Below are 123,382 nucleotides of genomic sequence, written 5' to 3' on the forward strand. Positions count from 1 at the left end.
GGCTTATGAAAGACTATTAGTTCAGTATAGACCATGTAAGAATTATTTTAACAAATACATGTTTCAAGTGTTGAAAAAGAGCTAAAGTGAAGAAGTTAGCCACAGAACTAGCTTGCCTTTTTATTTCTCAAAATAAGCTAACGTTAATGTAAGATTTGTGACGTTTTAAATTTCTAAGACAGTAAGAGTGAATCTTGATTCTTTTAGCTCAAAATATGTAGCCATGCTATTTTTGAAAATCAATTATTCTAATAAACAAAAATATTATAGACACCATAAATAATTTAACATAAAAATAAAAAATAAGATTGAAACTTATGAAATGAATTGTTAATTTCTCCTTTAAATCGACTAATCATCATCCTAAAACTAACCCGCTAATTCCAACTAAGGCTCATTCTAGCTAAGAAAACAAACAAAGTCACGTGTTAGTTGCACAATACAAATCAAATGCATAAAATAAAATGAAGGAGCAAATGATATTAAATGGACTCAGCCCATTTGAGGATTGCTGCAATCTGCGGCTGTTGGGCTTTGGCCCAAGATTTCTTTCTTCTTTTTCTTTTCTTTTTGTCTTGCTGCGGACAGGGCTGGACAGAGGGAGAAGTTACGTTGGGCTTTTATCCCAACACCGGATACGGGAGAAGGCGAGTCCCTCGGACTCATATGTGATGTTCATGCCTTTTTTGTGTGCAATGAACAGGGCGTCGGGGTCTCGGATTTATGCTCGAACTCGAACCCGATTAAAGTAACTAAAGTTTCAAAATGAAAAAATGAAAATTGAGTAATTGTTGGTCGCGGCTAAAGTTCACCGCAAAAGGAAAAATCAAGTGTGGAAGATAGTTGTGTCCCTCCAAAAACTGAATAATTCCCCCTTTCAACTGAATAATCCTTCCCTTTATAGAGTGAGGAGAGAGAGGAGTAGGGGACAGAGAGGGACAGAGGCGTGAGGGACAGAGGGAAGTGGGAGAGAGCGTGAGAGGGAGACGAAGGAGGAGAGAGGAAGAAGAAAGAGAAAGGGGAGTGTGGGTGGGGGTGTGCGGCTGAAGTGTGGAGAAAGAGAAAGAGATGAGAGATAGAAATTAGGGTAGGTGAATAAAATAGTGGGCCGGGTCGGGTGTTGTGGATATTGGGTTGGGTATTAAAATATGGGCTGCGTATTAAAATGTGTAGGGGAATAATAATATTGTATTTGTATTTTGGGCCATTAATTTGGCTGAAAATTGTTGATCCTTCCTCCTTTATTTAATTAATTTTGGGCTTCTAATTTAATAACTAGTATAATATATACTATGTGAAGACAATTAATAATTAATATGTAGAAAAATAAGGATTTAACAAAGTGTTGTCTTGTAATTAATTTAACGAGTCCACCTGAAATGAAACGATGACGAACCATTTAGAATTTGTGATAAAGTAATGCTCGTAATGTTGAAAATAAAAGTAGCGATATTAATAGTAGTAGCAATAAAAATAAAATAGTGAAAATAAAGTATTTAGCTCGTCAATAAATTTAGAACCCCGAGTAAATAAAATTAAATAAAGGAGGGACAAAATTAGGTGTCAACAAGGCGTAATCCGAGATGTGGATACGCACAATAGTATTCTACAGTTCAGGAATCAGCTAGCTCGTATGACGTCTAACACGGTAAGTTTTTTTTATTTAACATTAGTATGTTATTTTATTTTATTTTTACTCTTTTAGACTTTTATTGTTAACTAATTCAATTCTTTTTACAGGCTTTTATATGGACAGCTTATGATCAGATTTTGGATCAGCTACCGGCGTTTTAGGACTGGTGAGCCCATGTGGAGGTCACGGTGTCCGTTGATATATATGGATATCGTGGACGATAACGCGCCAGACTGCGTCTTACGATAGTTCAGCCATGTACAAAATATACTTGAGCAAGCTACTTGGGAGCACGACCATTATACGTAGGACGAGCGTGCGACCGTCACTAATGCATAGCGGGTCTTTATGCAGCTCGAGGTCCACCGTTGGGATTAGAGGGTGGGGACACTAGTGCAGCTCCGGTTCAGAGGTACATGGAGTGGTACATGTGGATCACTAGCAGCTTGATTAGCAATCCCACGAGGCCTTGTGCAGATGGCTCAGGATATGCAGCACTCGCAAGATAGTATGAGGCGTTGGTAAGTTTTATTAGTCTTAAACTTAATTAAGCGTCTTATGTATTACGTTACAAATTTATTCAATCATTAATATTTGCAAAAAAATGCAGCTACGGATCGTACAAAGGATGCGTTGGGAGAGCTTAGACCGTATAGATGCCCCCGAGATAGCGGGATATACAGCGCAGATGGTTCAGCTAGCCGAGGGTGGTGTGCTACAGACACAGGAGCTTGGACGTCTCAACGAGAGTGTTCCAGACGTCCTATATCAGGCAGCGGATGGTCGTGGTCGTGGTTATGTCGGAAGTGGTAGTGGCAGAAGGGGGGTGATAGAGAGGGTGGGGCTAGACGGGGTGGGGCCAGAGGGGCTAGTGGCTGAGAGGGTAGGGGCAGAAGGGCTGGTGGCCGAGGTGGTAAGGTCAGAGGGGCTGGTAATAGAAGGGTGGGGACAGAGGGGGTGGTGATCTAGTAGATAAGCCTAACGAGCTTACTCCAGCTCTAACTCCAGCCCAGTGGCCTCCGTCGACTTCAGAGATCCCATCAACCTTTTACCGACCGTCGACTTCTTACGGTCCGCCGACTTTAGAGCATCCATCGACACCTGTATATACGCCGAATTTATTTTCAGATTACATGTTCTGCCCATCGCCTACACAGCTGCCAGTTCGTCATCCACAGGGTAAGCGGCCAGCTCGTGATCTACAGGGTGGCACGGAGCTAGACTTCGATTGCTTATTTGAGGACTTCGACATATCTCCGGCTCCGGGGCCTGCTCAGGAGATCGCTGAAGAGCCCTCTCATGAGCCATCTAAGGATCCCGTAGACACACAGGTTTTAATTTTTACGATAAAATAATGCATTAAATTAATTGTTTATATGTAATTTCATGTCCAGTTTTGCATAAATCTAACCTAAATGTTTATATGTTATTTCAGGTTCATTCTTCTGCGTCAGTGGACCCGTCTCCTGCTCCAGCACCATCTACATCTCTGGCTACGGGGCCTGCTCAGGAGACCACTCATGAGCCCTCTCGCAAGCTATCTCAGGAGCCCGTCCACATGAATGTTTGATTTTTTACAATAAAATAATGCATGAATTAATTGTTTATATGTTATTCCTTGTTTAGTTTAGCATAAGTCTAAACTAAATTGTTTATATGTTATTTCAGGTTCATTTTTCTGTGCCTGTGGACCCGTCTCATGTTGAGATTGAGTCATCTCCTGAAGCTCACATTTCGGCTACCGTCGTTTCCCATAGGAAGCATATTTTGAGCAAGCCCCCAAGGAATGGAACTCAGGATGATCATGCCATAGAGCATATACGGATTAAGAGAAAGAAGGGGGATGGAGAATGGGAGATGATGGTGAGGGTGGTAGGGGTGGTGGGATTCGCCTTAGGCCTAGGGTTATTCTAAAGGCTCGCACATATGGGACCTAGAGGAATGGAGATTGTGTATTTGTAAATAAAATATACATTCTATGTTAATATTATATATTTTTTGGTATTATTTTCTTAATGATAATTAGTTATCTTAGTTTTTATTATCGTTTAATAATAACTCGTGCGGCGTCCTAAATTAATCAAAAGCCTATAAAGTAAAACACGTAAAACAAAAGATAACAAGTTTCCAAACAAACAAAACTTACTTTGGGGCACTTTACAACCCCTAAAATAACGATCCAAACGTATAGGTATACTTGATGTGTTAAGCCTACATTATTATTCGCAGAAAAAAATACCAGGTCCTATATTAAATATTGATATTCCGGTGTTTTTAAACATGACTAATCTTTGGTCAAATTATGAAAAAAAATGTGAATTTCAAAACTTTTGGCCAATGAATAAAGGGTTGGGCGATTTATTAAAAACCTATTGCGCACTAAATTAGTGTGCAATAGGACTTAAATGTAAATTTATAGTTTGGTCCTATTGCGCACTAATTTAGTGCGCAAAGGTTAGTTTGATCACTTTCTGTTTAATGGGTTATTTTAGTACCACCTGTCACTTTTTGAGTCATTTAAGTTGCGGACTCGCAAAAGTAAGTAGTTTTTCTAATATTTTCAACCATTATTTATTGTTATCATCTTCTAGGACCATATGTTTGTGGGACTGCATCTTTTTTGAACTGCATGAGATATCTACTTCAAATAAACAAAAGGCCAAACCCATCGCCAGCCCCCTATAGTCGTCCAGTTCTTTCACTTGAACACCTCATGTGGCCTTTGTTCCATTTAGACACTTCGGGTGGGCAATTGATATTCCATTTAGACACTTTTTTCGCAATCAGCTAAAATTGCAAAATGGGGGTCATACACTCGCGAATGACGTGGCATGGTGATTAATTAAAATAGGACATGTGGCAAAGGGTGTAAAATAATAATTTAAAAATCAATTACAAGAAAAAGAAAAGAAAAAAAATATTTTTCACCAAAATAAATAAATAAATTACCTACTTTTCTAAACCCTCCCCCACCTCTCCTTCCTCCTTTCTACACCTCTACTACTGCTGGGCACCATTTTTTTTTTTTTTCTAACGGCTCCATTTTTATTGTTTGTTTTCATTAGATTTTGATCCATTTTGGAAGCATATAATTCAAAATTTGGCACTAATATATAGCCCAAATCATTATTTGTTTTTGTTTTTGCGGTCCTTCAATTCGGAAATTCGATTTTCGAATTTGAAGCTTTAAGTTATGTTAATGGCGAGTTCCTCAAATCTCAACCAAACAGCACCAAATTTCGGATTCGAACTCCTCTTGATGTTCTGGTTCTTTTGAGATATCACCCACTCAAAATGGAGCCCGTTTGAGGCAACCCGAAAATTCAAATTGGAAGCTTTGAGCTTCAAAAATGGCGGCTTCAACTTTCTTCTTCAATGGACATATGCTACATTCGGGAAAAAATTTGTAGTCGGGAAGGCAGTGTTTTCAAAGAAAAAAAAATGTGACCTTCATGGACGGAGCTTAGAAGCTCGGAAAGAGAAAATAATTAAATCAATTATGTGCGCTAAATATTGTTCTTAAGAGCATTAAGAACTTGTTCATGAAGTATTCAGGAGTTTGGTTGAGAATCAAAGTTGTTTGAATGATTTTTGGAGCTGGGTTTGACGAGGAACATATTGCACAGTGAAAAAAAAATTGCAACCAGCGGTGGTGTCAATTTGCTAATTTGCAGTGGAAGGGTTTGTCAATTTGTTATCACTGTTATGCCGGAAAACTTATCCGGTGGTGGTGTTGCGGTGGCAAGTTGATGGTTTATGGTGGAGGAAGTGTTGGAATGAAAGAGAAGGAAGAAGAAGACATAAAAAATAAAATAAAATCATAAAATTAAGCCCTTCACGCGCCTGTTTTGTGTGAAGGTCACACAATTTTCCAACTCAGCGAAAAGTGCCTAAATGGAACATGAGTTGCCCACCTGAGATATCTAAATGGAACAAAAGTCACTTGAGGTGTTCAAGTGAAAGAAGTAGACGATCACAGATGTCTGTCGATGGATTTGGCCTAAACAAAATAAATCACGTGTTCCCAGATGTTTCTTTCACCTTTTTGCGAAATTTGTTTCTCTTTTCTCTACAGTCAAATTTGATGCATGTAACTAATTTCAGAACAACTTTAATGTATATTTTGTTTTAACCACTATTTGTTGTCTGATATTTGTCAGGACAAATATCTTAGGAACCCATCATTTTGGCAGTATATGAGACATCTACTTGAATGGGTAAAATTAAACACGTTCCCAAATGTGTCTTTTGTATGAATTTTCATAATTATAAATTGCAAACATAAACAGCCTTGTAGAAATCTTAATAACATTTGAGGATAGTGAAATTTAACGATTTTCACAATAACGTAAAATAACAACACTTTAATAAAGAAGATGTACACGTATTCGTTGTGTTTTCTTAAACAATCTTAAGCGGAAGCGTTCTCGATCTTTCCATAATTCTTGAGAGATTTTGTTCTCTCTCTACTTAACCTTACAAAATGTCACGATGCAAAATCCCATTTGTGCCGTGAGGGCTCCCAACCCAACCCTTAGGCGAAAATTCAATACGTGCAAGTCAAGAGAACATAAGTAAATGAGAAAATAAAGTCATGCAACCCAAGGTACTTAAGTCCTAATAATACGTAGAAAGAGTCTAAGTCTGAAATCACTCCCTAAAATCTGAAATTCACAAGTACAAATCTACTAATCCAAATACAAAGCTGGATAATATGTAATATTGTCTAAAATGAAGAAAGACAGGAAATAAGGATAAGGAGTCTAGGGCCGTGGAAACATCATCGATCACCCTAAACACCGAGAAAATGCTCCAATAAGATCTACGAGCCCCCACTCGAACCTAGATTTGTACTTGCACACAAAAGGAGCAGCAAGTGTAGAGCGAGTACGGATAGCATGTATACCTAACAACATCGTTGACCGATCCTAAACTATAGTGGTGACGAGGGTTAGTACTGGTTAGTACTTCCAATACTCATCGTCTTACTTAGTTTCGAAATCATAGTTTATAAGCATACACTAAGTAAATAAGAGTTTCATATCATAATAGAATCATAAAGTTCATTCCTTTTGAGAATAATCATGAAGGTTCGACCTTTTCATCGTTTAAAGTTAAGAGTAAGTGTAAAGATCCTATCTTTATATCAATTATATCGGGTATGAACAAAAAGACCCCATCTTTATATCCTTAAACGCACATATGGCATGAAATCAAGTCAGATAAACGTAAGTAGTATGAGATGTAAAGAATGCATGCAATGCAAGTGAATAGTATGCAATGCAATGACCATATGCAGCAATATACACACGCTACTACAGTAGGTTACACGTGACCCATGGGGGACTCATGAGGTCCATCTACCCACCCAAAATACCAGATCTCCCGGATTACATCGAGTCTCAACCATTATAATATTATCATCATTACTCCATCCATGTACCATCCAATCCAACCTCCCAGACCCCTGTCCTGTATTCTCATTAATGAAATGCCAATAATGTGATGAAATTATGAATGGATATGCGTACGCCATGCAAATGCATAATAACAAGTCGTGTCAAGTATATTTATTTCATTTTCATAGTTTAGACGAGATGTAGAGTGATGACTACAAATCAAGTCATTATTCACAATTATACATCCAACAATGGCTATCATAGCCCAATAAACAGCAATCATACCAACCTAAATGGATTTATCCACCATTCTTCGTGGCCCGAAGGCTAAACACAGAGTCTTTATCACAAGTCAAATTAGTTCATATTTTAATTATCCATACAGATACACCCGTACCCATACAAGTGCTCATCACCTCAAGAGTAAGGGACTCCCTATGCCCCATTACGCCCCTTTATTACATTAACTAACACATACACTACATAAAGGGTCTTGGAAGTCTCAACTTGCATGAATCTGAAGCCGAAGAGTCACGTCGCGGCCTTCTCCTTCTTTTGAGCTTCCGAACGAAGCCAATTTTTCAATTATGATATCTTCATAAGAATACGATTCTAACGATACCCATAAATCCATATAAAGAATTCGGGTCCAAAAGTCAACCTAAACACAGAGCTATGGATACATATATCTGCAAGAAAGTATGTTTACTAGGTCTTAAAATAAACAAACAAGGGGAAGAGGCCCAAACACATCAGAGGACTTAGGCCCAAATAAGAAACAACACAAAGGATGAACAGGCCCAATTTGAGAACACGCATAGCAAATTAAAGAACAAGCCTAAAGGCAAACTTTCATGGCAATACTAAAGTGTATTCAATGTATAACTACCGATGATATACCGGATATACCATCCTATATATACATAGGTGTATACAATATGGGTATATCTTGTATATCTCACACATATATAAGAATATTCATGCAATATAAGCCCAAAAATGACAAAAGGAACATGGGAAAAATGTAGACTAAACATATATTTAATTTGTTGCATCTTTGGCTTTTACTAAAGCTATCATGCTCATGTCAAATGCTCAATAATACAAGTATGAAGGTTTTGATTTCAAGTTAGACTAAACACGGGGCAATAATACTAAGAGGATCCTTATCTCATCTTGAAGTAAGTAGGCACATAAGAGTCTATATAAGGATACTGTGCCCTTAAAATCACATCAATTTAAGACCAAATGAGCATATTAGCAATAAGGCAATCATACAGCCAACATGGTTTCAAATCTTAAAGGAAAATGATTCATATTCAGCACTGCTAAAGAGGGGAGAGGGGAAGGGTTGATACGATGATAAACCCATTGTGCGCTAGTTAACCCTCTAAATCATTTAGACAGGCAAACTTCATAAGTGGACACATAGGATGTTTTCAAATATACATCAAGTCACTGAATCTCTACTCTAAGAAAAAAGACATCCCAAAGGCCTCACATTTTTATCCAGTTTAAACATACTAGTTACAGTTAAACAAAGGAACCATCTCCAAATGAATAGCATACCTAGATCCTTAACTGAACACAAGATTCACAATCATATAGCAAACAAACTATGGAATTCTACCATCCCAACACAAATAAAAGAGGGTTTTATAGGAAAAACAAAAGGGGTTTACAGTATTTGGAAAGACTTATTTCACACTTATCATGGACAAAGGCAAACCACACATATGAACAAGTATTCGGGGCATAGGGAAAGGTTAAAACCACTTGAGAATAAGCTTTTAAATGCAGCAAGATCACTCCAAGTTCAAGATATGCATATAAGATCTCACACACGTGGCAACAAGCCAATAAATCACAACAAGGTAACATACTAAAATCAAACAATAGTACCAACCTAGGAATCTATCCCAACTTCATACCCGAAGGCGTACATGAATTCTCCAACAATCACTAACTCTACAAACGATTCGCTAATCGAAGTCTAACCAAAAGGTAAGTCGTAACCTACCTGGTAGCCGAACAGGAGCTACAAACAATCAAACTTGAGCCTTGCCTTTCCTCTTCAAAGAGACTCAGAACAAAAAGCTATAATCTTGATCTTCAAAATCATGATTTTGCACTTTTCAACTTTTGGGTTCAAAACCCCAATTTTCCCCTATCAAACTCGGATGAAATAGGTACCAGCGAAAATAAACTTGAGGAAACATCAAAATAATGGGTAGATACTTACCCCCTCGTTGAGACGAGAACAACACCGCAAAAATCACCTCAAACAGAGCGCTAGAACTTAAGATATGCTCAAAATTCAAAATGAACGCAGTCTGTTTTTTTATACACAGCTATGTCCGCTACAGCTCACACATTAGGTACAACAACAGTTATCCACGCTAAAATGACCATAATTCCCTCATATGAAGGTGAAATGCGATGATTCTTTTTGCTATGGCATCGTAATTACGATACGGATCTAATGGTTTAACCGAAACACAAAATAAAGGTCGATTAATCAATATGGTACTCTTTATGGCCAAAGAGCTACGCCGAAAACATCGAATACGAGTGCAATACAACCCAAATCCATCCGAAACTCTTCGGAATCTCACCAAAACTTGTGGACAAGTCTGAATTCATCATACGAACTTGTTGGAACTTTCAAAACAACAACACGGAGTCATCTTGACCCGTTGTTGACCGTGGTCAACTCTCCCTACTAGTTTCTCCACCAATGACTCAAATCACACCCAAAACTTTTGGGAACAAAACCTATGACTTCACTAAGTCATAAATCACGTTCTAGACCTAATGGAACTGTTGGGATTTGATTATGGGCACATTTATTCAAAAGTCAACTATTAGTCAAAGATTTTTCACTTTAAGACTCTAGATTCCATAAATCCTACTAGAACTCGCCCATGACCTCGGGAACCATGCCGCCCATCCCGGTGGATCAAAATCATACTAACGGTTTTTGAAGAAGGCTCAACGGGGGAAACGGGGTCAAAAGCACTATAACAACTAAACGGATCGTTACACCAAAAACACAACAGCAACTCCAGAACAAGAGGAGTGCTCTAATGTCAGCTGAAGAGCAGCTTGCAGGGGCGGATCGTCAACCTGTCTACCCGAACCTGCGAGCATGAAATGTAGCGCCCCGAGAAAGAGACGTCAGTATGGACAAAATACTGAGTATGTAAGGCATGCAAGTAACATGAAGAGACATAAAAGTACATAGGATAAAATAAATGCAACATGTATGTCTAATCTGCCTCTATGGGCCAATGATATGGATAACACAATGCATGCATGCATGCATAAGGGTCATACGTATATAAGCTGTCACGACACAACCCCGTGGGCCGTGACTAGTGCCCGAGCTGGACACCCTTACACACCTACTTACCAAATCGACATATCCATACTTAAACATATCCAACATATATTAATCATTACAGATATTAAGGGCAGATGTTATCTTAAACGGTCGCATAATTCAAATACATCATCCAAAGCATATGCATAAGTATATATATATACAAGCCGTTAAGGCTGTCATGGTAAATAGTACCGCTTAGACGCAAACCACCGAACATAACAGAACGATGACGACCCATGACCCACATATATGTCTACAGACCTCTAACAAACATAACAGAATCATATGAAGGGACAGGGCCCCGCCGTACCCCTGAATATATACATACACATGTACAATGAAAGAGTCTATACCAAATGTGAGCTCCAGAACAAGGGAGCACTCCAAAGCAGCAGAAAGATGACCTAAGCTGTCGGGTCACTCAAGTGAACGTCTGTACCTGCGGGCATGAAACGCAGCCCCCAAAGAAGAGAGGGTCAGTACGGAAAATGTATCGAGTATGTAAGGCATGGAATAAAGAAAACAGAAACATAACTGGAACAACGGTACAAAAATTAAGTGCATTAGTTAGAATGCCAAGGTGTTTACTTTCTGAACGTAAATCATGCTTACCAATTTCATATGTCAGAAAAGTACCAAAATACTTACTTCCCAAGCACAAATCATGTGTGCCGACATCATATGCCACCATATACGTATACATATAACCGATCCATATATAACATATTAGTGCCGAGGAACGTACGGCCCGATCCATATATATATAACATATACTGCCGAGGAACGTTCGGCCCGATCCATATACATATAACATATACTGCCGAGGAACGTTCAGCCCGATCCATATACATATAACATATACTGCCGAGGAACGTGCGGCCCGATTCATATACATATAACATATACTGCCGAGGAACGTTCGGCCCGATCCATAAATATAATATATTATACTGCTGTGGAACGTGCAGCCCGATCCATACACATATTATAACGTATACATATCCATAGTAATACTTCCTTGAAACAAAAACATATCTTGTTCATATATATATATATAGAAAACAGAACATATCATGTTGCCGAGGCGTCGGCTCCGATCCATATACATATAACATGTTAGCGGCGAGTATAACATAACGCACATAATAATACAACCGGCCCAAGGCTCGGCGGTCGACATGATAGTAGCACGCACGAGCGGAGTATCGAGAACCATATGTACATAAATCAATTCTAAGACTCGATGGACAAGTATACTCACAGACCCCTGAAGGCTCAGAAACAAGTTTCGGGCCGATCCAACTTAGTATGAGAAAGTTACGAGCATTTGAAGTACAGAACGTTCTATAAGCGTTTCAGAAGTCATTTTTGGAAAATCAAGATCAAAATCATGTCAAGTACCTTTCGGATATCGTTATGGTTCAAATCAAATAGAACTTTGGAATCATATGTACGTATCAAAGTATGTCAAAGACTTGACGGAATAATCGATCGTGCTAGTAATTGGAAGTTCAAGACTTTAGTCAAATCATTTACTTCTTGAATACCATTCGGAAACATATTAGCCAACTTCAGACATTATAGACATGTATCACAATCATACGAAACAACTTATGGAGATCAAGAACGTTAGCCGTCCTAGGGGCCCTAAGAATAAGAATATTTCTGAAATTGTTCATACATGTCATATATTTATTCATAAGGATCATGCCAAAGAAGAAAAAGGTTAGGCCTTACATACCTCACTCGCCTCCTAAGCTAATCTCAACTCAAGTCTCGGGCTCCCCAAGATCTACAATAACGTCATTAATTACCAAACGTTAGTTACAAGTACTTAGAAATTCGATTCTAACTAGCACTTGTCTACAGAAATTTCGGCAGCATCTCCCTTGTAAATACAGCAACCCCGAGAATTTAACTCGGCCAAAACATCCACAACAATACCAACAACCATACTAATAACATCAACAATCAATTTAAAACGCATTCTAACATTAGTAACCTTCTTCTCTACGTAGCTTATCAACATTCAATTCAACTACGCACATTCAAGCCAATATCAACACTCACATATTCATTACTAATCCGAGATCATTCAAACACAATTCAAGAACATTTCAAACAGTCTATACAATATTCAAACAATTCCACCAACACACCATACTCCACCCGAAACCTCCCCAACTTCCCTAAGAACAACAACAATGCATTTCTTGTTCCCAAATTCATCAACTATCCCAACAACACACACATTAGCAACATCATTCTCACAATTACAAGAACTACACTAACGGCCACGGTGGCTTCCAAAACAGCCCACACTAGTCCCAACTTCAACTTGAATCATCAAATTCTCATTTTCATCATACAATACATATTAACAACAATCAAATTACTACATAAAAATTTGTTCATCTTTCCTACACAACATACACTTACACGGCTAACACCAACATGCATAGTTTCATGATTTTTATCCGTTTCTACATACTACAACATACATAAACCTTGCATCACATATAAAAGAACATGAATTCTTACCTTCTTCCTTAACTTTCCACTTGACTAGAATTTTGAACTTGCCACTAAGAGTAGTTTTCTTGCTTCAATAATTATATCACGTTAAAGAGGGTCTTTGAATTAGTAGGAATACTAGGAGAAATAAAAAAAATTTGGATCAAAGTTGAAGGCTTCAAGATTTTTTTTTTTTTCTTCTTCTTCTTCTTCTCTTGGCCGAATGGCCCTTCTCTCTTTGCTCTCAATTTTCTTCTTCTTGAATGTTCTTGAAATGAGGTGATAAATAATAAGCCACCCTTTTTATTCACTACAATGAAATTCCCAAGTGGGCCTTGGCCCATCCCATGGCCGGCAACACTTGGGCCTTTTTTTTTCAAGCCCAATTATTTGTGGCTAATTTTGTAATTCATGAAACCATTTTTCAAATTTCTAATTTTGCCCTCAGTCTTCCTCAATATTTCCGCATCAATATTTTTCATGAACAACTTATATTTTAAATAAAATCAAAATATTGTCTTATCTCTTACTAGTCACAATTATCTCAAATTATCCGAATGTGCAAAAATACGGGATATAATATAAGCATATAAAATGCTTGTCAAGCCACTGTGGGCATCCAATCGTATCATATCGGCCTCTGTGTATATCATCATCATCATGTGACAAGTTGATCAGGTGGTAGTGCGTATATAACGTTGTCACCTTCCCTTACCGCATATATAACACATATTATACGCCTATATAACGCCTGGGGGGGGGCATAAGTCTGTGTGTGTGTGTGTATACACACATAAAGAAATGCATGAATATGATAAAAGTATATCTTGAATCTGTCGGAGTAACATAAGGTCGTTATAGCTTTAAACATCGTTATGTGATAGCATTTTCGTTAACAGATGACTCTATGAATCACTCTGAATCTGAATAAGGATTTACTGGAAATAAAATTCGAGATCATGATCAACATGGACATCCGTAGCTGCTAAGAATGAATTCATTATGGAGTAACGTTACGTTTACGTTCCGTTCATAAGGATCATGCCAAAAGAAAGAAAATTACCCTTAACATACCTCAAGTCGTCCAAAATCCAACAACGAGCTTATCACAACTAAAGCCCCAATCCTATAACAAAGGAATACATATACATCTTAGATGGAACTAAATATCACGTATATCAACGATAACTCGATTTAAAAGTGAAACGAGTAGCATTTTCCTTATTTCTTAATCATCACCACAAAGCCCACAACCAACAATCAACACAACAATTTCATATGATCTTCCTTAATTAAAATCATATCCACAACATTTAAAGATATACAATTGAGGGGCCCGATATACGCTTGCATACAACACTTATAAACTTTCTTCTTCCAAATACACCAAGTATAACAACCTCAACACATTGTCAACATCAACTATTACCCCATAACAAGATTTTTGCTCAATACACACTAAAAATCATGGCTCAAATTATATTACAACTCAAAACGACATCAAGTTCAAGTTTGAACCTTTCCTTCAATTTCTTCCTCTCAAACCCTGACATAACTATCACATAAACTCATAAATATGAAAATAAGAAAAAATCTTACCTCAAGAGCTCAAGAAAACTTCAATTCCAAGATTACATTACCTTGAAGTATCCTCCAAAGCTTCTACAAGAAGGAGAACAAGCTTCAACAATACTTTGAAAACTTTTAGCACTTGATTCTCACTTTGATTGTAGCATCCCCTTTGGGAGGATACCACTTACGAAACAAAAGCTGATTTAATACTTAAAACGTTTAGAAGAAATTTATGCCAAAAGATATTCACAAAATATATAATAACGGAACTAGGCCCATGCGAAAATAGGTTGAATGTGCGACATTTTTTTTCTATTATAGCCTCTGAAAAATTTCTTAGATGAAATACAATATCATAGTATCAATTTAAAATGATAACGCCCTCCTCAAATAGTCAACACATTTAATAAAATTCATTTTAAAATTATATTTTCAAATCAACACCACTGCAGGTCCATAAGATACACAAAACCCAAACTTGCGATTATCACAGAAAACTAGTATATTCCTTTGTACATAGTTACAAGGCAAAATATAAACCCAGTACATGCCATGACTTGTGTTGAAAGCACACCCTAAAATAGCAAAACAAGTCACCAAGTTCAAGTTACAAGCATATGGTCTTGTGTCTAACAAGCCTCCAAAATTTCATACATAAGTGTTACATATGGATCATGTACACGTCCCCAAAATTTTACAAGACCTAGATGCATATACAAATGTGATCTTTACTAAGGCTCTCAAAAAGTCTACTCCAAATGGTCATCTTCAAATATCTTTCCTTACATTACCTACGATAGAAAACAACTATCGTTAAGCATAAAGCTTAGTGGTGTATAAACTTTGGGCTTGGAGCTATTAGATTTTCCAATTCCCTTATCCGTCCTAGGTAGCTCAATAAGATAATAATAAATCAAGTATACAAGTATGTCAAAGTATCAAATATCAAACTTTGAGGAGTTTCCAAATGTCGAAATCAATATTTGAAGGCTCAAGTGTCAAGAAAGCTTATAAATCAATTCAAGAGAGTTTGTCAAATAACTAATTTCGCCCAATATGTACGTCATGTCATCACACCAAGCACAATCAATTTCAAGATGGACCGAAGCGCCAAATCAAGAAGGGTAGTCACCCAATAATCAAGAGAATCAAGAGCCATGTTGAAAGTGGCTTCCCACTCATACTCGAGAATGGACAAAAGTCGATCATCAAGATGATATGTAAATCCAAAATCAAGATGGGCAAGATCCGAATCAAGAGGCATGCCGATATCGATGACAAAGTCATTGTAACAAGAAGAACAAAGTCCCAACAAAAATGCAAAATGATCAAGCAATTCGTACAAGTGGGCGATTTAGCGAATGTTTTGCAATACTTGAGATAATAACCATACAATGATATAAGACGAAGAGTAAGGAAACAACCAATCAAGATACTTCAAAACTTCCAGAAAATAAAGATATTTCAAGTTCAAATTTATACACAAACCTTGGTGTTTTACCGCACAACAAGTTCTACCACAACTCGAGGAGTTCAAATCGTCTACCCATAGACCAACCAAAGTCCACTTCGTCAAACAATTCCTCTTAGCTTGTACAAGAGCATATATAACTTAAATACACAATCAAATATCTACTTAAGTTCAATGGTTTCAGCACGTCAAAACTAAAAATGAAATCAGTGAAAATCACCCTAAACTATCAAAACAGTAATTCTGGACAGTACTACTGTCTTGTATTGTCGCTCAGTTTCAAAAGGGTAAACGGCAAAAATAGACTTTGTGGCCTTAATGAAAGTTGTAGATATATGTCTTGGAGTTTCAGAAAAATTTAAATCACCCCTATAGCAGTTATTTACTACAAGATATGCTCAAAATACTAACAGTACTACATGTAGGGTTTGCAAAACAAAAATCTAGGCAGAGTAAGTACAAAAAAAAAGGGTTTTGGAGCCTGAACAAAAGTTGTAAGGCTACGAAATAACTTTCTATAACATCTTGGATCACTTAAAACTAAATTTTATACAAGGAGATATGCAAAAAACATTAATAACTGTCCAGTTCAAAACAGGTTCTGAACTTACCTCAATCATGCGGAGTTTTTTGTGGCTCAAACAAAAACAAGTCTTGATGATTGATTTAGAGGATGAAGACTATGAGAGGAGAGAGGTTTTGGTGTTTTATTTCCTTGGAGAAAACAAAATTGGAGGTGATGGAGAGGATAAGAGCCCAAAAAGATATTATATACTCCCTAGGATAAGGATGAAGGAAAAATAATAAAATAAAATAAAAAGGTGGCTGCCCACTTTTATATATATCTAAGCCATTTAATAATTCACTAAGAAAATCATAGTAGAAGAAGTTTATATAACTACACCATAACACTTCAAACAAGTTTCAAATATCGTCAAGTTCACATTCAGGAAGTGCGAAGTAAAATATACCCTTACTATCAAGATATGATCAATCAAAAATTAATTGAGCCTTAAACTTATGTATATGCCCTAACTTATTTTTTTCCGCGTTTTAAATCCGCAACTCAAAGCCAATTCATCTCAACAAATTAATCACGGCTAAATATTTATTAAAGAAATAGAAACCAAATGACTTAAACACTCAACCCTCAAATGATCGTTCACCAAGCTCGAATAACAGCTAATCAAATGATAAAACATGATATTAAATCCACTCTTTGGCTAAAACACTATGTGTTTCTTTATTCTTCTTTTACTAGTGTTTGCCAATGATATCAATATCTTACCTTTAACTTTTATAAACAGTGAACTAAATACCAAGCAAATTAACACCTCCGTACAATTTTACTTTCAAAAGCAAGCAAAGAAACCAAAACTCAAAAATCTGATTTTTTATCCCCAAACCCAAATAGGCTATGTTAAATCTAAAGCACCCCACAAGCCTAAGATCTAATTTATATCAAAACAAACGATTTTAGATGCTTTCACATTCATAACACAGCACCCAAAACGAACTTTTGTAATTTAAACATTAACTATAGTCATGCAAAGACTTCAATTAACTAGAAACAATATTAAACACAATGAAAATCCAAGGAAAGAATAGACCTTCATTTTTAGTAAAAATAACGTCTTTATTATATTGAATGAACCTTCTAAATACACAAATACATCAACTCCGACCATCGGAACTTTGACGTGAAATGAAACCGTAGAGGAAACCTCGAACCGTGGACGACAACCTCAAACGACCTCTCAAACCAGAAAGCTTAGAACTTGACCACAAATGGACTGTTTTGGATGAACTTGACTTTGACCTCTTCAAGGAAGCTATTTTGGAGTAAAGACGGTTCTGTGTGGTGGTATTTAGGGTGATTTTGGGCGGTGGCTGTTTGGACTGGTTTTCATGATGTTCCTTTTTTTGAGTTATGGCTGGTGGTTTGATGGTGTTTGGTTGACGACGTGGCGTCGGAGAAGAAGAATGAAGGAAATGGCTTCTTATTGTAGAGCTCAAATGGTTGTTGATGGGTGTTTGTAGTGTGCGGCTGATTTCTTTAGGTTAGGATCTTAGTCTAGGTTTAGGTCACAGTATATATATATATATATATATATATATATATATATATATATATATATATATATATATATATATAGGTACCTGAAAAAGACTTTGGGTAATGGGCCTTGAAAAGTGGGTGTAGATGGATTTTTTTCTTCTTTTTTTTTTTAATGGAAAAAGGCATTTTTTAAATTGTTTTGTTGTTATTTTAAAAAAAAAATACATAAAAGGGTGCATGTGATATGCGTGTGTAGATGCAGTATTAAAATTAAGTGGTGAAATGACATGTAAATATACTATTACTAAATTAAAATAGCAAGAATAAAATATGTACTTACTCTATATTTATTTATTAAAACTTTTAACTTGGAAACTAAACTAAAAATCGATAACACATTTTCGGACACATTTGGTTTTTGTACTAATAGAAATAAAACGAAACTAAACATATATCCTAAACTGTGACTCTATTTTTGGGATTTTCGACTAAACAAAATAAAACCAAATAAAGTGTCCAGACCATATTTAAAGGAAAATTTAGATACTAAAAGGTGAAAAACCCTGGGGAGGATCGAAAATCACATGTCTACGGGAATCATAATATAAACAAACAACAAAATCCACCACTTCAGGAATACAGTCCGTATATACTGGTCGTATAAAAATATACGGCCAATATACTGGTCGTATAATTTTATACGGACCGTATATTGGTCCGTATTTCTCAATCTCAAATTCAACCTCTCCTGTTAAATTTTTAAAGCCTTAAATACGGTTAGTATCTCAAGATACGGTCCGTATAAAACAATTTCAAAATGAAACTTTGTTGAAACATATTCTCTGCGATTCACTTGTTCTCTAATCCTTTCATAACTTAACAAATATGAACTTAAACCCTTATAAACATAAGATAGGCATGTCCAACCTCATATAACCCCGAAGACAGCCTCAGTGTCCAAGACTAGGGCAACTAACATACGACGAATCTCAACATATAAAACTACGAGGTGTAACATAGCCTGGTCACTAATGATATGCAAAGTATACTTTACTTCAACAGGTGTAAAGTGATCCCAGACCAACACATATGAATAGCTTACCAACTAGACCATCACTGGTATGCCACAGAACATAGGATACTTCAGATAAATCATGAGAAAGAAAATAGGGAATGTTCAATGACGGATTAAAACCTATTCACTCAGTATTATGCAAACTCAACGAAGTTTCTATGTTAAACTAGGTGAAAACAAGTTAAAGCAGGTATGTTAAAGTCTGAAAATACCTTTTCAAGTCTCTTTTACATTTTAAGACCTCATTTAACTAATTCGAAACTCATTTAAAAGTCTTGTTAAATCTAAACTCTTCATGAACCGTCAGATGGATAAAACAATTAAGCATTTAGGTAAACAGGGATTAATTATATTTTAAAACATGCTAACGATAGGAATTAAACAAGTAGGAGCTCTAAGCATTTTATAAACCACAATATTAAGTACTTCAGGATGTCAAATCCTATAGGCAACACTAAACCCCAATTGGTAACTTGAATATTCAACTGACCAAAACATACATTAACTATCAAGGTCTAACACAGAACTAGCAAATCATATCTAGATTAAACCAAAATAATCATGCTATGTGCGGGTGTACATCAACAGCAATGAGACTAATCATGCTTACACAAAGGATTACACTATCATTTACACATAAAGGACTAATCCAAGATAGCATATCTAAACACTAATTAAGTACCATGATACTACGCATCATCTATGTTTGAAAAATTACCATATATGTCCAGATTTATATACTAACATTCAATACTAATCAACTTAAGCTAAACAACTAACATGATGGTCATTAACTTAATCTATAGACTTAAGCATCACTTTCAACCAAATAAGCAGAAACTATGAATTAAACTTAACAACATATTCATGAACTAATGATTAATAATATGAACATGATCTACTAATAATAATAAGGAAAAGCAGGCTGATAGCATAACAAACAACTAAAATGCAAATAACTAAACTAAATACCAACTAAAACAAATAAAACTAATTAAAGGGATAAGTTTACCTTTTCCAAGTGCAGCCTCTTTGTCGAGATTGAAAGTTAGAGATCTTGCTCCTTAAACCTCAGACTAGCCACAAAGAAAAGAAAATATTAAAAACTGGTCCTAAAACTCCAAGAAAACAAGCTTAGGGTTCCAATTCTAGTATGATCCGCTTAGGGTTCCAATTCTAGCATGATCCCTTTGCTAAAATTCTAAGTTTTAGGTTTTTGCTTGCGAATCTCAGATGTTGTGTGTCTTGAATGTGAGAAATGGGGTTCTATCCAATTCGATGTTAAACCCTAAACCATCGATGTGGGAATTTAACAAAATTTGGGAATTGTTCACTTTAGTTCAACGTTAACGGCTAAGATTAAAAGCAAAAGCCATATAAAGGGTTAGATTCGAGTGATCTTTGATCGATTCGACTAGTTTTGGATGAACCAATGAGAATCAAGGGTTCAAATGAATTGAGACAAATCCCATTACTCCTTTGACCGTAAAAACTCAGAAAAGGGAAGAGATATACTGCGTTTGGTTGAGATACGGTGGAGAGAGGGAAGCAAACATCAATTGCTTGCTCAAACAATCAAACATCTACTGCAATAATGCAATAGTACACTGCATGTTGCCATTTTTGGCATCAAAGTGATGAAGAGAGAAACAATGCACCGAGGCGGCGCTCCGAGAAAACCCTTGTCTCAAACAAATGAGACTTGAAAGGGTCGTTTGGTTTGTCTATTGTGATCTTAAGGGATCGTTTTAAGGTTTGGGTCGGGTCAGTTCGAAATTGGATTGGGCCCGATTGTTTAAATGAAAGGGGGAGTGACATGGCCCAAACTCATGTATATATATATATATATATATATATATATATATATATATATATATATATATATATATATATATATATATATATATATATATATATATATATATTGTATACACAGATATACACGTATATTCGTGTATACTTGTATATATATGGGTATTAAATATGAAACTTTTAATAAAATAGTCAAACTTAAAAATGTCTATTAATTAAACACTTCAAATATGACCAAATTAAAGCTAATTTTCCAATTAATCATTCTAAAGACATGGCCAATTTAAATTGCAAAGATAGCCTTAATTGATCTAAACCATGAAATTGGTTATTCAATTATGACCATAATCAACTAACAATTGATTTTTTCAATTGTAGCCGCAATTAATCACATAATAAGCAATTTTCAAATATAATCATAATTAGAAATTGAAAGGTAAAATGCTTATTTATTTAATTACTCAAATTTCTTGAATTAAACGGAGTAAAATATTTGTCAATTTGACACTTGATAATTTGGACAATTAATTGAATAATTATTTTGGATTAAATTTGACAAATACCTTAATAATTAATAACGTAATATATAAATTATTTTTTAAATGACTTACAATATGTATTTGAAGTTATTTTTCCAAATGAAAAGGCAAAATATTATCAAAATAATTTATAAAATCATTTTGATTTATAAAAATACATATTTTGCTCTATTTGAGATTCAGGAACTCCGGATAATTAAATAAGATTATGGAATGTCAAAAACTAGGTGTAAATACCGCTTTGGCGATTAACAACTCATCGTACTTAATAATTTCAAATTTGCAATAATGTCATGGCCAATTAACGAGTTTAAGAATGAAACCTTGCCAACTTGATAACTCGAAGTACTTTAAATAACCAAATAACCTTACTTTATGGCTAAAACAATCAAGTGTAAATCATAAGTTTAGCAAGCAAAATATTCTGGATTTAAATTATGAAATCTCATAATTCCATAACATCTTGAATCATTAGAATCCATCATCGGTATACTGATTAACATTTTTAGTAGGAACCAGGGGCTAATATACCCCTCAACTTTGTGATTTAGAGCTGATATACCATTCGTTAAAAAATGGCTCAAATATACCCTCTTCGTTAGCGTATTTGCCCTTTTCATTAATAGACTCCCATTTACCAAATGAAAAATTTATTTACTTGTTTTTTAATTTAAAAATTGTCACGCAACTTTTAAAAATCTATCTATCCATTAGTTTTTACCCCTCCAGTCCCGACCCAACCGAAAAAAACTCACTCCATCATTTTATTCTACCACCGCCTTTAGAACCTTAGTTAACTAAGGAAAACCCCCAAAATCCTCTTGCTAAGATGTACAAGGCTTTCAACCATCTTTTTGATTTCATTTCAAATGTTTACATGGTTGTTAGAAGCTTCTATTGCAAACGAATCTCTAGTCATTATGAAAACAGTTGAGTAAGCTGATCCATCCAGCTTTTCATGTTTCCTAGCTCAAGAAGTGTCATGAGATGTATCTAACTATTAACCGTTGTCCTGTGTTTTTTCACCTATCTAGTCGTTGTTGTCCTATTTTTTAGTCTGTTTTGGAGAGGAGATTGGTGAAAAGGAGCAACACAGCTGTCTGTCAAGTGTTGGCGAATGACTGACATTGCAAAGGATCGGCAACTTAGGAGAGTACCTTACTGAATTGAAGCACAGATTTCCTTCCTTTCACCATTGAGGTCAAGTGTGTTCTTCACCGGGGATATTGTTGCAAGTAGAAACAATTTGAAGATGGCTAGCTAACGTGAAATTAGTTAGTTAGTTAGTTAGTTAGCTGTCAATATTCTGTTGAAGCTAGTTGCTATAATGGAGTTAGTTAATTCTTTTATTCATTCACATTCAGCTATAAGTACAAATTGTAAAAGTACATTTGGTCATTCATTCATGATAATAAGTTCTTCTCTCTTCGTCTTCTATACAATTTCTCTACATTTACCTATCTTCTCTGATCGATCCCTAAACTAGTATTCATCTTCCTCGAGCTGTGTCTCCTGGATTAACTAATTCTTCATTCGGTTATCTTTGGGCATCACATCCCAAGACTTTTGTTTCCACATGCTAATTAAAGAGACATATACAAGTAGGAATTAGGAAACTATACATAAAAAGAATCTTTTAGATTGAGCGACCACTGAATTTTACTTTTTATACACGTTTTGTTTTAGGTTGGTGCCATCATAGGGCGGCTCAATAACTATAGGGTAGTTATTTGAAGTTTTGAAGTGATGAAGTTTTATTCTTGTACGTTTCTAAAATATAGGGTTGTTAATTTTATATTTTTGATCAATTTCTATTTTAATTCAGTTAATCTTTCTCAAGACATTATTCTTGATTTTAGGTAAAATATTTATTGTTTTTAGCTTTAGAAATCCCTTTTCAAATGAAGCAATTATTACGTAAATTGTTAAACTTATTCTATAAGCAATATAAATAATTAAAAAAAAAAGAATTTAAGACTTTTTATTAAGTATGCAATCTTGAGTAATATTCTCCTGATGATGGATCTTAATGTGACAATGAAGTGGCATATGTATATGATCTGTCCATTATCAGGAGATGAAAAGCTATACAACACAAAGAATACTCAGTAATGCAATTAACAATTAAATAAACAAAATTAGAATTTCACACAAAACCGTGCCAACATGATCAAAATTTCACACAGGTTAAATATTGCAATGGCATAGTACATAAATAAGCTCTCAAATTTAGCCTCAACTGATAAGTATACCCTCCAATTTTGAGCGTGCACAAGTAGGCACCTCAACTTGTATAAACTTGAACAAGTAAACACAAATGCTGACATGACACTTATGTGGCACATAAATGTTGAAGGTGTCTAGATGATCATTTTGTAAGTTAGGTGTTCAACTGACAAAGTGAAGACAAATTGAGGTACTTATTTGTGCACACTCAAAATTGAAAGATAGACTTGCCAATTAAAGTCAAGTTAGAGAGTTTGTTTATGTGTTATGCCTATTGCGAGTAGTTGTCAAAGTGGACCCAATGTCACCGTGAACTCACATTTAAGGGTCAAACATATACTATTGGTCAAACCAAATCTTGCAACTAGTATATTTAAGACGCAGCTGAAAAACTTGTGCTAAATCTGAATGTAATAAGTACTTCAACTTACATTTATCCTATGTTTACATCAAATCAAATAATTTAATTTTAATAGTTTAATGGTTTAATTAATAATGCATACCATATTGAATCGTAATTAAGTAATAAATGTGCGTATGAAAGATAAATATTTTACATTCATTAATTTGATACAAACATCATGGGCGAGAAAAGTTTTACCGTTTAGCGACCATGGCAAAGATACAAATAGAGGATCAAATTCATATTAGAGGACAGGCAAACCTAGAGTTGGACCAACTCTCAATATTTAGGGTTCACCGGACCCCCTAAACTTCGACAAAAATCTTGTATATGTATGTGTATATATCTTAAAAATAATGATTGTATCATTAACTTGGCACTCTAAGGCTAGACACTTAAGGTCGCTTGGTTTGCGGACTAAGTTAATGCGAGATTATAGTTCTGGGATTATAATTCTTAGACTAATTTATCCTACTTAGGAGGTGGGATAAAATAACACCAAATTTGATGGGATAAGGTATTCAGGGTTAGGTTTGGGATTAAATTTATAATTGCTCAGCTGAAGGTATAAGTTTATGCCCAGATAAATTTATAATCATTTAGAATATAAGTCCATTTTAGATGAATTAAAGTTTAGTTATCACATAAAAGAAAAAACAATAGGCACTCTTGAGATATTTAAACACTCTTTCTAGCAATTATTTCTAAACCTTACTGCGATACTAAAAATGTATCATCGCCAAACCAATATTTCTTTATAGTTTCTTTATAGGTTTTCGTATATTAAACGAAATATTTCATATGTTGCTCAAACGGTATAGTGCAGGGTAGAACGAGCTTTCATCTGATACCATCTAGCCTATGTTATTGTTTAACTGTTAGTACTATATATTTTTATTTATTGTTATTGTGTAATAGATAAGATCGAGCTACAAGAGAGTTCCTTTGACAAACTTAGTGAGAACATGTTTCGGCAAGACTGAGCTAATCCTCTAATGATCTTATAGGACCACTATAACAATTTTGTCAAAGTCTACAAAATATTTAAGTACTCCAGTTCATTCCAATTAGATCTTGGTCCACTTTTGCAACTATAGGCATCAAATTGAGTATAGAATCAAAAGAGAAAGTCTTAACAACTTGCCTTTCTTATTGCCATTCGTTTCTATAAATAGCTAAACAGGACAACATCCTTGATGAACAAAGTAATTAACAAGGATAATTCAAAAGAAAACATGGCTGGTTATAGATTTGGTGTCCTCGCTCTTCTGCTTTTCTCCGGTTAGGCCTCTCCTTAATTTGTAGTTTGTTTGGCCAACTTTTTAAAATTTGTCTATTTTGAAAAGTACTTTTTTATCAAAAGTGTTTTCCAAAAGTATCTTTGTACAGTAGCAGTATGTGTTCGACTATTTGATTTATTAACTTTTGTCAATATTAGAGCAGTATTTTGTGCTTGCACAATGTTCCAATAATGCTTCTGAAGAAAATTATTTTTTTAGCTTGTGAAAAACAGCTACTACTACAACTCAAAAACACATATTTTTTTTCCTTAAAACTTTGATCAAACACCTGAACTTCCTAAAAACCCACCTTTGACAACCAAAAAACTTGAACAAACAGATTATTAGTCTTGTAATGCTTAACCACTAGGCGGATCTAGAGTGAATTCCATAGATTTGACAAACCTGATCATGGCTTATGTTTTATATTTTTTCTTTTCTCACTCGATGTCCGGTCGGTCCTCGCTTTAAGATACGATTGCTCCGGAAACGACCTCGAAAGTTTCACTTTTAGGGGGTAAAACGCTCTCTACGAAAGGCGACTCCAAATCTAGGGCTCGAACTCGAGATCTATGATGGAGGATGGAGTACTTACCATTCCACCATAACCTTTGATGATTTATGTGTTATATACACATAGTAATACTACTAGAAACAAAAGTTTTTCCGACCGGCATTTAGTGGGAAATTTATGCTAAAAAAATAATTTTCCCACCTCATGCCCATCGAACCAACTCTGGGAAAATGGATGGTGGGAAACCATTCCCTTTGAAAGCAGGGAAACTTCCTTCTTCTTTTTTTCGTGTGAAAACACTACTATCTTTTCTTTTCCCTCTGATTCAATCAAAATATTTGTGGGAGTAGCTACTGAACATTTTTTAGTGAAAATTTTCAGTGAGAAGATAGTGATTTTTTAGTAGTGTAAATAAATAGTATGTATGTGCATACTAATATCAAGCTCAAACTCTTATTTCAAAGAAATACAACAACAACAACCCAGTGAAATCCCACAACGTGGGGTCTGGGGAGGGTAGAGTGTACGCAGACCTTACTCCTACCAAGGTAGGATGGCTGTTTCCGAGAGACCCTCGACTCAATAAAAACATAAAAAGAGGTCAGATACGGCTAAGAGATTCAAAGCGATATGGAAATGAAATGAAGTAACGCAAGCGACACAGATAACATAGAATAATCAAAGCACAGGAAATAACAGATAATACATGATCTTTAAATTCTGCATCCATCATTGTCTCAATAACACCACATTTTTTCTTTCTTTTTTTTCCTTTTTTTTTTTTTTTTTTTTTTTTTGCATAATGAATTTATATGGCTGTATGATAGGAATGATTATGTTGGGAATTAGCAAGGAGGGGTATGTAGATGCCAAGAGTTGTACACGTAACTGTGACCCTGAAGTGGCCTATGTGACTTGTCCATCATCTGGAGATGAGAAAATTAGTCCAGTATGTGTTAATTGTTGCTCAGCCAAAGTGGATTGCAAATTGTTTCGAAAGGATGATTCCCTAAAGTGCATTGGAGTACCATAATTGATTGATCCTCATAACAAAAAGTCAACTGTTTAACGCTCAATAAAGTGTACTAGTACGCTATTATTACTTGCAATAAATGCCTGAGTTTATTTTGGCTCAGATGATTTATAATGTAACTGGAATTATCGTTCTTATAAGATATCTAATAGTTCAATAGGTTATGTTTGATCATTCTTTTTACAACCGTAGCGAAATATTTGGTATTTTTAATATAAATAAATAACTAAACTTATGGCACTGAAGTTGCACTACTGATCAGTGACGTCGCCAGAAATTTCACTAAGGGTGTTCAATCTTTTCAGAGGTAAGTAATATTTTTCCTGATGAATGGCACTGAAATTTGAGTGGTGCATCAAAAAATTGAAACCAAACTGTGCGATATTTAGCTAAAAATTAAAGATTCTTATTATAAACTAACAATTATATAAATTGAAACTAATGAAAAAATAACTTAACAAAAAAAAAAATCTACAAGTGAAAATATAATTCAAATATATTGTTGCAATGAAATCTGATGAGGTTTCATCTTTTAAAACGTTTTTCCTAGATGTTGTCCCTAATTTAATTTTAAATTTTTTAAAAAAAAATAGGATTTGATTATTAATTATTGCTCATTTTTTCAATAAAAGAAACAAAAATTTCAAACACATATGCCGCAAGGGGGAAGGCGAACCTAAAGCAATATAACTAAGTTCGAATGTAACAGACAAATGAGAAATTCACACAATTAGCTTGTTTTTCCCCTTAAAAACTAAAAATTAGAGGCAAACGTTGTCCCTCTCAGTTGTATAAAGGGCGTTCAGAATATAACATATATAGATATTACATAATATTTAATTTATATAGACGGTATAATTTTTTAATGAAGGGTGTTCAATTGACCATTCTTCTATCACTGTATCTCCGCCCACTATTGGTATGACACTGTATATGTGTGACACTTGAAGGACTGGGAAGAGTGTATTTTTTTCTCTCATTACATTGGGGTATTGGAAAAGAGAGGATTGATGAGAATTGAATCCGCATCTATTATCGTTCCCCACGTTGTTCCGGGGTAAGTCCTCCTTTTCCACAGACTGGACAACTCTTCATGCCAAATCCTTGGCAATCAAAACACCTACAAAATATATGTGTGTTTATCAAGTTTTTAATCTCAACAAAATTTGGTACAGTGTTTTTCCTTATTTCTTTTTCCAGTTTGAAAAGAAAAAACTTACTTCCATCTTTCAAAGATGTTCCCATTCTTCTTATTCTTTCCAGTCCCCTGCACCAAGACAGAAACAAAGAAAGAGATTCTTTAGCTCTTGGGAGACTTGATTAAAAACACGAAAAAGGGTTAGTAATGCTCCTATCATATTGAAATTAACTTTAATTTACCTCAACTGAAATTGGGGTCTAATAGATGGAAAGAGGGGCATTGTAAATCAGAAAATAATTACGAGCCAGTGGGGTTCAATAGGTGAATAGAGTAAATTTAGGTCATTTCTAATATGTTAAACAGATTTCTAATCATTTTCCGTAAACAACAAAAAAAAAGTCCTTTTTCTCCATTTTATGTTGTTTGCTTTCTTTCTCCGTGAAAAAGCATTGACTTCTCATTTTACCAAATTCAATGCAGATGATTTATCGCATATAATCAAGTTTTTAAAATCTAGTTATTTTGAAAAGTATCTTTTGTTATAATTGTTTTTCAAAAAAATATTTTTGGAGAATTGCAATTGATATTCGGATAATTAATTTTAAGATATCACTTCTGCAACAATTATTTGACTGATGCAGCTGATTTATTGCATATAATCAAATTTTTAAAATCTTCTTATTTTAAAAAGTATTTTTTGTTATAACTGTTTTTCAAAAAATATTTTTGGAGAATAGCAGTATATATTCGAATAATTAATTTTAAAATATCACTTAGGTAACAATTATTTGACCGAAGTTCTATATACGCTTATTGGAAAAACTACTTTTTTCAATTTTGGAAACAGGTAAGCGAAAAAAAAAAAAAAAAAAAACTTTTGGCTTCCCGAAAATTTAGCCAAATAGGCAATTAATTAAATAGGAGTACCTTACATCCGGGACACTCTATTGCACCTTGACCTCCGCATCCTTCGCACCTATTCACAATCTAAAATTTTCATAATTAATATAGATCACAACTTTGAATAACTCAAATAAAAATGTTTTGCAACTAATTTTATGAACTCGTCTAGAAACAAAATAAAAACTAATTACGCATATACTCAACAGAGACTTTTAATACGTTAACCAACTTGTTTTATGTTGACCATATATCTTGCCTCTAACCTTCAATCTTGAAATTAATAACGAAAAAATGTGCATATAATCTAAAACTATGAAGTGAGCAAGTGATTAGAACAAGATATGGACATGACTCACCGATTTAAGTGAAAAACCTCCAGATTTTGCAGCAGAAGTAATAAATCTTTCGCCTCTTAGTGAAGTTTTTCCCTTGTTATAATTTATGGTACTAAATTGTGAAATTAGGGGAATTGTTGGAGTAATTGAAGGGTTAGCAAAGCAACAAGAAGTGGAAAGCTCAACCATTTTACCTTTGTTGAAAAGGGACTGAGACAGTTTTTAATTTGATTTTTGTGCTTCTTAAAATGGGGTTCCCACACACCAAAGTATCAAAAGTTGTGTGGAAATGGATAACGTCTTTACACCACCCACATAATCTATGACCCTATCCATCAATTATCTTTGCATGGATAATTTTATCTAAATTGGGGTTTTAAGTTATTAGAAGTACATAAAATGGGTACACTAGTAGTGGTTAATAGAGCAAGTTAATTATCCCTCTTCCAGATTTGAGAAAGTTTCTTAACATGATATATATGGACCGATAGTATAATATTAGTAGCATATATGGATCGATAGTATAACAGTAAGATCATATATAGACCGATAGTATAATAAAAGACAATATTAACCCTTTTTCAAAAGTAGAGGGGCAAATATGATTCTCTGAACTATGCGAAAGATTCAAATTCACTCTCTGTTTAAAAAAATTAATCCTAAATTATGTGACGTGTGACATCACTGGATGCTAAGTTTTCAACCTTTGAAAGTAAGGGCAAATTTAACCCCATTTTAATAAGGGCGAGGACATATTTAGTCCCACATATTAATGAAGGCAAATCTGTTCCATTCACATAATTAAGAGGCAGATTTTACCCTTTACCCTTCTTTGTAAATTGATCAAAAAGATAACTTTTTGGAGAAATGAAATAAGGGAAGATTGGGCCAAATATATCCTTATACTTCATTTTACTATTCAACTTTATCCTAGCCAATTTATCCTTACCATTGTTGAATTTATCAAATATATCCTTCGTTAACGATTTCTCCTAATCCGGCCAAATTGCCCCATTTCAATTGAAATTATTCCCTCGGTTCCATTTTATATGAGGGTATTTGTTTTGGCACGAAATTTAAGAAATAAAGAAAGATTTTTAAAACTTGTGGTCTAAAATAAACAATAAAAAACTATATGGTGGGAAATCATTTTATTAAGTGTAAAAAGTTAAATTTTATTAAATATAGAAAAAAGTTTTTTTTTTTTTTTGATTGACTAAAAAGGAAAGAGTGTCATATAAAATGAGACGGAGGGAGTACCCATTTTGAACGGATCCCCAATTAAATCTGATTAGCCACCAGTGTTTTAAAAGACAGGGGGCATAAGCGAGATACTTAGTACAGGGCGAGGCGTAAGCCCCATGGATCTTTAAATTTTTACTTTATAATGTGGTAAAATAGTATAATAACATAGAAATTATAAAAATACATAATAGTTTAAAATAATTAAAAACATTATTAAAGAAACTAAAAACTTCTAACAGGATTATAAGTATAAATAATGCAATGACATAAAAGCACTATAAGATGTAAATCAACTCTAACATCTAAACTTTCAGATAACAAAAGAATTACAATTTCTTAATATATTACTATCATACTATGAAATTTACTTCCCTACAAGAAAATAATCAATAAATTTTATAAGGATTATAATTAAAACATCACTCCTTCATGAATAAAAACCAAATTACTTTCAAATGGCTAAATAATAGAATATGATGACAATTTTGAGATATAGGAAAAAAACATGATGATTAATGGCAAGTGAAAAAACAAAATTCGGCTATGTAAAGAGGTGCTAGTGTTCTCAAATTGTAAATATGCAATACGACACGTGTTGTTTGAGTTATTATCAATATTCTTATTTTTATAGATGAAAAAAATAGCATCATTAATTTATTAAAGAATTATGAGGACCAACCGTGTTTATTAAGGAATTTGACAAATAATTTATGTAGGAACTGTTAGGCGAGGGCGTACAGTCGGACGCTTAGGGCCTCACAAAACTAAGTCACACACACGAGCCTTGAGACATTTTGCCAGTGCCTTGCCCCCAACTGCCTTTTAAAACACTACCCCGATCAGAGACAAATTTATAATTTCTAGAGCATAGGTGCACCACTAAAAAAAATGTACTAAGTAGCCATAGATCCTAGTCCTGTAGCTAGATAACTCAGCCTTCAACCAAGTGCACCATGTAGCCTTCTTATAGCATGGGTGCCAAAAGAACCATTTTTAGGGAATATACACATAGAACCTAATTTTACGAAAAGACCATGAGTTCACCTGTCCCAAATTCAGTATATAAATTCACCCCTGCTCCCTGACCCACCAGACTACCAACATGGTTACACCTCCACCAACGGCGCTAATGTAGAAATATAATGAAGAAGACTGATTTGTGGAATTTTACCTTGATGATTATTTCATCCCACTGTATACGTTTATATACAGAATATACGTTGCTACAAGACAAAGGAATAAAGGAATAATTTTGTATAGCTGCTAGCCTATGATTGGATGCTAAATAACTAACTAATTTGTACTATGTACACGTATTGCTAAATTCTGAAAATAGGGAAATATCTTGGAAACATCTTGATTCTTCAACTATATATAACTTGATTCACATTTGGGCCATATATTTGTGCAGACTCAGAAACAGCCCAGTGGTTGTGTATAGGCCCAAACCTAATGAAGCCTAATGCTTAATAATTTGCAGCAACTAAGACATTCCATTACACAATCAACCTTTTGCATAATCTAACCCTTTCCCTTCGTTCTTCTTCTCTGTATCATCAATGGAAGAAATTGATTCAATCTCAACACCCCCCACCCCACCCCCACCCCCCACCCTCCACCCCCTCAAGTTAAAGGGGAGAGAAGAGACACCCAACTTGCAAAAAATGCTAGTGTGGGATAGACCAGACAAAGATTTCGTGAAATTGTCCACCAATTGAGAGGATGAAGGCACAAAATTAAGTGAAATCAGACCGGATAAAAATTGTTGCCGGACGAAATACCAGTCTAATTAAACATGCTTCGTCCTTTCGTGAAAGACCGGGTTACGAGTGATGTGCAAAGTGGCTTGGCTATCTGAGTGAACCGGAATTGGTAAAGTCGGAGGTACCGACAAATCGCAAAGAAGTCGATTAAGCCAAGTCAACTCAGCCACCACGCACCACATAGAGTGGCATTCGGCTTCGGCTGAAGAAAGTGAGATAGAAATTTGTTTCTTGGACTTCCATAAAATGGGAGATCCTCCAAGACTTATGAAGTAGCCACTAACTGAACAACGAGAATCCACACAAGATGCCCAATTGGCATCACAAAGGGCTAAGACGAAAAATGAAGAATCTGAACGCAATACAAGCCCTTGTCCTAGATCTAGCCTCAGATATCTCAAGACTCGCAAAGTTGCAATGAAATGAGGGACCTTGGGATTCTGCATGTATTAAGAGAGGTGTTGAACTGCAAAACTCAAATCAGGCCTTGTGTGTGTAAGGTAATTAAGCTTTCCTATTAGCTTTCTGTAAACAGTAGGATCGGCTAATAACTCTCCTTATGTGGCAGATAACTTGGAGGATGGATCCAAAGGAGAAGAAACAAGCTTTAGGTGGTCACAATCAAATTCAGACAAGAGTTCAAGAGCAAATTTCCTTTGACTGACGATCAAACCATGAGATTCCCTGACAATTTCAACTCCAAGGAAGAAATGTAAGTATCCCAAATCCTTTATTTGAAATTCTGCATGTAGAAACTGTTTAAGTTGTGTCAATTCTAGTTCATCATTACCTGTTAGGATAATGTCATCCATATACACTCCCACAATTGAAGTAGATCCACCTGTATGCTTAAAAAATAAAGAATAGTCATTGAATGAAGAAGAATATCCTTTGAACTGCAAAGTTGCTGCAAGCCTTGTATACCACTGTCTAGAGGCTTGTCTCAAGCCATACAATGATTTTTTGAGTCTGCAAACCTGTCCAGTAGAGGAAATATGCATACCAGGAGGAACTTTCAGGTAAACTTCTTCTTGCAAATTCCCATGCAAGAAGGCATTGTTTACATCTAACTGTGAAAGTCTCCAACCCTTCTTGACTGCAACTGAAAAAATGCATCTTATAGTTGTCATCTTGACATCTGGGGAGTAAGTTCCATTAAAATCAATTCCTTCCCTTTGTATGTCACCTCTTACCACAAGCCTAGCTTTTAATCTCTCTATGGTCCCATCTGATTTTTGTTTAACTTTTAAAACCCACTTATAGGGAAGTGCCCTTTTATCATTAGGCAAATCAACCAGATCCCATGCTTCATTTGTTGTAAGTGCATCAATCTCAGAACTCATGGCATTTTGCTATCCAGTGTGCATACTAGCTTGTTCATAGGAAGAAGGCTCAGATATAGAAGAAATAGAATTAAGGAGCAATTGGTTAGAACTAGATAAAGCAGTAAAAGGAAAAACAAGAGCATTCACATGAGCAGTAAAACAACTAGTGTTAAGATCAGTAAAAAAACATAATTGCAAAGATAATCATCAAGATATGTAGGTCTTTTGTGGACCCTCTCTGATTATCTTGTAGGTGCAACAGGAGATGGGTTGTTGGTGGTTCCAATTCCATTTGAACTTCAACAGGAGGAGGAAGTGGAGGACTTGCGGAAAGAGTAGTTGTAGGGCTAGAGGTTGAGGAAGAACAGGAACAAGGGTAGATAGATTTGTTGACATAGTTTGATTAGTGGGATTAGAGTCATCTGGGGTAGGAGAAGTTGAATTAAAAGGAGGAACAGTAGAATCAAATGTTCTGGATAAGAAAGGAAAAGAGTGTTCATGGAAATGAACATCTCTAGTGACAAATATCCTTCTAGACTTCAATTCCATTAGTTTATAACCTTTCTTATCAGGTGGGTAACCTATGAACACACATAGAACTGCTCTAGGATGAAACTTGAGTCTATTTTGAGATAGGGTAGAAGCAAAACAAAGATACCCCAAACTCTTAAGGAAATGGTAATCTGGAATTTGACCAAAAACTAACTCATGAGGTATTTTGCCATTCAAAACTGAAGAAGGAAATCTATTAATTAGAAAGGTTGCAGTGAGTAGGCATTCACCCCAATAAGAGATAGGTAACTTAGATTGATGTAGAAGAGCCCTTGATGTTTCTAGCAAGTGTCTATGCTTCCTCTCCCCAATCCCATTTTGTTGAGGGGTTGCAATATAAGATGTTTGATGAACTATTCCTTCAGAGGCAAAGAATTCACAAATAGTTTTACCTCCTCCCAATTCAAGGGTATTGTCTGATCTTATACATTTTATCTTTGTTCCAAACTATCTTTCTACCATTGCTATGAAGTATTTAAGCATAGGAAAAGCATTACCTTTTGTAGTTAAGAGGTATGTCCATGTTGCCCTACTGAAGTCATCCACTATGGTAAGAAAGTACTTGAATATATTATACGTAGGTGTTTTATATGGTCCCCAAGTGTCAATGTGGATTAGGTAAAAAATGTTCTTAGTTTTAATGGAACTGCTTGGAAAGGTAACTTAGTTTGTCTTGCCAAAGGACAAATATCACAAGAACAATCAACAGAATATGAATGGGAAATGAAATTGAACTTTTTCATAGATGTAAAAGGCAAATGCCTCAACCTAATATGCAACAACTTTGCATCAGATTGGGTGCTTACATGAATTTGAAAAACACTAGAAACAAAACTACAATGATTAAGAGACACCCTAGACTTAAAGAAACTCTTGGACTGATTGATAGAAAAGGGTAAAACATAAACTCCATCTCTTGCTTTACCAAGAATCAGAGAGGCCTTTACTGAATGGACCTGCATGGAACAAAAATAAGAAGAAAAATTTAGACTGCAAGTGAACTGTTTGTAGAATTTATGGACTGAGATTAGATTGATCCTGGAAGAATGAACAAACAACACATTTTGTAAGACTAAATCTGGAAAAATAGTAACTGATCCTGCATGTGCGACTTTGACCCTAAATGAGTTAGGCAACTTAATAAACACAGGAAATTTTAAAGGAGTCAGTGTGGTAAAGAATTTAGGAGAAAAGGACATGTGTTCTGAGGCTCCTGAGTCAATTATCCAAGAATTAGTGTTCATATAAGTGAAATAGGCCTTTGGGTTATTGAATATGTTACCAGCACACTGAATGACATTAGCATTAGTATCTGAGGATGTTGCACTTTGAACAACATTTTGGAAAAATTGCATCATCTGCATGAATTGGTCTTGAGAAATGGGGTTTGTCCCTCCATGCTGAATCTCAGCAGTAGCTTGATCAGGAGGTGTGATTGCTACATTACCCCTGATAGCACCTTGGTTTCCAGTGTTCTTAGTGAACTTGGAATCGACAGGAAACCCAATGAACTTAGAGCACTCCAGGTTCTTCTTTCCTTTATAATCAGAGTTAGGACCCTTGTTCACCATGGGATACCGCTGGTTTGCTAAGAAAGAGCTTGAGTTACGAGGGAAACTAGAGTTCATGTAGCTTTCTCTTTATTTTTCATCTTGCATCAACAGAGAATAATCAAGGTTCACACTAGGGAGAGGTGATAACATGAGAATATTGCTCCTTCCTGGTGCATAGACATCATTAAATCCCATAAGAAATTGCACCAACCTTTCATCCTGCAAAGACTTGTTCATTTTTTCTTTTCCTCCACAACTGCAGTTATAAGGACAAGTCACTTTGGTGTACAAAGTGTCAAGCTCATCCCAGATTATTTCATTTTTGTATAGTACCCAACAATGTCTGATGAACCCTGCACTAAATCAGCCAGTTCTTTTTGCAGGTGGTAAAGCAAAGCTCCATTAGGCTGTCCAAACCTGTTCTCAAGGTCCTACCAGAGTTCTTTTGCAGTTTTGGAGTAGATGACACTTCTTACAATCTCTTTTGAAAGAGAGTTCAACATCCAGGAAGTAACCATGTCATTGCATCTACTCCACAGCTTGTATTCTGCAGATTCAGATGGTGGTATGACTGATTCCTTCTCAATGTATCCCAGTTTGTTTTTTGCTAAGAGAGCTATGAGTATGGATCTTCTCCATGCTTCATAACCAGTTCCATCAAAAGGTGTGTTGACAAGAGTCATGCCTGGTAAGTAAAGACTGCTTTGATCAATGTAGAAATACGAAGTTGTAGTGTTTTCAATTGAAGTTGTCATTGGTTTGAGAGGTGATGAAAAACGAAGATAAACATGAATAAGATTTAGATTGAAAAGAAAGGAATTAGGTCAGATCTCAGATGTGCTATAATACCATGTAGAAATATAATGAAGAAGACTGATTTGTGGAAATTTTCCTTGATGATTATTTCATCCCACTGTATACATTTATATACAGAATATACGTTGCTACAAGACAAAGGAATAAAGGAATAATTTTGTACAGCTGCTAGCCTATGATTGGATGCTAAATAACTAACTAATTTGTACTATGTACACGTATTGCTAAAATCTGAAAATAGGGAAATATCTTGGAAACATCTTGATTCTTCAACTATGTATAACTTGATTCACATTTGGGCCATATATTTGTGCAGACTCAGAAAGAGCCCAGTGGTTTTGTATGGGCCCAAACCTGATGAAGCCTAATGCTTAATAATTTGTAGCAACTTAGATATTCCATTACACAATCAACCTTTTGCATAATCTAAACCTTTCTCTTCGTTCTTCTTCTCTGTATCATCAATGGAAGAAATTGATGCAATCTCAACAGCCAAAAAGGTCACCCAATTAGGCTTACCACCAGTCTCCACCATTTTTGCAAAGTAATCAAATAATAATTGGCCATGGCCGTGCATTGTTAATCCAACTAGTATAGCATTCCCCGCAAACACTTTATTTCCAAGTTTGTCTCGAATACATCCCTAGCAATCTCAATGCAACCACATTTGGCATACAATCTACCAAGGTAGTACACAAGTATCAACTTATATTGGGGAAAGCATTATACGTAATGTATCAATCTTGTCTAAAGTGTATAATAATGTATAAAAAGTTTTTATACACAAATATGAGATACATCGGGAAACAAACTCAAAGTATGAGCTATGTGGCATAAATATTTTCAAAAATAGACCTAAGGCGTAATTTTCCCTTATATATTGAATACCCTTCTTTTTAATAAAATCATGAATAACCTTTCCCTTTTCACGTTCCTCCAGTTGTGCACAAGTTGAGAGAACAGAAACCAACGCAACATTATCAAATTTTACGTTTAACGTAACCATTTGATCAAATAGCTCAATGACATCTTTCCATTGGTTCATTTTTGCATACCCAGCCAAAAGGGTGCCCCAAGAAACTGCATCTCTTACAGGCATTTCTTCAAATATTTCCCTGGCTTTTGCAATGTCAACCGCTTTAACATACCCATGACTCATGAGTGATTAAAGTATAAGAAACAATATCTCCACAATAACTTTCATGAAACACTTAATGTGAGTCGCTAATGCTACCACTCACAACATACACATGAACAAGATTGTTATATACACACATGAGAAACTTACATAAATATATCGTTCGGCCATCTAGTTTATCAAATACGACTGAAGTATATATTACCTATACACGCCGATTGTATAGGTAGTATATATGTATAATATATGTATATTAGTTATTACTATAAATTTGCGACCCATTACCTATACATTGTGTACATATGTCATAAACTAGATAACTAAATAGTATTTGATTGTAAGTAATTCTCCCATGAATGATATGGGTAACGATAAGATAGGGATTGAAAGAGAAGAGTCCATTGGTAATGGTTTGGATGTATGTTCGGTGGGTCATGGATCGCGTTTAATACCGTGTGAAATGTGTAATTTCGATTGAAATCAAGCAATTTGGCATGATTGAGGGAAATTGTTAAAGGAAGGGTATATTTGATAAGTTCAATAACAACAAGGACAAAAATTCTAGATAGTACAACGGAGGATAAAGTTAAACAATAAAACAAAGTAGAGGGGTATATTTGGCCCTAATGACAAAGTTGAGAAAATGAAATAAATAGTCCCTTAAATACGAGGTTAGATTCAAAATAGTCCCTTCACTATGCACTTAAATTTGTCACAAGTTAACAAATATTGTCCCTTAACTAGGATGGGACGTTGAAAATAGTCCCTTAAGTATGCACCAGTTTTTGTCCTTCAAGTTCGCCAAAGTTAACATTTTTAGTTTCCGACAAAATATTCATCAAACTATGTTTGTTAGATTCGACGAGAACTATGAAAAAAAAGGGAAATTAGCAAGAACTCACATTTAGAAGTATACATTACTAAAGAAAAAGCCAAATAACTCTGGACAAAATCGACAGACTATGTATAGGCTAAATAAAATACACCAACTATTAGAAGTATATTAGAAATAACATAAACTACAAAAATTGTCACTATTAAAAACAAGTGAAAAAATGGCGGACGAAAACCGAAGGATAAAATCGAGGTACATTTTCAGAAGCCAATGATTTTTTTGAATTTTTAATTTTCTTTACGAAAATCGATGGATGTCCGTCGGTTATTTTCAGGCAAAAATGTGCAGAAACTATTTTTTTTAAAAGTCGCTATAATGGAAGTATTTATTTTTATACCTGATTTTCAATAAAAATCGAGTCTAGGTTATTTTACCTAGCCGATTGACTCCCTCGGTTTAAACTGACAGAGTACGTCGGTGTTTGTGTTTTGAGACACTATTTTCTGACATTATCAAGTCTGTTGAGTTCTCGCTAATTTCCTCTTCTTCTTTTTTTGCCTTAGTTCACGCCAAATTTAACAAATAAAGTTCGATGAATATTTTGCCGGAGACTAAAAGTGTTAACCTTTAGCGAATTTAAAGAACCAAAGTTGTTAAGTGCATACTTAAGAGACTATTTTGAACCTACCCTCGTAATTAAGGTACCATTTATGTTGTTTTCTCTGACAAAGTTTCATAAATTTGAGTATTTTATCTTTCGGAAAAGGGCCAAATATATTATTTTGGGATATTATTTAACTTAATGCCCCGTTATACTTTTTCGACACTCGTACCTAGAGCTGTCAAAATGGGTTGGCCTAGCCCAACCCAACCTAGCCCTAAAGGGCCAAAGAATTAAATGGGTTAGGATGGGCTGACTCTTTTAATTGAAGGGCCTGCAAAATGGTAGCCCAACTCAGCCCTAAGCGGGCAGCGGGCTAGGACGGGCCAACCCTTTAAGTTTTTTCGTCTTCCGAAATAACATTTTTTAAGTGATTTTTGGTACAATTTGAACATGAAACTTTTGCAATATGAAATAGAATCTTCTGCAACTCATTCTTGCACAAATCCATATCAAGAGAATAAATATATATTATTATTTTTAATCACTAATTCATATCACGTTCAACGAAAATTAAACGTAATATAAATTCTAAGACTAAAAAGTATTACTCCAGTTTCTAATTACTACTTAGTAGTAAGTAAATTCTTTTTTCTCATTACTTTTTATCTTTTTGTATAATTTACTTATATATTTTTAATTTTTTTTTTTTCTGGCCTCAAGGGTTGATCCAGCCCAACCTTTGAGGCCGGCCGGCCAAGAGAGGCTGGGCTTTTGACCCTCACTTCTGTATGAGCCAAAGAAATCTTAGCCCAACCCTACTTAAATAAAGAATTGGGTTGGGCCGGCTTCGCTGGCCAAGCCCATATTGACAGCTCTATCGTACCCCTACCGTCTGCAAACTTCTATATTTTCCCTTACTTTGACGTAGGGGACATGTGGAGGGCCTTGGGAGGCTCGACCCGTGTAAATTAAAAAAATAATAAAAAAAGACCCCTTTGACGGTTTGACCTACAACCCGACCAAATTACCCACCCTGACTTAAGGCCCTAAAACTCCCCCAATTTTCTCATTCTCACCTTCATAGCTCCACAGCTCCATAGCTTCTTCTTCATCTCAAAAAATGCGACAAGTTTCTTCACTAAATTTAATTTCTTTAACTGAGTTAAGCCCTTTTTAATTTCGTTGATTCTAATATTTAGGGTTTATATAACTTGGGGAATTTTAATCTCATTCTTCAAGTTTTAGGATTTAGGAGATGTCGGAGATTAGTGTTTCGTCTACGAGGACTTGCCATTTCGGGCTAGTTCCTCGACAATTCACTTCAAAAACTCCTTCAAATCCCTGAAGGAAATTTCACAAGTATGCTAATCATGATGTAAGTATTTTTTTTAGGTGGATACATGTTGAGATGTTTGTTTATGTTATTCTTAATTATTAACTAATTTCATTTATTGTCGGTACAAATCATGCGGTTATTGGAAATGGGATAGATGAAGATTTTCCCGATAGTGCAGTAATTGCAATTACCAACTACGGTTAGAATTGGAAGTGGCAAAAGGGTCAATCAATGCTTTGAATATGACGTTGGATCAATTGAAGATCGAAAGAGATAGTTTGAAGGAAAAAGTGGAAGCTTTGGAGGCCATGAGAAACTTTAAAGTTAATAAAGCTATGATATTGGAAGAGAAGGTGTTGAAGATGTTTATTATAATGTTATGTGCGTTAATTGTTGGATTTACATTTGCGGTGATGACAAAATGAAGTTCATTATTGTGTTTGTATTTTTGTTTGAAGGTAGATTAAGAATGTTAGTGTCACTAAATGACAAAATGAAGCTCATTATTGTGTTTGTATTTTAGTGTGAAGGTAGATTAAGAATGTTAGTGTGACTAAATTGAAGTTTGGTTTTGAATGTGTAATGTGCATCTTGGATAATGTTGAATGAAATTAATTGATCTTTAACTAGATGAGTTTGTGTAGTTGTATATGGTTGTGTAGTTGTTGGAGTATACTGGTGCATATTGTTGGAGTATATTGGTGAATGCACACTTTAGTTTTTGCCAAGAAATGTAGTGTTAAACTAGACAAACTGTAGCGTCCCAAACTGGACATTTTTCCAGAATATTGACTCTATAGCTGGAAAGTTTTGACAAGAAATTATGCCCGTTTTCGTGTACTAAAATGGATACTCAAAAACAAAACACATACATAGAAATACTGCACAATAATAGAACAAAAACAAAGCCAATTTAACTACTAAAACACATTCACTAGAGTAAGTAACCAAACCATAATGGTACTAACCAAGTTCAACATCCACACCTAGTTAACGGGATGCTACACGCACAAAGCATGTCAACAGTTAGACATATATACAAACTTAGAGTTTTGGATGCTATGTTGTAACTACAAAATCTTACACAACCTAAGTCGTAACATGGCATCCAAATCATAGCCAAAACAAGATTAAATTACACATACTGTACTGTCATTAAGTAGTAATTACATCCCAAAATAATAACAAATTAACACAAAACTAAATGGTAATTCCTTTCCCTTCCTTGATATTAATTTCGGAATCCTTTGTTGCCTGCTTTGCTTCTCAAGCTGATTACCAGTGACTGCAGTCTTTCCCTTCCATGTGAGCTTTGATGGTGAGTAAAGAAGATATGTGAGTTCACTAACACCAGTGTCATCCCCTAAAAAGCTAATTCTTCTTGTCCCAGACACTTGAACATACATCCTACCTAGGCTGAAACCTAGTTTCTGCCTCTGATATAACACAAGGCCTTAATGCTGGCTCAGGATCATGTTCAAAGTCTAGATATTTAAAGTCTGGGAAGGCATGCACTCTTGGAGTAGGCATGAACACAAAGTCTTAACTAGAATGAGATACTTAAGGAGCAGATGATTGAACATCTTTGTCACGACCCGACTAGGGGACCGCGACGAGCACCCGGTGCTACCCTACCCGAGCACTCCTTAACATACATTCACATAACATCTAGGTGAACCATAAATCAATTCATGCATTCTAGTCGCAAGTCATGCTAGTCCCATTGGACAACAGTCATCTTAAATAACATCGTAGGCATCTATGCCACATCAAACGTACAAGGCCAACGAGGCCAACAAAATGATATACAAAACATAGGCCGACAAGGCCAAACATATCTACCCACATACATATGACTACGAGCCTCTAAGAAGAGTATAACATATCATGTACCCACATACATAGGACCCCGCTATGCCCATAATTATGTACACAAAAGAATAGTACCCAAAAACTATAGCTCCGAATGAACTGGAGCTCTGCTATGTAATCTCTGAGAAAGCAGCTATGGGTCAAGCCTGTCTCCCTGTGCACCTGCGGGCATGACGCAACGTCCACAAACAAAAGGACGTCAGTACGAAGAATGTACTGAGTAGGTAAAGCATGATCAACATCGATATAGAAGCATAATAGATAACATATGAAGTAACATAGGAGGGGAGACAATAATATCATCATCGTGGCACTTACTTGCTTTTCCATAAGGAATTTCCATTTCTATTGCGTAACCGCATACATACATTCATATCCATACTTAGTTACCCTCATAATCATTTACATCTCATATTCATAACATATTCGTACTCTTAGTGATGTCATATACATAGCATATACACATATATACATATATATATAGCGTGCCCGACCATGAAGGTTCGGTGTTTCATACATACTTGGCCAACCAAGGCATACATACCTGGCCCTACCAAGGCTTCAGGGTTATCCGTACCTTCTGCAGAAGTGCGCGCGTGTTTCATAATCATATACATACTCTATACATATTCATATACATATATTCTTACCCGGTATCATAAGCTCGGGGTCTTATCATAGCCCTTCATAGGCACACATATATATAATAGTTCATAAGCATCTTTAGTCTCATTTTACTCTCATCATCATTACTATCATCATCATTATCGTTACATCTATATTATAGGATTACTCGTCATACGAGGGACGTAGTATAATCATAGTACACATCAAGGATCATAAGCTCGGTAGCTTTTGGGAATAGAATCATGTGGAGCATATCATGAGCTCATAGAAAGATAGATGATTGGCCAAAGAACCATGCCTTATGAAAGAAGGGTTAGCCTTACATACCTTTTTGTCGAACTATTCTACACTTGCACGTACTCCTCCGATGTTCACGTTTCTACCGTCATTAAGGTCATACTATCATTAGAATCGACTAGGACTCGTGGCTAAAGCTAGAGAAAATCAGACAACATCTCCTTTATTTATACAACATTTGTCCATATCGTAGTTCAACTCCCAACGTTAACAATACATTCATAATATCATAATAATGGCCATTAATCATCCACATTATCTAGGTTTCTCAATTTACTTTCATTTGTCCATGTTCATGGTCACAACACCCAACTTCGTCCATTCACTTACAACGTCTATTTCATGGTCTTAACGTTATTTATAACACATTCATGTCACAACACAACAACAATCATGATTCGACTCGAACTATTTCTCAAAACGTCACTATTCATCATTCATAACCCACTTTGCTATACTCTTCTAATGACCAAGCATTTCAACTCTCAAATACCTTAAATAACATATAAATACCCATGAATATTACCTTAAATGTTGTAGGAACAAGCCTTTGTTGATAATACTCCACTTGAGCAAAAACCCTAGTTTTTCTCCATTTGGATTTCTTGACTTGGATGATCTTTAATGGGTTTCCTTACTCTTTATTCACTTGTTTTATGTTGTTGATGACTAATAATCCTTGAAAACTTGTGTAATAAATGTAGAGAGATGTTTTAGAGAGAAGGGGTGTGATGTAGAAGTGAAATGAAATAAGCTTTGGTCCCCTTATTTAATGACTTGAAAATCTGATTTTGAAGTGCACAGTGGTCGTAAATGTGGTTTACGGTCCGTATTCCAGTTTACGGACCGTCCTTCGTGGTAGTTTTTAACCATAACAGAACCAGAAACTCAGGCAGCAACATGGTGATTTACGACCATGGTTTACGGGCCGTAAATCACTTTACAGTCCGTATTCCAGGTCGTATTTTACCATTTGTCTACTAACATCCATAATGGATTAGATAGTAATTTCATGGATTAGATGGGCAATTCTAAGTGTATTCTTAGAACAAATACTACAGTTGCTGCAACAGATACTACAGTTGTTGCAACAGATACTACACTTGCTACAACAGAAACTATAGTTGTTACAAAGGATACTATAGTTGTTCCAACAGATACTACACTTGCTACAACATATACTATACTTGCTGCAACAAATACTACTTGGTTTAACCATATTTAGTGATCAATAAAGGGAATCAGCCATATTTAGTGCTAAACAATGGAAATCAACAATATTTAGTGATAAACAACGGAAATCAACCATATTTATTGATCAATATATACACTTAAGCAATTTGATGGTGTTTTGGGTCAGAATAGATGATCAATTAAGTCCAATACGCACTAAACAAAGTGATCATTGGAGTGAATTGATGTGAACTACTTGGTTCACCTATCTTTAGTGATAAAGAATGGAAATCAACCATAGTTATTGATCAATATATATACTTAAGCAATTTGATGGTGTTTTGGGTCAGGACAGATGATCAACTAAGTCCAATATGCACTAAACAGAGTGATCATTGGAGTGAATTGATGTGAACTACTTGATTCACCCATATTTAGTGATAAACAATGGAAATCAACCATATTTAGTGATCAATATATATATAATTAAGCAATTTGATGGTGTTTTGGGTCAGGATAGATGATCAACTAAGTCCAATACGCACTAAATGGAGTGATCATTGGAGTGAATTGGTGTGAACTACTTGATTCACTCATATTTAGTGATAAACAGTGGAACTCAACTATATTTAGTGATCAATATATATATATATATATATATATATATATATATATATATCTACTAAAATCATTAGTAATTTGTTGCAACTTCTTCCACAACTGTATGATCCGTTGCAACAGATTAATAACTTGTTTAAACAGCTTAGTTATTTGTTGGAACAGATTAGTAACTTGTTGAAACAGATTAGTAATTTGTTGCAACTTCTTCCGCAACTGTATGAACTGAGGATTGATTGTCAGTTTAGCTGCCAATTTGACTATATCTTTCCTCAATATTTGATGATTCATAAATAAATTGTCTACTTGTTGCAACAAGTATAGAACTTGTTGCAACAATTACAAATCTGTAGGATATCCTCTACAAACAAAACCAAATAACTGCAGCTATGTCCAACAGATTTGTAGTTGTTGCAACAGATTGTCTACTTGTTGCAACAAATGTAGAACTTGTTGCAACAACTACAAATGTTGGATATCTTCTATAAACAGAACCAAATAACTGAAGTTATGTCCAATAGATTTGTAGTAGTTGCAACAGATTGTCTACTTGTTACAACAAGTGTAGAACTTATTGCAACAACTACAAATCTGTTGGACATCTTCTACAAACAGAACCAGATAACTGAAGCTATGTCCAACAGATTTGTAGTTGTTGCAACAGATTGTCTACTTGTTACAACAAGTGTAGAACTTGTTGCAACAACAACAAATCTATTAGATATCTTCTATAAACAGAAGCAAATAATTGAAGCTATGTCCAACAGATTAGTGAGTCGTTGCAACAGATTGTCTACTTGTTGCAAAAAGTGTAAAACTTGTTGCAATAACTACAAATCTGTTGGTTATCTTCTATAAACAGATCGAGATAAATACCAGGACAAGAACAAAAAATTATCTATTGGATATATTTTCCTAAATCCTGAACCATACCAGGACAACAACAGAAAAATCATCTATTTCACTACAAACACATAACAACAACAACCTGGATTTTATCCAAACTTTTCCTAAATCCAAAAGAAAAATAATCAAAACTTCCATTTAAGATTTTTTTTGGAGTTGGGGGGGGGGGGGGGTTGCAAAAAACCCAAAATAAAAACTTTTCAAAACTTTTTTTTTAAAACAAAATTATTTTTTTGGGTGGCTGGGGGAAGTAAGAAACCAAAAAAAAAATAATTCAAAACTTCTTTTCAAAAAGAATCATTTTGTGTGTGTGTGTGGGGGGGGGGGGGGGGGGGGGGGAGGGGTGCAAAAAAAACAAAAAGAAAAACTTTTCAAAACTTAAAAAAATATATTTTTTGGCCGGCGGGGGGGGGGGGGGGGAGGAGGATGGGGGGGGGTGAAAAAACAAATAAAGAAAATAAAAATTTTAAAAAACAATTAGCGGGGAAGGGGTGGGAGGAGGAGGAGTGAGGCCTGGTAAAATTTTTTTTTTTTTTTTTGGGGCTGGGGGAAGGGGAGGGTTGGGAGGAGGAGGAGGGGGATGAAAAAACAAATAAAGAAAATCAAAACTTTTTTTTTTTTTAAAAATTGGGGGTGGGGGTGAGAGGAGGAAAAGGGGGCGGCTGGTGAAAAAGAAAATAAAATAATTTTTTGGTGGGGGGTGGGGGGAGGGGTGAGAGGAGGGGATGGCTGGTGAAAAAGCAAATAAAAAATTCAGAACTTAAAAAAAAAATTGGGGGTGAGAGGGGGGGGGGGGGGGTTAGTGAAAAAGAAAATAAAATAAATTAAAAAATTTTAAATTTTTTTTGGTGTGGAGTGAGGGGAGGGGTGCGAGGAGGAGGGGTTAGCTGATGAAAAAACAAATAAAAAATTCAAAACTTTTAAAAAAAATTGAGGGGTTGTGGGGTTGGAGAGGAGTGGGAGGAGGTGAAGGAGGCGGCTGGTGAAAAAAAAATTAAAAAAAATTCAAAAAACAATCTTTTTTGGTTGCGGGGGTGGGGGTGAGAGGAGGAGGGGGTGGCTGGTGAAAAAGGAAATAAAAAATTCAAATTTTTTAAATTTTTTTGGAGGGGTGTGGGGCAGGGCAGGGGTGGGAGGAGAAGAAAGGGGTTGGTGAGTTTTTTGAATTAAGTTGAGGTCTTTTTATATTTTGTAAAAAATTAAAAAATTTGAGAAAATATATTTTGAATTCCAATTTTTTTTAATTCTAAATTTAATTAAATTTTACTTTTAAGTGATCTCATGAGTCACCTATACTAATTTCACAATTAAAAAGTCACCTATAGCCAATGTATTCGGCCCTTTTCCGTTTGTCTTTCCCTTTTCCTTAAAGGGGAAAATTATAGTGGTAGTAAATTATACTAGGAGTAGTAAAAAGGGAAAAGAGTAGTAGACAAGAAAAGAGGAAAGAAGATCATATGACAACCAAGGAAACATGAAATGGGCGGAATTATAATCACTCCATCAATCCCATAAGATGATGATCATCCAAAACCTTTAATAAATTTTGAACTCTAACTCCACACTTTGAACAAATCGAACCCTGTTTCAATTGATTCTTGTTGATGGAGAATATGAAGTCAAATGAATCCAACACTCCTTCCTATTCCCTGGAAAAATTTCGCCTCTACGAAACACGTGCTGTATGTTACCATTTTCTCTTTATTCTTTTATTTTTGTTGAAAAAAATCCGTCTTTTTTTCCTTTCTGGAAAACCCTCTTTTTTGATTGATTGCATTTTTGGTGTTTTTACAGAGGTTTTATTTAATCTGTCTTTATTTTTTTAATTTTTTTTTAAAAAAACCCTCCTTTGAAGAAACCCCAATTCATGGTTCTTTTTTGAGTGGATTTCTCAAATGGTCACTCAATTAATAACTATTATCTCAGAAAGCCACTTTCGTTGTCGAAGGAAATTAGAATCACGAAGAAAGGTGAATTTCTGAGATAATAATTATTAGTTGAGTGACTATCTGAGAAATCAAACCCCCCTCCCCCCTTTTTTTTTTAATAGAAAAAGTCAATTGATATTGTTTTCTGATTGATTGATTGATTGCATTCGTTCTTGCAGAGGTTTTATTTAATAGGGAGTGATAGGAATAAGCAATATTTCAGAGTGTTAAAGATTGATAGAATGGAGGCTTCTGATCTTAACATAAGTGAAGACCCAGTTGTGTATCCACCACAGGAAGTGAAAAACTTACTTCAAAGGATTGCTGAAGGAAATAGAGCTACTGGGGGTTTGAATTTTGTCGCTAAAGTTTATGGCATTGCTGGTTGGTCTTTCTTTGGAACTGTCTTTGCATGTTAGAATTATGGCGTAATGCATAAATACACACCTTTAACTTGGCCTCAACTGGCAACTAACACTCGAAGAATGTACATCTAGACACCTCAACTTGTCCCCACCGTACGCTGATGTGACACATCAATTTTGGAGGTTTCTAGATGATCATTGTTGTAAGTTGGAGTATTCAGCTGGCACAGTGGAGACGAGTTGAGGTGTCTACATGTCCATTCTCAGAGTTGGAGTGCTTAGTCGCCAGTTGAGATCAAGTTTAAGTGTCTTATCATTGTATCATGCCTAGAAATATTGGACTAAACTTTTTGTATTTGATGGATTTGATTAGGTTGCATTAAATTCTTGGAGTCATATTATCTTGTATTGGTGACAAAAAGGCGCCAAATTGGATGTGTATGTGGTCATGCGATATATTGTATAGACGAGAGCCAAATCATTACAATACCTCATGTCTCAGCCCAAACTGATGTTGCTCATTCGAAAACTGAGTTAAGGTAAGTGGTTTGTTGATAAGCTTTTGCTGCATACTGTTTATATGTCTTTTGAGTTAGTGATGCAATTTCCTTTCATACTGTTTATATGACTTTTGAGTTAGTGATGGAATTTCCTTTCATATTGTTTATATGTCTTTTGAGTTAGTGATGCAATTTCCTTTCTTTTTATTGCTTACTAGCAAATGTTGAAACTTTTTTAAGTATACTCGGAAGGGTTGCGTTAAGGTGCTGTTCCTTTCTTCGATGTTTTGATTAACCAGCCATTTCAATCCAGCCACAACGTATCTGTTGGGCTTTCAACTGTGATAACTTTATTCACCATATGGCGCCAAGAAGGTGCAAAGATGTGCAAAAAGGACCATGCTCATTAATGTGTATCCATATCTTTACATTGTTCATCCTACACAAAAATGTCAAAAAATATAAACACACGTACTTTGTACTGTGCTCAGCCTCAAATTTACCCCCAGAGCATCTGGCGTAGCATAGCCTCAAGTGTACCCTAAAAGAATCTATGATTGCGTTACTTCCACTAGTTCCATATTATGCATGCAGGATCAGTTCTCCAAAAAGTTTACCTTGCGTTGTCGATCTTTTGCCCTTGTCAGCTTTCAAAACTATCCTTGACTTATTGAGCATAACTTACTGTACTACAAATAAGTTCAAGAATAAGCACCAAGTCTCCTAGGTCAAGAAAATTTACATTGCTATGTTCCTCTTAGAGATAAATCCTTAACACAACAAAGTATGCCTCTGTTGTATCCCACATCAAGGTGCTTGATCAACACCGAGTTTAAGATGTTAGTTTGGCTTATGTATTATTGTTAAGGTCCCAAATTCTGGATTGAGTCACTGGACGACTAACTGGAAAATCAGGCCCAACACGCAGGTCTAATCCCTTGTTCTTGTTCGTTGACTTGCCTATGATTGCTGAATTTTGCAATTCATTCAGGGAATTGCAGACCTGGGAACTTGTTTGAAAAAGTTCCAACTCTCTGTAACTTGATAAAATCCAATCTATTTTATTAATAACGTCAACTCTCTTATATAGAGGGTTACAATAGCAAGGATCCTAACAAATTAGAATATCAAAAGTCCTATAAAACTGAAATAACAAGAAACCTAATCCACATAGGGAAGTTTTATTTGACTAACAAAATAATTCAGAAAACATTAATCATTGTCTGTCTTATTAATTCTCTCGTCTGGAATATTGTTTCCCCACAAACGCATCAATAACAATACTCCATTCCCGGAGGAAAAAGATTGTCCTCAAGCTTGAAGTCTGGAAAAAGCAGATTTGAAATGACGCACTGTCTCCCAAGTAGAGTCCCCAACAGATAGGCCGCACCACTGAACCAGAATTTCCCAATTACCACGATTCAGACGCGATCGGAGCACAGAGCATGGGGTGGGAACAACACGTCCTTCCTGAACCGGTGGAAGAGTAGGTGGAGTTGTAGGTGCCTCACCACTTGAATGGCTTAAGAAGTGACACATGAAACACATCATGAAGTTTGCAACCTGCAGGTAGATCAAGTTGATAAGCAACAAAGCCAATGCGCTGCAAGACCGCAAAAGGACCATAATATTTTGGTGCAAGCTTGTGATAGACATGACTAGCCAGAGTTTTTTGACGATAGGGATGTTGACATAACCAGACATAAGATCCTAGATAAAATTCCACATCGCGATGTCCCTTATCATAAACAGTTTTCATCTCGTGTTGCGCCTGTTGGAGCTTAGCTCGAATATCTTGTAAGGCAACATCTCGGTCTATTAATGCTCGGTCTACCACATCAACTCGAGATGAACCAGCCTTGTAGGATTGCAACCGGGGAGGCTCGAGTCCATAAACAACTTGAAATGGAGATGCGTGAAGTGCTGAATGGTAAGAAGTGTTGTAGCAAAATTCAGCCCAGGGAATCCAATCTACCCATTTCATAGGACGATCACCCACCAAGCATCGCAAATACATCTCGATCGTGCGATTCACAACCTCAGTTTCACCGTCCGATTGTGGATGATAAGCAGATGAGAAGTTTAATTTAGTCCCACATAAATGAAAAAATTCTTTCCAGAACGTACCAGTGAAGATTACTGACAATTGATTCTGGTATACCATGCAAACGAACAATATTTTCAAAGAAAAGCCTTGCTATAGATGATGCGTTATATGGATGAGCAAGAGAAATAAAATGTGCGTATTTAGAGAATCTGTCCACAACCACCAATAACACTGTTTTACCTCCTGATTTTGACAGGCCATCAATAAATCCATTGAGATATCCGACCAGATTTGATTAGGCAGCTGTAAAGGCTGTAACAGTCCTGCTGGACTCAAATTAACAGCCTTATTATGTTGGCAAACTGAACAAGCAGCAACGTAATCCTTGATAGTTGTCTTCATAGCTGGTCAATAGAAATCCTTGCGAAAACGTTGCATGGTCTTCTGCATACCTTCATGTCTGCTATCATGAATCCCGGACAAGACAGAAGTTACCAATGGTGAGTTTGGCAAGAGATAGACCCTGTCTTTCAAAAACAACAACCCATCTCGAAACACCCAATCCGCATCCATCTCTCCCTTTTCAATTTTAGCTTGAAGTTCCTAAAGAATGATGGCTGCTTGACTTCATCCAGAAACTCCTCAAATGTCAAAACTTCCGACCGAGAAATAGCAAATAACATATCTTCAGCTTCTTCTCGCCGCGATAATGCATCTGCAACAGTATTCAATCGCCCAGCCTTGTACTCCACCTGAAAATCAAATCCCATCAACTTGCTAAGCCAATGTTGTTGAGAAGTGGTAAGACGTTGATCTAGCAAGTATTTAAGGCTGTAGTGATCCGTCTGAATTAGAAAGGCTCGACCCCATAGATGAGGCCTCTAATGTTGAACTGCCTTTGTCAAGCCTATCAATTCCCGTTCTTAAACTGCAAGTTTCAAGTTCCGGTTAGCTAGCTTACGACTGAAAAAAAGCAATTGGATGACCTTGCTGTTGAAGGATTGCTCCTATTCCAACACCCGAAGCATCACACTCAACAACAAATTCTTCGTTAAAGTTTGGCAACTGTAACACCGAGGTAGAAACTAATGCTTCAAAAGAAGCAAGGGCATCGTTGTTCCACTTAAAAGAATGCCGCTGAAGCATACTTGTTAAGGGGGCAGCAATCAAACCGTAATTCTGGATAAATCTACGGTAATATCCTGTGAATCCTAAGAAACCACACAATGCTGTTGTTGATTGTGGTTGAGGCCAATCCACCATGGCCTCGATTTTGCTAGCATCAGGTGACACACCTATGTTTGAGACTATGTGGCCCAGATAAGCTACTCGTTTTTCGCCAAAGGAACATTTGGATTTTTTAAAATAAAGGCGACGAGCTTGCAGAAACTCAAAGATGATTCATATGTGTGACAAATGATCCTTCCAAGTCCTGCTATACACAAGTATGTCATCAAAAAATACAAGCACAAACTGACGTAGATACTTCCGGAATACCTCATTCATCAATGCTTGAAAAGTAGAAGGAGCATTCGTCAATCCGAATGGCATGACAAGGAACTCGAAATGACCATGATGTGTTCTGAAAGCCGTCTTCTCAACATCTATAGAACCCATGCGGACTTGATGATAACCAGAGCGCAGATCAAGCTTGGTGGAAAAGTTTGTCCCGTGCAATTCTTCAGTAACTCCTCCGCTACTGGAATAGGGAATTTGTCTTTTACAGTTTTAGCATTTAGCTCCCTATAATCCACGCAAAAGCGCCATGTTCCATCATGTTTCCGGACTAGCAATATAGCTGACGAGAATGGAGAACGACTTGGTCGAATAATGCCTTGCTGAAGCATTTGCTCACATTGTTTCTCAATCTCATCATTCCGAAAGTGAGGGTAGCGATAGGGCCGAACCACCACTGGATTAGTTCCTGGTACTAAACATATGTGATGGTCGCAGGAACGCATAGGAGGTAGACCTACAGGTTCTTGGAAAAGGTCATTGAAATCGGCTAATACCTTCTCGAGCTCACCTTGCTTGGAATCCAGCGAAAGATGTAGGTGTGGCTGAAATAGCTGTTGTTGTCCATGTAAAATGATCTGCTTGCCCTTTCCTTGAAATCTCACGGTCAATAAGGCAAAATCCCACAGAATAGGGCCTAGTGTTTGTAGCCATTTGATACCCAGGACAATATCAAAAGCATCCATAGGAATCACATATAAATCAACACTGAAGGAATGGTTAGTTACACGCAATTGTACTGCTGTGCAAATGCCTAAACTGGAAATCTTCTCGCCATTTGCCACTGATGCATGGAGATTTCCTCAGTGTTGGATAGGCAAGTCTAAATGCTGGGCCGCCGTTGAGCTAATAAAGTTGTGTGTACTGCCCGAATCCGCTAAGCTAAGCAACAACTTTTTATCAATTAGAACTTGCAACTGCATAGTATTTGCATGTTGTTTGCCTGTGATAGCATGGAGTGAGATGGTAGGCTCTTCGCTATCCGTTGTTACGTCCTCAGATTCCCCATCCTCTATTTCTAGCCAAAATAACTTTTTGCACTGATGGCCTGTAACATAAAGATCATCACAGTTGTAGCACAACCCCTTTGCATGTCGAGCAGCCATCTCAGCGCGAGTCAACTTTTTAACAAAAGGATTAGAAGCAGTTACCGTAGCACTCGGAGTCGCTGCTGTAGCGGTCGCTTTTACACTAATGTTTGAGGTTGAACCATAACCCCTTTGTGTGCTAGAAGAAATTTGTATCTTCTTGTCAAATGCTCTTGTGAGACTTATTGCTTGTACTAAGTTAGATGGATTGTGCAATTCAACATCGAGACGAGTCAAATCAACTAAACATGCTGTAAACATATCCACTTGCTGTTCTATACGTACAGATGATGCACGAGCCAACATTTTTTGGAAGTTCCTTTGATAATTTTCAACAGAACTAGTTTGTTTCAAGTTGATCAATTCCCCTAATGGATTACTTTTCATTGGTGGACCAGAACGGAGAGTACAATATTCTTTGAAGACACCCCAAGTTAAATTGGGTTCCTCCTCTTCTAGTTGATAAACCCATAATTGCGCCTCCCCTACCATGTGAAAAGCGGCTAAACCTACTTTTTCTTGGTTGGTTGTATGCTGGTTAGCGAAGAACTTCTCACAACGGTGAAGCCAAATAAGAGGATCTTCACTTCAATCATAACTAGGAAAGTCTAATTTAGTGTATCTGGGACCTACACCTCTTTCTCCGATGTTGTCATCAGTACCAATTTTACTGTTGTTTCTTCCTCCGAGACGCACATCTAGATGTTCACTTGCATTATTGGTTCGCTGGACAGAAGTAGCACTGTTGTCTCCAACTTCAACTCCCTTTGCATGCGCCGTGGTGCGGATTAAGGCTTCATTCTGTTGCGATAGTTGCTGGAACTTGGCGTCCATCCTTGCCTATGAAGCTGCTACTTTTGCTTCGGTTTGAATTTGGGCTTCCTGTAAAAGACTTCGCAGCTTTGCTTCTACGGTATTTTCGTACATAGTTACAAGTTCTGATACCAAATTGTTAAGATCCCTAATTCTGGATCGAGTCGCTAGACGACTAACTGGAAAGTCGGGCCCAACACGCAGGTCTAAGCCCTTGTTCTTGTTCCTTGACTTGCCTATGATTGCTGATGTTTTCAATTCATTTAGGGAATTGCAGACTTGGGAACTTGTTTGAGAAAGTTCCAACTCTCTGTAACTTGATAAAATCCAATCTATTTTATTAATAACGACAACACTCTTACATAGAGGGTGACAATAGCAAGAGTCCTAACAAATTATAATAGCAAAAGTCCTATAAAATTGAAATAACAAGACTCCTGATCCACGCAGGGAAGTTTTATTTGACTAACAAAATAATTCAGAAAACATTAATCATTATCTGTCCTATTAATTCTTTCGTCTGGAATATTGTTTCCCCACAAACGCATCAATAACAATTATATTAGTGGTAATGTAAAGAAAATATTAAAATAGTGAATTTGGAAGTTAGTTTGAACAAGAATTTTACTAGTTAAACGAATTTGAATATTAAAAAGTTGTAAATACTCTTTTGCTTTCTCAAAAATAAAAATAACATAAATTGTATAGAATAATATTATTGCTTAAATAGTGTTAAATTTTTGGAATGTCCAAGATAGAAAGAGTATCATATAAATTTGTATGGAGAAAGTAATTCATTGGCCAGTTTTCTCCTCTTTCCTTTTAAAATGTTCATATTTCTATTCGGTATCTATTCCTAGTTTAGTGTTTTTAAGATTACTACTTTTGCGTCTCATACGGAAATTATGAAGAAATCATAATAGCTTCGTGTGGATTTATTTTCACTCAAATTGAAATTGTTTATGTTTATTTGCTCAAATTTTATGCCTTATGTTTGATTTACTGAACAAATTTTTGGCCCATACATTGTTTCTTGGCTGACTAAAACTTTCTACAATTGCAGGTACAAGAAGCTTTTGTCCAGTGTTGACTTGACAAAAGATTTTTTCTACAGTTACACCTATCCTATAATGCGAAGCTTGCAAAGGAATGTCTTGTCTACGGGTGAGGATGGAATGCCGTATGACAATATTTTTGTCTGGAACAGTTATCTAACACATACAATTCGATCAAGATGCAAGAACACAATGTGGACAATTGCTTTAGTTCATGGGCACTTTAAGCAGGTGTTTGATTACTTTTCCATTGCATTTTTTTTGATAACCGAGAAATGCCCAAGGGCCAGTGGTGCACGGTTCCAGATTGGGTTGGCAACGGACCCACCTCTCTTCCCTTCTCCACTTAAATACTATGCTTTTGTATGAGGCAGGGTTCGAACCCGTCATGTGTACCTAACCCGCACATCAGGTGTTGCCCTCTCACCACTAGACCAAAGCTCTAGGGGTAAAAATCAAGACTTACTTTTCCATTACATTGGTTGTTGTTTTGTCTGCTAATACCTCTAGTTACAAGCATATTGGATAAATTTCTCAAGCTTAAAATAGTCATTGATACCTCTGGTTACAAGCACTTCGATTCATTATTCAAGCTTAAAGTACTCTCTACGCCTCCTGCTTCTTGCTGCATCTGTGTTTTTTTCCCTTATGATTTCCCTATGCGATCTTGCTGCAGTTTCTTGTTTGCAGAGCCAGTGGCTGATCTACTCTATGGTCTATGGGAGCTTGGGCACCCATTGCTTTTAGAGCCAAACACTATTAGTTACATAAGAGAGCTAGTAATCCATATAAATACATTAACTGAGCACCCAGTCTCAATAGCAATTTTCAGATTAAAAATAGTTGAGCACCCACCATTTAAAAATTCTGGATCCGCCATTGTGCAGAGCACATAAGTTGGTCCTTTTTGAAGGACAAATCAGCACATTTTATCTTTTGCATTTCTCGTACAATATACATGGATAAAAGCTGCCTCAGATTACATTGAGATGGAAATGAGAATCAAAGATTATGGTATATTTACTGACTATTTTTCTTTCGAAGCTTTGGTGGACAAAGTTACTTGATACCTCTTACCATTTTCAAAAAAAGAGTTACTTGGTACCTGAGTTAACCAATACCTGTGCTGGTGGGCGATAGCAGGTACCTCGTGGAATTAGTCGAGGTGGGACATTGCGGTTATAAAAAAAATAAAAATACAATGGCATGGCCAGCTTGTGTAGTTTCCCCTGCAATTACTATCATATAAGAAAAGCCAATTATTATGACAAACCCTAGGATAAGGAGATGATTCAATTTTTGGTAGGTTTTGGCAGATTAGGTCTACCAAAGGAAGCATGCGCGCCCTCCTCCCCTCTCCGCCCCCCGCCCCCCAACCCAACCAAAAAAAAAAAAAAAACTATTACAAATACTGTACCGTGCATTCTTTGTTTATCAGAAAAAAAATACAAAGGAATTAGTATGGAAAATTCATACCCATAGGCTATGTTGCTCGTACTCTTCAAAAATACTGACGGGTGCGTGTCAGACACTCCAAAAGTAGTGCATTTTTGGAGAATCCAACACCGGTGCGGCAACAAAAGTGAAGAGTCCGCGCAACTTAGCCCATAGGATAACTTTTTTTTTTCTTGTTCTTTCACAGTTGAAATCTCAAGTAGTATATGTACTTAAATTGTCTTCATGCCAACAGTCTGATTCTTCATGTACAAACAAGTAGATGAGTTTGGTACGTATAATTTTTGTGTTTAATCCATTTTTAAGTGGTCATTGTGACAAGGACATAGCCATGAGACAAATCCATTCCCTTATAAAAACTCTTCTGAAGAAATACTTCTGGAATATTAAGTCCAAATCATGAAGTTGTTGAAATGAGGTTTTGACCAGTTGACTTGAGCTGTCTTTGAAAATGAGACTCTCTAGCTGCGCTTTTCACGCTTATAGCTTGGTATCTTCTTCTTCAATTTTCTATTTTTATATGTGTTGTAATATATCCCTTTGACAAGAGTACTGCAGACCAGTTGATGAATTGCTCGGTTACCTAATATCTAATCTTTGCTTGCAGACTAGGCTATCAATATTTGGAAAAGACTTTAGTGTTTCTCTGATTTCTAGACGTTCTCGGCATTTTGCGGGAACACGGTAGGCACTGCCCTTCTTATTTTTTATTTTCTCTTGTAATATGCAGAAGCTTTTCTTTTGTTTGCCAGCTTGCTAAAATTGACTAACTGTACAAACTAAGAATTCGTAAAAAGTAAACTTATCTTTTCTCCACATTGGTAGAATAAAACTGACACAGAAGACAATAACTTGTCTTGGAGAAGTTAAGTGAACGAGGTCAATTTGTTGTTTACTTTTCTGTTTATCTTCTGTTCCTAGTGGGTTTTCCTACTGCAAGTTACTCATACCTTATTACTTTTTTTGTCCCACTTTGTGTGACACAATTACGGTTTGGAGAGTCAAAGGAGTTTTTCTTGGACCGCGATTTTTATATAAAAAAGTGAGACCAAATTAATTAGAACCCAATTCTTACTAAGTTTTAATTTTTTCTTTTAATAACTTTTTAGTGTCTAATTCAATGTTATACCATGATTTTTTCATTTGCCTTTTACATATTTTGAATAGTTAACTATTGTAACTTATAGTACATGTTATGTAGTCTCTAAATATGTAACTTTTTATTTCAAAAAAACTCGAAGATTCTATGTCCGAATAGTTTAACCCTCGTACTCCGAATTGTGTCACATAAAGTGGGGCGGTGGGTATATTAAGGTAATTTATGCTGGTTTAATGTTTATAAGAGCATAACTATATGTGCTTATGGCTAACAAGTTTTCACGTGTCTAGACTCTAGAAAACAGAGGTTAGAATGTTATGTCAGAGTGGCTTAAATCGTGATGCATCAAATTGTAGGATGTGTTAAGACCTGAGCTAATTACTCTTCCTTCTTGATTTAATAAGTAACATGCTCACGATATTTGTTCTATGCATTGGTTGTGATAAGAGGTTTTTGATGTCAAGTTATAGGAGTTCCACTTTCAGCAAGGTGGATACTGTTAAATTGCATGTTTATTTTTCTTGTGGCTCAAAATTTAAATTAATATATCGTCCATGCTTTAGTTTTGGTATCAGCTTCTCTTTTCAGTTTCTCTTTTCATGTGTATGAGTGTATAATGATGCGTATATTAGATCTTATAACCTATATTTGCTTGGATCATTCTGTGTTTAATTGATATCTAGAGGGGAGCTTCTGTGAAGCGTTGTTGGGTTTCCTGTGTTATTTGAGATTATGGAATGGTCAATCATCAATTCCTTGTGAGAGTTTATCGCAATTATTCAAGAATTGAAAAATATAATTAATACATGATATAACACATAAGATCAAGGAAAAAATCGTTCTTCCTAAACGCTGAACCATTGGCCCTACTTGTTCGGCTGCATGCATCCGTAAGTAACTTAGTGCAACATGGAAAATGTCATTGAGAGGAATCAGCATAATCAAAGATAGATTCAGCAAACAAAAGAAAGATCAGGCGATAAAGAATAAAGAAAGAAAGCTATGGGGAAAGATCCCAGAGAGGGTGTTTGGATCGGCTTATTTTAAGTGCTTATTGGCTTTTAAGCTCTTTTCTACTTTTTGTGGTGTTTGGGAAAGATAAAAAGTGCTTATAAGCACCTGCTTTTAGGCCAAAAAAATACAAAAATAAGCCAAAAGCCAAAAGCCAAAAGCCAAAAGCCAAAAGCCAAAAGCCAAAAGTTGGGTATTCCCAACTTATGGCTTTTAGCTTTTAGCTTATAAGGTACTTTTAAAAAGCCAATCCAAGCACCCTCAGACCTGGTTCACAGTTCCGTATAATTAATGGTGTAACCCTGTAACTGAACACAATATTCTATTGGCACTCCACTATGGATCAATGTATTTACTTGGTGATGTAGGTTGATGATATAATTAGCATGGATAGTGCTCACAAGGGGTTGGCTAAATTGAGTCATCTAGTTCCATACTTCCAAACCAAGAACTTGGTAGATTCTGTACTTTTTGGGGATTAAAGTTGCCTAGTCCACATCATACATTGTTATTTTACCGCGGAAGGGTGCTCTTAACATGCTCTAGAATATAAAGATGACCATTGCAGGTCCGATGACACTGTTATGAATTCGAATGTTAATCTTCTTTCAGGTCAGGAGGGGCCTCAGAGTGAGGTTTGTAGGTTGGTTTGAAAGTTGAACTATCTCAGAATTACTTGATTTGGTATTGGCTTTTTGATGAGTGTTGTAAGTGACTTTCTAGACTCAGTCTAATAGTCATTGAGATGCAAGTGAGCCACGTATTTCATTATGTAAAATCTGTTCTAGGAAAAGTATTACTGCATAGGATATGAACTGTTTGTTGGGTACATAGATGCTAAGTTGGCAGGATCATCATTTGATTGATGTGCTACTTCCAAAAATAGTATTCTAGTTGGAGGTAATTTGATGTTAAGGAAAAGCAAGATCTGAAACATAGTTTCAGATATAGTGAAAAGCAGAATAACAAGTCATGGCAGTGCAACTTGTAAACTTACGTGGATCAAACCTTTAATCAAAGGAATGAAGGAGAGATTAGTGGAATCTGTGCCTAAAACCAATTTGCACTTCATATTGCATCAAACATACTATTTCATGATAGGGCCACACACAAACTGATAGTCACTCTGTCAGAGAAAAGAGGCGAAGTTTGTGAAGTCCAGTGATCAACTTGCGAGTTCGAAACCCGCTTTGATTGACTTGAGCCTTGGGGTGCTCCCTTTCAAGGTCTCAAGTTCGAAACCCGCTGGGTGCAAACAATTTCTGAGGGCCATCGGACTGGGGAAACCCTGAATTACCCGTGGTGCACTTTCGGGAAACTCCTTGCCGAGGGCCTGTGCACCCCCGGGATTAGTCGGGGCTCAAAGAGACTCGGACACCCAGCGCTAATCAAAAAAAAAAAAGTCCCTCTCTGATCTCTGAACTAGTTACATATGTAGCAAGCTTGGTGTATACAACTTGTATGCAGTAGTTTGCGGGGAGTGATAGATTATTAAGTACAAATAGAGTAAAGTATCGCTAATTATACGCTATTTAATATAGAGTTGATGTCCCACCTCGATGAATATAGCGATGTACGCTCTAAGACATGCGTATAAAAGGATTCAAGAGTAAGACATTAGTCTTCGCGCATTTCCTCACTTCCTTCTCCCCTTTTTTTGATTTCTCAAAAATGGTAATTTGAAAATTAAAAAGAAGAACAAGTGTGTAATAGCACTTCCGTGCATTCTGCTCTTGTATAGATTGTGCCACGTTCAAAGTAGCATTCTGTGAAAAGACTCATATGAGGATCTGCATCAATGAACCATTTGAGCGCTTGACGTCGTCTGTAGCTGTGCATGGACGTATGACATTGCGCGTATAATATATATACATGCAAGAGAAGATCCTAGTATATTTTTCTATTTAAATTGTATTTGAGCATCATTCATCTTTTCCCTTTGTTCTTAGCTTGTGTCTCCCTAAGAACTTGCTACCTTGCCATTGTATGCCCGACTTGGTTTTCATATGTGTTCGCACAAATACTACCATATTTTAAGCCTCAATCTAAAATATATGTTCTATTTTCATGAAGCAAATCTTCAATTTCATTATGCTGCATCTCTTTATTTTTCGTTATGTTTGCTAAGTTCAGGGAAGGACCAAAAGGGGGAGAACAACAACCCACGTTAGCATATGTCCTTGCTTGGATTGTTGAAATATTTGGGAAGTTCTAAATTGAACTGTGGGTTCTTGCTATGTATCGTCCACTTGGATTTGACCAAATTTTGGCATCGCTTTTCTGCTAGGCTAGCTAGTATCACTCATATACATGCTTTTATTGTTGTCTGGAAATCCGCTTACCATCGAATACTATAAAGTCCCCAAAGAATTAAAAAAAACAGAGATGAGGTATATATTTCGTCTAAATCCGTGATTTGAAGTTAAAAAGAGATAGGATATCCTAGAGATGATGGAACTGTAGATCATGGATATGTTAAGGTCTTTGATTGCGGAACAGAAAGATGTACTAAATTCTGTATTACAATCGTGGGTGTGGTTTCACGATGGAACACCATTTGCTAGCTGTTTTAATATTTACACCTCAAGAAGAAAAAAGGATGGAGAATAACTAGATGCTATCTTTGTGAAGAAAATCTGGAATCAGTTAGTCACCTTTTTATTCATTGCAAGGTGGCTAAGCAATGCTGGGAGCTCTTCCTAAATCTGTGTCGTGTAGTCTGGGTAATGCCTGCAGATGTTAGAAGTCTACTGGAAGTTGGAACAGGCAGAACATTACAATCCAAAAACAGTTTTGGAGGACTATCCGTTTGTGTATTTTCTGGACCTTTTGGAATGAGAGAAATAGTGCTTGCTTTGAGAACCAGAAGCACCATATTTCTAGAGTCAAGAACATGTGTCTTCAAAATCTGTTTTTCTGGTGTGAGAGGAATCTGCTAGCCAATATGGATCAGTATATGGATTTTGGGATTCACTTGGAAACTCTGTAACTTGATCTTATTGTAGGGATAGGTGTTTCTGTACTTTTGTGTACCTTCTTGGTACTTTTTATTAATAAAACTTTTACCTTATTAAAAAAAGAAAAAAAAAGAAAAAAAAAAAAAGAAAGTGAAGTGAATGTGGTGGTAGTCATATGCTGTTCTCCCCTTTAGTTATCCTTTTTCTGTAGCCTGAGTTCCCATTCTTGGCATTATAATTCATCTAATTTAGTTTTTCATTTCATGTATCATTAGACTCTGCTTGCATGGAAAACAAGATGATGTTTTATGGAATGGGTAGAAGAAATACGAGAGGTCCTCCTTTTGTCATCTTTTACTTGGAAACCTATCTGGAACCATAAGGCTCTTCTTGGAGTTGAATTCTTTGTCGTCACTGCAGGACTTGAGGCCTTTTTTTTTTTTTGAAACTGGTAACTATTGTGTGTGTATATATATATATATATATATATATATAAAAGTGGGGTTGAGGCCATTTTGACTCGAGACAATCTCCAGAAGAGGGGTAGAAAGTTTGCTGAAAAATGTATTTCTGTGGCTAAATGTCAGTCTGTCAATCCTTATCTACTGGACTGCCAAGTTACTGCTATTTTTGGCGCATGTTTTTCTCTACTTTGGCTTTCAATGGGTACACATTCTCTAATACATGCTTGCATAAACTCTTGATATAAAGTTAGGCTGATTGGTCATACTTTCGAATTCATTATGCCGACCCCAGGGAGACCTTGAAGGAAAGAGAGTGGATATTTCAAGGATTTTTTGTAGTTCCAAACTGAAATTTTGTGATATCTAAGACAACTCCTTTTACAGTTAAAGAAGTCTGTGCAGAGGGGATTGCAGATGTTATGAAGTCTGTTTTCTTATCAAACCTTGAACACTGTTGTATCTTTGTTCTTTCTAGATGGTTCATGCTTTTGGTAAATTGGAGGTTGTCTCATTTTCACTTGCTTGGTGACATTTTATTACAGAGCTCCTATGCATCCATCCAAAAAGAAAAAGAAAAAAACAATAATAATAATAATAAAAAATAAAAAATATATAAATAGAAATAAAGCAAAGAAACTTTTTTGACTTCTTTGTTGGGTCTATTCATATTCATGATTTTTGGCTGATCAGAGATTGGCTACATATGCTAAGAGGTTTGTAGTTGGCTGGTTGTTCAAAAGTAAAGGACAAGTTTTTAGTAGTCTTATCAGGCACCGTGTAGCTTAAATTCTTTCTAGGGTCCGTCCTAAGAGTGTTATGGGAGTATGGAAAGCTAGCCCATTTTTTATTTATATTTCTTTGAAAAAGCTTAGTCTTACTAGATAACGGTCACACTTCTATTGTTCTCAAGTAGGAAAGCTGAATAACTGAATTTGCCTGTTAATGTGCGAATTGGCACTTCTGTGATCTTTCTTGAGTATCTAAAGTATCTCATCGCAAAAGCCTTACCAGTGAATATCTGCAGTTACTTGAAAAGGGGAGTTAATGATCATGGAAGAGTGGCAAATGATGTTGAAACTGAACAAATTGTACTAGACGAAGAAGCTGGCTCATGCAAAGGAAAAATGAGCTCTGTTGTTCAAATGAGGGGCTCAATTCCTCTTTTCTGGTCACAAGAAGCCTCAAGATTCAGCCCAAAACCAGATATAATCTGTAAGAGCAACTAAATTCTTCTACCTGATTGTTACTAGAAAATTTCAAAGGTGGAGTCATGTGTACTTCCATTCTGACTGGAATGAGCTTGCTTGTCTCCTTTCCGACACAAGTACAAAGATATGATCCTACTTATGAAGCAACGAGAATGCATTTTGAAGATCTTGCAAGGAGATATGGAAACCCAATAATCATACTTAATCTGATCAAGGTTTGTGCAAAAGAATCTGGTGGCCTCCAGAAAATTTACATTGTGTTTGCTTTTAAGTTGATCAGACTAACTTTGGTTTGTCCAACTCTTGGGCACTATTTGTTTCGATGGTTGTAGTCTTTTAATTCCAGCATCCAATATTTGCCTTTCAAAATTTTCTTTAATTCTGTCATTTATGAATTCAATGACTGCAGACAGTTGAGAAAAGGCCACGAGAAATGATGCTGAGGCGTGAGTTTGCCAATGCAGTTGGGTACCTCAATCAGATACTTTCTGAAGAAAATCACCTAAAATTCATACATTGGGATTTTCACAAGTTTGCAAAAAGGTGTAGATTATTTTCCCCTGATTATCCTAATAAGTTAATCTTTTAAGTCTTCTTTTGCTAATTTCTTCCTTTTTTCCCGTGTTAAGCAAGTCTGCAAATGTATTAGCAGTTCTGGGTGGCGTGGCGAGTGAAGCACTTTATTTAACTGGGTTTTACTACAGTGGAAAGCCAGTGGTTGTTAAGAGGCGGGCAACACAACTCAGCCGTACAAGCACTGCGAGGTATTTTTATGCATCTATTGACGTGTGTTTGAACAATTGATTATCATAATTGCTAGGCATATAATGAGTTACTCTGAGTCTAAATTTGTTGGTACTGAACTTACAAATGCAAAGGCGATGCTAGTTAGTTATACATCATTTAAACTCAATTCTTACTCTATGCTATGCTACTCATTTTGTTCTTAGGTCTCTGTTTCTCGCCTCTATAAGTGTTTTCCGCCCTTCCATGAAGTTGACGATAAGGATGTTCTGAAGCTTGTGTACTCTTTTCCCCACTCTTCTTTCTTCTCTCTCTCTCTTTCTTTTCTCATATGTCTGTTTCACTACTGTTGCTTCTCAGAGTGCTGCAAATAGAAAAGAGAAGAGTACAAATTGACGGGAAAGGAATTTAATATTGAAATTGGATTACCTCTCTATATGTGAACCAGTCTGTATCGAAGAGTAAAATGTCTGTTCCTTCTTTCTTCCATTCAAATATTGTCTAGTGATAACTGTTTATTTGCAGAAGTTAGGTACCTATTGTAAATCATCAACTTATCATTTAAACAATATAGCTGAAGGAAGTCTTAAGGTCTGAATAAGATAAGATGTAGCACCAGAAGAGGAGAAGGGGGGGGGGGGGGGGGGGTAGAATGGGCAAAAATAGGAGGAGCTAGAGAAAAATAAGAGATGTCAATTTCAGAAATGATTGTTGATCAAGTCAACTTATAGTTAAGTTTTTAAATAAAGTATACGAGGATTTTATTTGTATGATAGTGTTCTAAAATAAAGGCAGTGCAATAAAATAAAATGATGAGAGGAGAGGAAATGAGAAGTAGATAGTACACTTTCTCCAATTAGGGAGGCAAAGGATTCTATTCATAGAAAACCTTGCCACCACTCTAACCAATAGAAATTGTTGGTTTGTACAATTGGTGTTGACAAGATTCCCATCTTGGTGATATGACAGCCGCATGCAATTTGCTTTATAACAACCCCCCCCCCCCCCCCCCCCCCCCCGCCTCCCTCCCCGTGTGGATATCTATTAATAGAGGATGTGTCTTGTTAAAATTTGCTAAAAATACAAGAAATCCTAATAAAAGAGAAAGAGTACACATATCTTGTTTGTAATACACATTTCTAACTGCCTCAGTAAAAACCTTACCAAGGAAAACCCAATGCGACAGAATCTTGGTGAAGGGAAAAAGATTACATCGTGTGTTTTACTCCCCCTAATGTAAACATCACTTAATGTCTCGGAGACGACTCCCAATCTTGTATATCTTCTTTTGAGGTTGACAATGCCTTTAGTGAATTTACATTCAGATCTCCTATCAGGTACTATTTCTTTTTTGGAGTGAATGAGTTGCTAAGGAGAGTTATCCTTGTGAATTTCTTCTGGATCACGGACATTTAACTGCATTGAGGCACAATTGATTTATGACTAGATATAACTGATTCATGGTGTTTCGTGCAGGGATTCTTCTCTTAGAGATTTGAGGGCAAATTCAGGAGAGCTCTCAAGGATTGGAAGCAACAATGAAATCCTGAACTTGCTAATCAAACAAGAAAGAGAGGCTGATAATAGTCAACAAATTGGCAAAGATAGTGATGAGAAGGCAGCACCGAGTTTTCAAAGTGGAGTGCTCCGGACCAACTGCATTGATTGCTTGGACCGAACAAATGTCGCCCAGTATGCTTATGGTCTTGAAGCTTTAGGTCACCAACTCCATGCTATGGGCTTGACTGATAGACCTAAACTGGATGCTGACAGTAGCATTGCTGCTGCTCTCATGGATATGTACCAGGGTATGGGAGATGCTCTTGCTCAACAATATGGTGGCTCTGCTGCTCACAACACTGTATGGTCACTGATTTTACTGTCCGACTAATAAACCAATTTCTCTTAATGTTTTTTGAATAAATGTTGATTCCTAGAAATTGCTTGAGCCGAGGGTCTATTGGAAACAGCCTCTCTACCTTCACAAGGTAGGGGTAAGGCTGCGTATACACCACCCTCCCCAGACCCCACTTGTGGTATTACACTGGGTATGTTGTTGATTCCTGGAAATTGTTCATATTGTTGAATACTTATTTTGGTTAAACTAGGTGTTTCCAGAGAGGCAGGGCAAGTGGAAAGCTACAACTCAGTCGAGGGAATTCCTCAAGTCTATCAAACGATATTACAGCAATGCATATACAGATGGTGAAAAGCAAGATGCAATTAACTTGTAAATTCATCCCCTAAACTTTTACCTGCCATGTAAATTTCCTTGTTATGATGCATGCATCTAGGTGGCTAAGAATTTCCCAATCTGAAGTGGAATTCTCGATATATGGGTTTCTGTTGCATTTTTGGTGGAAAATTTTGATGCTGAACAATTTTGTCACTTTATTTTTAATTCATTTCCAGATTCTTGGGATATTTCCAACCTCAGGAAGGGAAACCTGCACTTTGGGAGCTGGATTCTGACTATTATCTTCATGTGTCTGGCATAGGAGACGATCTCATCCCAGAGTATGGTTACTTTATTGCAAATTTTAGTGCTCGTAAAATATCTATGGTAGATTCTGTCTATTTAAGTTGTTGTCCTAAGACCGTTTAGATTGGCTACTTTTGGGTAGAGATCAAATCAAAACCAATTTTTTTAGGTAATTTGAATTTTCTCTGTCAGGTATATTCCTCTTTTCCAGTTTGTCCTTTCTATTTTATGTTGGGTGTCTGAAAATTTCCTCCATTTGATAAAGGAATTTTTTTAACTTGACTATTAAGTATTAAATGTTATTCAATATCCTACCATTGAAAAGGTACCATTTCCAATAAAGAAAATTCAAACTTTATCAAGAGACGACTTTCTTCATGAGATAAACTGGTATTAAAATAAAATAAAACTTGAATTTTCAACTTAATGCTCTTGCCCATCAAACTATGATATACTTAACTTGGGATGGAGCAGTAGAACAAAAAGTATGTCTTTCTTTTGTCGCGCTAAGAGCATGATGAGTTGTGACTACTGAGATGCTGCACTCAAATTAGTAACCTCTACGGAAGTAAAAAGGGTAAGGATTCTTTTGATGCACATGTGGACTCTTTCCTGTCAAGCTACAAATTCGTTTGCAATAACATGAATGGGATTCTTGAATAAACAGATTTTTCCTGAAGTGGCTCAGGCCCTGGTTTTGTCAACTGTGTATTTGTAAATAAGGAAAGAATCAAGAAGAAAATTCTCTTCTTACACATGCTTGTCTACTTACTAATAGATGCTCTTAATTCATGGCACAGTTTGTCATTTGGTAGCAGTGCTGTTGGACAAGGATCCAAACTAGCCCCTGTTCCAGCAATCAAGGAGGATTTCTTGCGCATGAAGTTGACATCGTTTGACAAGTTGCTTGAAAGAACATGCTGCAATATTAAGAATGTACGGCTCTGTAGTGAAACTGATCAAAAATCAGGGAATTCTGGAGTGGCACCTGATGCTGCGTAAGTGTGAACTATAGTTTAGTGTATATTTTGGTTTGACGTTCCATTTTCAATGTTTTAGTTTTCTGTAGTTTTCATGTACGTGCGTAGAGAATTATAATCACGGCTTCTGTCTTTGGACATTAAAATCTTGAGTTATAACTAACATGACATCTGTCAAAAATGTCTGGAAATGAGAACTGGCAACAACATTTGACTTTGTTTTCTCCTTCATGCTCATTATATTGAAAAATTTCTGAGTCTTAAATGTTGAGATGCCTTCAGGGTTGATTCTTAATTTTGTTTTATCTCATTTCTTTGAGTTGAGATGAAGGGATGGGCTGACATGGTAAGAACAAAGAAATGAGGTTTACCTTTTTTCTTTTTCTCCGTCTTGCTTTGGCTGCCTCAGTTTGTTTTTCTTCTCTCTCTCTCTCTCTCTCTCTCTCTTTTCTTCCTTCAAATTTTAGCTGTAATGTTAGTAAATAATTTTGTATAGTCAGTAACGAGACGAACTTACAAGGTAGTTAAATATTTTTATTTTTGAAATTAGGTAGTTATATAGTTTTGCATTTAGGCTGAATTGAACAATTCTCTTAATTCCTTAATCTACTTAGGAACCATCAAACTTTACGAGGTTATCAATTAACACACATCAATTCTTATTTTGTCTCACTAACCCCTTGAACTGATACCTTTCCATTAGTTGGTTACTTCCATTTAATTTAATACTTCTGCTAAAAATATTATTTTAATGCTTATATTTTACTTAGAACATTTTTGTTGAAATGTCAGTACATACTCTTACGGGGATTTGAAGCATTAGTTTGAATAAGCATTAGATTCTAAAGTTTGTAATGTTGTTCGTTTCAATAGTCTAAGAGATCCCTAGCTACGACAACACCTACTAATTGTTTTGGGCCGTAATGGTTGTTAAATATTCTCTTAAACTGTCCTTATTTAAAAAAAAAAAAATCTCTTAAACCATTGAAGCTAATAAACAAAATCCTGTTAAAAACTGTGGAGGACTTAATGCTTATTCAAATGGTTATAGAAGACACTTTTATATTTTGTTTGAGCCCTGAGAAAGGAGATTATATGAGAAATGGAAAAAGAAAGTGTCTGCATAGAATGGAACGAGACAAATGGAAAAAGAAAAAGGTCAGGAAGTGCCTGCATAGAGCCTAGAGGGTATATTTTATTTTTATTCTGTATTCCCTTTTTGTTTTGTTCTTTTAGTCAAATGGTTAGTTTTGAATAATGGTATAACAAGAGAAATAAATTGTAGAATCAATTCATGCACTAATGATTAGTATCAGCAACAACAACAACATACCCAGTGTAATCCCACAAGTGGGGTCTGGGGAATGTTGTTGTTGATAACTATCATTAGTGCATGAATTGATACTACAATTTTAAAAGACAAAGTACTTTAATTTTTTCAAAGATCAGAAATTGACAACATCTTATTGATATTAGAGTTAAAATAAAAACTGTTACAGTTCTCATACAAAATATAAAAAAAATAAATGGTAATTTTGTCTTAGATGTTCAACTTATGAAAGAACGTTACTTTCTATATTTAGTAACTCTAATTCCAACATCACACATGGCATGTTTAAGATAACAAGTTCAACGGAAATTTTGGTACATTATACACATCTTTAGTTTAAGGCCATAATCCACAAGGTTCTAAAGGTCTCCCTTTCTTATAATTTGTCCGAATGAAGGGAGTAGCACAAATGGTCGAGTGAGGAAAAAATACTCAATGAGCTTACTGTATGATAAAATGAATAATGCCTTTCTCTCTCGATATATGTTCAAATAAGTGATATCCTATTTCTTATCCTTTTAGTTTTCTACTTCTTCCCTTTGTTTACTATCCTTTCTCTACTAACATGATGACAATGCTAGCTGTTGAGAAGGAGATTTGAGAAGAACAATTTCAAACTTACTGCCTTTTAAATTTTATTGACTGCTATTTTATGTGATATATTGTTAGTTTTGTCTTTACTGATTATGAATTATGACATATAAGTGAGAAATGCATGTCTATTCTGTTTGAAAACCTAAGTAAAGTTCTGATAAACATTTATTTTATACTTAGACCAAGAGAAAATGATTAGGCATAGAGCGTGAGATAGGGCGGGTGTCAGTACTTATTTGTCAGTACTTATAACTAAATAAAACAGAGAAGCACTATTCAAAGAGTATATCAAGTTTATAGGCTCCTAAACAGCTCCTCTTCATCTGAATAATTCAATATGAAAGCTTTGAGTTCTCGAACTCACTCTTGCCACTTTTTGTTTGAGATTTTTAAGATTGTTTTCGTGTATTTTGATAAAACTAGTTTATTTTTATTTTTGCGTTCAGTATATTGATTCTTTTCTCTGTAGTGTAAATTTTGCAATATGTGACCTGAAAGTTTTCTTTAGCTGATAATTTTGATTCTTTTTGCAGTGAAATACAGCTTAAGAGCCCGAATTGGCTTTTTGGACAAAGGAAGTATGATGATAGTAATTCTGCATCACATGCAGTTTCGAATGGGGCTTCAAACGGTGAGAACGAAGTGGATGGTCTTGGTGATCTTAGCTGGATTTCTGGTGTTCCTGATTTGAATCAAGAAGATATCTTTGAAAGGTATTTTACCCTCATAAACTTTTCTTGTAGCTTGCCCGTCCATTCTGTTTTGTTTTTCTCCTTTTCTTGTTGCAAAAGCACGTGTTGATAAAGGTGCAGAAGTCTAGAGGCTTTCTTTTTAAAACGTATTTACTGTTCATAACAGAATGAAATATGATCAACTGTACGGTTCATCACCAGCTGTATGTGTAATGCCATAGCAAATTATAGTTATACCATTTCACAATAATTGATTAGACCGCCTTTGAAATGATGATGGTGCAATAGCTTGGTGATGACTCTAATATATGGTCACTTGGGTAATATAAACTTTATTGTTTGTGTTTAAGCAGATGTTTAACTAGCTTATCTGGAAATATAACAGCATTCATTAGGTGGTTTACCTCAGTGTTATCAAAGGCGCGCTTTAAGCGCGCTTAAGCCCTGAAGCGAGGCTCAAAACATGTTGAGCGCTTCGCCTCGCTTTATGTGCGTTTCAGTGTCGTCATCAAGGATCTAAGACATACGTTTCCTTGCCAATGAGCCTCTCTGGAGGAGATGACACTAATTGATTGATATTTCACTTTATCGTAATAATTTTACAATTTCTTTGTCCATATATTTGTTATTCATGCTTATTATTATTAATCTTGGACTAAACATATATATATTTGTATTTTTGCACCATTGCGCTTTTTTGCATTAAAGCCCATGCTTTATTTGCGCTTCGCGCTTAAAGCCCCAGCTGACCTTAGAGCTTTTTTGCGCTTTTCGCTTTTGATAACACTGGTTTACCTATTTGTTTTAGTATGTTGTAGAGAAACTGAACTGAATTGCTGTTTGATTTTTCATTATATAAGTCAGCGCTAGTGCCCTACCTCTAGTATACTGTATACAAGAGGGGTCACCTTCAAAGGTTACCTTATTTAAAGAAGAAATAATATTTGACAAATTGAATGGTTAGGGGGTTCAGTAGTGAGCCTTAATTGGCCCGCTCTATAACTTCCCTCAGAGTGGTCTTCACCTTATCCGAGGAGCTTTAGTTTAAGAAAAACTTCTTTTGCTCTTTTTTTTTTTTTTTTTTTTTTTCATCACTTCATTGTAGTTGTTAAATCTCTCCGTAGCATAGGTGGATGGAGGATTTGAAGTTTATGGGCTTGTTCAGCGACCTCTAGTTAAAATACAATAATAATTGTGTTCACCGTCGAATACAACAACATACCCAGTGAAATCCCACAAAGTGGGGTCTGGGGAGGGTAGAGCGTACGTAAATCTTACCTCTCTACCTTAAGAGGCAGAGAGGCGGTTTACGATAGACCATCGGCACAAGGACAAATAGTGCAAAGCAATATGGAAAAGAATTAATGGGTGCGAATAAACCATGGCACAATACTATACAACTATGAATAAAGCAGTCTGAAAGAAAGCAGTAACTACCACATTAAGCGATAAACGACCTACAAGCAACCATGGATAGTAGCAAAAATCGAAGGACAAGAAACTACAAGAGTAACGGTACTCCTAGTATGAAAAGGCTAAGCGGGACACCGCTCAACGACCTACTAACCTTCTACTCTAATCTGTGTCCTCCATAACCTCCTATCTGAGGCCATGTCCTCGGTAAGCTGGAACAGCGTCATGTCCTGTCTAATCACCTTTTCCCAATACTTAGTGGGTTCACCATCAAATATTTACAGATATTTAGTGGATTTCGTAATACAGGGCTTGGGCAAAAGCTTATGGGTTCATGTGAACCCATAGGTTACACTGTAGATTTTCCCTGTACTGCAATCTAAGGATTAGTTAATGCTGAACTTTTTTTTTTGGGGTTAATGTCTAATTATGCTTAAAACAATTAGTTTCCTTGGACATGGTTGTATCCCCACCAATATATATAATATTCTAAAATGAGGAAAGGAAAGGGAGCTGGTGGTATTCCTCATTTTTCCTTCATTTGTCCCTCATAAAGAACCTGATTTCACTGGGTATGTTGTTATTGTTGGTTCCTTTCAAGGGACTGTATGTACAAAATGCTTTCCCTGTGCACTCTTCCATTTCAGTTTATTCTTGCTTACTGCTTTAATCCTCTTCTAGATACCTTACAATGACGGCAGCAAATGAAGCTAATGGCTGGTATGGTGGTTCATTGCTCGGTGATCAAGATGAAAGCAGTGAAATCTACCGACATTATGCAGAACTTATCCAGGTACAGATACGTTCAACTTTTATACTCTCTGTAATTATGCTTTGCTATATTGTGATCTGTGGAGCTGGTTAAGTCGCTCAAGTGTTTCAAATTTTCTGAAAATAAACTAGATTGATCCTTATAATGATGGAGCACTTTCAATTATATTCAGGACTCACGTAAGCATGGGGCTGAAAGTTTAGTTATTGCAAATTTCAATAATAAGTGACTTATGGCTTTGAGGGAACTTTTAGACCAAGATCCATTTCAAAAATTGTCTTTCGGCTTGCAATGAGCAGTTTTCCTCCTTTATAAATGTCTTTGTTAAGTACTCCCTCTGTTTCAATTTGTTTGGTTGTCTGGTTTTGACTTGCCATGGAGTTTAAGAAAGTAAAGAAGACTTTTGAATCGGTCTTATTAAACATGCCATGTAAAAAGCTGGAATTAAATAGTTGCCAAAAAGGTAAGAGACATTCTTCTTAAACGGATTAAAAAGGAAAGTAAGACGAACAAATTGAAACGGAGGGAGTACCTGGTTTTATGTTATGGAAAAGTGGGTGTCTTTGGATTTTCCTTACTCAGAATGATATTATATTGAACAAGCAGGGCCCTGCAATGGAACCTTTCGAACATGATTGTGAGAATGAAAAGTATTACACCGAACTTCTCCTGAAAGGCTCAGTTGATGCAATGGACGATGCAGCTATTGAAGCAGAGATGGAATCTGCTTTCAAGGCGTATGACCAAATTGGTGCAGATCTTGGGATTTTCCCAAAGTCATGTAAGGCATTGGCTGCTGATCCAAGCCAACTAACGAGATGGCTGGTTGGTGAAGACAAGCTGCCCAACGTATGAAAAAAAAAATACACAGATATGTTGCCATGTATGCATTTCCCCATGTTCATATATTTTGTCGTAATATTTGAGCAACTGTTTTTGAACATTTTAATTTTAACAGATAAAAGAGAGATTGGTTGTGAGCAGCAGGTTTTACTGCTGAAAAGCATGCTGCTCCTGAACAGTTGTATTTTGCATGAAGAAATGTGATAATCAATTTATTCATGTAGGTTCTTCACTTCATAGTTCATACTAAACTAATTTGTGGCTTCTTAATTACTGCCAAATATTATAAGAAGAGATTGCAGCGATTTAAGTAATTGTCTTTTCGTTTTCTTTAAGAAGCACAACTTGGTCTTCCCTTTCTTTTCTCATTAGTTTCTAATTAGATATCAATATTGATGTGAGAATTATTTTATATCTTCGCGTCGTTTCTTACGGAATGAGAATAAGTCTTATGCATTAGGTGCAAAAAATATTTACGGTTGATTTTTCGTATACTAGGGGTGTATATGGATCGGGTTGATTCAGATTTTTTAAACACCAAACCAAACCAATTGCGTCGGGTTTTAAAATTTATACACTAAACCAAATCAATAAAATTCGGGTTTTTAAACCTCGGGTTTTCTCGGGTTGTTCGGTTTTCTCGGATTTTTCGGGTTTTTTTTCGGAATAGTCTTGATACAAAACATATAACTTTTACTTTAAATATTTCTTTAGTCCTAGTAAGATACAATTATATAATTAAGGTGTTTCTTAAGAAATAACACAAAATGTGAGAGGAGTGATGACATTATATTAAAATATTCAACAAAAGCTAATATAATCAGTTAAAATAAATATTGCTACTTAACAAGTCATAAAAGAAAATGACTATAATCTAAAAATACTAAATCATGCTAAAATAAGTATTAATTATATGACAAAGAAAAAAACTTAAGTTATGTATTTTTACTCTCTAAAACAATTATGCCAAACTAAAGAATAGATATCCAACATTATTGTCATTCTAGTGGTAAATTGAATTTCTTTTGTTAGGATTAGTTGAGTTGGTTTTGGTTTGGACTTTATTTGAGTTACTAACATCTATAGGATATAAAACTTATTGACATTCAAAATTCTAAGTTCAAACTTGAATAATATGATAATAGATAAAAAAAAAATTACAAAAAAATTTAAGAAATATTTATAAATTACTTTACAAATAAATATTTTTATGTATAAAATATTTTAAAAATTGAATACATGTAATGTCGGGTTGGTTTGGTTCGGTTTGACTTTTTTTAGTTAAAATCAAACCAAACCAATTATGATCGGGTTTTTTTTTCCAACTAAACCAAGTCAAACCAAATCACTAGTCGGGTTTTTTTTTTCGATTTGACTCGATTTATCAGTTTGATGCGGTTTGTCGGTTTACTTTGTACACCCCTACTTAAGAGTCCTTTGCTCACGGAATGAGCGTAAGTTTTATGCATTAGGGTGCAAATTTTTTTTACACGGTCTCATAAAGTATTTACATGTCAAATATTTCTTACAATTAGGTTTCAACTGTTCTCTTATGGGTGACCTTTTTCTTTCAAATTTTGTGGGCCGTTCAGTGATATTTAGTTTTTCTAACTCGAAGTCAGTGTTGACAAACTTCAGATAAAATGAGTTTTCTTTATTGTTTGTTGCACTGACTGAAGCTCAAAAAATAGTGATTGGAAAACTGATTCGCATGTTGAATTGAAAACAATATCTGAAGTACTATAAAACTTCTATGAAAAACCTACGATTGAGCTTTGGTTCGTAATTCAAAATTAGAATAATACAGAAAATGAATTGAAGTTTATAATTTCATTGTAAAACTGGTAATTTATTGGTTTAAGTGATGATACTTCTCGGTGCAATTTGTGACTTGAATTTGAGGAGGAGAAATTAAGACCACCGTTGTCGACAACTGAAATGATTGATTTGGAAAGTTGAATTCGAAATCTGTTAAAGAATATTGTTTAGATATTGCTAAAACTTGTTTAAACCAGTTGGCTGAAGCTAAAACCAAAGTTCAGAAGCCTTCAGGGCTGATTTGAAGAGAGTTGGATCAAAACTTCAAGCTGACGCACAGAAAAGGAGCTGCAACCAACTTCAGATATTTGTGTTTGAAGTTAGGCCTGGTAGTTGAGATCTCAAACACATATTTGAAGTTGGGGATTATCAAATTTAAGCTTTAGTTCTTACCCAAGTCTTTGTTATGGGTACGAATTTTCTGACGATTTATGGCTAAAAGACAAGGAAAAAACTGAATTCTATGTGTCTAGAAAAGATTATGATAGAGGCGTGGTTTCTTGAATTCGACAATGAGAAGAATGGGGAAGAGAAGCTTCAAATCTAATTGCAAAGCAAATCAGCATTTCCTCTCAGCTTTCAGACAAAATTGCCAAATAGAAATTTTTTAACTTTTGCTATCAAAGATTAGTCACTATTTTAGAAGCTATTACTATAGTCACTATTTTAGAAGCTATTACTATCTAGTTGTTTTTATTATATGAAAGTTGTTTTGGATAAAAATATTCCAACTATAACTCGGAACAGCTCCAACAACGGTACTGGAATTCGAAGCTTTGACAAACATTGAGTTCCATAAATTGTTCTTGGAGTTTGAGCTTATAAACGCTTGAACTCCATAAATCGTTCATGGAGTTTGAACTCAAAGACTCTATCCTTGACGTGGTTTTACAGCTAAGAAATCAAGGATTCTATCCTTGAGTTTGAACTCAAGGAAAGAGTCTTTGAGTTCGTGGTTTTATAGCGCAAGGATTCAGTCAATGAGTTCGAACTCTAGTGCAATGCTTGTCAAAGTGAGAACACAAGAAAAGAATTGTAACGACCCGTTTGATCGTTATTGCTTTTTCGATGCTTTTGACCCTTTTCCGAGCTGTGTTAGCTCACATTTGATCCGAGGGAACCGTTGACACGCTTCCCGAGGTCTTTGGATATGATTTGGGCGATTTTGTGAAAATTTGGGCTTAAAGCGAAAAAGGGTTGACTTTGGGTAAACAAACCTTTTTCGAATATCCGTCGATTCCGAGAGGTCTGGATGGTTGTTTAGAACTTGTGTGTATATTCGGTTCGGTTACCAATTCACTCGGGTGCATTTTGGGACTTGGGTTGAAAAGTTAGTTTTGAGGTATCGGGGGTTGACTCGGTTATAATGAGACCTCTGATGGGAATTCCGAGGCCACGAGTGCGTTTGTAGCGTGTTTTTATGTATACTGCATATTTGGTTTATGTCCAAAGGGTTCCAGGATGGTTCCAGGTGTCGATTCCAAGTTTGGAAGATACTAGGAATTTCTGGTGTCTGGTGACCGCTTTACCGATAGGGTGACCGCTGAAGAGGTGCCGCTAAAGCAGTGCGGTTGAAGTGGTGGGGTGACCGCGGAAGCAGTCGACGGGGTAGCTTCTTAGTTAAAGGCCTTATAAAAACCCTTATTCCTCCCATTATTTATATTGCATTTCCTTAGCATCTTGAAGGCTAATTGAGGAGGGTTTGGTCAGATTCTCATGACGGTAAGTTCCCTAATTTTAATCTCTTTCATTTACCTTTTCTAAGTAAGAATTCATGATAGTAAATCCATAGAACTTGGAAGAATAAGAGAGGGTTTTTGGGTTTCTTTCTTGAATAAGTTGTTAATTATAAAACCTTGATTGTTAATGGATTAAGCTTGATTAAGTATGGAATTGATGAGTAGGAGCTTTATAAACATGATTCATTCATTATTAGTGACTAATTTGTGAGATTTAAAGTTAAGGTTTATACCCAAAATATTGGGGGTTTCACCTAGAATCCGAATTTGAGTAATAGATGAGTTCTAGCTTCTAATTGACGGGAATTGATCATCTGGAGTATTAATTTCATGTTGAGACCTATGGATTCCTAATTTCATCTTCTTAGTTCATAAACCCCAATCCATGGGCTGGGATTTGGGTCTTGAATAGAAGTAAAGGTTGAATGATGTTTCTTCTTGATTCTAATTTCATAATTTGGATGTGATTAGACTTCCATTATCACGAGGCTCAAAGGAAAGAAAGGACTATGGTTTGACTATTGGAGACTTTGTTGCTCGGCGTTTCAGGTAAGTTACGGTTTACCTTATGGGGAGACTTCGATTAGCCAAGTGTATGTTTAGATGATATTGTCGGAAAATGCACGTAAACCTTCGGGTATGAAGTTGGGTTGGATATTGCCTTAGGTTGGGCCGTGTTGAATGATTTGGGGGCTAGCCACCCCGTTGCGTTGTTGACTTATCTTGTTTTATTTACTTATTGGCTCGTTGCCACGTTGAGACATTGGATATTGGTGATTAGTGAAATATCATGATTATGATATTGCGGTGCTTGACTTTGATATTGATATTAAGATGAGATTTGTGATTCCATTGTGGCTTATTGTGTAGCCTTATTATTGATATTACTTGTGTGCCATGTGTGGTATTGTTTGGGATTGAATTGGTTGTTGATATTACATTGAATCGTATTCATACTCATTTCCATGATACATTGATATTGCATTGTTACGGTACTGAGTATAGAAAGTGAGAAGGAAATACTGATGCGTTGAAACACAGTGTATATCGAGTCATCTCTGGGCTATGTGCGGAATGACTGATATGAGAAGTATAGGTGGGAATGGAGTCATCTCTGGGCTGTGTGCGGAGTGACTGGTACATGGACTTCGCTGGTCCCCCATGGGTTGTGCTGCTAAGATGTGATGTTCCATTGGTCAGAGTACATATGTACGGTGCATATGCATTGCATTGTACCTCTTGGTTTTCTGTTATATGATTGTGATATACTGGTTCGGATTGATCACACTGCAACTTGGCACAGTTGGGTTTATATGCTATAATATAGGTGATGACTTGTTGCTATATGATTGTGATATACTGGTTCGGATTAGTCACACTGAGACTTGGCATAGTTGGGTTTAGATGCTATAATATAGGTGATGACTTGTATCGTGGTTATGGTTTCGTGTTGACTTGTACCTTGTTGTCTTACGTGTTTATCTTGCTTTGTTGTCTTTATATACGTTAGCTAGTCTTAATCGGCCTATGACACCTACCAGTACTTGTTGTTTGTACTGACTTACATTTGCTGCATTCTTTTATGAATGCAGAGTACCAGGTTGGATCTACTTCTACCCCTCGTGGCAGATTATCGAGGTTACGGCTGAGTCTATTTAGGGTGAGCATAAGGACTTTGGCTGCCCGAAGACTCTTCTTACTATTTATGTCTTATTTCAATTTCGAGACATCTTTTGATAAATTATGTATCATTCAGACTTGTAGTATTTGGTAGATGCTCTTGTATGACCAGACCAGACACTAGGGTTGGATTCTTATTACTTCAGCATTTTTTTTTATAGATTATTATCGTGAGACTTACATTATTCTATCTTCTTCCGCTTCATTTATGTTTAAAGATTGTTGGGATAAGAGTTCGCCTACCGAGGTGGAAAAGGTATGTACCCGCATGACTCAGAGAAAATGAATCGTGACAAGTTGGTATCAGAGCATTAGGATACCCGGTCTATAATACAAGAGTGTGTAGCGTCTCGTGGATCAGTATGATGAGCTCCGTATCTATCTGTGAGAGGCTATAAGAAATTTTAGAAAACTTCCAATTCTTTCATTCTCTTGTGCGACTTCATTCAAATTGGTATCTGAACTTTCTTATTTTAATCACCCAACAAGGGTGGAAACTCATCCTCGAATTCTTATGTGAATGACCGATCTATGATGTGTTGTGGTATGGTACGAGATGTGTTATTCTGTTTCGGACGCGTGATCAAGTTTCTATGGCTTAACGATTCGATTGTGTGGAGTCGCGATTAGATTTGGTTGTTGTGTGGGGTCGCGATTAGACTCGTTTATCGTGGGGAATTTCTTGAGAAATGGTAAAGACTTTTGTGGAAAGCGTGTAGAGAATTAAGGTTTCTTAGGATATCTCGGATATGAGTACTTTCGTGATATTAGAAAGAAAAAAAATGGTATCTGACATGGTGGTTAGGATAAGGTTGCAATTGATGTGAGGGCGAATTTTATGTTAGGTTGTGAAAGGTAAAAGGGGTTCGGCATGACAGAATAGTACTGATAGGAGTGTTTGTCTGGCTATAGTTACTATGGAGGATTGAATTTCATGGGAATAATTAGGCAGGGTATGGTAGCGACTGTATTTGCAGGTTCACGCGATATCTCGGGGATATGGTGCTAAGGAGTCAATCTTGTTATTAACTCGTAGATGTTAAAGGACTATTCTGTTATTAAGTGAATGCTATGGACACATCGTTTGATCGGTAAATTTGACTGAGTTGTAGGCTTCTGAGGAGCTAGTAATCAACTGATAGAAATGACTTCAATTACGGGCGAATGCGATGAGTTAACGACTTGAGGAGTTACTGGTTGTTTCACTTAGATTTGAGGAGAAATATTGATATTGTTGTTGTGGTTCATTTGGATTAGATGGATGATCAGTTTAGAGGATCGAGTGGATTTGAGTGTTTGTTAGTTAATAGTACTGAAGGATTATAATGAGGCATCTTGCTATCTGGTTCAGGGGATCAAGGTTCGTAAGACTTGAGGTGAGGTAGTATAGGTACTTGAGTCATGTTTGGATTGCGGGGGCATTATGTTATAACCTTCAGTAAAAGGTGTGACCGATGAGGTTGATTGGTGTCTTTGAGTTTAAGGGCAGAAAGGAAATCGTTGAAACAAGAATTAGCGATGTGAGAGCTTGGTTGTGATTGTTCAGTATAGAGTGGCCTTGAGAGTTTAAGGATGAGTTGGAATTTTCAATTGTGTCGTGATCTAATAGGACCAGTGATTGACTAATGGGACGATTACCAGTGTTGGGCCAATTCAAAAGTTTAGTACTCAGGAGGGTTAATCAGGTGCTGCACCTAATGTTGGACTAAGGTTGGGGGCCTTATATTCATTGTGTAAATTTGACTAGATCCCGTTACTAGTGGTGTTATTACTCGGCTTATGTGATTGAATATAAGGAATAGTCGTGCTAGTGGTTAGAGGTGTTCAGATTCGATAAATGAGGTAAAAGGTGATTCTTCGAGGGCTAGCAACGTTAAGGATTTTGAGTAAGGGGTTAGTAAACGAGGATGCTTGAAATGGTAGATCAATGATGGGTTAACTGAGTTAAGTTCGGGATAGCATTTTGGAGATTGAGTAAGACAATTCGGGCAAGGACGATTCAGTTGGATACATGGGGATATTAGTAAGACTGTTATGTGATACGCCGGATTTAGAGAATGTTCAGTTTTGAGTGGTAAGCGTTAAGCAAAATCTAATGTGCAGAGTGTGTGGTATGATCCTATCTCCAGGATTGATTCGGCTAGCTTGCAAGACTTATGATTATGCGGTATTCGATGGAGTACATTCGAGGATTGATTATGGTATCGATGATCATGAATTGATTAAAATGTGGGAATTTGACGAGTCGATAAAAGGTGTTGTTGATCGAGAGTCGGTAAGAATGAGGTGCATCTTGGGATTACTTGAGTCTATTTAGATTGCGGCGTCGTTGTCTTGCATATTCAGATGAGATGTGACTGTTGCATGAGCTTAAGGAAGGAAGTTTATATAAATGGACTAAGTGATATCAGGAAAATTCTGTGAGGTTCGTGTCGGCAATTAGTGATAAGCATATTTCAGTGAACCGACATGTTGAGGTTTATAAAAAGTGGCTTGGTGGTACACCTTTGGATAAGTTTCGTAACATTCTACAGTGGATGAGTTAGCATACTTTAAGAGAAAAGATTTGTGGAATCCTTATCATGTGAGGACTAGAGTTATATTTTCGAGGTGAGACCCTACTCGTGGTAATATATTATGTTGCAAGTAATATTGACCGGACAGTTTGGGTAAGCGTCTTTGGTTATTAATGACTTGGGGATAGTTGTGTGAGATTTAGAGCGGCAATGTAAGATTGGATACTTTCGGAAAATTTATGGGCATATCGAGGTGATACAATGAGAGGTTCGATGGTTAAATGATTATTATATGAGGCTTCAGGTTTTGCGTCGAAAAGTTTGGGGTTGTATAGGATTTGCGTGTCGGGTAAAGGTTGAGAAGCATGACGATTGGAATCGTAAGGTATAACTCTTCGTTACTAAGTTGATAACTCGGATAGGACTCAACTTGTTAAGTCGAGGGTGATAGATATGATTTGTTATGCGTGAGGAAAAGATTAGAATTGGCCGCCACAGATGTGAGATATGACTGTGATTGGTTTTGGAAATTCAGAGTCAGTTCAAATGGCTATTGGTGATATTCGAGAGTTGTGCATTCATTCAGGATCAACAATGTTCTAGTTAAGCTTACTGGTCTATGGTTATATTTCCAGGAAGATATTTAAGGATTCGATATGTTTCGGTTCAGATTTAAGGTATGACAGATTTACCGAGCTTTGTCAGGGTTTTCTATTGGATTTGATGATATTTTCTGAGAACAGTTAATTGGATAGAATAATGGTTTACAATGAGCTTAGTGTAAATTTGAGGAGGAATTGTTGTACGAGAGGTCTTTATAGTGACCAGTTGGGTTCCGATGGACTTTGCTCGGCGAGATATTCAGTGTTATGGTTCCTGTATTATGATTTAAAGGTTTAGGAAGACTTAGAGCTAGCCAAGTTGGCTGTCAGTAAGATCAGTTTTGATGAAATTGCGTAAAGAACTGGATGAATCAAGTATTCATTCTGGAGAGAGTAAGTCACGATTTCAGGTTTGTAGTGTGTGTGTTCATGTGTTTCTAAGAAATCACGGTGCGAGAAAAAACTTCAGCAAGTGTGAAGGAAAGGTTAGCGGAATCAGAATATCTTTTCGACTCAGAATGGGTTATGGGTTGTGGCCATGTTTCGAAGGATTGCGTTGGTTTGGGAAAGTGGTTATGGGGCCTATTGATCCCGTTCAGATTCGCGATTTTATCAAATCAGAGAATTTGAGCAAAAGCAATTCGTTTATCCGAGAATCAGTTGTGGGGGAAATTCGAATATGGAGATATGAGAATTGAAGCTTGAGCTAAGTTTAGAGAGTTGTGACTGGTAAAGTGAGCGAGTAGGTTCTTCTGAAGGTTACACCCATGCAGGGTGTCATGTGATTAGGGAATGAGGGCAAGTGAGCTCAAGGCGTGTTGGCCTGTTTGAGACTATCTGCTGCATTGCCCTATGTTTTACGAGTTAGTTTCCCACCAGACCGATCAGGTATTCATCCAGTCTTCCATGGTTTATGTTGAAGAAGTACCATTCTGATGGTTCTTGTATCATTCATTGGGATTCAGTTCTGAGCGATGAGAATCCTTCCTTGTAGGAGGAGCCCGATATGTGTTCGAGATATCCCTAGTTGTTGCGAGCTCAGGTATTTTCCCCGTTCTCTACCTTGTCGCTCGAGGACAAGCGATTGTTTAATTGGTATCTGATGTAACGACCGTTTGGTCGTTATTGCTTTTTCAATGCTTTTGACCCTTTCCTGAGCTTTGTTAACTCACATTTGATTTGAGGGGACTGTTGACATGCTTCCCGAGGTCTTTGGATATGATTTGGACGATTTTGTGAAAATTTGGGCTTAAAGTGAAAAATGGTTGACTTTTGGGTAAACAGAAATTCTGAGAAGTCTGGATGGTCGTTTAGAACTTGTGTGTATATTTAGTTCGGTTCCCAATGCACTTGGGTGCATTTTGGGACTTGGGTTGGAAATTTAGTTTTGAGGTATCGGGTGTTGACTCGGTTAGTTTGAGGTATCGGGTGTTGACTCAGTCAATGAGACTTCCGATGAGAATTCCGAGGCCACAAGTGCGTTTGTAGCGCGTTTTTATGTATATCTGCATATTTGGTTTGTGTCCGGGGGGTTTCGGGATGGTTCCGGGTGTTGATTCCAAGTTTGGAAGACACCAGAAATTTCTGGTAGCTTGTGACCGCTTTAGCAGTGGGGTGACCGTGAAGCGGTGGGGTGACCGCGGAAGTGGCCGACGGGACATTTTCCTATTTAAAAGCCTTATGAAAACCCTTATTCCTCCCATTCTTTATATGAAATTTTCGTAGCATCTTGGAGGCGATTTTTGAGGAGGGTTTGGTCAGATTCTCATGAGGGTAAGTTCCCTAATCTTAATCTCTTTCATTTACCTTTTTCAAAGTAAGAATTCATAGTAGTAAATCCATAGAACTTGGAAGAATAAGAGATGGTTTTTGGGTTTCTTTCTTGATAAATTGTTAATTATAAAACCTTAATTTGTTGGTGGATTAAGCTTGATTAAGTATGGAATTGATAAGTAGTAGCTATATAAACATGATTTCGTCATTATTAGTGACCAATTTGTGAGATTTAAAGTTAAGGTTTATATGCAAAATTGGGGGTTTCACCTAGAATCCGAATTTGAGTAATTTATGAGTTCTTCTAGCTTCTAATTGATGAGAATTGATCACCTAGAGTATTAATTTCATGTTGAAACCTATAGATTCCTAATTTCATCTTTTTAGTTCATAAACACCATTCCATGGGTTGGGATTTGGGTCTTAAATAGAATTAAAGGTTGAATGATGTTTCTTCTTGATTCTAATTTCATAATTCGGAAGGAAGGGAAAGACTAAGGTTTGATTATTGAAGACTCTGCTGCTCGGCTTTCTAGGTAGGTTACGGTTTACCTTATGGTGAAACTTCGATTAGCGAAGCGTATGTTTAGATGATATTATCGGAGAATGCATGTAAACCTTCGGATGTGAAGTTAGGTTGGATATTGCCTTAGGTTGGGCCGTGTTAAGTGATCTGGGGGCTAGCCACCCCGTTACGTTGTTGAATTATCTTGTTCTATTTACTTATTGGCTCGTTGCCACGTTGAGACATTGGATATTGGTGATTAGTGAAATATCATGATTATGATATTGCTGTGCTTGACTTTGATATTGATATTGAGATGAGATTTGTGATTCCATTGTGGCTTATTGTGTAGCCTTGTTGTTGATATTACTTGTGTGCCATGTGTAGTATTGTTTGGGATTGAATTGGTTGTTATTATTACATTGCATCGTATTCATGCTCATTTCCATGATACATTGATATTGCATTGTTACGGTACTGAGGATGGAAAGTGAGAAGGAAATACTGATGCGTTGAAACACATTGTATTTCGAGTCATCTCTGGGTTGTGTATGAAATGACTGATATGAGGCGTATAGGTGGGAATGGAGTCATCTCTGGGCTGTGTACGGAGTGACCGGTACATGGACTTCGTCGGTCCCCCATAGGTTGTGTTGCCGAGATGTGATGTTCCATCGGTCAGAGTACATGTGTACGGTGTATATGCATTGCATTGTATCTCTTGGTTTTCTATGATATGGTTGTGATATGATTGTGATATACTGGCTCGGATTGGTCACACTGAGACTTGGCATAGTTGGGTTTAGATTCTATAACATAGGTGATGACTTGTACCGTGGTTATGGTTTCATGTTGACTTGTACCTTGTTTTCTTACGTGTTTATCTTGCTTTGTTGTCTTTATATACGTTAGCTAGTCTTAGTCGACCTATGATACCTACCAGTACTTGTTGTTTGTATTGACCTACACTTGCTGCATTCTTTGAGGAATGCAGAGTACCAGGTTGGATCTACTTCTACCCCTCGTGGCTGATTATCGAGGTTTTGGCTGAGTCTATTCAGGGTGAGCATAAGGACGTTCGCTACCTGAAGACTATCTTATTTCCATTTCGAAAAATATTTTGAGATCTTATGTATTGTTCAGACTTGTAGTATTTGGTAGATGCTCTTGTATGACCAGATCAAATACAGGGGTTGGATTCTCATTACTTCCGCATTTTCTTATATTATTATCGTGAGACTTATATTATTCTGTCTTCTTCCGTTTTATTTACGTTTTAGATTGTTGGGATAAGGGTACGCCTACCGAGGTGAGAAAGATAGGTGCCCGCACGACTTAGAGAAAATGGGTCGTGACAAGAATCCTTGAGTTCATTGTTCTACAAATAAGAACGCAAGGTTTCTCTCTCTGAATCAAACTCAGGGAAAGATTCCTAGAGTTTATGGTTTTACAAATGAGAATTTAAGGATTCGATCCTTGAGTTCGAAATCCAGCACATTGTGTTGGAGTTTTAATTGTCAAAAATTAGAACTCATTCGATACGTATGTCAAACATATGTTTTGTGTTCCAACTAGGGGTACTTTTGTTAAGATTTTATCTCCACCTTAAAAGTGATTATTTCTCGATTACATTTCAAAAAGTGCTAAATAAATATTGATTGGTGGCTCCAAAAACTGATTACGTTCTCTGTGTCCTATTCAGCTCTCATTAGCTGACTGAGCTTCAGTATTTTGGGAAGCTGAAGCTAGAAAAAGCGACTAGGTCCTGCTTCACTTAAGTTTGTGGTCAAGGATCTTGCAATAGCAAAAAGTTCAAGGTTGACCAAAGTCTGCTTTCGTGGTCCAAAAGCTTGTATTCGTGGAGCCTTACAAGGCATCACTCTTCGCGATCGCGGATTCCTTGCTGATGTTTGCAGTGCACCAGTTCCTAGTGCACCAACAACTGTGAGATGCGAAACACCAGTGCCGAAGTAGCGGCGAGCCCCTCTAGTTTCAGCTCAAACCATCCCAGCAAGTGACAAATATTATAAGCAACATATAAACATGCTCAGAGCGTAGATTGAAATGCAAATACTCAAAACAAACGATTAGTTATAACACTTTCTCATAACTCTACTAGGACTGCAACTATACGTTCAATCCCTCAATGTAATAATCCTAACAAGTTTTTTCAGCTTTAATAAATGCTTTTTCTTAGTATTAAAAAAAAAGCTATTCCAGTGTGACTCTAATTCCAAAAGTACCACATCCCACTTCAATCAAAGAGTACAGGCCTATCTCTTGTTGTACTGTGTTATTTAAAATTATCTCCAAAATTTTAACCAAAAGGATGCAGTCAGTGATAGACAAGTTGGTAGATAATTCACAAGCTGCTTTTGTTCCTGGTAGACTTATTAATGACAACATCATTTTAAGTCATGAATTGGTAAAAGGCTATGGAAGGAAAGGTATCTCTCCAAGGTGCATGCTTAAGGTGGATGTGCAAAAAGCCTATGACTCCATTGAATGGGCTTTCCTAGAGCAAGTATTGATTGGGTTAAACTTCCCTGATGGGTTTGTTAGATGGGTTATGACATGTGTTACTACTGTCTCATATGCTATTATGGTAAATGGAAAACTCACAAAGGCCTTTCCTGCTAAAAAAGGATTGAGACAGGGTGACCCCCTATCACCCTTTTTGTTTGTACTATGCATGGAATACCTTACAAGACCGTTGAAAACTCTAAATAAAGACCCTGATTTGAACTTTCACCCAAAATGTGAGAAACTGAACATCATTCAACTTGGGTTTGCGGATGATCTTTTATTGTTTTGTAGAGGAGATGAAAGTTCTGTGATAAGGTTGTTTGCTTGTTTCCAAAAGTTCTCTGCAGCTTCTGGACTCATTGTCAACACTAGCAAAAGCTCTGTGTACTTTGGGGGCATGGAACAGGCCATAAAGGATAGTATTTTGAGCCTGTTGCAATTCTCTGAGGGTTGCTTGCCTGTCAGGTACCTTGGAGTGCCACTTAGCACCAAAAGATTATCAGCAGCCCAATGTATTCCTTTGCTTGATAAAATGACTAGTAGAGTGACACACTGGACATCAAAATTGCTCTCTTATTTTGGGCGGTTACAGCTTCTCATATCAGTCTTATTTGCGGTACAAACTTTCTGGGCTCAAGTTTTCATTCTACCAAGGAAGATCATGAAGAAAGTTGAATCAATATGTAGGACCTTTTTGTGGACCGGAGCGATATGAGTTCTAGGAAAGCTTTGGTGGCTTGGGAGCAGCTTTGTTTACCAAAAGTAGCGGGGGGACTGAACATTTTACATGCTCAAACGTGGAACAAAGCAGCCATAGGTAAAATACTATGGAACTTGTGTAAAAAGGAAGATGAATTGTGGGTAAAATGGGTGCATGTATACTACATAAAAGGGTAGTATCTATGGGACTGCGTGCCCAAACAAGCTTCTTGGGTGTTGAAAAAGATTTTTAAGGCTACTAAAACTTTGACTGATGCTGGAATGGACTATCAACAAGTGCAGGCTTCCTCTACTTTCTCAATTAAGTAGGTATATAAAGCCTTGAGAGGCTCCTTTCAGAAGGTACCTTGGAAGAGATTTACATGTGACAATGTTGGTGCACCTAAATGGGTTTTTATCCTCTATTTGGCTATACAAGGGAGGCTATACACTAGGGACAAACTACTGAAATGGGGTCTTATAGATGAAAATATTTGTCCTCTCTGTGAAGCTACTGCTGAATCTGTGGATCATTTGTTCTTTCAATGCCCCTTCTCAGCTGCCATATGGGGGAAACTATTGATCTGGCAGAACTTTAAGAGAAATACCATGAGCTGGGCTGAGGAACTGCAATGGATGATACACCATGTGAATGCCAGGAATACTACGGTTGAAACGTTTAGAATTGTGGTGACTGGATGTGTTTACTTCATATGGCAGGAAAGAAATGCACGCATTTTCCAAGGGAAAAAGAAGACTCCTGAATTGCTTATACGATTGATCGTACAAGAAGCAGTGCAAAGAGCAAGCATGAAGCCTCGACTAGCTAGCAGACTGCTGGACCTGAATTTCTACCCTTGAGAAACTAGACTAATGGTGGACTTGTTTTGTTGAAAAGAGCAGCTTAGTTACTAGCTGTTTATGATGCTGGACCATGGGACTGTGTCCATGAGCTAGTTTTTTTTCCCTGAGCAGTGTACAGAAACAACTCTTTGGTTAATAAAATGACTTATTATCAAAAAAAAAAAAAACTATTTGTCTATTGGTGTTGAAGTACTAGCAAAAGGCACTCCTTAAGTATAAAGATTAATGGTTAAGGCAAAGGAGCTAGCCCGGGGTTTAGGCCACCATTAGTGGAAGTTCAAGTGCTCAACTCATCATAACAGCTCATATTAATTATTAATTACAAGATAATTATACTTTACTAGTTTGAAAATCCACTTGTCAACTTGAATAACTAGAAAGCAAAATAAAACAAAATCGGAAACCAAATTTTCACTTAGTTAATAATATAGGAACTACAACACGGAAAAATTCGTTTCAAAAAAGTAAAATTCAACTGAAAACACTTTTCAGATCTATCATGAATTCATGACATAATTTATTAAAGGGAGCAACCACATATTACTACCAAAAAAAAAAAAAAATTATTTATGAAATTTGTCGTTAAATTACTCCATAGCTAATAAAAATTTATGATAATGATTCGCTAAATAGGATTAGCGACCGAGTTTTCTAGCTACGGAATTTTCCTTTACTAATTCTTGTTTTCTTTAGTAGTGGATCATTACCAATTGGAGTTGGTAGGGTTTGGGGGGGGGGGGGGGGGGGGTTGAGTGGAGTTTGTTGGTTTATATATAGAGTGAAGTAAGGGAAACTTCAAGTTCAAATTGACTAGATTGAGTTTTCACATTGTTGAGATGAAGTTCCACTACTTGTTTTGCTGCGTTCTAACAATGGGTATCCTAGTCTCTTCAGGTATGAAAGGAAATCCCTTTCCTTGAAAATTGTTTTTCTCTCCAGTTATATTGATGAGTTGAAATATAATAATATGTAACTCTTGACAGTATTTTTGAGAGCTAAAATTGAAATCCTGCTTCTTGTATAGATTGGAGCCTGTTTCAATCCTATGTAGGTACCTTTATAACCTTTTTGTTTGTTATATATAAAAAAGAACATCCACCCTCAGTTGGATGATTAACTAAAATTAATACGTAAGTCTTCACAGTAAGTCTGATATGATAATCTGAGAAATAATATAAAACCTGTTAAAATCAATCAAATCGTATTGATAATATTAGAAAATCTTTTAACTATTAATGTAATTACTTAAGTATTATTTTGATAGGTACAATGTTTTCTGAACTATGTTGATGTTGAATTTGAACTAACAAATCAATTTGAGGTAGCAGTTATATTTTTGTCAAATCAAGTTTTAAGAGGAACCTAATATTAGATAAATCCTAGAGACTAATTAAGGAGTGGTACTAACACTATAGAATCATCATTTCTCATCCATTTCGGTTTCAATATTAAAATGTAGTATAAAAATATACCTATTTCATAATGTTTTACGTGTAACACGATAATTTTTTAATTTCTTGTTTTGGATATTAATTAAGCAGTGGAAATAAGAAGGATGAAGGAAGAAAAAGGAGGAAGGTGCTTGGCAGTAATGGAGTGGAATGGATGCAACCTTTCATCTTGCAAGATGCGTTGCTTACAAGTGAAGAATGGGAATGGAGTTTGCTTACCAAAAATACACGAGGGATACCAATGCATTTGCTATTTTAATTGCTGACAAAATCTTCAATGCTGTAATCATCAGTTGATCTAATAGAGATTTTCTCAAACTAATAAAGATTCACATGAAAGATGACGCCTTAATTGTTCATCTTTAAAATATACTCTCTCTACCCGAGGAGTTGTTTTTTTTTTGGAAGCCGTAACCACTATTCTTTGGGTGCGCATAGGGTAAACTCAGCTCCTGTGCAATAGCTCGCAAATCACACAGGAGAGATAACATTATTTTGCGCGGATTGCCCTTCTTTTGGGGTGATCTTTAAATTTTGCCCCTCATATTTATGGTCTTTAAATTATGCCCCTCATATTGCTGGTCTTTAATTTTTGCCCTTCGCATTGCAACTCTGAGCGTTCACGTAGAAATCATGAAGTTCTGAGTTCGAACTCCCGCTCAAGCATAAATTAAAAAAAAATTGCAAGGTAAGGTTTGGGTCGCGTGTATGCGGGACCCGACATACTCTTATTAAGGAATTACCAAATTTATGCCGGACCCGGCATACTCATGCCTTATGGGAAGACTTGGCATAACTATGCCAGGTCCGACATAACTTTGATAATTCCTTAACAAGTTTATGCCGGTGGGGGCATACTTTTAATGGACAAACTTTTATGCCGGACCCGACATAAACTTGTGAAGGAATTACCAAAGTTATGCCGGACCCGGCATACTTATGCCAAGTCTGCCCATAAGGCATAAGTATGTCGGGTCCGACATAACTTTGGTAATTCCTTCACAAGTGTATGCCGGTGGGGGCATAGCGAAATTTAAACTCTGTCTTGCGATTTTTTTTTTTTAAATTTTGACTGTGTGGGGGTTCGAACTTGGAACCCATGGGTTTTAGCCGAAGGGCAAAATTTAAAGATTTCAAATATGATGGGCAAAATTTAAAGACCACCCCAAAAGAAGGGCAATTCTGTGAATTTCCCGAGAGATAACTCGCACTAGGCAAACCCTGTGTGACGAGCTCGACCCAAAAGGCAAATCCCCTACTGTAAGCCCGAGACCTCCATTATGAAAGTCCCATGCTCAACCAACTGAGCCACCCTTGTGGGTAAGAGAAATATAAAAAAACACAAAAGAAAAAAATATATAGAATTAGACCTTTTAAAGAACTCAAGTGAGGCCAGCGAGGTTTGAACCCTCGCCAATTAATCTCTCTCCCGAGTTATCGTTATACTTTTCGCTTTCAAGATTCAAACTATGTGAACTTTGACCAACATTACATAATGTCTTTTTTCATCATATTGACATGAAACGAATTGCAACTTATAGTACTTGTCATATAGTTTTTGAGTATCTCTAAATTTTGGTTTTAAAATATTGAGTTGATCTAATTTAACGTTAGGTATTAATGAAATTGACTCTAAAAAGGCGAAAAGTGCCACATAAATTGAGTCGAAGGAATAATTATTTAATTTTCTTTGGTATTAAATCAATAACAATAAGTGTGTATCTATCTATCTATCTATCTATCTATCTATATATATATATATATATATATAGATAGATAGATAGATAGATAGATAGATAGATAGATAGTCTAGGCACACGTGTTTGGGTGTTTAAAATAAAATTCGAAGAATATAAAAAAAGGAGGCATGGAATATATATATATATATTATATATATATATATTTTATTTTTTTTAATTCACATAAAGGTTCCGTTATATTGAGATAGTAAAGATGCAAGAGTTTGAGAAGCAGTTGAGTTGGCGTAAATAAAACCAATAGAATCCCTCAAAGATTTTTTGTACAAAAATTAATGATACTGCAGTATTATAGCCTGTTTGGCCAAGTTTATTTTTATCTAAAAGTGCTTATTTTTTTGATACTTACTTTTTTTTTTTTTTTTAAAAAGATGTTTGGCCAAGCTTTGAGAAAAAACAAGTGTTTCTGGAAAGTAGTAGAAACAGTTTTTCAGAAGCTAAAAAAAAAAATAGTTTCTGCTCAAAAACACTTTTTTGAAAAACACTTTTGAGAATGGAAAAGGGTCAAATATACCCATGTACTATTGGAAAAGGGCTAAATACACCCCTCGTTATAATTTGAGTCCAAATATACCCCTACTGTTTGCTAAATACACCCCTCGTTATAATTTGAGTCCAAATATACCCCTACTGTTATACTTTGGACACAAATATACCCTCCACCGTTAAAGTTGTCCAAGGTGGACATCCAATCCTATATGACACTGACATTTGATGAGATGATACCACCTGTCATGCCATCTCAGCACCACTAACACATTTTACCCCTATCCTTAATTTGTCTTCCACCTCTAAAATTTTCTCCTTCCCTAGCTCCATGTCAAAAATGGGGACTGCTTACCTAAATTACATTTCCAGAGAGATGAACTTCAACATTTTTCCATACCGAACAACCTTAAGTGTAACTCAACCATGGCAGGTTACATAGCTTATTTTTTGGGAAACAACAGTCATGAGTCACCTATGTAGTTCTAAGTGTGACATGAACTCTAGTGAAAATATCGAAGTAAATTAAACCCATAAAATTCAGACTTGCAATAGTATTATTTTTCTCACAAAAATAAAAATTAAAAATAGAAGACTTGTAACTTATTTCTCAATAATGATGTGGGAGTTAATTGTAATGGCTCAATTTTCAGAGAGTTCACCCAAGTACGGGAGTCAATGCACTCAGCTATGTCGACGAACAAGACAGAAATGGGGAGAGGATTTTTTTTTTTTTTTTGACATGGTGGTGGAAGGGGAAGAAATTTTAGAGGTGGAAAAAACAAATTGAGGATAGAGGTAAAATGGGTTAGGGGTGTTGAGATGACATGACGCGTAGCATCTACCTCATCAAATATCAGTGTCATGTATGATTAGATGTCAACATTGGACAACTTAAATGGTGAAGGGATATATTTGTGCTTAAAATATAATGAGGGGTATATTTGACCCTTTTAGATAGTACATGGGTATATTTGACTCTTCTTCGTTTTGAGAAAAATACATTTGGAAGCACTTTTTAAAAGTTTGGCTCAATACAAATTGCTGATCAAAACACTATTTAAATTAATTGACAAACACAATCTGCTTTTCGCCAAAGTTTATTTTTTATTTTTTTAAGCACTTTTGAAAAAAATATTTTTTAAAATAAGTTGATTTTAGAAGCTTAACAAAACAGGCTATTAGTACCGATATAGAAGTATTAGAAGAAATTAAGATTGTTAAAAATATTCTATGGGCTCTGTGTATATATTTATTTACACCTTAGAAAAGTCGGTTCTTGAACTACCAAGGACGTGAGCACTTCGATAGTTTAGAAATTGAATAGATGATTCATGAGATATGCCTATTGTCTATGTTAGACATACTTTAATATGCCTATTGTCTATGTTAGACATACTTTAACATAACTACACCTACAACTTAGTTGAATTTGAATTTTATGTTCAGAATTTGTTTTCAAATTCATACATAAGGTAGAGCATATGACACCTTTTTTTTTTTTTGTCAGTATAAAAAAGAATAACATTTTTCTATATTTAGCAACAATTTAACTTTAAATTCTCATTTTACCCTTAATGAAATAATTTCTAGCCTCAAAAATGGCTTTGCCTTGTTCTTTTACCATAAGATTCAAAAGTATTCATTTTTTCTTAAAATTTATGCCCAGTCAAATATCCTCATATAAATTAAGACGGAGAGAGTATCTATTTATGAGTTTGAGTTTCAAAATGAGTGTACATCAACCATGCATATATAGATTGAAATGAAACAACGTTTACTCCCATCTTTGGCAAATTGTCATATGGTATCAAAGCATCTAAAAGTCTCATGTCTAACAATGACCTTCTCATCCAACATCTGCCAAACATCGTCCCAAAACATCTCTGGAAATTTAAACGTAGGACATGATCTTGAGAGATATGTGGATGGTTCTCGCAGATGCCTTTCTACAACTTTTCCCAATTAAAACCTTTTAATCGTAGCCAGTTTGAAAAGTAATTGATGCCAAATTGATGTTAGAAAATTGAGATGTAATTGATTTATTCATTTAATTAGTTCAATTTCTTGATTTAACGGACCAAAATATTTATCAGTTGGTCGCTGATTAGTTTAAACAATTAATTAATTGATTAATTATTTACTGGTTTGACTTCAAAACCTTATAAATATGTTTAAAAATCATAATTTATGTGATAAATATTCCAATGATATTTTGTCAAATGAAATGTCAAAGTGTTATCAAAGTAATTTTGTAAAATCATCTTGACTTTGAAAGTACATATTCTAGTCTGTTTGTGATTAAAAAAATTCGACTTATCAGGCGTTCATTCGATATTTCACGTTTCGATGTTGAAGAGGTATCACGGCGATGGTTCGTACATAATCCGTTGGGATTCGATTTTGCTAGATGAGAACTTGACATATAAGGAAGAGCCTATCGCTATCTTAGATAGAGACGTCCGTAAGTTGAGGTCGAAGGAAATAGCCTCCGTGGAAGTCCAGTGGAAGAATCGCCCAGTTGAGGAAGCTACTTGGGAAACAGAATTGGATATGCAAAGCAAGTATCCTCAGCTTTTCGGCGAGACAGGTACCTTTTTCCTAGATTCCTCATCCTTGTCCGTTCGGGGATGAATGGTGTTTTAATTGTTATAATGATGTAACGACCCTCGCGATCATTATGGAAAATCTAGGATCGCCCTACCAAATAGAACATTTCCAAAGGTAGAATGAGCTAATAGAAACTCAATTGTAGAAGCCTAAGAGCTGGGAAATTGGTTTGTTTGTGATTATTGTTTGGTTGTGTTGAGTCAGTTGGGGGGTGACGTAGGAAATTAGACCTCCGTTGGGAATTCCGAGGCCACGGGTGAGTCTGTATGGTGTTTTTATATTTATGTGCATGTTTTGTTGATATTTGTGAGGCCTCGGAATGAAGTGTTGTGTGGTAGAGTAAAAAACTATGAAATTAACGAGCTTACTGGCTCAGTGGTACCGCTGCGGAGGGACCGCTGTAGCTGTGTGTCTATCACCGCCGCGGTCAGTCGAGTTTTGGTGTGTCCGGTATGGCAGGCACTGGACCGTTGTAGCAATGGCGCTATAGCATGATCAGGCCCGCCACAGCAGAGGGAAGAATTTAGTGAGGTCCGCTACATTGGGCACTTGCCCGCTATAACGGGACCGTTGCACCGACGGGTGGGCTGCCGTAGCGGTTGACGGAAACAAAATCCCGGGTTTTAAACACTTAGTTCCGAATTCTTTATTCATAAAACTCCAAAACAGTTTCCAAGGAGCACCTAAGGCGAAGTTCTAATCTAGGGAAAGAATATTCTTGAGAGGTAAGTCTCAACCATTCCTTCCTTCATTACGCGTTCATTTTTAAGTTTATCATCCTTTTAATAGGTCTACAATAGTGAATTGTGAATAGTAACCCTAGAACCTAATAAACTTTCAATAGTTGGTGGGTTATGAGTATTATTGTGTGATTATCATCTAAAGGCTTGGGTTATCACTTTCTAATCAAGAATTGAACTAGTAGAAACATGAACTAAGTGAATTGAGACGTAGGGTTTCATAAAAATGGTAGCTTGACCATAGAAACTGCTTGTAAGAGATAACTTGGTTGAATAGCCTTATAAATTGATAGTTGTGGCTGCGAAGGCCAATGTTAGGATGATTTACGTCTAGTAGTTATTCACCTATTAGAAAGGGTTAAGGTGGAAGGGTTAAGGTGGAAGGGTTAAGGTGGAAGGGTATGCACTGTATTGATATTGTTGACTAGAATGTTTGTGACGTATTTAGCATCTTAATTTCTATACTTTGAGAGTTCCGAGGCTTTACGGAAGGGAAAGGCTATAGCGGAGTGATTCGGATTGTTCCACCTCTGCAGTTGAGGTAGATTACGATCTACTTGAGTTAGACTTTGATTAGTTAATTGTATGTGTTATGAAGTTGATAGGAGAAAACATGTCTGGTCTTCAGGCATAATGTGTGTGGTTGAATTCCTATATGCTATTGATTGGGTGATTATGTGGTCTTAATGCCACTATTCGCTATGTTGTGACTTATCGTTTGATGATAATTATGGTAAGAAGTTAATATGATCTTCTTGATGAAATTGAGATACAAATTGTTAATCGATTGTTGAAAATAATGTGATAAGAAATATATAAATATGAAAAGGCTCATTTGACCAGGGGTGAGGATGAGACCTAGACATGAACATGCACATTTGACTGGGGGTGAGGATGTGACTTGGATTATAGGCTCGTTGTCCGAGGTTCGTTCCCGAACGAGTGGTACATGGACACCATAGGTCCCTTGCAGGTCATGACTATTGGGCAATGGCACCAATTAGCATGTATGGACACGAGTGGTCAGAGGCTGAGTAGTAAGAATGTTGTCGGGAGACTTATTTCCGTTGTTTGCTTCTATTGACTTGATTTTTGATATCATTGGGTGACTTGATTGTTAATATCATTGATTGACTTGTTGTTGGGCTATTTGATTATGTGTTGTTGACTGTTCTGTCTATTTTATTGATTTTATGATTCATGCATGATACTAATCTTAGTCAGCCTATGATATCCACCGGTACATAGTGTTTGTACTGATACCACCTTGCTGCATTCTTTTGAGTGCAGATTGTGATCCAAAGATTGCTACTCAACCTCACATTTAGCGTTGAGGCCATTTGCTGACAGATTGAAAGTAAGCTTCTATCCATGCCAGGCCGCCCGAAGTTTTTTTTTTTTTTTTTTTTTGATGTCTATTTCCATTTCAGACATTGATAGTTATTTATTTCAAACAATAAACATTCCTTAGACATGTTTGGATTAGAGTCCTTGTACAGCGACTTTCAAATTTTGGGGATTGTAATAATTAGGACTTCCGCATTTACGTTATTATTTTATGGCATGCCTATTTATTGATTTTATCTTGTGTTTAACCATTTTGAATTGGTTAAATAAAACTGTACTTGAATGATAAGACGGTTAGACATATTGGTTTGTTCACTAGGAGTTAGCGCGGGTGCCAATCATGGCAGGTTGGGTCGTGACAGAATTGGTATCAGAGCTTTAGGTTCATCGATCTCATCGTAAAAGGAAATGTCTAGTAGAGTCTTGCGGATCGGTGCAAAGACGTTTGTACTTATCTTCGGGAGGCTACCAGACACTAGGAAAATTCCTTTTTCTTCTTTCTTTCGTGCTACTTGATTTCAATTTGTATCTGGATGATTCAAATTAGTATCTGACTATCCTTCGTTCTCTTGCAGATGGCGAGAACACGTGTGGCAGCAACCAGAGGTAGAGGTGGAGGTAGAGGAGCAGATAGAGGGGCAGCACTGGCTGGGGATGGAGTCCTAACAGTTGATCCCGTTTCTCCAGTGGTTCCTACTGAGGCCGCGGGAGATGAAGCCGCACCAGCAGCAGTGCCAGCTCCGCCAAGGGCTGCAGCTGCTCTAGGTATACCAGATGCGATAGCCCAGGTGCTGAACTGGCTACATGGGTTGGCACAGACCGGAGCGATACCGGCCGTTCCAGCAGGTAGGGGTGCAGGGATAGCATTCCCAGGTTCGAAAAGAGTTCGGACTCCGGGAGTTCAGCATGTCGCAGCAGTGGCACCTCGCTTAGATGAAGTTCTGGATTTAGAGGCATTTTCGAGGCTAGTGGCAGGGCCGGTGAGGAGCATGACTTATTTTGGAGGTCCACTAAAATGAAGCCTCCGATTTTCTATGGTACTGAGTCAGAGGATGCACACGAGTTCATTATAGATTGTCATAAGAGGCTCCATAAGATGGGGACTGTGGACAAGTATGGTGTTGAGTTTTTGACCTTCCAATTCTTTGGTGATGCCAAGTTATGGTGGAGGGTATATGTGGAGTGCAGGCCAGCTGGGTCACCTCTGTTGACTTGGGTTCAGTTCTATTCGGTGTTTCTAGATAAGTATGTTCCGCATACTCTGAGGGACAAGAAAAAGGATGAGTGATACGCTCAAATTACACCTATTAATGGTATAACGTGGACGTTGTCAAATATAGTAACCCAACAAGGTTGTGGTCGAATCCACAGAGAATATGGTGTAAAAAGTTTACTAAACACATATTATACTAGTCTTGCGGTCCTGGTGTATTCCAGAAAAGGGTTTTATAGTTGATTTTTTTTGTGGACTAATTTAAAGTGACTGAAAATTTAAAGTTGTAAATATATGGGTAAAAAGAACCAAGGTTGTGTCTCTGTCAGATAAAGTGTATGATCATGGGTATTGATCTTGATATACTTCTAATGGACTGTTTGTAAAGATGCACTTAAACTCTATGTAAATCTGAACTATTTCCCAATAAGAAAAGATTATTTCTTTCTATGCTTTTTCCAAAGATAAGAAAGTATGCATGAAGAACGGTTAATTATGCCAAGTAAATTCGTCTTATTCCTAAGTGAATTTATTAAACAAGATTTAAAGCCCTGAGTTCTTGTTATTTGTTCTTACCTAACCCTAGCTATTTTTCCAAATAAACTAAAGGTTAAGGCGTTAGCTAATGTTTGTAACCACTAACTATATGATGAAAACAAAGAACAAATAAACCCTAGCAATCCATTATGCGTATATCTTTCATGATCCCCAATCACAAAATACCCATCCTTGGGTTCACAACCTTAGTAAAGGTGTTTAGCTACTCATGGCAACAAGAAAACAATAAAAGATTGAAGATTGCATAATTGAATTATTGTATTGAACTTACGAATAAAAATTGAAAGTAATGAATGTACTTGTCTAGAAATCTTCAAAAGCAATAATAACTCGAAAGTAATTACTACAAGTCTAAAACTCCAGATGTCTGAAAAATAAAACCTAAACAGGTATTTATACAAGTCAAAACTCGGAATAATCAATCCAGTCCTGTTCCATCTCAGCTTGCACTTCGACGGGTCGTCTTTGCACTTTGACGGTCGTCGACATGCTCGACGACTAAATCGACGATCTGAGTATACTTTTATCACTCTGCAGGAACTCCACTGTCGAAGCACTTCGACGGACCGTCGATCATGTCGACGGTATAAGTCGACAATCTGATGATGATATGATGAATTGTCATTTCGCAGGAACTTATCGACGAGGCAACTCGATGGGCCGTCGAGCATGTTAACGGTCCGTCCTTATGCTTATCAGAACAAATTGTTTCTTTTGCTCGTTTTTTCACTTTCCGAGCATTCTAACTTCAAAATACCTGCACAAAACACAAAACACATCAAACTAACACAAACTTGCTCGAAAACAAGTAAAACTTATAGTTAAAAAGAATTAGATGTGCCAAAATTCCCGGTAAATCAATGAGTTCACTAATATTGATCAAGGGAACTCGTTTGTTGTTGTTTATAAGTCCCGTTTCCGTTCCTTGTCCATATATGCTCTTCAGTTGCTGCCTACTGAGGAGGAGAGGATCAGACATTTCGTGAAGGGGTTGAACACTGGACTTCAGCTATCAGCACTTCAGCTTGTAGCCACTGGGGCTTTATTCCAGGATGTAGTGGAGCATGTCCGTGTTTTTTAGGGGATTAGACAGGAGCGTCATGCAAAGCAGGTAGAGAAGAAATCCCGAAGGGGTGGGAATTTTAGCAACTTCTTCTCCAAGGGTCAGAGTTCCCAGGTGTATTTGGGGCATCCGGTTCAGTCCGCTATGCAGGTGTCTGCTAGGGGCCCATCAGGGGCCAATCATTAGTCTTTGGATTAGCATGAGGGTTATACTGCTTCATCAATTTCTGTTGAGCGGCCTATGGTGGATCGTTCTTGTTATGAGTGTGGTGAGCCAGGGTATATTAGAAGGTTTTCCCCAGACTCAGACAAGGTGGTCAGGGGACTCAGTATCAGGATCTTCTGAGCTCCATTTGCACCAGATAGAGGAGGCAAGGACCGTGCACCGATAGGGAGGGGTGGCCACACCGCAGGTAGGGGTTGCGTCAAGCCTAACCGAGGCAGTCGGTAGGCAGGAAGATGTGGACAGCAGCTCGGCAGAGTCGGGGCACAGATTGGATAGGGTAATCACAATGGTTCATAGGCTACAAGAGGGCGCAGTGACTTTTACACTTTCCCAGGTAGACCCGAGATTGAGGCCTCCGATGCTGTCATCACATGTACTATCTCAGTTTATGACCGGATGGCTTCTGCTTTATTTGATCCGGGTTCTACTTTTTCATACGTGTTTTCATATTTTGCTGTGGATTTGGATATGATCTGTGATACGCTTGATGCCCTTATCCATGTATCTAATCCGGTCGGGGATTCCGTGGTGGTAGATAGAGTCTACCCTTCTTGCGTGATTACATTTATAGGATATAGTACTTGGGCGGCATAGTAGATTTTGATGTCATCTTGGGCATGAGTTGGTTGTACCCGCATTAAGAAATTCTAGACTGTCACTCTAAAATAGTTACCTTAGCTATGCCTAGGGCACCTAGACTTGAGTGGAAAAGTAACCTTAGTCCCCTCCCTAAGAAAGTCATATCCTTCGTTCGTGCTAAGAAGCTAGTAGAGAAGGGTTTTTTAGACTATTTAGCATATATCCGTGATACCGACGCAGATACTCCATCTATTAATTCACTTCCAGTGGTATGCAAGTTTACAGTTGTTTCTCCGCGGACTTACCGGGTATGCCACCTGACCGTGACATTGACTTTCAGATTATTTTAGACCCAGGGACTCGTCCTATCTCTATTCCACCCTATAGGATGGCGCTAGCAGAATTAAGGGAATTGAAAGAGCAGTTGCAAGATCTCTTGAGTAAGGGGTTTATTCGCCCAAGTGCCACTCTTTGGGGTGCTCCCGTGTTGTTTGTTAAAAAGAAGGACAAGTCTATGTGTATGTGTATTGATTATTGTCAGCTGAATAAGGTTACTATCCGAAACAAGTATCCCATCTCCCGTATTGATGATTTGTTTTATCAGCTACAGAGAGCTTCTGTGTTCTCTAATATTGACTTAAGGTCGGGGTATCACCAATTAAAGATTCAGGCAGAAAATGTTCCTAAGACGGCCTTCAGGACTAGGTATAGGCACTATTAGTTCTTGGTTATGTCTTTTGGGCTTACTAATGCCCCAACTGCGTTCATGAATTTGATGAACAGTGTTTTTAAGCCCTAAGTAAAATCTTTCGTGATAGTGTTTATTGATGATATCCTAATGTATTCTAGAAGTAAGGAGGAGCATGAGAAACATTTGAGGATTGCTCTTGGGGTATTGTGGGAGAAGAAGATGTATGCTAAGTTCTCCAAGTGTGAATTTTGGTTGTCTTCTGTGTCCTTCTTGGGGCATGTAATCTTGAAAGAGGTTATTATGGTAGATCCGCAGAAAATTCAGGCAGTCAGGGAATGGGCTAGGCCTACATCAGGGACAGAAATCCGTAGTTTCGTGGGTCTGGTTAGCTATTATCATCGGTTTGTGAAAAGGTTTGCCTCTATTGCTTCTTATTTGACCCATTTGATTAAGAAGGAGGTACTGTTTCAGTGGTTCGATGAGTGCGAGGAGAGCTTTCAAATGCTCAAGACATTGTTGATGTCACGCACCGAACCATGACCTGAGCGTAACACGACACTCGGGCCTTTCTTGCATGTGTCCGAGCGAACCTCATGGCTTTCTTGTCAACATGGGCATCAAAACAATATAATCTATATGATGCAATTTAAATGAATCAGGATAACATAATAGTCTGCAAACATGAAAGCATAACTGACTCTGTGAACTAACATCTGTCTATGAAACCTCTAAAACATGTCTGAATACTAACTACCAGGACATGGCCCTGGTCTACCATAAAACGAATACTAATGCAGACTCCATGTTGAACCCCGAGAGGAGTGGGGCTCACCAATAAGCTGATAACTGAAGTGATCCTACTGCGCAGGTGTATGCTCCTGAAAATCGGTATCTGCACCGTGAAGTGCAGGCCCCGGGCAAAAGGGACGTTAGTACATGGTGAATAGTACTAGTATGTAAAACCTGCTGAAATGAAGAACATGGCACAACATAGGTATAGGACATGAACTGAAACTGAATGTAACTTGAACATGAGCATGAAACGTGAGTAAAGTCTGAAAACAGTAAATCAATGGAAAAACATGTATGTAAAACTGCTTGTAACGTGGGGAACGCTATAGTATAACCGACAACATGATCGGGTACTTGCGTCCTACCAGCAGAATACTCACACCTTGCCAGGGATATGAGATTTAAGTAATAATAAGCATGTAAGGATCCAAACTGCATAATGAAGGTGTTGCCTCCTTGCTGACAACCCTTATCTTACGGTGGCAACGTAGTTTCAAGCTATCTGAGCCTTCTCGGTTAACTAAGCAATTCCAAAAAACATGAACATGATATAGTTGGCTAAGAAGCCCATGACTTTCGTGAAATAACTTGTAATCATGATATCACGAAATAACTTGTAACATGGTTTCATGAAATATCTTGTAATATGGTTTCATGAGATAACTTGTCATAGTCTTGCAAACATGTTCTTGATTCATGAATAATAACAATAGTTCATAATTATATATATTTATAATTGACTTGAAAACATGCTTGTAACTTGCTAGGTAAAATCATAAAGTTTCATATAAACATAATGGGAACACATGAGGAAGAATTCATAATTCATGGATTAAGCTAGGGTTCCTAATAACCGTAATGGAAGATTAGGAATACAATAACGAATACAGATACAACATTCATGTACATAAATACATAAATACGGGCTACCAATATGTTGGGTTTAATGCCCTAGGATTTGAACTTCATGGATATCAAGAAACGGAGCATGGGGAAGAACGTAGAGATTCCCACATGTGGATGGAAGTTCTACATACCTTAATTGCTCCAAAACTTGAATTAAACACTTGAATTTTGGAGAAGATTTCCTAAATCTTGATTCTTGAACCTTGAGGTGGGTTTTCTTGAAAACCCTAGATTAGGAACAATTATTTCTTGCTTAGATTATTAGAGTATATGTTAGAATTGAGTTGGAATAATTAGAGTAGGCTTACCATGGTGTTCTTGATGATGGAAGAGAGTAGGAGGTCGTTTTAAGGCTTGAAGGAATGAAAATAATGATGTGAACTGATACGGACGAATATATACTGTTCTGGAAAATTAAAATTTCCGCCCAGTTAAATACTAGCCGTATTTTGAAATACAGGCTGTATTTTGAAATACGGTCTGCACTGCGTCTCTTCAGTAAAATGGCCATAGATCTTTGCACAGATGTCCGTTTGACCCCCATAATATACCGTTGGAAAGGTATTGCAAAGCTCTACAACTTTCATCAAGGAAGTTTTCCAAATTCCAAATACGTTTTGAAATACGGACCGTATTTTGAAATACGATCCGTATTTAACCATATGACATCCAAATGCCAAATTCCAGAATGTTCAGAAATCCGCGGTACCAGTTTACGACTTGAATTATGTCCCGTATACTGAAATACGGTCACTGTTCATGGTCAAAGCTTACGTTAAAGGTACGAGGTGTTACAATATCTCCCCCTTAGGATCATTCGTCCTCGAATGATGGGTCATGGTTAAGAATATGGCTGAGCATGGCTTGAATACATGAATGTGAAGAAAACATGACATGAAACATGAGACATGAAAGGATGTGATTACATGAAAACATGGATACTGAAGCATGAGACATGAAACATGAGCGCTGGGTACATGACATGAGCATGAAACATGAGACTTAACATGACATGGCTTGAATACATGAATGTGAAGAAAACATGACATGAAACATGAGACATGAAAGGATGTGATTACATGAAAACATGGATACTGAAGCATGAGACATGAAACATGAGCGCTGGGTACATGACATGAGCGTGAAACATGAGACATAACATGACATGGGCCATGGAAAGTTACCTTGAGAGTTCTCTGCTTGTTGTTCAAACAAAAATGGGTACTTAGATTTCATATCCTCCTCGGCTTCCCATGTAACTTCCTCAACCTTCTGGATCCTCCACAGGACTTTCACTGAGGCTATTTCCTTAGTTCTCAACTTGCGAACCTGACAATCAAGAATGGCTACGGGGATCGCCTCATAAGTCAACTCATCCTTAACTGTTATAGTATCAGCAGGAACAACCAACGATGGGTCTCTTACACACTTCCTCAACATGGACACATGAAACATGGGATGTACAGCAGCCAAATCTTGTGGCAACTCATGTTCATAAGATATTAGACCGACCTTTCGCAGAATTCTGTAAGGTACAATATATCTGGGACTTAGCTTCCCTTTCTTGCTAAATCTCATAACACCCTTTATGGGTGAGACTTTAAGGAACACCCAATCATCAACTGAAAATTCTAAGTCCCTTCGCCTCTGTCCTGTATAAGACTTCTGGCGACTCTGAGCCGTTCTTAAACGCTCCTGTATTAACTTAACTTTCTCCATAGCGTGATAAACCAAATTTGGTCCTAACAACTCTACTTCACCAACTTTGAACCAACCAATTGGTGATCTACACCTTCGCCCATACAGAGCTTCAAACGGTGCCATTCTAATGCTAGTATGATAACTGTTATTATAGGAAAACTAGATAAGAGGCAAGTGATCATCCCAATTACCTTTAAAATCCAAGACGCATGCTCTCAACATGTCCTCCAGCGTCTGAATAGTACGCTCTGCCTGGCCATCTGTCTGCGGATGAAAAGCTGTGCTAAGGTTCACCTTGGTACCCAATCCTTTCTGAAAGGATTTTGAGAAGTTCGCTGTAAACTGAGCACCACGAGTTGAAATAATGGACACTGGTGTCCCATGCAATCTGACAATCTCATTAACATACAGCTTGGCATAATCTTCTGCTGAATCTGTGGTCTTGACTGGCAAAAAGTGCGCCGACTTAGTAAGCCTGTCAACGATGACCCAAATAGAGTCATGTCTCCTGGCTGAGCGAGGTAGACCTGATACAAAATCCATATTGATCATTTCCTATTTCCAGACAGGAATATCAATATTCTGAGCCAAGCCACCAGGCCTCTAGTGTTCGGCTTTCACTTGCTGACAATTCGGACACTTAGCTACAAAATCTGCAACATTCTTCTTCATATCGTTCTACCAGTAAATCTCCTTAAGATCATGATACATCTTAGTGAAACCTGGGTGAATGGAATACCTGGAATTGTGAGCTTCTAACATGATTCGTTCTCCGAGCCCATCTACATCTGGAACACACAATTTACCTCGGTATCTTAAGGTACCATCATCTCCCCCTTGTTCGAAAGCCGTCGTCTTATTCTTGTGAATCGCCTTTCAGCTGCAACAAGTAGGGATCATAAACTGTTTCTCCTTGACTTCATCGACTAAAGAGGAAAGAGCCCTATTCTGAACAACTACACCACCATCCTCGGAGTCCAAAAGTCGAACTCCAAGATTGGCCAAACGGTGAACTTTCTTTGTTATAACTCTCTTATCCACATCCACGTGGGCTAAACTTCCCATGGAACGCCGACTAAGAGCATCAGCTACAACAATCGCTTTCCCCGGATGATAAAGACTATCCACATCGTAATCCTTCAGCAACTCGAGCCATCTCCTTTGCCTAAGATTCAGCTCCCTTTGCCTGAAGATATACTACAGGCTTTTATGATCTTTGAAAATATCAACATGCACTCCATACAAATAATGACGCCATATCTTAAGTGCAAAAACTACAGCGGCTAACTCTAGGTCATGAGTCAGATAATTCTTTTTGTGAACCTTGAGCTGACAAGATGCATAAGCTACAACCTTACCATGCTGCATTAAGACACATCCGAGTCCAACTCTCGAAGCATCACAATAAACCACGAACCCTTTGGTTCCCTCTGGTAGAGTCAAAACTGGCGCATAAGTCAGTCTCGTTTTTAATTCCTCGAAACTGCGCTAACAGGCATCTGACCACTGAAATTTAACTTCCTTCTTCATCAGCTTGGTCAATGGTGCTGAAGTAGACGAAAGCCCCTCTACGAAACGTCGGTAATAGCCTGCTAGACCCAAGAAACTGCGGATATCTGAAATTGATGCAGGTCTGGGTCGATTCTTAACGGCCTCAATCTTCTGAGAGTCAACCTGAACACCCTCACCAGAAATCACATGACCTAAGAAGGCTACTGACTTGAGCAAAAATTCAAACTTAGAGAATTTTGCATACAACTTGCGATCCTTAAGAATCTGACGAACTATACGAAGGTGTTCTGTGTGCTTAGCCTCACTACGATAGTAAATGAGGATATCATCTATGAAGATAATGACAAAGAGGTCGAGGTATGGCTTGAAGACTCTGTGCATGAGGTCCATAAATGCTGCTGGGGCATTGGTCAAACCGAAGGACATGACACAGAATTCGAAATGACCATATCTGGTTCTAAAGGCTGTCTTAGGAATATCTTGTCCCCTAACCTGAAGCTGATAGTAACCTGATCGGAGATCTATCTTGGAGTAACATTGGGCACCCTGAAGCTGATCAAATAAGTCATCTATTCGTGGAAGAGGGTATTTGTTCTTGACCGTGACTTTATTGAGCTAGCGATAGTCAATGCACATATGCAAAGAACCATCTTTCTTGCGAACGAAAAGGACTGGGGCACCCCATGGAGAGACACTGGGTCGGATAATAACCTTGTCTAAAAGATCTTTGAGTTGAGACTTAAGCTCTCGTAATTCAGTTGGAGCCATCCTATAAGGTGGAATGGATATAGGTTTCGTACCTGGGAGTAGGTCAATTGCGAAATCAATTTCCCTATCAGGAGGGATTCCGGGAAGATCCTAGGGAAAGACTTCTGGAAACTCATTGACAACAGAGACTGACTGAAGAGTTGGGGTCTGGGAAGTTGAATCCCTAACCCGAACGAGATGATAGATATAACCCTTAGACACTATTTTTCTTGCCTTGAGGTAAGAAATAAACCCACCCTTAGGACTTATTGAATCACCCTTCCACTCTACGACTGGCTCATTAGGAAACTTAAAATTTACAGCTTTGGTTCTACAAGCAACTGACGCATAACATGAATATAACCAGTACATGGCTATGATTACATCAAAATCTATCATTTCTAACTCACATAGGTCAGCTGGAACAACATGGTGATAGACTTTGACTAGATAGCCCCTATAGACACGTCGGGCTATGACTGACTCACCAACTGGAGTAGATACTTCAAAAGGTTCTTTTAGCTTTTCAGGTTCAATACCAAATTTCCTAGCAACATAAGGGGTGACATAGGATAGGGTGGATCCAGGGTCCATGAGAGCATAAACATCGAAACTGAAAACGGTGAGTATATCTGTGACAACATCAGTACGGGCATCGATATCCTAACGCCCGGTCAAAGCATACAAACGGTTTGGGCCACCGCTTGTGTTGCCGGATCTAGCCGGTACACGTCCTGCCTGAGTTTGGTTATTATGAGGAACTGACGAATTTACTGACTGAGTCCGATTACCTCCTGTGCCATATCTGATTGAAGGGCAATTTCGCTGAACATGGCCCGGCTGGCCACACCCATAGCAAATATTTGATCCAGAGCGGCACTCCCCAGGATGCCTCTTCCCACACTTAGCACAAATCGAATTGGTGACGTTACTCTGAGTCACACTGGCCTGAGACTGGGAGCCTGACGACTTGAAATTCTGTTGACGGTTATCTTTCCTGAACTTGGAAATTGGAGCACTTGCCGAGGACGGAGTAGGTCCGGCTGACCTGTTCTTAAAGAACTTTCTGTTTTCATTACCGCTGAACTGTCCGGTAGACTTGGCCCTCTTGTTGAACTCCTTGTCTTTCTCTTTCTGCAAGGCTTCCTCCTCCTTCAGCCTTGTCTCATTCCCTTGTACGAAAGAAACCATCTTGGAGATAGTCATCCCCCCATTCTGTGCCGCAATATTGGCCCCATCGTACAAATATGGATCAGGACCCCCAACAAACCTCCTCACTCGTGCCCTCATGTTCGGTACCATATTTGTAGCACGTTTATCCATGCTGATAAATTCTAAACAGTAGTCCTGAACTGACCTACCATTCTATTTAAGCTTCAGGAATCGCTCAGCCTTAGCTTCTCTGACTTCTATTGGCATGAAGTGGTCCAGGAATGCACTTGTGAATTCATCCCATGTAGCATCAGGTGAATCCTCACCTCGGGATAATTCCCAAGATTCATACCAGGTGTTAGCAATGCTCTGCAGCTGATGAGCTCCAAAAGTAGCTTCTTCGATTTCCGTAACTGTCATAATCCTGAAGATTTTCTGAAGAGCATCGATGTAGTCCTGAGGGTCCTCATCTTTCTGTGTCCCCGTAAAGACTGGGGGATTCATCCTGAGAAAGTCCTTTGTCTTAGAAGACTCTCCATTACCTCTTGAACTTGACCCAGATTCCTGACGTTGGGCCTAAGCTGCTACCAGTTGTGTGAGTATATTGATAGAATTCCTAACATCTCCTTCCGAATCAATAGGAGGTGTTACTGTAGGAGCGGTTGGGGCTGCTGTCTGAGTCGGAACAGTCTCTTCGCGAGTTGTTTCTACAGTAGCCCCTTGGCTGGTGGCTATAGCCTTTCTGGTGTATTTTCTTTTCGCAGGCATTTTCTGAAAATACGTACACACACGAATTAGAAAGACATCCTAAAACTACTACTCTAACTGCACGATCTAGAATATGAAAGAAGTCAGACAATACTGAATGTCTTGGTGGTCAACTGTTTATATGTATGGGGCCCTCACACATATAAAAGTGACCCCACTGGACACGGTTTCATAGACTCCCCAAAGACACTTGAACTTAGGCTCTGATACCAAGCTTTGTCACGCCCCGAACCATGGCCTGGGCGTAACACGGCACTCGGGCCTTGCTTGCATGTGTCCGAGCGAACCTCATGGCTTGCTTGTCAACATGGGCATCAAAACAATATAATCTATATGATGCAATTTAAATGAATCATGAAACCATAATAGTCTGCAAACATGAAAGCATAACTGACTCTGTGAACTAACATTTGTCTATGAAACCTCTAAAACATGTCTGAATACTAACTACCAGGACATGGCCCTGGTCTACCATAAACTGAATACTAATGCAGACTCCATGTTGAACCCCGAGAGGAGTGGGGCTCACCAATAAGCTGATAACTGAAGTGATCCTACTGCGTAGGTGTATGCTCCTGAAAATTGATATTTGCACCGTGAAGTGCAGGCCCCGGGCAAAAGGGACGTTAGTACATGGTGAATAGTACTAGTATGTAAAACCTGCTGAAATGAAGAACATGACGCAACATAGGTATAGGACATGAACTAAAACTGAATGTAACTTGAACATGAGCATGAAACGTGAGTAAAGTCTGAAAATAGTAAATCAATAGAAATACATGTATGTAAAACTGCTTGTAACGTGGGGAACGCTATAGTATAACCGATAACATGATCTGGTACTTGCGTCCTACCAGCAGAACACTCACATCTTGCCAGGGATATGAGATTTAAGTAATAATAAGCATGTAAGGATCCAAACTGCATAATGAAGGTGTTGCCTCCTTGCTGACAACCCTTATCTTACGGTGGCAACGTAGTTTCAAGCTATCTGAGCCTTCTCGGTTAACTAAGCAATTCCAAAAAACATGAACATGATATAGTTGGCTAAGAAGCCCATGAATTTCGTGAAATAACTTGTAATCATGATATCACGAAATAACTTGTAACATGGTTTCATGAAATATCTTGTAAAATGGTTTCATGAGATAACTTGTCATAGTCTTGCAAACATGTTCTTGATTCATGAATAATAACAATAGTTCATAATTATATATATTTATAATTGACTTGAAAACATGCTTGTAACTTGCTAGGTAAAATCATAAAGTTTCATATAAACATAATGGGAACACATGAGGAAGAATTCATAATTCATGGATTAAGCTAGGGTTCCTAATAACCGTAATGGAAGATTAGGAATACAATAACGAATACAGATACAACATTCATGTACATAAATACATAAATACGGGCTACCAATATGTTGGGTTTAATGCCCTAGGATTTGAACTTCATGGATATCAAGAAACGGAGCATGGGGAAGAACGTAGAGATTCCCACATGTGGATGGAAGTTCTACATACCTTAATTGCTCCAAAACTTGAATTAAACACTTGAATTTTGGAGAAGATTTCCTAACTCTTGATTCTTGAACCTTGAGGTGGGTTTTCTTGAAAACCCTAGATTAGGAACAATTATTTCTTGCTTAGATTATTAGAGTATATGTTAGAATTGAGTTGGAATAATTAGAGTAGGCTTACCTTGGTGTTCTTGATGATGGAAGAGAGTAGGAGGTCGTTTTAAGGCTTGAAGGAATGAAAAATAATGATGTGAACTGATACGGACGAATATATACTGTTCTGGAAAATTAAAATTTCCGCCCAGTTAAATACTAGCCGTATTTTGAAATACGGGCCGTATTTTGAAATACGGTCTGCACTGCGTCTCTTCAGTAAAATGGCCATAACTCTTTGCACAGATGTCCGTTTGACCCCCATAATATACCGTTGGAAAGGTATTTCAAAGCTCTACAACTTTCATCAAGGAAGTTTTCCAAATTCCAAATTCCAAATTCCAACTTGTAACATGGTTTCATGAAATATCTTGTAATATGGTTTAATGAGATAACTTGTCATAATCTTGCAAACATGTTCTTGATTCATGAATAATAACAATAGTTCATATATATATATATATATATATATATAATTGACTTGAAAACAAGCTTGTAACTTGCTAGGTAAAATCATAAAGTTTCATATAAACATAATGAGAACACATGAGGAAGAATTCATAATTCATGGATTAAGGTAGGGTTCCTAATAACCGTAATGGAAGATTAGGAATACAATAACGAATATAGATACAACATTCATGTACATAAATACATAAATACGGGCTACCAATATGTTGGGTTTAATGCCCTAGGATTTGAACTTCATGGATATCAAGAAACGGAGCATGGGGAAGAACGTAGAGATTTCCATATGTGGATGGAAGTTCTACATACCTTAATTGCTCCAAAACTTGAATTAAAGACTTGAATTTTGTGGAAGATTCCCTATATCTTGATTCTTGAACCTTGAGGTGGGTTTTCTTGAAAACCCTAGATTAGGAACAATGATTTCTTGCTTAGATTATTAGAGTATATGTTAGAATTGATTTGGAATAATTAGAGCAGGCTTACCTTGGTGTTCTTGATGATGGAAGAGGGTAGGAGGTCGTTCTAGGGCTTGAAGGAATGAAAAATAATGATGTGAACTGATACGGACGAATATATACTGTTTTGAAAAATTAAAATTTCCGCCCAGTTAAATATTGGCCGTATTTTGAAATTCGGTCTGTATTTTGAAATACGGTATGCACTGCGTCTCTTCATTAAAATGGCCATAACTCTTTGCATAGATGTCCGTTTGACCCCTATAATATACCGTTGGAAAGGTGTTTCAAAGCTCTACAAATTTCATCAGGAAGTTTTCCCAAATTCCAAATATGTTTTGAAAGACGGACCGTATTTTGAAATACGGTTCGTATTTAACCATATGACATCCAAATGCCAAATTCCAGAATGTTCAAAAATCTTTGGTACCAATGTACGACTTGAATTACGGCCCGTATACTGAAATACGATCACTGTTCATGGGCTTAAACCCCCATCTTACAACTGAACAGGGAAATTTCAATTCCCACATTCTTTATCTGATTTTCTAAGTTTAGGATCATGGTCAAAGCTTACGTTAAAGGTACGAGGTGTTACAGTTGACGAAAATCCATTTTAGGCTTGCCCGTGGAGGGCAAGAATTTTATTATTTATTGTGATGCTTCACGTTGTGGGTTGGGTGTTGTTTTGATGCAGGAAAAGAAGATAATTGCTTATGCTTCTAGACAATTGAAAGTGCATGAGAAGAACTATCCTACTCATGACTTAGAATTGGCAGTAGTGGTGCTTGCGCTTAAAATCTGGAGGCACTGCTTGTATGGTGTCCATTGTGAGGTGTACACTGACCATCGCAGCTTGCAGTATGTGTTCGCCCAGAGGGATCTGAACTTTAGGTAGCGGAGATAGATGAAGCTGTTGAAGGATTATGACATCATCATTCTATATCATCCTGGTAAGGCAAGCGTGATGGCTGGCGCGTTGATCAGGAAGTCAGCTAGTATGGGAAGTCTGGCTCGTTTGTTCTCTTCAGAGTATCCGTTGGCTAAAAAGGTTCAGACTCTAGCTAACAGTTTCATGAGGTTGGATATTTCTAACACAGGCAGGGTGTTGGCTTGTGTTGAGGCTCGGTCATCGTTTCTGGAGCATACTAAGGCTAGGCAGTTTGAGGATACTAAGTTGTGTAAAATCCGTGACAAGGTGTTGCGTGGCGAGGCCAAAGAGGCCATGATCGACGAAGAGGGGGTGTTACGGATTAAGGGGCGAGTTTGTGTACCACGTGTGGGTGATTTGATCAAGACTATTCTGGCAGAGGCTCACAGTTCGAGGTATTCCATTCATCTTGGTGCTACTAAGATGTACCGAGATCTGAGACAATATTACTGGTGGGCTAGGATGAAGCGCGGCATAGTAGAGTTTGTTGCTCAGTGTTTGAACTGCCAACAGGTAAAGTATGAACATCAGAAACCTAGGGGTACACTTCATAGGATGCCTATTCCTGAGTGAAATTGTGAAAGAATAGCTATGAATTTTATAGTTGGTCTTCCGAAGACGTTGGAAAAGTTTGATTCTATCTGGGTTATTGTCGACAGGTTGACTAACTCTGCTCACTTTATTCTGCTTCGGATAACTTATGATACGAAAAAATTATCCAAGATCTATATTCATGAGGTTGTTAGGCTACATAGGGTCCCTATTTCCATCATGTCCGACAGGGGCATAATTACATCTCAGTTTTGGAAGCATCTGCATGAGGAATTGGGTACTAGGTTGGAACTTAGTACAACTTGCCACCCTCAGATTGACGGGTAGTCCGAGCGGACTATTCAGGTTCTTAAGGATATGCTTTGGGCTTGTGTGATAGACTTTGGTGGTCAATGGGATCAGTTCTTACCATTGGCAGAGTTCGCATATAATAATAGCTACCACTCGAGCATCGACATGGCTCCATTCAAGGCGTTGTATGGGAGGAGATGTAGATCTCCTATTGGTCGGTTTGATGCATTTGAGGTAAGACCTTGGAGTACGGACCTTCTGAGAGAGTTCTTAGAGAAGGTGAAGGTGAATGAAGCTATGCTTTTGGCAGCACAGAGTAAGCAAAAGGAGCATGCGGACCGTAAGGTCCGAGATCTTGAGTTTGGAGAGGGAGAGAAAGTGTTGTTGAAAGTCTCACCCATGAAGGGTGTGATGAGGTTTCCGAATAGGCGCAAGCTTAGAGCGAGATTCATTGGGCCATTTAAGATTCTCAAGCGTGTGGGGGAGGTAGTTTATGAGTTGGCTTTACCTCCAAGCTTATCAGGCATTCATCCGGTATTTCACGTTTCGATGTTGAAGAGGTATCATGGTGATCGTTTGTACATAATCCGTAGGGATACAATTTTTCTAGATGAGAACTTGACATATGAGGAAAAGCCTATCGCTATCTTAGATAGAGACGTCCGTAAGTTGAGGTCGAAGGAAATAGCCTCCGTGAAAGTCCAGTGGAAGAATACCCCAGTTGAGGAAGTTATTTGGGAAACAGAATCGGATATGCATAGCAAGTATCCTCAGCTTTTCGGCGAGACATGTACCTTTTTCCTAGATTCCTCATCCGTGTCCGTTCGGGGACGAATGGTGTTTTAATTAGTATATTATATAACGACCCTCCCGATCGTTATGGAAAATCTAGGATCTCCCTACCAAATAGAACATTTCCAAAGGTAGAATGAGCTAATACAAACTCAATTTTAGAAGCCTAAGAGCTGGGAAATTGGTTTGTTTGTGATTATTATTTGGTTGTGTTGAGTCCGTTGGGTGGTGACGTAGGAAATTAGACCTTCATTGGGAATTCCAAAGCCATGGGTGAGTCTGTATGGTGTTTTTACATTTATGCGCATGTTTTGTTGATGTTTGTGAGGCCTCGGAATGAAGTGTTGTGTGGTAGAGCGAAAAATTGTGAAATTAACGAGCTTACTGGCTCAGTGGTATCGCTGCGGCGGGGGATGTACTGGTGTGGCAGGACAGCTACAGCGGCAGGTCTGTTGCCGCCGCGGTCAGTCGAGTTTTGGTGTGTCCGCTATAGTAGGCACTGGACCGCTGTAGCGATGACGCTATAGCAGGATCAGGCCAGCCATAGCGGAGGGAAGAATTTAGTGAGGTCCGCTACAGTGGGCACTTGCCCGCTATAGCGGGACCGCTGCAGCAATGAGTGGACCGCCTTAGTGGTCGACGGGAACAGAATCCCGAGTTTTAAACACCTAGTTCCGAATTCTTTATTCATAAAACTCCAAAACAGTTTCCAAGGAGCACCTAGGACGAAATTCTAATCTAGGGAAATAATATTCTTGAGAGGTAAGTCTCAACCATTCCTTCCTTCATTATGCGTTCATCTTTAAGTTTATCATCCTTCTAACAGGTCTACAATGGTGAATTGTGAATAGTAACCCTAGAACCTAACAGACTTTCAATAGTTGGTGGGTTATGAGTATTATTGCGTGATTATCATCTAAAGGCTTGGGTTATCACTTTCTAATCAAGAATTGAACCGGTAGAAATATGAACTAAGTGAATTGAGACGTAGGATTTCATAAAAATGGTAGCTTGACCATAGGAACTGTTTATAAGAGATAACTTGATTGAATAACCTTATAAATTGATAGTTGTGGTTGCTAAGGCCAATGTTAGGATGATTTACGCCTAGTAGTCATTCACCTATTAGAAAGGGTTAAGGTGGAAGGGTATGCATTGTATTGATATTGTTGACTAGAATGTTTGTGACGTATTTAGCATCTTAATTTCTAGAGTTTGAGCGTTTCGAGGCTTTACGGAAGGGAAAGGCTATAGCGGAGTGATTCGCATTGTTCCAGCTCTACAGTTGAGGTAGGTTATGGTCTACTTGAGTTAGACTTTGATTAGTTGATTGTATGTGTTGTGAAATTGATAAGAGAAAGCATGTCTGGTCTTCAGGCATAATGTGTGTGGTTGAATTCCTATATGTTATTGATTGGGTGATAATGTGGGCTTAGTGCCACTATTCGCTGTGTTGTGACCTACCATTTGATGATAATTATGGTAAGAAGTTAGTACGATCTTATTGATGAAATTGAGATACAAATTGTTAATCGATAGTTGAAAATGATGTGATGAGAAATATATAAATATGGAAAGGCTCATTTGACCGGGGGTGAGGATGAGACCTATACCTGAACAGACACATTTGACCGGGGTGAGGATGTGACTTGGATTATAGGCTCGTGGTCCGAGGTCGTTCCGGAACGAGTGGTACATGGACCTTATGGGTCCCCAACATATCATGACTATTAAGCAATGACACCAATTAGCATGTATGTACACGAGTGGTCAGTGAATGAGTAATGAGAATGGTGTCGGGAGACTTACTTCGTTGTGTGCTTCTGTTGACTTGATTTTTGATATCATTGGGTGACTTGATTGTTAATATCATTGGTTGACTTGTTGTTGGGCTATTTGATTATGTGTTGTTGACTGGTCTATATATTTTATTGATTTTATGATTCATGCATGATTCTAATCTTAGTTGGCCTATGATATCTGTAAACACCTAATTTTTGACCGAACATAAGTTTTTACACCCTGTTTATTTTTTAAATATTTCTTTTAAGTCTAGATTAGATATTTTAATTTTTATTTCATTTTTTAGTAACTTTTATTTTAAAAATTGAAATCTTCAAAATAGATTCACATTTTTAGGATAAGTCTTGTTTTTCTTTCAAAAGAGGAAAGAAAAGAAAAATTTTAAAAAAATATTTTTCTTCTAATTTGGGTTAATAAATAAGCTAGTATTTTTTCTTCTTCTTAGTTACATTTTGTTTTTGAACTAGCTCTTTAGCTATTCTGTATTCTTATTAGTCTAAACATAGTTAGTTAGTATTCTTTTTTTTTATCTTTATATTTTAAACATAAAAAAAGGGACCAAAAAGAAAAGAAAAAGTAAATCAAAACCTAACCTAAAATATACTCACCAGCACTTACGTTACCTACTCCTATCCACCAAAACATAATTAAAAAAAACAACCTACACGTTTCCCCACCCCCCTAAAACTCTCACCAAATAACCACAACCTAAACCCACTCCCTCACGTCTCCATATTTCAAGCAACACACCCACTTATATTATATACAACACAACACCCATATAACAGATATAGAAAACACGCATCTACACGGGTAGAGAGAAAAGGGGAAGAACAAAAGGGAGTAGAAAAAAAAAATCAGAAGCAGTAGAGAAAAACACCAATGAACAGTGACAAAAAAAAATACAGATTAGGAGAAGAGACAAGAAGGCAAAATATCTATTGTCACCTTCATCTTCTCCTAAACCAGTCACCAAAGCTCCTTAAACACCACCGTAACATCTCGTTTTCTGTCCAAAATTCGGGTTCCGTTCATGGCTCGTGGTTCAAACTCTTGTCATTGACTGCTTTATTTGGATAGATGAGTTCGACGGAGTTCGTTGTAATAAAGTTCTTATTAAAGAGATCTACATCGAGAGGTCCATATTCTACTCTTTTCTCTTTATCTGTAATTGTTAGACAAATGTGATGTTGGCCAGTTCTGTTTGGACTTTTGATATATACATATGTATGTTGCAACTATTATTTAATGGTCTATGCTAGTTCATCAGTTATTAACAAGTTATGTTGCTAGAATCATGTTAGCAATGTTTAATTAAAATAAATTAGGTTTCAGTTTAGTGTGTTAAAAAAAATCATAAGAATTTGTTTTGCATGTCTTAACCGCCCATGTGTTTGAGCTCAACTAGATAACCAAGTCTTCACTAGATCATACGTGACAACAAAAATTATGTCAAGTGATTTAGAGGATATAAAAAAAAAGGGACCAAAGAAAAACTAAATCTGTGGTTTAATAGATTGGATGACAAGATTGGACTAATTTCTTAGTCATTTGAAGTTAATTTATTAGTGCAAATTTATGGAGAGAATGGCTGCGCACATGCACAAAGCTGTGAGCATCTATGACTATCAAGAAAATGATCTGTGTTTTTTTTTTTTTTTTTTTATAAAATTAACGAAGGAAGAGTGCAATGTATTTGATGTTAAAGTAGTGTTATGAATTACCAAGCATTTGAGTTTAATTTTTGCTGTTTTGTGTGGTTCATGTGATATGAAATTTGAATTGTTTGTTTAGCTATTTATTTCAGTTTCAAATCATATACCTCCGGCCAAGACCAATGTTTAAAGCCCAAATAATTAATCATTGTGAGGAATCGAGATATACAAATTCAGGTCAAGTCCCAGTGCCAAGTAAAAGAAAAACGAAAAAAGCATTAGTAAGGGAGTGAGACGGGTTCAAATTGGCTTCAAAATCCATTGTAAAAGAGTGGAAAAGAGACTAAATAATTATCATGGTTTAAGCAAGGCGAATGGGCTCAAAATTCTAGGTGCGATACGCAAGTTAAGGTCGCGTTTACGCGTCTTGACCGGTGTACGTCGAGGCTGAGGTCACAACTGCGCGTCTTAGTTAAGACTAATAAAAGTTCAACAATTGTTTTAAGCGAATCATACACATAGCTAAATAAATACATTTTATCCATAAATAATTCAAGCTGAACACAAGTTGATAAAGCGACCGTGCTAGAACCACGGGACTCGAGGGGTGCCTCACACCTTCCCCTCGGTCAACAGAATTCCTTACCCGGACTTTTGTTTTTGCAGACCAATAAAAATAGAGTCATTTCCTTTTGATTAGGGATTCATAAGGTGACTTGGAACACCAAAACTCAATTTCAAGTGGCGACTCTGTAACAAATAAAATAATCCCTTTTCAAAACGTCACTTTAATTGGAAAAACCCTTTGAAATAAATTTAAACCAATAAACTAATTTATTTTTTCGTGAAAAAAAAGGGGTGTGACAGATGGCGACTCCGCTGGGGAAAACAAGAATTCGAGCTTTATATATTGACTTGCATTTGGCTTTCTTTATTTCTTGGATATTTTGTATATATGGGACTAATGTGCTCTATGCCTGCTTATTTACTGCTTTGATATTATTGAACTGCAATATATTTGTCTTCTCTCGCGCACCCCCTCTAAGTCTTCAATAATACATTTTTGCCACAAAAACGGGAATTGCGACTACGCACCCCGCTTCTGCTGAGATAAAGCCAGTGGGCCCTTGGTCCCTGGTGAAGGATTTATAGTCACACATGTTTAGGATGGGGAGGACCCACAACAAAGCCGGAAAGCGCTGCTACCGGTACGTTGTCCCTTGCCCGACTCGAGTCGTCCGCTCGTTTTACAGGCAGTCTAGAAACCTTTCTCCGTCAGGTTTAACCTTAGTAGACTGGAACACAGACATGGTACCCCTAGTAGGTCGCGCTTTGTTTGCATCACTTGCATTTGACCTAGTGGGGCTCGGCACAGGGGCCGAGTCCGTCTAAGACAGGCACCTGTTTCTTTTGACCGACATGTGCATCATATGTGCTATTTGCAATATTATTCGGAATGACTTATTCATTGTTGACCGGCTTTTAGGGTGATTAGTAAAACAAAAGAAAGAGATTTATTATATACTCATTTTCAATAAACAACCAGAAAGAGTCTAATTGCTGTCTTTCCACAATAGTTTCCCAAAAACATTGAGTTTTTTAAAAAAATAAAAAAAATCCTTTCTTGTAGTAGTCTTCAAGAACTACGCAAACCTGATTCTCATCCCGGTGAGATACGTAGGCAGCCCTTCTTGGGTTCGGTATTCCTATTAAAAAAAAAACAATCTGAAAAAAAGGAGTTGTTATTCTTTCACAAAAAGAAACAAAAAAAGAGCTTTTATTTCATTATCCCAAAATTTAATAAAAATGTTTGTATACTTTTTTTCATGAACTACGTCTGACCTGATTCTTGTTTCAACAAGATATGTAGGCAACCCTTCTTTACTGTTCGGTCCCACAAAAAAATGAATAAAAAATATCTTGACTCGGTAGGTACCAACATATTTAGGAGTGTGCATGATTAAAAAAAAAACAAGTGTTAAAAGAATGAGGATGATAAAGAGGACCAACTTTGTCGTGAACCATAGATTCTTTTGGTACCTCTTGATTATACCTAAGTGACACTTGAGAAATTCTTTGGCTAAAAGTTAGGGTCAAAATTAATCCGACCTCATCGTTTCATGTGCATTGTGTGGTGAGCTTTAGATTGAAAATTCAATGACATTGCTTTGTTGATCTAGAACTTGGCCGGAATGTTTGTTGAGGCGAAATATCGAGCAACACTTGGTTTGAGAAAGGATTGTAGGCTTTCTTTGACCCGATTGTGCCTTTCAAGCCTACCAAATGACATATAATCCCTAGTGTTACCCATTTGAGCCTAAAACATTTTCTTTGGATAAACCACAATTTAGCCTATATCCTTTTAAGTGCTTAAATGTACTACCCCGCTTTTGGCCCGACTTCCCTGAGCGCACTAATAAAATGTAAGTTGGGTGACAAAGTGGAAAGGTGAAAATGCGAAAGTCCAAGAAAATTACAAAAAAAAAAAAAAAAAAGGAGGAAAGCTCAAAAAAGAGAGGAGAAAAGTCAAATAAAAAAAGAAGCAGCAAAGCAAATAAAGACCAAGTGCGAAAATGCAAAAAAAAAAAAAAAAAAAAAAAAAAAGGGCATAGTGTTATGCTCGAGGAGGCATAGTCACTTCACCCCAAATATATATCCTACCTATCTGTAAGCCTACATTACAAGCCATTAACAAGTCCTACTTGATCCCATTCTGAGTGTCCTCACATTAGTGGATACTTACATGAAGGCCAAGCATATGGTATCTCAATTGCATGCATTGAACATCCTTCTGAGTGTGGTTTGCTTCTACAGCGTCCTAAGATCTAAGTGCTTCTATTGAGTGTGAATTAGGACTTTACTTGTGGTAAGGACACTTGAAACAAGAGGATAGGAAGAATTTAAAACTCTAATTGATGCAAAATGAATAGATCATGTCAATACTTAGGTATGTTTGAGGTACCATTTGAAACTATAGGATTCACTTCTAATTTGACCTCCGGTTCGTCCGAGAGTCATTGATGGTAATTTTCGATGCATAATACTAATAGTTGGTGCCAACTAAAGCCAAAATATACTAAACCGATGAATTGATTTCTTTGTCTTCATCCTCTGGTGCTCCTTATAAGAGACACCCTTTTGAAAAAAAAAAAAAAAAAAACAATAGAAGCACAAAAAAAAAACTTAGCTTTTTATGAACTACGTTTGACCTGATTCTTGCTACGGCAGGATACGTAGGCAGTCCTACACTGGGGCTCGGTCTCACTCAATAATAAGTCTCATATCCCAAAAGATCAAAACTGGGACATTTTTTTTTTGAAAAAAAAATCATTTAAAAAAAACACAAAAAGAAAATTAAAAACAAAAAAGTAATTTCAAAGTTCCTCAGTTTCAAAACTGGGACAATGTATTTTAGAAATTTCAATTAAGAAAAAAAAAAAAAAAAAAACTCTACTCTTTCTTTCATGATTTCACAGGATACAACAATCCCTGGTTGCATTTTAGGGAACAAAAACCCCTATTTCTTTTCATGCCTTCACAGGGTAGGACATTCCCTGGTTGCATTTTAGGGAACAAAAACCCCTGCTTTTCTCATATTTTTTATAGGTTGACTACCTCAAAATAAAGTCACGTTTTAAATTTCAAGTTGACTGCCTCCAAATAAAGTCATATTTTTAGGTTGACTGCCTCACAATAAAGTCATATTTTCATAGGTTGACTACCTCAGAATAAAGTCGCGTTTTTAAATTTTAGGTTGACTACCTCCAAATAAAGTCATATTTTCAGGCTGACTACCTCAAAATACAGTCATGTTTTAGGTTGACTACCTCAGAATACAGTCACGTATTTAAATATCAGGCTGACTACCTCAGAATACAGTCACGTATTTAAATTTCAGGTTGACTACCTCAGAATACAGTCATGTTTTCAAATTTCAGGTTGACTACCTCAGAATACAGTCACGTTTTTAAAATTCAGGTTGACTACCTTAGAATACAGTCATGTTTTCAAATTTCAGGTTGACTACCTCAGAATACAGTCACGTTTTTAAATTTCAGGTTGACTACCTCAAAATACAGTCACGTTTTTAAATTTTAGGTTGACTACCTCCAAATAAAGTCATATTTTTCAGGCTGACCACCTCAGAATACAGTCACGTATTTAAATATCAGGCTGACTACCTCAGAATACAATCACGTATTTAAATTTCAGGTTGACTACCTCATAATACAGTCACGTTTTTAAATTTTAGGTTTACTACCTCAGAATGCAGTCACGTTTTTAAATTTTAGGTTGACTACCTCCAAATAAAGTCATATTTCAGGGTGACTACCTCAGAATACAGTCACGTTTTCAAATTTCAGGTTGACTACCTCAGAATGCAGTCACGTTTTTAAATTTTAGGTTGACTACCTCCAAATAAAGTCATATTTTTCAGGCTGACCACCTCAGAATACAGTCATGTTTCAGGTTGACTACCTCAGAATACAGTCACATATTTAAATATCAGGCTGACTACCTCAGAATACAGTTACGTATTTAAATTTCAGGTTGACTACCTCAGAATACAGTCACGTTTTTAAATTTCAGGTTGACTACCTCATAATGCAGTCACGTTTTTAAATTTTAGGTTGACTACCTCCAAATAAAGTCATATTTTCAGGTTGACTACCTCCGAATACAGTCACGTATTTAAATTTCAGGTTGACTACCTCAGAATACAGTCACGTATTTAAATTTTAGGTTGACTACCCCCGAATAAAGTCATTTTTTTTTCAGGTCGACTACCTCAAAATAAAGTCATGTTTTTTTAAAATTTCAGGTTGACTACCTTAGAATACAGTCCCAAGTGGTTCATGATATTGCTAACACTCACAAAATTTTCCTGGTACAAACTGGGACAGAAAAATTTTGTTCGTCTTGTTTGTCTTTGATGGCTTGCAGGTTCTCCCGCAAGCACAAAATTGATATTCAAGAACGGAGTTCCATCTCTGATCGGAGAAAAGAAGAATGTTCAAATCTTGAAGGCAAACAGAGTTTAGCTTTGACACATAAGGTGGCCCAACGTCTCAAGATACATCTTCTCAACTTCTAATCAATAAACAAGCATCCAAGAATATTCTGCGAACTGTTATTCGGAACAGCATCAAAACTCATTCCAAGTTGCAAGTTGAAGTCTCCAATTCTTACTTCAAGATCATACTTTGAGATCAAGGTACCCACCGAAAGAAGGTGAGGTGATAGCTGAAGATTCCAGTGATGGTCTAAAGGAAGGTTCAAGACAAGTAGAGTAAATAGGACTTTGTATTTCCTTTCGTCATTTATTGTATTTTTCTTTCTTTTTATGTAATAACAGGAGCCACGAACCGGAACCTCGACGGGACCTCACTCGATTCTCCAACTCATCCTTCCATCCTTTTACCCACTTGAACTACACGTGACCTGATTCCCTTATAACCCGGGATATGTAGGCTGTCCAAAGCCAGGACTCGGTCACATCCTTTCCTTTTATTTCTTTTCGCCTTTCAAATAATAGTCAGGTCAAAAATCAGTCACAGTGTTCACATCTTTGCCTGAAAACTCTTCATGTTTCCAAGCAAAGAGGGACATTCTGTAAACACCTAATTTTTTACCGAACATAAGTTTTTACACCCTGTTTATTTTTTAAATATTTCTTTTAAGTCTAGATTAGATATTTTAATTTTCATTTCATTTTTTAGTAACTTTTATTTTAAAAATTGAAATCTTCAAAATAGATTCACATTTTTAGGATAAGTCTTGTTTTTCTTTCAAAAGAGGAAAGAAAAGAAAAAAATTTAAAAAATATTTTTCTTCTAATTTGGGTTAATAAATAAGCTAGTATTTTTTTTTCTTCTTAGTTACATTTTGTTTTTGAACTAGCTCTTTAGCTATTCTGTATTCTTATTAGTCTAAACATAGTTAGTTAGTATTCTTTTTTTTTAATCTTTATATTTTAAACATAAAAAAAGGGACCAAAAAGAAAAGAAAAAGTAAATCAAAACCTAACCTAAAATATACTCACCAGCACTTACGTTACCTACTCCTATCCACCAAAACATAATTTAAAAAAAAAAACCTACACGTTTCCCCAACCCCCTAAAACTCTCACCAAATAACCACAACCTAAACCCACTCCCTCACGTCTCCATATTTCATGCAACACACCCACTTATATTATATACAACACAACACCCATATAACAGATATAGAAAACACACATCTACACGGGTAGAGAGAAAAGGGGAAGAACAAAAGGGAGTAGAAAAAAAAAATCAGAAGCAGTAGAGAAAAACACCAATGAACAGTGACAAAAAAAAAATACAGATAAGGAGAAGAGACAAGAAGGCAAAATATCTGTTGTCACCTTCATCTTCTCCTAAACCAGTCACCAAAGCTCCTTAAACACC

The 123,382-nt window shown here is 36.9% G+C and overlaps 2 protein-coding genes and 2 long non-coding RNA genes across 7 annotated transcripts; 2 read left to right on the forward strand and 2 right to left on the reverse strand.

The window, feature by feature from the left end:
* Positions 1–6,969: 6,969 nt before the first annotated feature.
* On the reverse strand, positions 6,970–20,804 carry LOC132626933 (uncharacterized). Of its 4 annotated transcripts, XR_009577704.1 has the most exons (6): positions 20,121–20,804; positions 14,531–14,593; positions 14,006–14,057; positions 12,159–12,209; positions 10,771–10,856; positions 6,970–10,172 (listed from the first exon to the last, which is right to left on the reverse strand). It is a non-coding gene; the product is annotated as an uncharacterized LOC132626933 (long non-coding RNA). The 4 variants fall into 4 exon arrangements; XR_009577703.1 differs by lacking the exon at positions 6,970–10,172 and having other exon boundaries at positions 10,457–10,856; XR_009577705.1 differs by lacking the exon at positions 6,970–10,172 and having other exon boundaries at positions 10,457–10,856; positions 13,995–14,057.
* A 4,376-nt stretch (positions 20,805–25,180) lies between these two features.
* LOC132626932 (uncharacterized) lies at positions 25,181–27,089 on the forward strand. Its single transcript, XR_009577702.1, has 2 exons — positions 25,181–25,369; positions 26,710–27,089. It is a non-coding gene; the product is annotated as an uncharacterized LOC132626932 (long non-coding RNA).
* Positions 27,090–27,716: 627 nt separating this feature from the next.
* Positions 27,717–29,603, reverse strand: LOC132626929 (protein BUNDLE SHEATH DEFECTIVE 2, chloroplastic). Its single transcript, XM_060341970.1, has 4 exons — positions 29,316–29,603; positions 28,984–29,043; positions 28,136–28,182; positions 27,717–28,035 (listed from the first exon to the last, which is right to left on the reverse strand). The coding sequence occupies exons 1-4, from the start codon at positions 29,481–29,483 to the stop codon at positions 27,948–27,950; spliced, it is 363 nt and encodes a 120-aa protein (XP_060197953.1). The 5' UTR covers positions 29,484–29,603; the 3' UTR covers positions 27,717–27,947.
* Positions 29,604–47,326: 17,723 nt separating this feature from the next.
* LOC132626934 (phosphatidylinositol-3-phosphatase SAC1) lies at positions 47,327–73,541 on the forward strand. Its single transcript, XM_060341973.1, has 16 exons — positions 47,327–47,636; positions 48,062–48,266; positions 48,621–48,786; positions 55,274–55,496; positions 57,328–57,404; positions 63,276–63,463; positions 63,577–63,674; positions 63,869–64,002; positions 64,089–64,223; positions 65,680–66,064; positions 66,312–66,433; positions 66,616–66,720; positions 67,486–67,683; positions 70,123–70,302; positions 72,376–72,487; positions 73,073–73,541. Exons 1-16 carry the CDS (start codon positions 47,559–47,561, stop codon positions 73,319–73,321), a joined length of 2,655 nt encoding a protein of 884 aa, XP_060197956.1. The 5' UTR covers positions 47,327–47,558; the 3' UTR covers positions 73,322–73,541.
* Positions 73,542–123,382: the final 49,841 nt, after the last annotated feature.

This window comes from Lycium barbarum, chromosome 2 (genome assembly GCF_019175385.1).
Source record: "Lycium barbarum isolate Lr01 chromosome 2, ASM1917538v2, whole genome shotgun sequence".
Classification (NCBI taxonomy): Eukaryota; Viridiplantae; Streptophyta; class Magnoliopsida; order Solanales; family Solanaceae; genus Lycium; species Lycium barbarum.

Bases quoted from the DNA above. Each gene is read 5' to 3' on its own strand.
- LOC132626929 (XM_060341970.1), bottom strand. From the start codon at position 29,483: ATGGTTGAGCTTTCCACTTCTTGTTGCTTTGCTAACCCTTCAATTACT. The intron at 29,044-29,315 runs GTGAGTCATGTC...TGAAAATTTTAG, and splicing joins GAGGTTTTTCACTTAAATCG to ATTGTGAATAGGTGCGAAGG. The intron at 28,036-28,135 runs GTAAGTTTTTTC...TATATTTTGTAG, and splicing joins AACATCTTTGAAAGATGGAA to GTGTTTTGATTGCCAAGGAT.
- LOC132626934 (XM_060341973.1), top strand. From the start codon at position 47,559: ATGGAGAATATGAAGTCAAATGAATCCAACACTCCTTCCTATTCCCTG. The intron at 57,405-63,275 runs GTAGGCACTGCC...GAATATCTGCAG, and splicing joins CGGCATTTTGCGGGAACACG to TTACTTGAAAAGGGGAGTTA. The intron at 66,065-66,311 runs GTATGGTCACTG...TGGTTAAACTAG, and splicing joins GCTCTGCTGCTCACAACACT to GTGTTTCCAGAGAGGCAGGG.